This window comes from Suncus etruscus, chromosome 12, assembly GCF_024139225.1.
Source record: "Suncus etruscus isolate mSunEtr1 chromosome 12, mSunEtr1.pri.cur, whole genome shotgun sequence".
NCBI classification, from domain to species: domain Eukaryota; kingdom Metazoa; phylum Chordata; class Mammalia; order Eulipotyphla; family Soricidae; genus Suncus; species Suncus etruscus.
Window position 1 is genome coordinate 12774753 of NC_064859.1, and position 141861 is coordinate 12916613.

Consider the following 141861-nt stretch of genomic DNA (forward strand, 5'->3'; position numbering starts at 1 on the left):
CTTTTTACAGGATGTACATCACATAGGAAATAGTTTATACCCATTCAGATAGTGAACCTGACATCCCTTATCGAAGAATATGGGTCTCCATAGAGATGAGGGCCTTGAGCCCAAGGGGTGTGTGTGCAAGGCACACAGCTGACTCAAATTCCATTTCCAGCATCTGAGACCCACTAAAAGGGATCCCCGAGCCCAGAGCCAAGAGTATGTATGCCCTGAGCACCACCAGGTGAGACTCAGAACACAAAAACAAATAAAGAATAAAAGTTAAGGGGCCGGAGAGATAGCACAACAGTAGGGTGTTTGCCTTGCACGCGACCAACACAGGACGTACGGTGGTTCAAATCCCGGCATCCCATATGGTCCCCTAAGTCTGCCAGGAGCGATTTTCATGCACAGAGCCATAAGTAACCCCTGAGTGCTGCTGGGTGTTATCCACAATAAATAAATAAATAAATAAATAAATAAATAAATAAATAAATAAATGAATAAAAGAATAAAAATGAAAACTCAGTTAACTAGCACATTATCAGGGAAGATTTCTGACCAGGAGCCAAACAATGTTCTGGAAGATCTGAGAAGGCAGAAAAATAAAGATTATTCACTGTGGGGCTAGAGAGATAGCATGGAGATAAGGCATTTGCCTTGTATGCAAAAGGACAGTGGTTAGAATCCCGGCATCCCATATGGTCCCCCGTGCCTGCCAAGAGCGATTTCTGAGCATAGAGCCAGTAGTAACCCCTGAGCACTGCCAGGTGTGACCCAAAATCCAAAAATAATAATAATAATTAATAATAATAATAATAATTAAAAAAGATTATTCATTGTATCTTTCCTTAGCACTTACAATTGGCTATTACAGAGCAGCCCAGTGAACTTATTAACTTTACAAACTGGAGTTACCTGCCTCCGAAACTAGAAATTTAGGAGGAGGAGGACTAACTGGGAATAAATATCCTCTCTATGAGCCTGAATCTCCATAAAGTTAGATTAGTGATGAAAAGAGAAACTGTAAACAAAGAAAAAAAAAAGAAAAGAAAAGAAAACAGAATTGTTTTCTCTGGCTGTCAATTGGTTCTGAAATACCATTCTTGCTGAGAAAGTCTGAATCCATTTTGGGGGATAGAAAGAAGGCAGGGGACACCGATTGTGCTCAGGGATCACTGCTGGTAGGCTCAAGGGACCATACAGGGTGCTAGAGAATGAACCAGGGACGGCTCCATGCAAGACAAATACTTAACTACTGTGCTCTCTCTTGGGGCCCACGTATCCTCTTAAGGTCCTGCTGTGGCCAGCGTTCATATATTTGCCTCTACCTTATGTTTGTGTACAAAGTTTTTCCTATGCTTTTACATGTGTCTCTGTACCATTGAATGTATTCAGAGTTTCATATTCACACATGCACGGCAATTGCCCAAATATAGACCCTAACTCTGGCCCTGTCTGTGCTTCTGGACAGACTCTGCAGGAGTGAGTGAGACTGAGTGAAGGAAAGCTAGGCTCTGTGGAGCCTCATCTATGGTTGCATTTGTTCCATCCGGGAGCAATTCTTCCATCCTTTCATGGACTAGCTGCTTCCTCACACCCAGGCTTGTACCTAAATACAGTAACAAAATGTGATGTCCTCAGGTTAAGATAACTGGAGGTCCTTTCCTGGTCCAGATATCCTGAACTCTTTAAAGCACATGCTATCTCTCCAGCCCCACAAGGACTATTTTAACCAGCTGTAAGAAGTAGAAATGTAGGGGGCCAAAATAACATGGGGGTAAGGCAATTGCCTTGCATGCAGAAGGACTGTGATTCGAATCCCGGCATCCCATATGGTCCCCCAAGCCTGCCAGGAGTGATTTTTGAGCATAGAGCTAGGAGCAACCCCTGAGCGCTGCCGGGTGTGACCCAAAAACAAAAACAAACAAACAAAAGAAGTAGAAATGTAGCCATTAGTTTATGATTCCTAAGAATTCCTCCCTCCTGGGCCCGAGAGGTGGCGCTAGAGGTAAGGGTGTCCTGCCTTGCAAGCGCTAGCCAAGGAAGGTCCGCGGTTCGATCCCCCGGCGTCCCATATCCCCCCAAGCCAGGGGCAATTTCTGAGCACTTAGCCAGGAGTAACCCCTGAGCATCAAACGGGTGTGGCCAAAAAAAAAAAAGAAAAGAATTCCTCCCTCCCTTCCTTCCTTCTTCCCTTCTTCTCTTCCTCCCTCTCTCCCTTCCTCCTCTCTCTTCCTTCCTTCCCATTCTTTTTAAAGGAACTATACCTAGCAGTACTCAAGGATTACTCCTGTCACTACACTCAATGCTCACTACTGATAGTGCTCAAGGGAACCATATGGGCTTTGTTTGACCATATGGAGTGCTGGATCAAACCAGAGTTGGCCACATGCACAGGCAAATACCTTTTTTTTTACTCTTTTTTTGCTGGGTTTTTTGAGTTTCTGGGTTGTTGATCCTTCTCCCTCTGACTCATTTCACTCAACATAATACCTCCCCATATCTATCCATGTATAAGTAAATTCATTACCTCATTTTTTTCCTATAACTACATAGTATTCCATTGTATAGATGTACCACAGTTTCTCCATCCACTTATTTGTTCTCAGCACTCGGGTTGTTCCAGCTTCCGGCTATCGTAAATGGTGCTGCAATACATTCATTCTTTCTCTTTCTCAAACAGAGAACTCACACAGTGACTTATCTCTCCCTCCTTCCCTTTCCACATTCTTTCTTCCCCTTTTCTTCACTTTCTGACCCCAACCCAGGATACTCCTTATTGTCTCTCTTACATGGTCCCTGATTCTTGTGGTCCTTGTCAGCAGTAGGACGGGGACAGCCCAACAACCCATCCTTCCCCAGACATTGTCCAGTTCAAATATTCTGACTCAGTTCTGTCCACCATGAAGTGTGCTCTGTGTGGGTTGGTTGGACTCTGACACACTGCTAAGTCACTCATCCTGAGGTGGAGTATCAGTAACCGCAAATTAGGGTCATTTATCTTGTTCTTATCTTACAGTTCCTAGACTCACCTCGGGATTGAGCCATCCAAGTTTTCAGAAAGGAAAATGATTGAGGGTGTGTGTTCTCCTTATAGTGATGGGGAAATCGTCAGTGAATTCATCCCAGCCAGTAGACTGGGAACCAAATGATAGCTCTGTGGGACCCTTCCTGGTCCCAGGAAGAGAGAGAGCTTGCTCCCCCTTTCACTGCAGACCTGGCCATTTCAGAGACATTGTTATTGTGAATACATTAGGATTCATCAGGGGCTGTGGCACTCGAAATGATGGTCATAAAGGGTGCGCCCTTCTCTTATCCTGACAGAACAAAGGTTAAGGTCCCTTGCTGTGAGCCTCTCTACTTCCTCCTGTAGAAACCAGAGCATACTTTCTGAGACCTGCTGGGCTCTCACAGTGAGTCCCAAGATATAGTGCAGCAGGTTAGGCACTTAGTGGCCAACCCAAGTCTAATCCCTGGTACCAAATAATGATCCCCCAGTATTGTCAGGAGTAATCCCTGAATACAGAACCAGAAGTAAACCCTGAGTACAATCAGTGAGGCACCAAGACCAAATAAATAAATAAATGTCAGTGGGAACTTGGATCCAGTCACAGTAAAGGGGCAGAAGAGGAAAACACTGGGAAATTCCACACTGCTCACAATAAGACTATGGCAAAGTTTGAGGGCTTTGTTTCTTGTTCTGCTTGGGGAGAATGTGCTGTGTTGTAACAATGAGGTTTTACTCTTGACACTGAGTGTTGGGAGTTACAAGTTACAGCTTCCACATGGAATAAATATCCTTTTTTTCCTTCTTTGGCTTTTTGGTGGTTTTGTTTGAGGGTCTCAAACCAGTAGTCTTTGGGCCTACTTGCATCCCTCCTGGTGGGGCTCAGGGAACCTTATGTGGTGCCTAGTCTTTCTTGGAGTTGAGGGCACACATTGTAGTGCTCAGGAAATGCTCCTGGCTCAGTGCAGGGGTATCTTGTAGTCCTGGGGACAACCCCTGGGTTCCTGCAGGCAGAACACGTGCTCCAGCCTGTCAGCTCTCAGTCCAACAAACAGCATCTTCCATTTCTTTCTGCCTTTGTGTTTTGTTTAGTTCAGGGAGAAATTCTACCGCCCCAGGATACTGTTTGCTTGGAGATTTGAGCAGTTTCTCCTGCCTGTCTGAGCCACTCTGAGTCACCACAGTCCTCACGTTCAGGTGAATCATGACCTTCATCCTCTCTGGCCAAGTCATATCCTTCAAGCCCACATACGGTCATCATCTCCTTAGCAGCTGCTGAAACAGACATGCCAGAACATTCCAGCCTGGTCTTCTTCCTGGGTGCAGGTTGTAGACTTGTGGCCTGTGGAACAAGAGCTTCATTTGTTTCCCTCCCTACATCCACAGATCTCAATATTGTTTTTCTCTTTCTTCAATGTGTCTCACAATTTTTAAGACCCTCTGAGGAGTGTCTCTCCTCTGAGGAGGCTGCAGGCAGAAATCCCTTAAGAGATGCTGCATCCCACAAAGGGACCATCAGTCCATGCTGCCATCAGCTGGAGATCTGCCATCTACCCACTTTTCCTGAAGGAGCAAGACCAGTTGGGTGAAGTGGCACAGCACTGTGGACCTGACTTAGTGTCCATAGCTGTGTGGTACACAGCCTAGACATTGCAAGAATCCTGATGCCAGGGATCAAAGTCCGGGGGCCTTCCCCATGGCTTGCATGTTGATTTACCTTTCCAGACCCTTTTGTTGTTGTTTTGGGGCACATCCAGCAGTACTCAGTGCTTACTCCTGCTCTATGCTCAGGGGATCACTCCTGGTGTGCAGGGGAGAATATCGCATGCCAGGGATCAAATTGAGGTTTGATTACATGCAAGGCAAGAGCCTAACCCCTGTATCCTCTTTCCAGCCCCTCGGCTTTCCCCCTTGAAGGCTGTTTGATGCTATGCAACTTTTTATTAAAGAGCCTTTACACCCACAAACATCCTCGGGATCAATACTTATTATAGCCCCATCCTATCATTTCTCTCCATGCTGTTCATGACTAATCCCATCCACTGTTCTATGCCATCTAAGTTGATTTCTTAGCAACCCACAGTGAATTATTTGTCCATCTCAAAAAAAAAATCCTTCCTGGTTCTTCTGGGACGGTGTCTTAAAGGCCTTCACAATGGTACAGCGTTTGACATACCTGTAGGCTCTTCTACAATACAGCCGCAAATGAAACTAGTCTGTCCCGAACCCCAGGGAATAGGATTGCTTATCTTTATACACAAAAGGTTGGGAAGGCACCTAGTCTGCATGTGATTTGTGCCCTGGCCAACTTTGAGGAGTTAGAGCTGAGAGATCTAAAGTTCTGAAAAGAATCTAAAAGAAACCTATCAGCTGGGCCTATAGTGGCTTCATGTGGCTAAGTGCGTCCGAGACAGGATCAAGCATGCTTTCCTCATTGAAGAACAGAAAATCATTGTGAAAGTGTTGAAGACACAAGCACAGAGTCAGAAAGCAAAATTGAAAAAGAAAAAAGGAACTTTTTTGAAGAATAAAATCAAAAGGCTTGAACTGTTTTAAAAAAAAAATCCTCTTTACTGGGAAGCCACTAACACGGGCTGCATTCACACCAAGACCTTGAAGAAGGCGGCCAGGTCATCACTGAGAAGTGTCACACACGCCTGGGCAGCAACTTGCATACCCACAAGCACGTGTGCTGTAGCCCACCTAGGTTTGATCCCCAGCCTCTTATACCACCAGTTTCCAAGCTTTCCAGGAGTGATTCCTGAGCTCAGATTCAGGAGGAAACCCTGAGCAGTTGGGTGTGGCCAAAAACTATAAAACAGCTAAGCAAAAGGACAAAGTGAAAGGGTTCCTACCTAATGTCAAGACTACAGTCATCAAAATTACAGGACTGGAACAGGAGAGACACATAAAACAGTGAAACCATTGAGTCTGGAGGCCAACTGGCCAACCCCCACAATTGTAGTTAACTCATTTTTGGCATGAGGAAGGGAAAAGAAGTTAATTTCTTGGTACTAAAGCAACTAGCTATGGAGATAGAATGGGGCAGGGAAATCACTTGCCTGGCATGTGGATGACCCCGGTTAGATCCTGCACACCACAAACGGTTCCCCTGAGTACCGATGGAGTTGTCTTTGACCACTTAGCTACAAGGAAACTCTGATCACCACTAGACGTGGCCAAGACCTTCACCCCATACCCACAACACACAAAGATAGGACAACTAGTCAAACATGGAGGGAAAATAAAAATGTTCAGACCTGAAGTTAAAAAGATGATTCATGAGTTAGAATGAATACTTCGCACAAGGGGTGCCCGGGTTCAAACTCAGACACTTTAGAACCCAGACATAGAACAAACAAGCAAATAAAAAAAAAAAAAAGCCCCAAACCACACTCATCATATACGAAAATATTAAAAAAAGAAAAACTGAAATGAATTGCAGAGCTAAATTTATTTTTTGGCTGCTCTCAGGGGTAACTCCTAGCTCTGTGCTCAGATATCGCTCCTGGCAAGCTCAGGGGACTGTATGGGATGTCTGGATTCTAACCACCATCAAGGCAAACGCCCTTCCGCTGTGCTATTTCTCCGGCCTATTAAGAGCTAATCTTAATGGCAGAAAACTGTGAATGTTCTAGAAGGAAAAAGTGAAAAGTCAACAAAAGTGGGGTGGTCTCCATATAAGTATTGATGGGGAGATGTAGGGTGGGGCCTCTAAAGAGAGAAAAAATGGGGGCCAGAGATACAGCAGGGAGAATATTGGCCTTGCATGTGGCCAATCAGGGTTCCATCCCTGGCATCCCATATGGTCTCCCAAGCACTGCCCTACCTACTGTACTATCTCTCCAGACCCCCAGTGTGATTTCTGGCACCATTTGCTTCTCTGAACATCACCAGGTGTGGTTCATCAAATCTGCTGATGGACTGGGTGTCCCCACACCACAGTGTCTAGGCCCCCTTTTGTCCTTGGCCTACACACTGAACCAACTGCCAGGCTGGCAGAGTCACTAGTGGGACCTTCAAGTTCTGAGACTACTCGGGAGACCCTCAAGTCCCCACCCCAAGAGAACAAACTCAGAAACCAGGTTCTTTTGAGATGTAATAATGAACTTCACACATAAGGTCTCAACTCAGCCATGAAAGGAAATGTTTACGCATCACATTTTCCTAAGCAGGTTCAAATATAACATTTACCCAATTGAAGATTCATTACTTTTGTTTTGTTTTGTTTTGGGGGCACACCTGGCGGTGCTCAGGAGTTACTCCTGGCTTTGTGCTCAGAAATCGCTCCTGGCAGGCTCAGGGAACCATATGGAATTCCAGGATTCGAACCAGGTACATCCTGTACTGGCTGTGTGCAAGGCAATTACTGCTGTGCCATCACTCCAGTCCCCATTAGATTTTTATAAACATGTCTTCCTACCTTCCTCCAGTTGATCTGAGAAAATGACAGGATTAACTATAGAAATTTTCCTTCCTTCCTTCCTTCCTTCCTTCCTTCCTTCCTTCCTTCCTTCCTTCCTTCCTTCCCTCCTTCCTTCCTTCCTTCCTTCCTCCCTTCTTCCTTCCTCCCTCTCTCCCTCTCCCTCCCTCCCTGTTTTGGGGCTCTGGGAACCATAGGGATGTCACAAATCAAACCCAGTTTGGATATAAGCAAGGCATTTCCTTATCAGCTATACTTAGATTTTTCTTTTAATCTTGCTGTATTTCTTTAGGAATATTCTTGGATATAAAGTGATACAAAAATGTGAATGAATGCTTTTAAACTGTGGTACTAAAAGTACAAAAGATTCACCAAGCATAAAACGAGTCAAATTTGATCTGTGAATGACAAATGGAGATGATGATAATAAACAGTATCTGGGATGAGTGTTCAGATACTATGAGTCAGAGTTTGTGTGTGTGGTATTTTGACATTTAATAATCATGTTTATTTAATTCAGTATTGCAAGGAACAACTTAATAAACAGCTGTCAAGTTGTAAGATGCGGCAGTCTTGATTAGGTAATAGTGGCAGTGGCACTTTGCAAATGAAGACACAATCACTGGTTAGATTGTTCTTGGTTTGAGTATGTGTGTCTTGGGGCCAGAGCAATAGTCCAGTGGGTGACATGGATTCAATCCTGGGCTCAATCATTTTGCACGCAGGTGACCTGGGATCAATCCTCAGCACCCCTATGAGGTCCCCTGAGCACTACCAGGAATGATCCCTGAGCCCAGAACCAGAAGTAACCTGTGAGCACCACAGGGTGTGGTTCCCCATCTCCCCAAAAAGAAGGCGCATGTTGGGGCCCAGAGTGATATAGCACAGTAGGTAAGGTGTTTGCCTTGCACGCGGCCTGGCGTTAGATCCCAGCATCCCATATGATCCTCAGAGCACTGCCAGAAGTAATTACTAAGCAAAGAGCCAGAAGTAACTCTGAGCACTGCTGACCCAGAAACAACAAAAGTGTAGTTTCCTGAACTCATTCCAAATAAAGAAGAGAATCAAAATCTTAGTGTTCCTAATTTGACATGCTTTTCCCCTTTTTTTGGGGGGGGGGTGTCACACCCGGTAGCGCTGAGGGGTTAGGTTACTCTTGGCTCTACACTCAGAAATCGCTCCTGGCAGGCTCAGAGTGGACCTTATAGGATGCCGGGATTCAAACCACCGTCCTTCTGCATGCAAGGCAAACGCCTTACCTCCGTGCTATCTCTCTGGCCCCTGACATGCTTCTTTCTAACAGAGCACAAAGACACCAAGCTAAGAATGCGACTGGAATGTAGATGCTAGCTAGCTTCCTTTTTTTAAAAATCCCCTCCCCCGCTAGCTAGCTAGCTTCTTTATGGACGCGTAAAATCCCAATTGAACAGGTACATTTAACAATGTGAGTTCTCCCATAAACATTACAACACAGTTAGATGACTGCTTCAATAACAGTCCATCTGGACCTATATGATTTTGAAAATAATCAATCAAACTTTTGTTATTTCCACTTTTCCTCTCTTGGGCTTCTCTTCCTCTCTAATGAAAGCTCTGAAAGACAGATTATAATATAGCAGTTAACAAAAATAAGCCCGAGGAGTGTTTCTAACTTAATACCTAATGAGGACTTGAAAGCATGGCGGTTCTTTTCAAGTCTGCAATCTTCGTTAAATCCATCAGCCCCGAAACCAAAGATCGTTCCGGAACTTTTCCAAGACCTCCACGACCGAAACCCCGGAGCCGGCTCGAATGCAGCCCCTGGCTCCTAAGGCAGGAAGGAACCCGAGTTCAGTTGCTAGCACGGTCCAAGGGCCCCAGCAGGATCAGGCGGGCTGGCACCCCGGGGCGCCACTCCCATTCCCCGGGGTTCCCTGCCTGGCAACGCGCAAAGGTCGTTCCTTTTATGGTCCTGGGTCTGTTCCCTTCGCCCCCAAGAACCCCATTTTTCGCTGCCTCCTTCTTCGTCCTCGTCCTTGTTCTGGCCACTCGCCTCCTCCTCTCCCGGGCCTGCAGGGGCTACGGCTGGGCCTGAGCGCATTGGAGACCGGCGGGGGTCCTTGGGCCGGGCGCGCCGGGCGCGCACCTGGAGAGGGCACTTGGGGAGGTGGAAGGGAGGCCCCCCAGGACTGGCGGAGCTCGAGGGGCGGCCCCGGAGGTGAGTCACCGCGGGGAGGGGCCTACAGGTGCTGCAGGATCTCTCCTCCCCGTGCGCTCGCTCAGTGCGCCCCAGCCGCCCGCCGGCCCGCACCGTCCAGCCGCCCCGTGCGCACGGTCCCACTTTGCGCACCGGCCCGCCGGCCCGCACCTTCGCGCTGCGCCCGCCCGCCCGTGCCATGGCGTCCCCGAAGGGCTGCGCTCTCGGGCTCCTGCTCGCCCTGGCTGCGGCCGCGGTGGCCTCTGCCAAGGCAGGTGAGTGAGGCTCGAGGAAGCTGGGGACCCTGCCCCCGGGGGTGGGGTGGGGCGGGAAGGTGGAAGGTGGGGAGTATGAGGACCCCCGGGGCCCCTCCGACGCGGGGACCAAGGTGGCCGGAGTGCGCGCCCTGGAAAGGCCTACCCGCGCCGGCGAGCTTCGTTCGGGCAGGTGTTTCTCTTCTCTCCAAGACCGTCCACGAAATTCCAAATTTATCGTCGGAATCGCAAAAACATCCACCGCTTTAATATGCCAATAAAACCCCAACAAGCCCTCTACCTCCAACCATACAGGCCGAACAAAACCCCCCAAACTTAATTCCCACCGCTTTGGTGGTTAAAAGCATGGAGCGTATCTGTTTTTGAGACTCGGTGCAGATCCCAAACACAAAACCTGTTTTGTGTCAACGACCTTTTTCCTTCCCGGAATAGTTTTTCCATGCCTTTCCCTTGTGCTGAGTGTGATTTTTTTTTTTTAAGGCGGTTATTTTTTTTCTCCCCCTCCCCACCGGGGGTTATTTTTAATGATTGTTTTGGGGACCACACCTGGTGCGCCTGCACCAGGCCCGAAAATGCAGAATTTAAACTGCGGGCGAACCATGTGGAGCGTCGCAGCGTCCAAACAAAAGACTTGTGGTTTGAAGCTTTTTTCCTCTTTCTTGCTAAGGAACAAACACCTGAGTTCAGCCTGTTCATTTGAGAGCTGGGGAGGTGGCCCAGCGACCAAGGCAGCTTGGAAAACTTTTTTACTTGTAGCAGCCGAACCTGAATTCATTACACTTTTAAAACACTGAAAGTACGGAACTAACTCACATCTTTCTCGCCGTGGGTCTAAGGGTTTGAAAATAACAATATTCACGTATAAGAGACTGCTAAATATTCATATACATATGATATACATTGTGTATAAGTGGATATATTACACTCATGGTATTATATGTGGGCCGTGTTCAGAAAGAGTATCTGATAGTTCTTTTTATTTTATTATTTTGATTTGGGGGCTACACCCAGTGCTGACTGGGATCACCCCTGCAGTTCTGGGGCTCAAACCTGGGACCTCACATATCAAAGTGAGGGCTGGGCCACATTCCTAGGGCTTTTGATCTTTTGCTTTTGGTTTGGGGGCCATATTTAGCAATAGCTTTTGGTTTGGGGGCCAATATCTAGCACAGGCATGATCCTGTGCTCAGCATTCATGCACGGGTCACCCCTGGTGCTGCTCAGGGAACCATAGGGGATGCCTGGGATGGAACACAGGTCTGTGGCATGCAAGGCAAACTCCCTCCCTGCTGTGCTATTGCTCAGGCCTCTGGTAGTTTTTCAAATTTCAAGTGTTTGCCATGAAAACTGTTTTGAAGCGGATGGTAAGGTTCTGTGTGGACACCTTTATTTTCTTTTTTTGTTGTTTTGTTTTTTGGGGGCCACACCCGGCGATGCTCAGGGGTTACTCCTGGCTATCTGCTCAGAAATAGCTCCTGGCAGGCATGGGGAACCATATGGGATGCCAGGATTTGAACCAACCACCTTTGGTCCTGGATCGGCTGCTTGCAAGGCAAAGGCCGCTGTGCTATCTCTCCGGGCCTCGACACCGTTATTTTCATTTTTGTTTTTGGGTCACACCTGGTGGTACTCAGGGGTCACGTTACTTCTGGTTCTGCTTTCAGGGGTTTCTTTACGAGTGTTTGGGGATCAAATGGGGGTGCCAGGGATAGAACCCAGGTCTGCTTGCCTGTAAGGCAACACCCTACCCACTGTAATATCACTCTGGCCCTCTATGCTGAATTTAATCTAGGCAGATTATATTTGTTATCATTTAAATAGGGATACTTAAAGATAACTTGTAATAATATGAATTAAATATGAAAGTTCTTTGGTTTAGATAGTACAGAGATTGGTTTGCATATGGCTGACCTGCATATGGTCTCTGACACCTAGACTATTGGGTATGTTCCCTCCCCCAAATAATTTTTTGATTTTTGATTTGCTCCTGGCAGGTTCAGGGGACCATATGGGATGCCGGGATTCAAACCACCTACCTTCTGCATGCAAGGCAAACGCCTTATCTCCATGCTATCTCTCCGGTCCCAGCTTTGTCCTATTTTTTAATTTAATTTAATTTTTTAGTTTTTGGGCCATATCCGATGTGTTCAGAAATTACTACTGGGATGGGGCCCGGAGAGATAGTACAGCGGTGTTTGCCTTGATCAAAGGTGCTTAGTTCGAATCCCAGTGTCCCATATGGTCCCCCGTGCCTGCCAGGAGCTATTTCTGAGCAGAGAGTAACCCCTGAGCACCGCTGGGTGTGGCCCAAAAACAAAAAAAGAACAAACAGAAATTACTATTGGCAGGCTTAGGGAATCATATGAGATGCTGAGGATCAAACCTAATCAGCTGTGTGGAAAGCAAGTGCCATACCCGCTGTGCTACCGCTCCAGCCACTGTCCTACTTTTTTTTTAATGGTTGCACACTCTAACATAAACAGAATTAGATAGACTTGACCAGTTGGAAGTTAAAATGAACATTTCACATTAATGCCCAAGATGGGCTGCTTAGTATCACTTTGATATTGTGGATGGGAGCAATAGTATAGCAAGAGGGCTCTTGCTAGAGGGGATTGAGTGGTAGCGTTGCAGTGTTTGCCTTGCATGTGGCCAACCCAGATTCAGTCCCTAAGTACATATACTCCTCTAAGTACCACCAGGAGTAATCCCTGAGTAGAGAGCCAGGAGTATGCCCTGAGTACCACTGGGTGTGGGCCTCAAGCCAAATAATAATAATAATAATAATAATATAATAATAATAATAATAATAATGAAGCATCAAACCAAGGGGCCAGAGAGATAGTAGAGTGATAGGGTGTTTGCCTAGCAAGCTGCTGACCCAGGACCAATGGTGGTTCAAATTCCAGCATCCCATCTGGGCCCCCTCCCCCAACCAACCGGCCAGGAGCAATTTCTGAGCACAGAGCTAGGAGTAACCCCCAGCTCCACCAGGTGTGGCCCAAAAAGCAAACAAACAAAAATATCAAAACAAGCCTACATGTGAATTAGACCATGTCAGAAGAATTAGCCCCGGGAATATTCTTTACACTGTTTGGGTATTACTTGGACATTAATGTCAGAATATAAATTTAGTTGAGACACCAGAATTGGGACTTGTTGAATCTACATTTTTATGTTTTTTTTTTCTTGTAGACTGTATCTGTGAAAATTATAAACTGACAACCAACTGCTCCACTTTGCCCAGCGGTCAATGCCAGTGCACCTCGCTGGGCACACAGCATCCTGTGATCTGCTCGAAATGTGAGTGTCTTCACTGTCTTTCTAATGTGCCTTGATCTGGACCTGGGAATCTTGCTGGATGCCAGAAGTGGGAAAAAGGCCTCACTGCATCCATTGAATGTGAAGTGGGTTTATTTGGTAGAAATGATCATGTCCTTAGAAAGTGAGATGGACAGAGCCAAGTCAGTAATAACCCTGGGCTCCAGAACTTTGACGTTCGACGTTCATTTTGTTCAGGCTGACCCCAAGATTTCTTTTCAGTGGCTTCCAAGTGTTTGGTCATGAAGGCAGAGATGAGCGGCTCCAAGTCAGGGAGGAGAGCGAAGCCTGAGGGCGCCATCGAGAACAACGATGGCCTCTATGACCCTGAGTGTGACGAAATGGGGCTCTTCAAGGCCAAGCAATGCAATGGCACTGCCACGTGCTGGTGTGTGAACTCCGCGGGTGTGCGCCGGACCGACAAGGGCACCGAAATGACCTGCTCTGAGCGAGTGCGGACCTTGTGAGTTGGGCTGCCTTATTCATTCGTGCTCCTTGTTTTCAGGCCTGTCGTGGCCCTTGGTTGCAGTCATTCTTCCAGTAGGCCATTTGACCTGGTAAGGTGGAGAATCTGAGCTACTAGAGTGCAAAGTCTTCATTCCCTAGACTTGCCACACTCCGTTCTTAGAATTGATGCCCCCAGTTAGTAAGCCTTGCAGAGAGCTTTTTAATTTGCTAGCAATACAATTTTCTAATGTTTTTTGTGGTGGTTGTTTCTGATGCTAAATTTTTTCCTTTCATAATTTTGCTTGACGCTATTTGAGATTGCATTTCCTTATGTTTGCAGTGTCAGGGATTGAACCTCGGACCTTAGAAATGCAGAGGAAGCACTCTAATCTGCCCATCTCTATTCAGTATTTTAAACTTAGTTGAACCCCGAGTTCAGTCCCCTGCATCTCATATGTTCCATCAAGCCTGCCAGGATAATTTTTTTTTAATTTATTTCTTTGTTTGTTTGTTTGTTTGTTTGTTTTAGGCCCATACCCAGTGGAGCTTAGGTGTTAATCCAATTGCTGGCAGGTGTGGCATGGCCCAAAAAACAAGGAAAAAAGTGATCAGTGTTTGTCTTACAGATTGTAGAACTAAAAGAAGCAGGAGGTCAAGCTAGTTTAAGTCTGAATAATTTTATTAGAAGGTACTAAAAACTGGAAATAGAGATCAAGGCAGGCCTTCTCTGTTTTGTTCCTTCAGGTCACTAGTCCTTTGGTGGCTGGTCTTTTCAGGGCCCACCCAGCATGTCAACTGCATTTGGATTTGATGTGACCTTGTGTCAGAAGTCAGAGTTGATGACAATACCAACATTCCCATAAATTCATCAAGGGGAGGCAGGCTTGGACCAGACTCGCTCATGTTTGGGGGTGACTCATAGCTCTGCTGGATGACCACTTCTAACAGTTCTGGGTGGACCATATGGCACTTGGGATAGAACCAAGGTCTGATGCACAAAATGCCAGAGCCTTAACCTATTTCTCTGGCCTTGAGATAAGTTCTCTATGATAATACAGCCAGTAGGGCACTTGCCTTGCATGTGGCAGTCCTGAGTTCTATCGTCAGCATCCCATGTGGCCCCCCTGAGTCCACCAGGAATAATTCCCCAGTGCAAAACCAGGCTGAGCACCACTGGGTGTGGCCCAAATATAAAACAAAAAAAGATGGGGGCCAAGGCAGGTGCATTAATTTGATCTATTGCATCAGTATTTCTTTCTGTGAAAGTTGCTAAAAGATTGAGTTGTCCTACCATCAATATTGTCTTTATTTTCTTTTTAACTCTACAGCTGGATCATCATCGAACTCAAACATAAAAAGAGAGAAAAATCGTTGAATGCTGATAATTTGAGGGAGTAAGTGCTATGAAATTCGTTCTATTTTATAGAGTTGGTATTCTGATCTGTTCACCACTCGAAACCCGTAACAGCTAACAATGCTTTTGCACAGTTCTGTGACATTGAACACGAAAATCATGGTTTTTTTTTTTTTTTGGTTTTGTTTTGTTTTTTGGTTTTTCGGGCCACACCCGTTTGATGCTCAGGGGTTACTCCTGGCTAAGCGCTCAGAAATTGCCCCTGGCTTGGGGGAGACCATATGGGATGCCGGGGGATCGAACCACGGTCCTTCCTTGGCTAGCGCTTGCAAGGCAGACACCTTACCTCTAGCGCCACCTCGCCGACCCCACAACAATCATGTTTTTAACCTTGCTTTTAAACTGTTTTGTATGAGTAAAACAAATTTTCTTAGTACGCCCCATAACTTGTAGTCATCTTTAAGCATTTCACCACATTTTTACTTGGTATTTTGCCTTGCTAGGGTCAATCCCAGAGCCTGGCACCTGCCACTAAGCCAGAGGCCATATTTTCCATTTATGTGTATGCAAACAGTGTCTAATTCTCTATAATTATATAAACACACACAAGTATTTTGTCTTCAGGACATGATGTCCCCTCGGGTGCAGGGGTGAGCACTGGTAGTGTTCAGGGAATCAGCTGATGCCACTGAGCAAACCAGTCACATTGCAAGACAAGCACCCTAAACCCTGTATTGTCTACCTCCAATATCATTTTTTTTTTTTTGAAGGGGTTGGGTTTTGGGCCACAGCTGGTGCTCTTGGCTTACTAATGCTATTCCTGGCTCTGGGCTTGAAAAGGAACCCTGGGGATGTTCAAGGGACTGTTAGTTGTACTCAAGGATCAGGCCAGGTAAGTGCTTGACTTCCTGTACTATTTCTCCAGCCCAGCATCCTGTCCTTTTATTCCTTGTGTTTGTTTTTTCTAGGAACAAAAGACATTTGCTTATATACTCATTGTATAGTTACCAAATTTTGATAAAGTCTTGGTTTTGGCTTTTGATTAATACTTGGCAGTATTCAAGGCCTGCTCCCAGCTCTGCATTTGGGATAACTCTGGTGGTCGACCATAGGGTGCCTGGGATTAAGCCCATATCCCTCACTAGCAAAGCAAGCACTTAGCCTTTTCAGCTATCTTTGTGCCCAGATTCTGAAGCTTGAACTTGATATATTATTGTATCGGTTTTCCAAATTGTTCTGTATAGCAGTTTCCCCAACCCCTCTGGTTCAGAGGCCAGACTAAGATTATATGTTCTGTATTTTGTTGTATTTATTGCTTAGTCTCTTAATATGGAATATGCTGCTTTTTTCTTTCCTTCTTTTTCATCCTCCCTCCATCCCTCCCTCCTTTCTTTTGTTTCCTTTTTCTTTTTCTTTCTTTTTTCCTTTCCTTTCCTTTCCCCTTTTCCTTTCCTTTTTTCCTTTCCCCTTTTCCTTTCCCTTCCCTTTCCTTCCCCATTTCCCTTCCCCGTTTCCCTTTCCCGTTTTCTTTCCTTTCCTTTTCTTCTCCTGACAATGCTCAGAGGTCACTTCTGGCTCTGCACTCAATACTTAAAATTAAAGGAAAAAATATATGGAATATGCTATCTTAGCCTTTATTTCTCATTATATTGCCTTTTTAACTTTTTTTTTTTTTTTTTTTTTTTGCTTTTTTTTGGGGGGGGGGCCCCACACCGGCAGTGCTCAGGGGTCACTCCTGGCTGTCTGCTCAGAAATAGCTCCTGGCAGGCACGGGGGACCATATGGGACACCAGGATTCGAACCAACCACCTTTAGTTGTGGATCGGCTGCTTGCACGGCAAACTTGCTGTGCTATCTCTCCGGGCACCCTTTTTAACGTTTTTGTTGGCCACACCTGGCAATGCACAAGATTAACTCCTGATTCAGTAATCAGTTCTGGTGGTGCTCAGGGGAGCAACCTGGGTTGACCATGTGCAAGGCAAATGCCCTACCCTCTGTGCTATGACTCTGGTCCCTCTATTGCTATTTTTTGAAGAGCATAGGCAAGTTGTTTCTAGAATATTCTACAATGTTTCTTGTGGCACTGGGACTAAGACCTCACACTTGAGTCACTCACTTCCTGGGCTCCACGGTTCTTTGAAATCAAGCAAAACACCAAATGTATAAAAGTATAACATAATATATATGTTATAAATTATGGTTTATTTTTAAAACAGAATTTTTTAAATATTTTACAGAACACTCAAGCAAATAATGTTTACTCGTTATCAATTGGATCCAAAATATGTCACAAATGTTCTGGTAAGAGATTTTTATTTATTTTGTTGTTGTTCTTTGGGCCTTAACCAACAGTGCTCAGGAATTACTCCTGATGGAGTGCTAGAAATTGAACCTATGTCTTGCATGCAAGGTAATATGCATTTCTTCTCTGGCCCCAGGTAAGGTTAAACAAGTGTTTGCAAAAAAATTAGTGAACAAAGTGCTTGAGTAGACAAAGAAACTGTAGTAATGGAATTCTACATAGCTGTTAGGAAAATGAAGTAGTAAAATTTGCTTATACATGGTGACTATTATACTGAGTGAAATGAGTCAGAGATAGAATAATTGCACTCATTTGTGGGATTTTGTTTTTGTTTTTTTTGGGCCATACCTGGTGATGCTCAGTGATTACTCCTGGCTTTGTGCTCAGAAATCGCTCCTGACTAGGGGGACCATATGGGACTCGGGGATTGAACCGTGGTCCATCCTGGATCAGCTGTGTGCAAGGCAAAATTTCTACTGCTGTGCCATCTCCAGCCCCTCATTTGTGGGATATTAAGAAAAAGATTGTGGGCCAGAATGGTGGCGCAAGTGGTAAGGCAAAGACTGTGGTGATAATATGTAGAGACAATAAAGATGAGGGCCAGGAGGATCAGTCCTTGATAGGAAGATTGCCACAAAGAATGGAAAAGTGTAGGTAGGTAGAGAAGGGTCCATTATGACAATGATAGTTGGGAATTTTCACTCTGGACAAGAATTGGGTGCTGAAGGAGGTAAAGTGATATGTATGGTACCCCTTCAGTGACAATAGTGCAATATTAATGGCAAAAAATGTGCACTGGTGAAGGGTGTTGGACATAGTTGACTGAAACTCAATAATAAACAACTTTGTAACTATGAAAAAAAAAACTATTACGAACAACCTTATAAACCATGGCATTTGGGGCCGAAGAGATAGCATGGAGATAAGGCGTTTGCCTTGCAGGCAGAAGGATGGTGGTTCGAATCCCGGCATCCCATATGGTCTCCAAGCCTGCCAGGAGCAATTTTTGAGCGTAGAACCAGGAGTAACCCCTGAGTGCTGCCGGGTGTGACCCAAAAAAATCCAAAAAACATGACATTTAAAAAAATAGGTGAGGAGCTGGAGTGGTGGCGCAGCAGTAAGGCATTTGCCTTGCATGTGTCTGACCAGGACAAACCGTGGTTCGATCCCCCCAGCATCCCATATAATCCCCCAAACCAGGAACGATTTCTGAGCATATAGCCAGGAGTAACCCCTGAGCCCAAAATATAAAGAAAAAACAAGGTGAGCAGCATGACTGTTGCCCTTTTGGCCTTTGTTTTCAGTCATGGGCATTTAGTAATGTAAATGTCCCATGATTTCCTTTTTTGCCCAAGGAAAACCTTAGTCTACCAAGAAAGAAAACTTAGTGTTTCAGTATCTTTTTACATACATCTTTTACATCTTTTTGTAAACTGGAAAATGTTAGGGTTCTTGATGTTGGTGCTTATCTTCTCTGCTTCGGGATCCAGTGTAATGAGGACATACCTACCCTTTTCTACTGTGACTGAAAAGGCTCCAATAGTTTGAGGGAGCTCTAAGTCACAGGAATTCATTTTTTTGTTTGTTTGTTTTGTTTTTGTTTTTTGTTTTTTGGGCCACACCCGGTAATGCTCAGGCGTTACTCCTGGCTATGCACTCAGAAGTCACTCCTGGCTTGGGGGACCATATGGGACGATCGAACCATGGTCTGTCCTAGGCTAGCGCTGGCAAGGCAGACACCTTACCTCTAGCACCGCCACGCAGGCTCCAGGATTTCATTCTTGTTTGTTTGTTTGTTTGTTTTGTTTTTGGGTCACACCCGGCAGTGCTCAGGGGTTACTCCTGGCTGTCTGCTCAGAAATAGCTCCTGGCAGGCACGGGGGACCATATGGGACACTGGGGTTTCAACCAACCACCTTTGGTCCTGGATCGGCTGCTTGCAAGGCAAACGCCGCTGTGCTATCTCTCCGGGCCCAGGATTTCATTCTTAACTGGTTCAAGATTAAAACTGAAGTTGTTGATAAAGAGAGGAGATGGATATACTTTCTTTGCTGCCTAAAAGCAGAATGTAGCATGTTGGGGTTTATTTATTTATTTATTTTTTTGCATTTTAGTTTTAACTAAAGTAGTTCATTGATATATTTTTAAAAATCTTCTTGGGAAGGTTTAGGGCCACACTGGCGATGCTTGGGTTAATTCTGGCTCTGCACTCAGGAATCATTCCTGATGCTGCTCCAGGGGCCATCTGAGATGCCTGGGGTTGTTGAACCTCGGTGAGCAAACACTACTTGCTGTACTATGGCTCCAGGCCCTGTTTTAAAATTCTTTTTAAGTAGCACATTCTCTTGCAAAGAAAATATTTATTGCAATTAGTTTTAATTGCATTGCAGCCTTATTTCTCTTATATAAATTAAAGGCTTACCCACAGATTTAAAAAATTTAGTTAGTAATAATTATCCTCTAAAGGAAAAAAACACTAATTGACAGATATGGATTATAGAAAGTTAAACAGTGACTATTCCCATTTTGGAACAATGATAATTGTACATGATTATATTATTAATTTGTATTTTCTCATTTTTTCCTAGTATGAGAATGATATTATTACTATCGATCTGGTACAAAACTCTTCTCAAAAAACTCAGAATGAAGTGGATATAGCTGATGTGGCTTATTATTTTGAAAAAGATGTAAGTATAATGTCTCCCCCACTTTTTTTTTTTTTTTGGTTACACCCAGCGGTGCTCAGGGGTTACTCCTGGCTCTGCACTCAGAAATTCCTCCTGGCAGGCTTTGGGGACCATATGGAATGCGGGGGGCTGCATGCAAGGCAAACGCCTGACAGCTGTGTATCTCTCTGGCCCCATTCTTTTTAATTTTTAACTCTTTGGTTCATTCCTGGTGATGATCAGGGGTTATTCCTGATAGGGCTCAGAGAACCTATGGGACGCCAGGATCACACCTGGGAAGGTTGTGTGTGTGAAATTTTCTCAGCACTATTCAAGTTTCACGAAATGAGATTTTCATCCCTGGAAACCATAGGGATTGTTCAATAGTTTTAGTACAAATTGATATGTGGTTATGGGTGGTTTACTTTTTTGGAGGGGTGGGGTTGGGGCCACATTCTGGTAGCACTCAGGACTTTCTACTGGTTCTGTGTACAGGAGGACAGAACCATGTGAGGAACTGGGGATCGGCTGGGTGGGCCTAATGCAAGGCTAGCTCCTTCACTGCTGGACTATATTTCTCTGGTCCTCTCTGTCGAGTTGGTTTTGTTTTAAGTCGCTTTTCTTCTCTCTACAGGTCAAAGATGAATCATTGTTCTTTAACAAAAAAATGGACCTGGTTGTAGATGGAGAAAAATTGGATTTGGATCCTGGTCGAACTTTAATTTACTATGTCGATGAAAAGCCACCTGAGTTTTCTATGCAGGGCCTGCAGGCTGGGATTATTGCTGTCATTGTTGTTGTCATGTTAGCAGTTATTGCTGGAGTTGTGGTGCTGGTGAGTGTGGAAAAAGTGAAACTTTACTTTTCTTGCAAGAAAAGCTGATAATGGGGCCCGGAGATATAGCACAGCGGCGTTTGCCTTGCAAGCAGCCGATCCAGGACCAAAGGTGGTTGGTTCGAATCCCGATGTCCCATATGGTCCCCCGTGCCTGCCAGGAGCTATTTCTGAGCAGACAGCCAGGAGTAACCCCTGAGCACCGCTGGGTGTGACCCAAAAACAAACAAACAAAAAAAACAAACAAAAAAAGAAAAGCTGATAATGACGAAAGCTGCATCTGGGTTCCAAACATTTTTGAAAACTCTCAATAAGCAAATAGATGGTGTCTTCTCTCTCTTCTCTCTCTCTCTCTCTCTCTCTCTCTCTCTCTCTCTCTCTCTCTCTCTCTCTCTCTCCCTCTCTCTCCCTCTCTCTCTCTCTCTCTGTTAATGAGATAGGCATTTTATGAAGGATATTAATTTGGAGATGAGTGTAACATCTCAAAGGAGAGTTTTTTTGTCGCATCCAAGAAATGTCCTTTGGTTCTACTCCCAGAAAACACCCCAATGTGTGAATAATTCAAGTATTTGATAAAATGAAACCATTAAAAGAATTCCAGTTAGCACAGAAAAGAGTTAAAAAGTGAAAAAAAAATGAGTGCTCGCTTCGGCAGTACATATACTAAAATTGGAACGATACAGAGAAGATTAGCGCAAGGATGACACGCAAATTCGTGAAGCGTTCCATATTTTTGTTGCTATCCTCAAAAAAAAAAAAACTAAAAAAAATAAAAATAAAACTAGCAGGGCTGGTGAGATAGTATAGAAGCCAAGTTTCACCCCTCGAGCATTGCTCGAGTGACACCCCCCCTCCCCAATCACAGAGCCTGGAACAAGCCCCCTTCGCCTTACTAGGTGTGGCTCCAAACCTGGCCCCCTACCAAAAAAGCATTATAAATAGAGTAGCAAATTAATGGAACTCGTGCAAGTGCAGTAAAACTGCAGGGAGGGTGTTTGCCTTGCCTGTGGCTGACTGACTTAAATTCAATCCTTGGCATCCCATATGGTTTTCCAAGCCCACCAGGAATGATTCCTGAGCACAGAGCCAGGAGTAACTGTTGACCACTGCTGGGTATCCTACCCTCCCCCCCAGAAAAAAAGTACTAAATAATTGATCCAGAACTACTTTAGAAAAGCATATTCATTGAAGAGACAGTATTTATTTTAGAAATGTAAAGATCCTTCCACATCAACATTGCCAATACAAATTCAGGAACTTGAGGAACTTAATTTTTCTGCTCATGGTTGGAGAAAGTCTAGGAGGTAAGGCTCTTGCCTCGTGTGTATCTAACTCTGGTTTAAATCCCTGTCACTGCATAGGATCCCTTAATACTGTTAGGTATAAGGCAGAAAACAAACAAAAGTAAGACTAAAAAAAAGGGGGGGCAAAAAATTCAAACATGGGAGCTGGAGAGAGAATGCAAGTGGGGCCAGGGCAATAGCACAGCAGCAGGGCATTTGCCTTGCATGTAGTTGACTAGGGATGGACCCGAGTTCGATCCCTGGCATCCCATATGGTCCCCTGAGCACTGTCAGGTGTGGCTCGAAAACCAAAGAGAGGGCCCGGAGAGATAGCACAGCGGCGTTTGCCTTGCAAGCAGCCAGTCAGGACCAAAGGTGGTTGGTTCGAATCCCGGTGTCCCATATGGTCCCCCGTGCCTGCCAGGAGCTATTTCTGAGCGGACAGCCAGGAGTAACCCCTGAGTACCGCCGGGTGTGACCCAAAAACCAAAAAAAAAAAGAAAAGAAAAAAAGAAAAGAAGAGAGAGAGAGAGAGAGAGAGAGAGAGAGAGAGAGAGAGAGAGAGAGAGAGAGAGAGAGAGAGAGAGAGAGAGAGAGAGAGAATATGTGGGGTGACACGGAGCATGTACAGCAAGGCCAAGACCAAGTTCTATCCATACATGGTTGTGGCCCCTGTTAGAATAGAAAAATAGGGACTGGAGAGATAGCATGGAGGTAAGGAGTTTGCCTTGCATGCAGAAGGATGTTGGTTCAAATCCCGGCATCCCATATGGTCCCCCGAGTCTGCCAGGAGCACTGCCGGATGTGACCCAAAAATCAAGGAAAGGAGGGAGGGAAGGAGGGAGGGAGGGAGGGAGGGAGGGAGGGAGGAAGGAAGGAAGGAAGGAAGGAAGGAAGGAAGGAAGGAAGGAAGGAAGGAAGGAAGGAAGGAAGGAAGGAAGGAAGGAAGGAAGGAAGGAAGGAAAGAAAGAAAGCCCAATTAGATTAGGAAGGAAGGAAGGAAGGAAGGAAGGAAGGAAGGAAGGAAAGAAAGAAAGCCCAATTAGATTAGAAAGATCCAGGGCATGTGTTAGGATGCAGAAGCACAGCTTCAAATCTGACTCTGCTGGATATAACCTACCCCTGAGGGATGGGAATGATAGCACAACGGGTAAGGCAATTGCCTTGCACATAGATAACCTGGGTTTAATCCCTGGCATTCCATATGGTTCCTTGAGTACACCAGAAGTAATTCTTTAGCACAGAACCAGGAGTAAGCCCTGAATATTTCCAGGTGTGGTCTCAACATGGGAGAAAACGAAACAGAAACAACAACCTCAAACACAAAATAACCCACCCATGAAAAGACAGAAGGCTTTTTTATGGCAAAGGTAGAGCATAATGAAAATTCAGTGGGGCCAGAGAGAGAGCATGGAGGTAAGGCGTTTGCCTTGCATACAGAAGGTTGGTGGTTCTAATCCCGGCATCCCATATGGTCCCCTGAGTCTGCCAGGAGTGATTTACCAAAAAAACAAAAACACGATGTGGCTATCAGCTGTGCAGAGAGAAATGCTGTTTGATAATTTTTCCTAGTTTTACCTCCTTGAGCCTTAGATGCTAGTTAGAATGAAGATAGGAAAGCGTGTGCCAGTCAAGTTGCAGGTTTGTCATTGTTTTCAGCTTTTAGTTTTTATTTTCTGGCTTCTGACGGACTTTTTCCCTCTCTCCTCTTTAGTAGAGAAATAATTGAAGAAACAATGGTCTGGATATATTTTTCAAATGGGATTTGTTCAGCCAGCATTATGTCTATTAAAAGCATAAAGCGCTTTATACATCTCTGCTAAGACACCAGACTAAGAGGTTGTCATCATTCTCCTCCATTGCAGGTTATGTCCAGGAGGCGCCGAAGCACACAGTACGAGAAAGCGGAGGTAAGAGGTTGATGTGGTGGAAAAGGCACTGCTTTGGCTTATTTTTTGTTTTGTTTTGGTTTTTTTTTTTTTGTGTGTGTGTGTGTGTTTTGTTTTTGGGTCACACCCAGCAACACTCAGGGGTTATTCCTGGCTCTACGCTCAGAAATCGCTCCTGGCAGGCTCGGGGGACCATATGGGATGCTGGGATTCGAACCATCCTTCTGCATGCAAGGCAAACGCCTTACCTCCATGCAATCTTTCTGGCCCCTGCTTTGTCTGATTTCTACTAATTGACATATCTCCCTTGACCCTGAGCTCTCAGGACTGAAGTCCTTTCCTAGAGGACACCTAGAGCCTTAGGGCACTCTTCAATCTGGTTTTCGTGGCAGCCCACTTTATATTACATTCTCTCTTGTAGACTAAGAGGAGTGCAGGCCTGATTTTTATTGTACAGTGTCAGATTAAGTTGAATACTCAATGTTGAGAGCTATGTTTGTGAACTCAAATTAAACCCACCGTGGTAATCACCTCCTTTATCGTTTTGGGGCTCATGGTAAGTGTGGGCTCTTTGGTAGAACAGCATCCTTCCCTGTGTGATGCCCTTTGACTCCTGGCACCATATCACCCCTTACACATTGCTTGGGAGGCCTCTTAAAACCCCCCAAATAAAGAGACTTGATTGATATCTTTGTAAGTATGATATTTGCTAGCTTATCATTTTAAGTGTGAAATCAAAGTAGAATTGGAATTGGATCTGAACACATTTGTCCTTGAAAGCTCTGAATGTTTCTCTGATATTCACCCAAATTGGTAATATTTGTGTTTTATAATATATGGACTATTGACTAATTGTTGATTAAAACATATAAAAAAATTGAGGGGCCAGAGAGATAACTTAGTGGTAGAACACTTGCCTTGTGTGCAGCTGATCCAGAATTGACGATGGTTCGATTCCTGGCATCCCATATGGTCCCCCATGCCTGCCAGGAGCAACTTCTGAGCACAGAGCTAGGAGTAACCCCTGAGTGCTGCAGCCAGGTGTGACACAAAAAAAAAAAAAAAAAAAAAAAAAAGGAAAAGAAAAAACTCTAATGGAACTTCAAAGTTCTAATGTGTCATCTGGCTCAGCAGGCTTGATGACTGCAGATCTAGGACACTGTCCTTGAGCTGAATGAACAAATCCAAATGCCCCTACTGTGGAGGGGTCAAAGCAGTACAGACACTTAATAGCTGGTGAAGTAACTGAACTTTTTTGAACCTCCAAGTCTCTTTACTTGTAAGATGGGGACCACAGAATAGACTGTTTTGGGGAGAAGAGTCACCTGTTGAGCTGGTACCATGCTTGGCAAAACACCCACCATCAGTTGGCACCTGGCTCAGTTAGTTGTGTCTGCCTGTAATTGTGAAACCTGTGACAGTCATTTAATTCTGAACTCCGGTTCCCTTTCTTTTTTTTTTTTTTTGTTTGTTTTTTTTTGTTTGTTTTTGGGCCACACCCGGCGGTGCTCAGGGGTTACTCCTGGCTGTCTGCTCAGAAATAGCTCCTGGCAGGCACGGGGGACCATATGGGACACCGGGACTCGAACCAACCACCTTTGGTCCTGGATCGGCTGCTTGCAAGGCAAACGCCGCTGTGCTATCTCTCCGGGCCCCCGGTTCCCTTTCTTATAAAATGTTGACTGTAGGGGAGAAGGTGTGGGGTCAAGGCACTTTCCCCTTTCATTCCCCTGCATTGCATGGTCTACCAAAGCTCTGCTGGGCGGATGCCCCAGTCTTCGCCCAAACCCCCTCCCCCTTTCTTTGACTCCCCACAACAGCTCTAAAAAAGGGAAAGCCTAATAGAAAGTGAATCGGTTCTTTGTAGATTTAAAAAAAGGCACAGATGTAACCAGAGTTGAACCTTGTGAAAGGTCGAGCTTCTCCATGCCTTTCCCTTTGGTTGTCTTATACTCAAAGTCTCATAAATGTAGAAGAGAATCATCTTGCTTCCTTCTTTTTTTGTTTTGTTTTGTTTTGTTTTGTTTTTGGGTCACACCCAGCAGCGCTCAGGGCTTACTCCTGGCTCTAAGCTCAGAAATCACTCCTGGCAGGCTCGGAGGACTATATGGGATGTCGGGATTTGTGTTTTTTTGTTTGTTTGTTTGTTTTCTTTTTTTTTTTTTTGTTTTTGGGTCACACCCGGTGGTGCTCAGGGGTTACTCCTGGCTGTCTGCTCAGAAATAGTTCCTGGCCGACACGGGGGACCATATGGGACACCGGGATTCGAACCAACCACCTTTGGTCCTGCATCGCCTGCTTGCAAGGCAAACGCCGCTGTGCTATCTTTCCGGGCCCGGATGTCGGGATTTGAACCACTGTCCTTCTGCATGCAAGGCAAACATCCTACCTCCATGCTATCTCTCCGGCCCCCTCTTGCTTTCTTCTTTTAAGACATTTCTTTGGTGAATAGATTTTCTGCAAAATTATGCAGTCAATATGGAATAATAAGATTCTAAACATATAGTCAGTAAAACAATTAAATAAAAAACATAATATTATACCACTTCATAAAAAAAAAAAAACACATTCTTTGGGGACCAGAGTGAGATAGCACAGTGGGAGGGCATTTGCCTTGCACACAGCAGACCTGGATTCGATTCTCTCAGCATCCTAGAGGGTCCCCCAGGCCTGCCCAGGAGTGATTCTTGAGCTTAGAACCAGGATAACCCCTGAGTACTAGACTTCCAAGAGTGGTTTCTGAGCTGCAGCCAGGGAGTATTGTAGCCCTTGGTGCCAAACCCCAAACCAAAAATGTCTTTAGAGTGAACAAAAGCTTGAACAAAAGTTGAACCTGTTTCCCCCACTATTTCAGATAAAGGAGATGGGTGAGATGCGTCGGGGAGCCAGTGCCTGAGCTGGGACCCTCCGGAACACAGACTCAGCATTGGGCCTCAGGTCACAAGTTTGATCTCTGGAACCAGAAGATCCTCAAGGACGCCTGTTCTGTTAGTTCAACAGCAGATAACCTGACTCCTGACATGTGTAGCACAGATAGAAGCAGCTTGAAATCTTAACGATCAATCTTAACGTTTATTGTCATTACCTAGAGCAGATCTGATAGAAAAACCCAGACTTGGCTGCACATTTTAAATTAAGGCCTAATTTTGAAGAGTGCATTAAATATGCTTTTACTGTAGACGTTGAATAACTCTCATGCATTTGTGATTGAAAAGTTTGCCTTTCTATTGACTTTTGAGTCTTGTACAGATGAAACCTTTTTTTTTATGAACTATGAAATAAAATGTTTTGAAACACAATTATTTAGCTTTGAATCATGATGAATCAGAGTTTCTCCCCTGTTTCTCGCATTCCTGGATGTCTGGCTTCCATTACCCCTAGCCCCCCAAAATGCACTTTTTGTGCACTGCCAGAGGTGGCTAGGAAAAAGAAATGCTTTGTGTGGAAGCGGTGAGATAGTACAGCAGCTATGGGCATTTACCTTGCATGCAGCTGGACTTGGGTGGTTTTTTTTTGGTGGGAGGGGGATGTGGGATTGTTTTTGGGTCACATTTCAGTGGCGTTCAGGATTAACTCCTGGCTCTGTGCTCAGAAATAGCAGTCTCAGGAGACCATCTTGGGATGCTGGGAATTGAACTCAGGTCATGGTTTGGCAACATGCAAGGCAAATGCCCACTACTGTGCTATCTCTCTTGCCTCTGACCTGGGTTTGCTCTTCAACACCTTATATGGTCCCTCCAAGCACTGCCAGAAATGGTGATCACTGGAGCCATAGAGTCAGAAATAAGCGCCTGAGCACTGCTGGGTGTGGCTCTCAAAACCCATAAAAGCCTTGGATTACCCACTCACACAGTAAAAGGTGCCCTGAACACTAATGTGTTTAATTTATTTATTTATTGGGTTTTTTGGCCACACTAGCAGCACTCGAGTTACTCCTGGCTCTGCACTTAGAAATCTCACCTGGCAGGCTTGTGGGACCGAATTTGGGTCCATCTAGGGTTACCTGCATGCAAGGCAAATGCCCCACAGCTGCGCTAATGCTCTGGAAATAGTGCAGCTTGTCTTACATGCAGCTGCTACTTATGACCCCAAAACTAAAAGAATGATATATACTCAACAATTTCACACAAGTCATATTTTTATTTTTGGATTTTGGACCATATTCAGTGTTGTTCAGGGTGTAATCCTGGCTCTGCACTCAGGCATCACTCCTAACAGTCTTGGAGGACCATATGGGATGCCTGGAATCAAACCCAGGTTCGTCTTGGGTTGGATGAGTGCAAGGCAAACACCCTACCGCTGTGCTATCTCTGCAGCCCTATATTTTTATTTTTGTGTATCTTAGTGTTAAAAACTAATTTCTGGGGCCAGAGAAGATAGCCACAGCGGCGTTTGCCTGTGCTAAGCAGGGCGATGCAGGACCAAAGAGGTGGTTGGTTCGAATCCCGGTGTCCCATATGGTCCCCCGTGTCGGCCAGGAGCTATTTCTGAGCAGACAGCCAGGAGTAACCCTCTGAGCATCGCCGGGTGTGGCCCAAAAACAAACAAAACAAACAAACAAAAACTACTTTCTGGATCTGCACTCGGGTTAGTCTTAGCAGGATTTGGGAGAAACATGGAATGCCAGGGAATCGAATCTGGGTTGATCACATGTAAAGCCAACACTCTCCTCCCCACTGTACTATCGTTCCAGTCACCAAAACATTGTGTCCATAAATGAAAATTTTATTGCAGTTCATTATATTCCATTATTTTCATGGGCATGTGTCAGAAGTGGGCCTGGATGGAATTGGCAGTGAGTGCAGAAAGTGACCTGGCAGATTATATCATGCAATCACATCTTTATAATTAAGTACTCGACCCCACATACTCTAAACGCTAATCTAGTACAATATTACATAGGCTTTCTCCATTGTCCTGCGATATATCTCCGGGAGGGCCCCTCGCTGCTGGGACTCAGTACCAACATGTTTACTCAGATTCTCTCCATGCTACTCCTGTTACCCCATTAGTCCACGTGTGCTGAGCTGGAACCCCTTGGGTCCTTTAGCTATTTTCAGGCATTCATTACAGCATAAGAGTGCTTTGAACCAACAGTGCTGATTTGAGTAGCTGTAAGAAATCTGTCACAGGATTATAGATCTGTCACAGACCTGTTAACAGAGGTTTTGGCTGTAGCAGACCTGAGTGGCTGTACTAAACCTGTAAGGAGGGTTTCAGTTGTAGACCTGAGTAGCTCTGAAGGCCTATTACAGAGCTGTTATACAAAGCCTACCATGCTGACCCCTGGTCCAGTCTGGAATATTTGTCCTGGGGTCCTGACAGTTGCTATTCATAGGGAGGCGGCATAGGGTGGCACAGGCCCTCTTAAGAGCTGGGCCCGGTGGGGCCGGGCGGTGGCGCTGGAGGTAAGGTGCCTGCCTTGCCTGCGCTAGCCTAGGATGGACCGCGGGTTCGATCCCCCCGGCGTCCCATATGGTCCCCCCAGGAAGCCAGGAGCAACTTCTGAGCGCATAGCCAGGAGTAACCCCTGAGCCTCACAGGGTGTGGCCCAAAAACCAAAAAAAAAAAGAAGCTGGGCCCGGAGAGATAGCATGTTTTGTTTGCCTTGCAAACAGCCGATCCAGACCAATAGGTGGTTGGTTCAAATCCCCGGTGTCCCGTATGGTCCCCCCGTGCCTGCCAGGAGCTATTTCTGAGCAGACAGCCAAGAGTAACCCCTGAGCTTTGCCGGGTATGACCAAAAAAAAAAAAAAAAAAAAAGAGCTGGCTCTTTTACATTTTGTTTGTTTTGTCTTGGGAGTAACACCCAGCAAGGGTGTTCAGGGGTTACTCCTGGCTCTGCGCTCAGAAATTTGCAAGCTCTGGTAGACCATATGAGATGCCGAGAATCGAACCCAGGCCAGCTCCTGAGGCTGGCTGCGTGCTAGGCAAATGCCCTAAGGCTGTGTTACTGCTCAGGTCCCAGAGCTGCCCTTTTAAATTGAGGTGCGGAGGAGCAGGAGGGCTGCTCTGCTGCCTCCCACATGCAGGGTCAGAGAGGGAGAGAGAAGTGAAAGAATTTGGGTTTTGGAGAAAGCCGAGGTGCAGCCCCAGATGCCTCACCACAGGTTTTGTGACTCCCGCGCCCATCTGCTGACGGAGCTGGCTTAGTTGACACAGGCCACAGAATGATTTGGAGATTAGGAATAATCAATTGTATCGTTATCCCTGCCAATGATACAGCAGTCCTTGCACACAGCAACCTGGTACGATCCCTGGCGTCCCATAGGGTCTCTGGAAACTTGTCTTAGGAGTGATTCCTGAGTGCAGAGCCAAGCTGAGCACCATGGGCTATGGCCGAAAACCAAAACAGATTTTTTAAAAAAAGAGTAGGGTGTGGGGCCGGAGCGATAGCATGGAGGTAAGGCGTTTGCCTTGTGTGCAGAAGGTCGGTGGTTCGAATCCCAACATCCCATATGGTCCCCCAAGCCTGCCAGGAGTTTCTGAGCGTGGGAGCCAGGAGTGACCCCTGAGCACTGTCGGGTGTGACCCAAAAACAAAAAACAAAACAAAACAAAAAAAGAGTAGGGGTGGGCTGGAGTGATCGCACAGCAGCAGGGCGTTCTTGCACGCACAGACCCAGGACGGACAGTGGTTTGAATCCCGGCATCCCATATGGTCCTCAAGCCTACCAGGAGCAATTTCAGAGGGCAGAGCCAGGAATAACCACTTAGTGCCGCTGGGTGTACCCCCCCCCCCCAAAAAAAAAAAAAAAAGAGTAGAAAACAGGACTTTGTCAGTAGATAACTTAAGTTTTTGGAGTTCTAATTTGTAGGTGTTTTTGTTGTTGTTGTTTTGGGCCACATCCCGAGGTGCTCAGGGGTTACTCCTGGCTGTCTGCTCAGAAGTAGCTCCTGGCAGGCACGGGGGACCATATGGGACACCGGGATTCGAACCAACCACCTTAGGTCCTGGATTGGCTGCTTGCAAGGCAAACGCCACTGTGCTATCTCTCCGGGCCCAGGTCAGTGTTTTCTAATCAAGATAGGAGATTGTCATCACTCACAACTCAGGCACCAAGTGGGCTATAACCTGATCTTTCCAGGAGGCTTTGGGTTTGGGGGTTGCTACCAGCAGCAGGGGTGGGGGATCAACCAGTCATTTGAGCTCTCCTCCTTCTGAGAGCTTTTTAAAAGATCCCAGGAGAGTATACTGCTGAGACAGAATGATCACACTCTTTGTCAGGTAATAAAGTAAGGCTGTAGGAAAATAAAATTCAAAGAACAAGAATAACAAAGCCGGGCCCGGAGAGATAGCACAGTGGCGTTTGCCTTGCAAGCAGCCAATCCAGGACCCAAGGTGGTTGGTTCGAATCCCGGTGTCCCATATGGTCCCCCGTGCCTGCCAGGAGCTATTTCTGAGCAGACAGCCAGGAGTAACCTCTGAGCATCGCCGGGTGTGGCCCAAAAACCAAAAAAAAAAAAAAAAAAAAAAGAATAACAAAGCCAGGGGTTAACAAAGCCAGGGGAAAGCTTGCCTCAGGTGGGAGGACAATTGGATTGGGTCCAATGTGGAACCACTGTGACAGTGAGAGAGGCAAGTGGTCATTGCCCGAGAAAACTGGGTGCAGGAGGGGAGATCAAGGAATCTACAGGACCCCCCTTTCCCCTACAAACCACAGCACCTAGAAGGAAAGAAGGAAAGGGGGCCTTCACAGAGGCAGACTGGAGGGGTGGATGGAAAACTGGGGTACCTCGATGGGAAAAGGGGCACTGGTGAAGGGATGGGAGCTCCAGCCTCCGACCTGACGATTAATCATAAGCAACTTTGATCTCAAGGTGATTCAATAAAATAAAAAATTAAAAGATCTCCAAACTCCAACCCCCAGCAATTCAAACCGTCCAGGCGGGTGGGGGCCCAGAAGGCCTTAGAAGCCAAGACACTTCTGAGAGGCTCTTTTGTTTTGGCTTTTGGGGCAGCAATGCCTCTGGGGTAGGTAGGTGGGGGGGGGTGAGGATGCCTGAGGCCATTTCGAACCAGAGGAAATAAAGGAAAGATGCTAAATCTCTTTTGAATTTCTTTTGCCTCTTTCCTCAACGTTAAGCAAACAAACCAGAAACCAAGAACAATCCACCCATTTTCTTTCTCCCCTAAACACTATTTTTTGGGGGGGGGGGGGGTCACATCCGATTGAGCTCAGGAGTTACTCCTGGCTCTATGCTCAGAAATCGCTCCTGGCAGGCTCGTTTGGGAGACCATATGGGATGCCATATGGGATTCGAACCACCAACCTTCTGCATGCAAGGCAAACACCCTCCCTACCTCCATGCTATCTCTCCGGCCATATATATAATTGTCCATTTATTTACTTTTTCAGTTTAATTTATATTGCTACACATAGATTTTCAAATTATTCATGGGATTTTTATGCCACTATAATGGAAACATTTTAAGAAATCTCTTGAACTATTGATATGGCCATATATTATATATAAAAGATAAAATGAAGGAGAAAACGAATAATTTGAGCTTTTAAATTTTATGGAAATGGGAAAACTTTTTGCTATATCTATCGAGTAAATAATCAGTTTCTTTATACTAAGTTAATAAGTCAATTTATTGTAAATGAATGGATTTAATTAAGCACCAGGATTACAAACATATATGTAGTTGGGTTTCAGTGATAAAAAGGACATCCCTACCTCCCCAGTGCAATAGTTATTTTCCTTTAAACTTTAAAACTTTCAGGCGAGGCTTGGGGTGCCGAGCCCCAGGCCTCCCCCATATCCCCATCCCGGGCAGAGCAAACAACTGAGCCCCGCACGGCCCGGGACCAGGCCGGGCGCGACCTCCCCTCAAGCATGCGCAGTGGCGCGAATCCGCAGCATGCGCGGGAAGCTGGGCCGCGTCTGCCTGCTGATTGGCTGTCGAGGAGAACGCCCCACCCACCGCGGCTCCAAGATGAGCGCTGATTGGCTGTTGGGGCAGACGCCCGCCCACCGCGGCTCCAATATGGGCGCTGATTAGCTACCGAGGCGGACGCCCCACCTACCATGGCGTCAATATGGGCGCTGATTGGCTGCTGGGGAAACTACGGGCTCCAGTCTGGGCGCTGATTGGTTATCGGGGCATACGCCCGCCCACCGCGGCGCCAAGCTGGGCGCTGATTGGGCAAGCCCGCGGCGGTGGCGGCGGCGGCGCGGGACTCGGGGCGCGGGTGTGCAAGCGACAAGGTGCGCGGCGGCCGTACGTCCCCGGGCCCGCGGCGACCCCGAAGATGGCGGTGCAACCGAAGGACACGCTGCAGCTGGACGGCGCGGCCGAGCTGGGCTTCGTGCGCTTCTTCCAGGCCATGCCCGACAAGCCGAGCACCACGGTGCGCCTGTTCGACCGCGGCGACTTCTACACGGCGCACGGCGGGGACGCGATCCTGGCCGCCCGCGACGTCTTCAAGACCCAGGCGGTCGTCAAGTTCCTGGGCCCGGCAGGTGAGGGGCGGCGGGAGCCCGGGCAAGCCCACTGCGGCCGGCCCGCTCCGCTCCGCCCCGCCCCCTTCCTCCTGCCCCTCGGCCGCTGCACCCCAGATCGGCCGCTAGCCGCCGGCTCGGGGGACCTCCCCTCCACATCCCGGGCCTCTGGAGGCTTTTTGGGGTGTCCGGTGGAACTTCAGCTGCAGGGCTGCAGGGCCCAGACCCCGCCTTGGCCCTGTGTGTCTCCCCTAGCACAGATCCGTCACTTTTGTTTTGTCTTGGGGTCACACCTGGACTTACTCCTGGCGGGCTCAAGGTGGGGGACCCTATGGGATTCGAACCACTGTCCGTCCTGGATCGGCTGCGTGCAAGGCCAACAACCCCTTACTTGCTCTCAGGTCCCCCCAGACCCGTCACGTCACTTTTGCAAACTTTTCCCCTCCCATTGTGCACGCAACAAACCTGGGTACGATCCCTGGCGCTCCACGGGGTCCCCGAAACTCATCACGGGCGAATCCTGAGTGCACAGCCCAAGCTGAGCACCGTGGGCTGTGTGGCAGGGGGTCGGTGGACTTTGGATGCCAGTCTCCCGCAGCATCTTTGGTTCGCACCCCCTTTTTCTTCCAGCGATTTCAGGGATCTGTCATTGTGGGGCTTTTGTTTGGGGGCCACAATCAGTGATGCTCTGGGGACCATATGGGATGCCGGGATTCAAACAACCCACCCTCCTTTTGCATGCAAGGCAAACACCTTATCTCCATGCTCTCTCTCCGGCCCTGTCAATTGTGTTTTAAAGCCTGGAGGTCAGGACCCTGGGGCCAGGTTGAGGTGCTGGGAGGGAGTATGCCTTGATTTGGGGCTAGGTTTATGAGGGTCCCACTTACTAGCCATACAAGATCTACTCTTATGTTTGAGCTAGAAATTTAGGGCGCTTCATCCCTCATTCTCTCCCTCAATAGTTCTCACTCTGCTTCTCGGGCTTTTCACGAAGTGGGGTACCTGTTAGTCGTTGTTTGAGGTAGGTCAGTCTCTTTCTACTCTGGGTAGTAATGATGGAACCAACTTCCTAAGACTTGGGAATAAGGCTTTGAGGAGTCGGGTGCTATGAAAGATGCTTCAAGAGTATTTCAGGCTACCACACACCCTGCTTTGTTCTGGGCTTCCTCCTGGCTCTGCATTTAGAGATCATTCCCGGCAGGCTTTGAGGACCACAGGGTGTGCTGGGGCTTGAACTCAGGTTGGCCAAGTTCTGGCAAACTTTGGCCCAGGTAGAAATAAATGTATTAACTGCCGGTGTGTCAGGGAATTTATATTATAGGTCAAGAAATGCTGTCCCCTGCACCGGGTCCACTGCAAAGATCAGGGGTGAAGAAAGCTGTGGGGAACTGGGGAAGATGACGCTAGCATTTGCTCCTGGTGGGCTCAGGGAATCATATGAGGTGCTGGAATTGGACCTGCCTTAGCAGTGTACGAAGAAAGTACCCTCCCTGCTGTATTGCTTGGCCCCATATTTTTTTTTTGTTTGTTTGTTTGTTTGTAACCCCGGCAGGCTCAGGGGTTACTCCTGGCTCTACGCTCAGAAATCGCTCCTGGCAGGCTCCGGGGACCATATGGGATGCCGGGATTCGAACCACCCTCCTTCTGCATGCAAGGCAAACGCCTTACCTCCATGCTATCTCTCTGGCCCTTGGCCCATATTTAAACATTATTTTGTTTTTGTTTTGTTTTGGGGGCCATACCCGTCTTGGGTTACTCCTGTCTCTGCGCTCAGAAATTACTGTTGGCAGGCTCAGGATGCCTGGGCTATGGGATGTCAGGGATTGAACCCGGGTTGACTTCATTCAAGGGGTCATCTGGTGTAGAATGGAACTGAGTGAGGCCCTCCCAAGTATGTTACCACTTGTGTGAGAAAAATTGCTACCTGTCCCCAATATGTCCCTCCCCTGTCCCCCTGCTTTGTTGTCATCAAGGTCCCTCAGTGTCTTGTTTGTTGCTTCAATGGTGCCTGGGGCTTAATCCTGGCTCTGTGCTCAGAGGTCATTCCTAGTGGTGCTCTGGGGACCATGTCCGAGATTGAGCGATCTAGTGGAACAAACTCTGGCTTGAGCACTAGTCACAGCAGAAACTATAGGCTTTTGTACGGAATGGGAAGGGGACAAGGATGTTCTCTGCATGGCAGTGCTGAGCAGCATTGCTCACCGGTGGGGAGTCTCCGGTAGGATTCCAGCATTATTTGAGGGGCCCTTTGCTGTGTTTGTCCAGGAAGGTCTGATGCTGGGTCCTGCCCTAGGCCCCAGGACACACATCATAACCTTTTGATAAAATACTCATATTTGGAGACAGACTGGTCTGTGCTTAGGGGATGGAATTAGTTCTTGCAGCAGTCTATATGTATGAGCAGAAGCACTGATTAGGTACTGACGGCACACACACATCACATATGCAGCTCTAGGTAAAGATCAAGAACTGTGAGAGGAAAGCTATCCTGTATGTTGTGTGTGTGTGTGAACTTGGTTGGAAAAATTGATCTGTAACTGGCAATACTGGGTGTACAGGAAGCCATGGGGACATTTTTTTTTCTGTCCTATAATAAACCTTGGGGTTTTCAATTCTGTGACTCTTTTGCCTAGAACAGTGGTCGGCAACCTTTTTTTTCCAACTGAGCCGAATCTCGCCAAAACCATGATTGAAATTTATTTTGAGAGCCACAGGGTGCACACTGACAGAGGCCAGGAGCAGAGTCCTGACTCCTAGAGCTGCCAACCGGCACACAGAAGAGCCAAATTAAAAAGTGGAAAGAGCCACATGTGGCTTGCGAGCCGCAGGTTGCCGACCGCTGGCCTAGGATATTGTTTAGCCTATTTTTATAATCACAGTTGGCTTATACAGACCTTGGGATAGTTGGATTCTATTCCAATGTGCTAGTATGCTGTGATGAATTCAGATTTGTGAAAAATGTTAAGAAGGGGCCATTAATGTTCAGTTATGTATTTACAATTAAGTATTTACTCTGTTTCTTCTAGTCATGTTTTATCTTGATGCATCAGCATTATGGGAAAAGCAGGTGAAGAGTGTCCTGTTTTAGACCCAGGTGTTGAATGAGTGAACTGCAGTGTCACTTTGGGGTACAGTGGTAGCCACTTGAAAGAAAGCTCACTACACATCCTCAACTCAGTAACTTTGTCTTTTTAATATTTACCTCTAGGAGCAAAGACTCTGGAGAGTGTTGTGCTGAGTAAGATGAATTTTGAGTCTTTTGTAAAAGATCTTCTGCTGGTTCGGCAGTATCGAGTTGAAGTTTTCAAGAATAGAGCTGGAAATAAGGCATCCAAGGAGAATGATTGGTATTTGGCGTTTAAGGTGATTTTCTTTCTTTGAATTTTTAAGTGTAGAAACACAAGTGAGTTTTAGTTTTAAAACTGACAATGTTAACTTTTTTTAACTAAACTGGGAGAGTAAAATTCTTTGAACAACTGTAACAGTATTTACCTTGTGCTGTTCTGGGTTCTGTGTCTGGAATTAAACTGTGGGTTTAGTCCTTTGAGCAATCTCTGATTCCTGTAGGATGTAGTTTAAAAGTCATTTAACTGGAGAAATGACCTTGATTCTTGGCACCCCATATTCTCCCCCCTCAGTTTTCCAGGAGTGTTTCCTGAGCACAGTCAGGAGTAAGCCCCCAGCTCTACCAGATCTGGGCCCCAAAACCAAAAAATATCACCATTTAACTGGGATTTAGTAGATCTTTATGAATATGAATACTTTAGCGTCAATTTCTGAGCCAAAAATTAATCATTTTCACATAAAATTGAATGTCAGATTAAAAAAGGGTTTGATTGTACTGTCTCTGCCCATTACCCACATCTACAGCATTCTCTAAGTAATATTTATACACATCTGTCTCACCTTGCCTTTTTCTTTGGTTGAATAACTCACATCTTTTTTTTAACGAACCAGAAGGTACTTATTTTTGTTTTTTGTTTGCTTTTGGATTTTGGGCCACACCTGGCAACACTCAGGGGTTACTCCTGGCACTGAGCTCAGAGGTTACTACTGGCAGGCTTGGGGACCATAAGGGATGCTGGAGATGTCGAATCCAAGTTGGCGGCATGCAAGGCAAATGCCCTGCCCACTGTGCTATCACTCTGGCCTTTTGAATTTTGTTTAATGCTTGTTGTATTCCTTGGTATAACTTGAAAGACTTATTAATTGCCAAGTATTCAGGATGTGCCAGGAATGATCCCTGAACTTAGAGCTAGGAGTAAGGCCTGCGCACTGCCAGGTGTGGCTCCAAAGCAAACAAACAAATATCAAGGAGTAAGAGTTAATTTGTCTTATTTATCAAGTGACTATCTTATTTTTCTATAAGGTCTTGCTTTTACTTTATATTTCTTTAGTTAGATTTTTGGCTCAGGCTTACTCCTGGCTCTAAGCTTTGGGATCAGTTCTGGTAGTGCTTGGGGGAGGACCATATAGGGTGCAGGGGTTGAATCCAGGTCAGCTGCCTGCAAGGCAAATGACTCCCTCCCTACTGTGATCAACTTAGATGTGCTCAAGTATCCTGAAAAGAACTGGCAGATTCTTTAGAGAAATGTATTAATATTCAGTGTTATATGTTATAAGCAATTTGGGATGGGGAGGAACCCATTTCGTCAGTAACATTCATTCTGTCCTTTCCCAGGCCTCCCCGGGAAACCTCTCTCAGTTCGAGGACGTCCTTTTCAGCAACACTGATACATCAGCATCCATTGGCGTGGTGGGCATCAGGGTGTCAACAGCAGATGGCCAGCGGCAGGTGGGCGTCGGGTATGTGGACTCAGCTCAGCGCAAGCTCGGCCTCTGCGAGTTCGCAGACAATGACCAGTTCTCCAACCTTGAGTCACTCCTGATCCAGGTCGGGCCCAAGGAATGCATCCTGCCTGTGGGGGACGCTGCTGGGGACATGGGGAAACTGAGGCAGGTAAGGGAATCCAACCTTGTGATAAGACTTCAGGGCAGGGAAGGCTGCTCTTGGTATGCTGAGAAATATCTTGATGTGGTTTTTTTGGTTTTTTGTTTGTTTGTTTGTTTTGGGGGGGCACACTCGGTGGTACTAAGGAGTTACTCCTGGTTCTGTGCTTAGGGATCATTCCAGCAGTGCTTGGGAGACCATATGGGATGCTGGGGATTGAATGCAGGTCAGCCGTGTGCAAGGCAAGCAGCCTCCCCCAGTACTGTTGCTTCAGCCCTGGGCCCATAAATAATTCCTCCCAATCTCTAAGTGAGGCAAACCTATGATGTGTGGTGAATGCTTAGTTAACTCAAGGTATTCCCTCCCTCCCTCCCTTCCATCCTCCCCCTTCCCTTCCTCCCTCTGTTCTGGTTTTGGGCCATATCTGGTGACACTCGGGGGTTACTCCTGGTTCTGTGCTCAGAAATCATTTTCTTTTTTTTTTTTTTTTTTTTTTTTTTGTTTTTTGGGGCCACACCCGGCAGTGCTCAGGGGTTACTCCTGGCTGTCTGCTCAGAAATAGCTCCTGGAAGGCACGGGGGACCATATGGGACACCGGGATTTGAACCAACCACCTTAGGTCCTGGATCGGCTGCTTGCAAGGCAAACACCGCTGTGCTATCTCTCCGGGCCCCAGAAATCATTTTCTATCATGTCTGGTGGCACTTGAGGGTTACTCCTGGCTCTGTCTTTTTTTTTTTTTTTTTTTTTTTTTTTTTGGTTTTTGGGCCACACCCGTTTGATGCTCAGGGGTTACTCCTGGCTATACGCTCAGAAATTGCCCCTGGCTTGGGGGGACCATATGGGACGCCGGGGGATCGAACCGCGGTCCGTCCTACGCTAGCGCTTGCAAGGTAGACACCTTACCTCTAGCGCCACCTTCCCGGCCCCCTGGCTCTGTCTTATGAAATTATTCCTGGCAATGTCTGGGGACCATATGGGATGCCGGGGATCAAACTGAGTTAGCCATGTGCAAGACAAATGCTCTGCCCGCTGTGCTTCACTCTGACCCTATTTTTGATAGTTCATATTGGACCTTATATTTAGCTTTTCTTTTTCTTTTTCTTTTTCTTTTTTTTTTAAATTAATTTGGGCTTTTGAGGCTACCCTGGCTGCACCTTGCAGAGTGCTCAGTGCTTGGCAGATATTCCCAGTGCAGTTGAGGGTGTGGGGGGTATCCCTGCCCTTGCAGGCAAAGCCTGTGCTCATCCTCAGCCCTTTCCCTCTGGGCTCTTTCCCACCCTGTACTTTGACTCTTTTTGTGGGGGGTTGGGGGGTATTTGTGCCTTACAGTCCTGGGGTATTTATAAAGCCTCCCATTTATTTTAAGATTTGTTTTTGTTTTGGGTCCATACCCAGAGGTGCTCAGAGGATACTCCTGGCAGGCTCTGGAGGCTATATGGAATCATATGGGATGCTGGGGATCGAACTGGGTCTGTCCCAGATCAGCCTCATGGAAGGCAAATGCCCTGCCACTGTACTGTCTCTCCGGCTCCTCTCTGGCCTTTTTCTAAGCATTTTCAGAGTGTTCTGCTACGAGTTGTTACTATTGGGGCTATTTTGGAAAGAGTTATGTGAAGATGAGTTTAAATGTCTGTTAAAATTTAGCTTGTAGGCTTTAAGTGTTAATACTTCCATATGGTGAATGTCTTGCACCTTGTATAAGAATTTAATGAGGGTTAATACTTGTTAAGTCGCTGTCACTTTCTATTTGTCAGAGTTTCTGTTCCCCTTCTCCCATAGTCATTTAACTCTTTTTGTGTGTGTGGTAAAATAGGTTATTCAGAGAGGAGGAATTCTGATCACAGAGCGGAAAAGAACTGACTTTTCCACAAAAGACATTTATCAGGACCTCAACCGCTTGTTGAAAGGCAAGAAAGGGGAACACATGAATAGCGCCGTCTTGCCAGAAATGGAGAATCAGGTGTGTGGGTTAGAGCTGTGTATTGATGTTTAAATTGAAATCTTGCCTTTTTAAAAGGTGTCTGCTCTTACATAGAGATCTTGGGAACTCAGTTATGGGTCATTGAAAACAATCTGTGTTGAAACATGTGGAAACTAGAGATGACCAGAAAAGTTTAGCTATATATACCATTAATAAAGAACACTGGAACAGCAGAAGAGTCCTAAAATGTAGTTTTATGGTACTGCTTGTATCTGTAGGCTCAGAAGAGCTAAAGGCTGGGTACTATCCCATAGACTGGTATGTGGAATAGTGACTGAGGGGAGTCACAATAATAAAACTAATCGTAAGTGTGTTTCTTTCTCAGGAGTATAACCTGGAATGATCTCTGGAGTTCTAGTGTTTGTCTTTGTTCTCCCAACCTTAGGTCGCCGTTTCCTCACTGTCTGCAGTAATCAAGTTTCTGGAGCTCTTAGCAGATGACTCCAACTTTGGGCAGTTTGAACTGACCACTTTCGACTTCGGCCAGTACATGAAGTTGGACATGGCAGCTGTCAGAGCCCTGAATCTTTTCCAGGTGAAAAATAAATACATGAATCATGAATACTAAACAGTTAGAAAATAATGTTTCCTTTGCTGTATACTGAATCATGGAGCTAAATAGTTTTAAATATTTGAACTATTTTGGGGGAACAGGAAGATGATAAAGCAGTGGTGGGAAGGTGTTTATCTTGTACGTGATCAATCTGGTGCCATTTACAGTCCCCGGAACCCTGCCAGGAGCAGCCCTGAGCATGGTCAAGTGTGATTCCAGGGGGCCAGAGAGCACAGCAGTAGGGCATTAGCCTTGCACACAGCTAACACAAGACGAACTCTGGTTTGAATCCCAACATCCCATATGGTCCCCCGAGCCTGCCAGGAGCAATTTCTGAGCGCAGAGCCAGGAGCAACCCCTGAACACTGCTAGGTATAACCCAAAAACCAAAAAAAAAAGAATGTGTCATTCCAAAATAATTCAATATTTAAAGTAGGGGTTTCAATTGCTATAGTTTAGAAATATTTTACTAAAACATTATACTTTGTGTTGCATAAATTATATTTGAATTATTTTGTATATTGATAGTGACTTCATTTTTTTGTTTTGTTTTTTGATTTTTGGGCCACACTGGTGATGTTCAGGGGCTACTCATGACTGCACTCAGAAACCACTCCTGGCTTGGGGGGACCATATGGGACACCGGGGGATCAAACCGTGGTTAGTCCTAGGTTAGTGCCTGCAAGGCAGACACCTTAGTGCTTGTGCCGCCGCTCCGGCCCCTTCATTATGTTTTTTAATTTTGTGGGGGGCAGGTGGGTTTGGGTTTTCCTGCCATACCTGGCAGTGTGGGGCTACTCTGAGCTCAGGTCGGGTGCTTAAAGGACCAAAGGACTGTGGGGTACTAGGATGGTGTGGCTGTTAGCTGCATGCAAGGCTGGTGATTGAACCCTATACTCCCTCTTCGGCCTCTGTTAACAGTAGTTTGAAAAACTTGTGCCCTAGAGACTGGAAAGAAAATAGAGTGGAAAGGGCACTGCTCTTGCATGTAGCCCAATGGGTTCAATTCCTTAGCAATGCCAGGAGTAAGCCCTGAGCATAACCGGGTATGACCTAGAAACCAATTAAGTTTGGGGGACTATATGGGATGCCGAGGATCGAACCCAGGTCAACCAGCTGCAAGGCAAACACCCTACCCATTGTGCTATCGCAACAGCCCCCCAATTAACATTCTTTTTTTTTTTTTTTGGTTTTTGGGCCACACCCAGCGTTGCTCAGGGGTTACTCCTGGCTGTCTGCTCAGAAATAGCTCCTGGCAGGCACGGGGGACCATATGGGACACCGGGATTCGAACCAACCACCTTTGGTCCTGGATCGGCTGCTTGCAAGGCAAACGCCGCTGTGCTATCTCTCCGGGCCCCCCAATTAACATTCTTACTAGCACTTTGTCTACACAGTGGTCATTGTCTTTTGGGGAGGGCTTTGACCACACCCCAGGGTGCTCAGGGACTTACTTATGACTCTGCTCAGGAGTGACCCCTGACAATGCTGTTGTTGGTCACACACACACAGCATCTTTATTGGCTGGGGGAGACACACCCAGAGGGACACAGGTTACTCCTGGCTTTGTGCTCAGAAATCATTCCTGGCAGGCTCCGGAGACTATATGGGATGCCAGGATTGAACCTAGGTTGGCCATGTTACTGGCAAACGCCCTCTGCTTTACTGTTGCTCAGGCCCCAACATCTTAATACCTGTATACTCATTTCATCCCTCCAAACTATTGTAATCACAAAGTAGTTTTGGTTTGGGAAAAAATAGCAGAATATTCAGGTTAATAGGTTGAAAATTTTTTTTCTTAGGAGGGAGATGTCTGTACAGCTTTGGCATTTAATATTAAACCAGTATCTTAGTGAGCTGGGTAGGTAGCTCAAAGGATGAGTGTATGTAGGGGACCTGGGTCTTCCTCCCCAGCATCTCTTAACCCAAGACCCTCCAAGAAGCTCTGGGTGTGGCCCTAACCCCTTTCCCTTAGCCCTTTGAGATCTGGAGTCTGATAGTTTTGGTGGCGTGGGGCAGTTTTACTAATCCATGCACTGTTCTGTCTTGCTTGCTTCTAGGGTTCTGTGGAAGACACCACTGGCTCGCAGTCACTGGCTGCCTTGCTGAATAAATGCAAAACCCCTCAAGGACAAAGGCTGGTGAATCAGTGGATCAAGCAGCCACTCCTGGATAAAAGCAGAATCGAAGAGAGGTATGTCCCAAGCAATGACCCAGCAATCATACCCTTCTGGAAGCTTCTAACTGATAGCTACTGCATACAATTCTATCACTTGCAGTTTTCATACTTGATGTTCACACCCACCTGCATAGAGAGCATCATGGTGACAATAATAATGATTTAGCTTGATTTCAAAGTAATTACACTGGGGCTGGAAAGGTAGTACAGTGGGATGGACTCTTGTCTTGAACACCCGGTTTGCTCTCCAGTACTATGTCCTCTAGCTCTTATCCCTTAGCACCACTAACAACTCCCCCCCCCCAAGAGTAGTTAACTTGATATCTCATGTAATTTTCTGATTATGGTTCTGATTATGATTATTATTGTTGTTTCATTTATTTTTGTTCTGCCATACATAGTGATGCTCAGGGTTTGCTCTTGGCTCTGCTCAGGGATCGCTTCTGGTGGTAAGCAGGGGACCATATGGGTATGCCAGGGATCAAATCCAGGTTGGCCACATGCAAAGCATTTGTAAGACCTTCTGTACTATCACTCCAGCTCCTCTTATTAATCTGTGCCATTTCAGAAATTTTTTATTCTTTCCAGTTTTGTTCCTCAGAAGACTCATGGACTTTTCTTTTCCCAAGATGACCCTTTACCTCTGGTTATCCTTTTCCCCATATTCTTCCTCTGCCTAAGTTTTCTTCTCAATGTGGCTTGTGTTGTCCCTCCTCCAACCTCTGCTCTTGCTCCAAATTTTCCCACAGTCCTATTCCTATGTATATCATAAGTAGGCTCGCAGCAATAGCACAGTGGGAAGGGCATTTGTCTTGCACACGGTTGACCTGGGTTCTATACCCTGCATCTCATATGGTCCCCCAAGCCTGCCAGATGTAATTTCAAACACAGAGCCAGGAGTAACCCTGAGCACTGCTGGGTATAGCCCCAAACAAACAAAAGTACTTTGGTACAGGCAAATGAAATTACCCCAAATCCGGTTTCTTGGTGGTGTGGAGTCTCTTTCTTGTTTTCTTTTTTCTTTTATTCGTTTTTGGTTTTTGGGTCACACCCGGCAGTGATCAGGAGTTACTCCTGATTCTATGCTCAGAAATCGCTCCTGGCAGGCTCGGGAGACCATATGGGATGCCGGGATTTGAACCACCGACCTTCTGCATGCAAGAAACACCTTACTTCCATGCTATCTCTCTGACCCCTTCTTTCTTGCTTTCTTCCCCTTCTATCATTTCATAGTATTTTGGACCTTTGGTTCTTCTGTGCTTGCTGGCAGGTGAGACGGGTCCTTTGCCAGGTTGGTGACCTCCAAAAGCATGCGCCTTTCTTGTACCTAGCCACTTTTTGCCCCCCCCCCCCCTTTGAGTCTCCCAAACAGCTGTTAGGGAGGTCCCCAGGGCCCCCTCCTGGCTGGTGGCTGATTGCCTGAGCCTGAGGTTGTGAAGACCCTCAGGGTTTCCAGGACAGCACCTGGAGGTGCTCTGGGAACTGTTGACTGATGGAAACCAAACCCAGTTTGGGTGCACAGTGCACCCTCAACCATTCTACTGTCTTTAGGACCCCACTTTACCCTTTTCAAAATCTCAGTTCTGACAGAATATCCATGACCAGTGGGTGTGTCTCGCATCACAGCATGGGCGAGATGATAAAGAGACACAGGCCCGGGGTGGCGCTAGAGGTAAGGTGTCTGCCTTGCAAGGGCTAGCCAAGGAAATAACCACGGTTCGATCCCCCAGTGTCCCATATGGTCCCCCCAAGCCAGGGGCAATTTCTGAGTGTGTAGCCAGGAGTAACCCCTGAGCATCTAACGGGTGTGGCCCAAAAAACAAAAACAAAAAGAGACACAGGCCAAAGTTGAATGTTTTTGTTTTAGATTTTTTTGTTTGTTTGGTTGGTTTGGTTTTTAGGTCACATCCATCAGTGCTCAGGGTTACTTTTGGCTCTGCGCTCAGAAATCATTCCATATAGGTTTGGGGACCATGTAGGTTCGGATGCCGGGGATCAAATTGAGGTTGGCCCATGTGCAAGTTTAACACCCTACCCGCTGTGCTATCAGCCTGGCCCCAGAGTGTTTACTTTTAAATATTTCCAGTTTCATGTCATTTGTGTGATTTTAGTCTATGGGCATTTTAGAGATTATCCTCCTACAAATTCACATGTAATCGAGTCATTTTGCACATCAACATCAGATTGCTTGCAGCTGAGTGGTTTTATTGAGCAAGATTGACAGCGTACTATTATGCCAACAGGAACTGGAGTACTTCTAAAATTCCCGTTTAGAAGTGCATTGTCATGGAAACAGCAGTCTTTGGAAGGGATGTTAGCCAGCACATGAACTGACACTGTAATTAGTTCGAAATGGCATATTGAAGGCTTGTGAAACTAGCAATTTGTTAAGCTGTTAATGATGTTCAGATCAAAGCCAAAAGGTGATGAATAATGGTTTTAGGAGACTTCATTTCTTTTTTGTTGTTGTTGTTCCATACCTGACTGTGCTCAAGGGTCACTCCCTCTGGGGCTTGAGGGGACCATACTGGGTACCAGGAATTTAACCTGGGTCTGTCATATGCAAGGCAAGTGTCCTACCTGCTATACTATTGCTCTGGCCCAGATTCCTTTATTTTTATTATTAATTTGTCTATTTTTAGACCACAACAAGTGGTGCTCAGGGGTTACTTTAAATCACTCCTGGCAGGACCAAATGGAGCGATAACACAGCGATAGGGTGTTGGACCTGGGTTCGATTCCCAGCATCCCAAATGGTTCCCTGAGCCTACCAGGAGTGATTTCTGAGCACAGAGCCAGGAGTAACCCCTGAGTGCCGCTGAATGTGGCTCGGAAAAAAACAAAAACAGGCCGGAGAGATAGCACAGTGGTAAGGCGTTTGCCGTGCATGTGGCCAACACAGGACAGACCGCAGTTCGAATTCCAGCATCCCATATGGTCCCCCAAGCCTGCCAGGAAAAACTTCTGAGTGCAGAACCAGGAGTAACCCCAGAGCACTGCTGGTTGTGAACCAAAAACAAAGATATTAAACCCAGGTCGGCTCTGTGCAAAGCAAATACCCTACTCGCTGTGCTATTGCCTTGGCCCCAGATTCCTTTATTCTTGTTTCTTCTTTCTTGGGGGGCTACCCCCAGCAGTATTCAGTGCTCAGGTAGAAATTGAGTGCTAGAGTGTTAACTACTTAAGATTAATTCACTGATCAGTTTGAGCACATACAATACGGTATTGAAACAGAAAGAAAAGTTGAAAATAAATCTTTCAAATTATATTAATGGTCTTTTTGCTTCCATGTCAGGACTCAGGGCTGGATTCCACATGGTGCTGGAGATTGGAACAGAGGCCCTCTCCTCCCAGCCCCACTTCCCTTCCCCCAGTAGTGTGGTGGCCCAGACCCTGAGCTTGCTCATGGGCCCATGTGCTGGAAGGTTTTTGGTCAAAAATAGCTTTTTTTTTTCTTTTTTGGTTTTTGGTTTTTGGACAACACCTGATGAGACTCAGGGGTTACTCCTGGCCACGCGCTCAGAAATCATTCCTGGGTTGGGGGACCAGATGGGACACCGGGGGATCGAGCCTTGGTCCATCTTAGGTTAGCCGCTTGCAAAACAGACGCCCAACCGCTTACGCCACCGCTTCGGCTCCCCAGCCCAATTTAAAGACCTTTTAATAGAATTACTTGAATCTGCCAATTTGTTTTGGTTTGGTTTGGTTTAGTTTAGTTTGGTTATTCGGTCACACCTGGCAGTGCTCAGGGGTTACTCTTGGCTCTATGCTCAGAAATCGCTCCTGGCAGGCTTGGGGGACCATATGGGATGCTGGGATTCAAACCACTGACCTTCTGCTTGCAAAGCAAATGACTTACCTCCATGCTATCTCTCCGGCCCCCCCAATTCTTGATTTATAATTGTTTTATTGAAGATTATTTTCTACTTGTGTAGTAATATGTCCATAATACCAAAGTCTCAATGATGAAATTCTTTTATTTAGGAAAGTGTGCCTTTGATGGCAGACAAAACAGACTTTCTCTTTGATCCAGTATCTTTAAGCCTTGAACTCAATATCAATGTGGTCTCCAGCCAAAGGAGCAACAAGCTTGCCCACCTTGGGCCCTTGGGCCCTTCAGCTAAGGAAACTGTACTCCAGAGTGGGACCATTTCTCACTGGGACTTGTTGAGACTGAATGTCCCTAGTTGGTCAACTTCCATTTTGCCAGGACAGTATTTGGAAATCACCCCTGTGTGTTTACTCCAGGTTGAATCTGGTGGAAGCATTTGTCGAAGATGCAGAATTGAGGCAGAGCCTGCAGGAAGATCTGCTCCGTCGTTTCCCCGATCTGAACCGGCTGGCTAAGAAGTTCCAGCGGCAGGCTGCGAACTTGCAGGACTGCTACCGGCTCTACCAGGCCATCAATCAGCTCCCGAGTGTCATCAAGGCGCTGGAGAAGTATGAAGGTAATATTGTGGCTGTATCTGTCCCTCTTTCCCCCCACTCAGTAAATGTTGGCCTTTGGAATCGGCTTTGGCCCCCTCCCCCTTTTTTTTAAATTTCTGCCAGGTTTGCATAAAGCTAAAAGTGCAGAAAAAAGATTTATGAAAAAACAAGCCTTTTGTTCATTTGTTTCGGGTTTGGGGACCCTCCCAAGAAATGTAAAAAAAAAAATTGACCAAAGAGAAGGCTTTGGACAGTCTTGGCAGAGTTCAGCATAGCTCCTGATATGCTATGGAGAGTCACAATTGTAAGACTGGTCTTTGAGGAAAATAAATCATGTGGATTATCTTTCAGTGAAAAACGATGACCTAATAAAAATGTTTCCAATTATCATTGCTAAGAACGGAGTGTGTTCTGCTATCTTCTGATTATTTGACTAATACTAGTTTTTTGGGGGGGGATCACACCCGGCAGCGATCAAGGGTTACTCTTGGTTCTATACTCAGAAATCACTCCTGACAGGCTCAGGGAACCATGTGGGATGCCAGGATTCGAACCACCATCCTTCTGTATGCAATGCAAAAGCCTTACCTCTATGCAATCTCTCCGGCTCCTAGTTTCTTTTTTACTAAAACATTAACATTCCTGGCAAAAATGAGACAGCAGAGGGCACCAATAGTACAGAAAGTAGCTTTGAATAGAGTGAGACAAGCTTGAACTCTGTAAACTGCATGCTGGCCTTTATTCCTTGTGTTGGGATGATGGGGAGTGGGCCCGGAGAGATAGCACAGCGGCGTTTGCCTTGCAAGCAGCTGATCCAGGACCAAAGGTGGTTGGTTCGAATCCCGGTGTCCCATATGGTCCCCCGTGCCTGCCAGGAGCTATTTCTGAGCAGACAGCCAGGAGTAACCCCTGAGCACTGCCGGGTGTGGCCCAAAAACCAAAAAAAAAAAAGAGAGAGAGAGAGAGATGATGGGGAGTGGGGTAGGACCACACTGCACTGTTCCCCAGGCTGCTCCCCAGGCTGCTTCCTGGCTCTCACAGGGAACCCGACACTCCGAGGAGTGAGAGTTGAAATCAAAACCCAGCTGCTGTGGTGGCACACAGTGTGAGGGTGGGTCTGATTTCAGGTCTGGGTGGCGCTTGAGGGTGAGCCTCGTTGGAGGGGACAAAGCGGATGGTGGGTGACAGGCTCTGAAATACAGAGGCGGAAGGTGATCTCCACACCCCGGCCACATATGGGTCGTAGGGAACATTGAAGTCAGCTGCCTCTGTAAAGACAAAGGTGAGGCCAAACCTCTGTAGACAGTGTAAACCTTGCTGGTTGGAGCTGTTGCCATCACATTGCAGGGAGAGGGCACTTGCTTTGCCCACAGCTGACCAGGGTTTGAATTCCCAGCATCCCATATGGTCCCCCGAAAGTCCCCAGGAATGATTCCTGAGCACAGCCATTCTTGAGTACTGCCCGGTTTGCCCCCTTCTCCCCTAAAAAAAATGAGGTGTGAGGTGTTAGCGCCATGCTGGAGTTTGTGACTGTTTGTACATCAGGGCTCTGAGCCCTGGCCCTTCTGGCCTCGCTGGCACCACTCAGGGACTCTCCTGCCCCCTAAAAGAGGGTTACTGCCATACTCCATAGCATGCTTCATAGCATACTACCGAAAGCATGAACAGACTTTAGTCAGAACAGCCAGCAGCTCTTGCTGTGGCCAGACCATATCAGGCTGCTCTCTCTGTGCCCCTGTCCCCTGTCTCCTTGGAGGTGCCGTACAAGGACACTAGCTTCTAATCAAGGCCAGTTTCAGGGCCTTGTAGACAATGGTCCTTTCAATCCTGGACCAGAAACTAGAAGCTGAAAAAGAATCTTGAGGACTAGAGATGAGGCTCATAGGACCGGAGCCCAAGTTCATAGGCAAGGACCCAGGTTTGATCCCTGGTACTGCAGATACCCTGGGAGTAGCCCCTAAGACCTGGATGAGGCCCTAGCACCCCATTCCTTAAAAAGGAATATTTTTAGGGCTGGAGCAGAGGCGCAGAGGTAAGGTGTTTGCCTTGCATGCGGCTGTCCCAGGATGGACCTGGGTTCAATCCCTCGACGTCTCATATGGTCCCCCAGGCCAGGAGCAATTTTTGAATGCATAGGCAAGAGTAACCCTTGAGCATCACTGGGTGGCCCCCCAAAAAAAGGGATTTTTTTTTTTTAGGGTATGAAATTCACTAATACAATTTTTTTTTTTTAGCACTAGCAAATTTTTCCTTTTTTTTTTTCTTCTTTTGTCTTTGGTTTATAACCAGCAGCACTTCTGGGTTCCTCCTCTCTGTGTTCAGAAATCATTCCTGGTGGGCTCAGGGGACGTACCTTTAAGACCTCATGGTGACTGTGTGAAGTCTTGTTCTTGTTGCTTCAAAACATGAAAGGGCATGGAGGGAGGGAGGCCTCCCTGAGCCAAGGCAGCAGCATTAATAGGCATCAGAGTCCCCAAGTCAGCTTAGAGGGACTTCATTTTAATAGCTAATGTTGATTATTAGGGACATAAAGAAATGTGGTTTATTTAGCCATAAATAAGGGTCTCGTTTCTGCATATCTGATACTTAGTGATGATGATTTTATTTTATTTTATTTTTAGTGATGATGATTTTAAATGGGTGATGTCAGTGTTTTGTTAGGGAGTGTACTGAGAGTGCCGGGTCATCTAGGTTTTTAAAATTAAACTCTAGGGCTGGAGAGAGGATACAGAGGTTAGGCCTGATTCTGCACCTGGCTAACCGCATTTTAATTCCTAATTCCTGGTATGTCCCTCCAGCATACCTGGATTGAATTCTGCGCACACCTGGGTGTGACCCCCAATACCCTCCCCTAAATTAAGCTCTGAAACACATTTGAATTGATGAGTTAGAGTGGAGAGCTTTTGAATTAATTGTGCTCTGTGCATCAGTTGGTACTTATTATCTTTGGAATTTAAACCTCTTGCTTGTGTTTTCCCTTTTTTGCTCTCATTTAGGAAAATACCATACGTTGCTGGTGGCTGTATTTGTGACTCCGCTTATTGATCTTCGTTCTGATTTCTCCAAGTTCCAAGAAATGATAGAAACAACTTTAGATATGGATCAGGTACACTTTTATTCAAGAGAGCAGAGTGTGTGTGTACATATATGTGTTTGTGTGTATTATATGTATATAGTTACAGAACTGTGATTCACAAAGTTATTTACCATTGAGTTTTACGCATATAATCAACACCAGTTCCACTACCAATCAAAGAGAAGAATATTTTTTGAAAGTTCAGAAAGCTTTTAATAGGTTTGGTTTTTGTGTTAATTTTGCCACCTCCCAAGGCACCTTTTTTTGATTGTGTGTGGAGTTTGGGCCACACCTGGCAGTGCTCAGTGGTTACTCCTGGTTCTGTGCTCAGAACTTCTTCCTGGCAGGCTTGGGGTCCCTTGGCAGGCCATATGGGATGCCAGGAGTAGAACTGGGTCAGCATCGTTAAAGGCAAACACCCTCCTCACTGTACTATCGCTTTGGCCCCTGCAAGACACTTTTGAAAGAGATGAACAGGCAAAGCGTGTCCAGGGGTAGCTAGATATATAGATAAGAGATTTCCCAGGCAGCGGCTGAGTTTTAGCTTTTTGTAATAGGGAAGGAACATTGTAGCCCCGGGACAAGGGAGGAGAGGAGCAGTTCAATGTGAAACACAGAGGAAAGCAACTTGATTGTTTTCTTTGTTTTATTTTGTGGCCACATCAGTGGTGCTCCAGGGGACTCAGTAGATGGTGGGGTGCTGGAGATCAGATCTGGGGCTTGACAAGCCATCTTTTTTTTTTTTTTTTTTTTAGATTTTTCAGTCATACCCTTTTATTGAAAGAGATAATTTATCTTTGGCCTTTGTATTCATATGTATTATTTTTTGTTTTGCTTTTTTTTGTGTGTGTGGTTTTTGGGTCACACCCGGCAGTGCTCAGGGGAAACTCCTGGCTCCATGCTCAGAAATTGCTCCTGGCAGGCATGGGGGACCATATGGGAAACCGGATTCAAACTGATGACCTTCTGCATGAAAGGCAAACGCCTTACCTCCATGCTAACTCTCCGGCCCCATGTATTATTTTTTGATGTGACATGAATTCAAAGATCTGACCGTCTCTTTGCATAAGTCAATTACAGCCTTGAGGTATAAGGTCATATCTCCACATAGCAAGATTCAGTTTATGTTTGAAGTAGACAATCATACTAAGTCAGAATTTCCTCTGTAGTACAGTTTGTCAGGTGCGTAGGTATTCTTCAACACAGATGGGACTTGCAGGTATGGGAAATTGAAGCACTGGAAATCTTTGTTTTTGTTCCAAGACTTTGTGTCTTCTGTCATATCTACTAAATAATAATAATGTTTAGCTTAAAGGAAAAGTATATCCCACAGTTCACAGTTCTTTGCTAATTTTACTGGTCAGACAAGCCATCTTCTTGCGTTCTTTGTTTCATGCAGGGCAGGGAAGATAAGGGGGAGAGGGGGAATAGGTGAACCTTCTAAAGAGATCTACTATAGCCAGAAATAGAGCTGTGGCTGTTTGCTGGGAGCCTCGCCTGTTGGTGCTCTGGGTTGGTTACTCCTGGCTCTGTGCTCCGGGATCCTTCCTGACTATTCAGGTCTTATTCCTGGCTCTGTGCTCTAGGATCTCCTCTGGCTTTTCACTCAGGGCTCATTCCTGACTGCTCAAGTCTTATTCCTGGCTCTGCACTCAGGGATCACTCCTGTCAGGGCTCAGAGACCACTAGTGATTGCCCCCAAGTGGAAGGTTTCCGGCAGGCCTAGGGTTCTTAGGCTTTATCTTAAGCCTTTTCTTTCCCCCTTCCTTCCCTCTCCTTTCTGGCACACAATATTTTTTGACAGCATGGATTTAGCCCTTGGGATATCTATGTGCTTGACAACAAATAAGCCGAAACGTTTTCTCACGAATGATGTACCTCCATTAGTGAGTTAATGGCCTCCTATTTATAGTCTTCACTTAGTGTGCTTGTGGGTTGTCACTTCTCAGAGTGATATTTAAAATGCCAGCATATAAGTTTTCAAAGTGGTTTTTTCTGGATGCTTTTCTGCTTGAGAATATTGACACATGCTGTGAGAACGAGTGAAGCTGTGATTCAGAGCCTCACAGAGAGAGGGCCGGCTCAGTTTCCTGAGGCTGTCACTGCCAGAAATGAGCTCTGGGGCTTTTCATTACCAAGTGATATGCCAGAGTGTCATCAAATTGTATTTTATTTTTTAGTTTGGGGCCACACCTTGCAGTGCTCAAGATTTACCCTTGACTCTGTGTTCAGGCCATGCTCCAGGGATAATATGTGATGCCGGGGATCGAACCTGGGGCAGCCATGTGTGGGACAAGTGCTCTATCCACTATGGTATCTCACCAGCCCATTGTAACATTTTAAGAGTGTGGGGTTAGGAGAAAGAGCAGTATGATTCAGTGGATGCCAATAGGGGAGGGGGCCTGATTTTTCACTTCTTTACATACCCTAAGTGCCAAGATCACCCCTGTATTGTCTTTGAGTCTCCCTTTCTCTTCCCTTGCTTCCTTCTCCCTTCCCTCTTTTTCTTTTACCTTTCTTTTCCTTCTTTCCTTCATTCCCTTTTTTCTTCCTTTCTTCTTTTCCCTCCTTCCTTTCTTACCTTTTCTTCTTTCCTCCTTCCCCTTCCTTTGATCCCTGACATCTCATATTGTCCCTGGAACACTGCCAGGAGTGGTTCCTGAGCATAGAGCCATGGGTAAATCCTAAGCACTTACGGGGTGGCCCTAAACCAAAAAGTAATAGGATTTGACGATACTCAGATGACATTCAATGAAAAGTACCAGTGCTCCTTTCCTGGAGTGACAGCACACACCAAAAAGAGCTTGTGAATACACTGATGAAAAAATAGGCCAGTCTGGGGTGTAGATCATGACCAGAGGATATTATTAAGGGTATTAACATGAGGATATTATTAAGTAATGATGAGGAATGTTCATGGCTCCCATCCATCACTTGCGGATGGCTGAGTTACAGTTTCCAGAATCACAATAACTAGAAGTAACCCGGGTCAGGTTCATTTGCCAAATAAACTTTGCTTGACTGACTAGATTTTCTTTTTTTTTTTTTTTTTTTGGTTTTGGGTCACACCTGGCAGCGCTCAAGAGTTACTCCTGGCTCTAAGCTCAAGAATTCGCCCCTGGCAGGCACAGGGGACCATATGGGATGCCAGGATTTGAACCACCATCCTTCTGCATGAAAGGCAAACGCCTTACCTCCATGGTATCTCTCTGGCCCCTTTAACAGATTTTCAAGGCTACTCGTTTATTTTGTTAGTAGCAGTGCTCGTGCTTGTTTTAGTATTTCGTGTGTGTTTGTTTTGGTTTTGGGACCATTCCGAGCAGCACTCAGGTTACTCCTGACCGTGCTCAAAAAGTACTCCTGGCACCAGCTCAGGGGATCATATGGGATGCCGAGGATCGAACCTGGGTCTGCCGAGTTCAAGGCAAATGCCCTACCTGTGCTAGTACTGTCACTCCGCCCTCATGTGCTTGCTGACTCGGTCCTGAAAGAATTCTTCAAAGAACTAGGTACTTGACCTCATGGCTTCAGGGCCACAAAATGGAGTTTGTTTGTTTGTTTGTTTGTTTCCTTTCTTCCTTCCTTCCTCCCTTCCTCCCTCCCTCCCTCCCACCCATACCCAGCAACGCTCAGGGGTTACTCCTGTCTCTGCTCAGAAGTCGCCCGTGTTAGGCTCAAGGGACCATATGGGATGCCAGGATTCGAACCACTGTCCTGCATGTGAGGCAGATGCCCTACCTCCATGCTATCTCTCCGGCCACTCAGTTTGTTTTTTTATCTTTTTTTCCTTTCTTTTCTTTCTTTCTTTGTCACACCTGGCAGCACTTGAGTGCCTGGCTTGTGCTCAGAAATTGCCCTGGCAGGCATGGGAGACCATATGGGATGCTGGGGTTTGAATCACCGCCTGTTCTGGATCAGGCAAATGCCCTACCACTATGCTATCTCTCTGGCCTCAGGACTGGAGTTTCTTTGGCATTGTTCTTTGGGATATTGTCTTTAGGCTTTTGATCATAGGTAGGTTAGATTTTGTCTGGGTGTAAAAGCTGGGCCAGAGTTTCTTTGGGGCCTGTACCCTGTACTCTACTCTGAGTCAGTTTTCCCGACCCAAAATACTCCTGAATACAACCTGGAGATTTCCAGATTTATTAGTGAAGACAAAGATTAAGCTGCTACATGAGGAAAAGGGGAGAAAGTAAATACTAGTGACTTAGCAAGTCTGTGGGTTTAGTTCTCTGGTTCCTGGCAGGCCCCTCATTTGGGTTCTGACTCATTCCTGATGCACCTTAAGGCTTTGTCTCTGTGTTGAAAGTCTGGTGAGTCACTGGTTTTGTGCTTTCATCTTCTTTTTAGTTAGCTCTTGGACCTCGTCCAGTAAACATTTGTCTATTGTTATGTATTGTCTTGTTTTGAGGTCACATCTTGCTGTGCTCAGGACTGACTCCTGGCAGAGCTCAGGGCACCAGATGAGGTGCTGGGTAGCTGTTCTTCTCCCCAGGCAGTTCTCTGAGTTCAATATAGAAGGTGAGAGAACATTTATGTGCCTTGCATGGGAAGTCCTGTGTAACTCTGACTTTGTAAATATTTTTACGATATTAATATTGTGTTGATTTTTGGCATTATAAATGAGATTTGTTTATAGTTATGATTTCTTTTGTTTTTGGGGCTATGCCCGATGACACTCAGGGTTACCTGACTATGCACTCAGAAATCGCTCCTGGCTCAGGATATGGGATGCCGGAGGATCGAACCATGCTCCGTCCTAGGCTAGTGCGTGCAAGGCAGACACCTTATTGCTTACCACCACCGCTCTGACCCCTGGAATATGGTTTTTGGGGGTTTGTTTGTTTTTGTTTTTGTCGCTGTGCTATCTCTCCGGACTCTCCACATCTTAATGTGCTTATTTGCCCTTTTTAAAATATAAAAGCAGAAACAGAAAGATAGTACAGCAAAAGAAGGAAGGGAGGGAGGGAGGGAGGGAGGGAGAAAAAGAAAGGCTTGTTTGTTTTTTGGGGTCACACCCGGCAGTGCTTAGGGGTTCTCCTGGCTCTGTGCTCAGAAATTGCCCCTGTCAGGTACGGGGCACAATATGGGATGCTGGGATTTGAACCACCATCCATCCTGGATTGGCTGCATGCAAGGCAAATGCCTTACTGCTGTGTTATCTCTCCAGCTTCTGGAATATGTTTTTTTTTTTTTTTTTTTTTTTTTTTTGGTTTTTTGGGCCACACCCGGTAACGCTCAGGGGTTACTCCTGGCTATGCGCTCAGAAGTCGCTCCTGGCTTGGGGGACCATATGGGACGCCGGGGGATCGAACCGCGGTCCGTCTCCTAGGCTAGCGCAGGTAAGTTAGGCACCTTACCTCCAGCGCCACCGCCCGGCCCCTGGAATATGTTTTTAAATTAGGAGTTGTCGATGTACTTTCAGGCTTACTCAGAATTCTGCTTAGGGGAGAGAGCTCAGGGTGGGGTCTGTGCTTTGCCTGTTCGAGGTCCTCACACACACCCAGCACTGCAAAAGCCTCAAGCCCCATTGTGAGATCCATATTGCTGCATGTCACCTGATGGTGTCCACAGAAAGAAACAAAGAAGTCCCCATCATTGTGAACTGATGATATATCCAATCAGATCTTTGGCCACACCTGAAGGTGCTCAGGGGTTCTTGGGATCAAACCCAGATTGTCTGCGTGCATAGCCAGCAGCACCTAATCACAGTGGGGGTTAGCTCTCAGGGCCCCCAAATCAGATCTTTCGTTTGAGCAAATCTGTTCATTTGTTGAAGACTTGGAATGTTGACCAGTTTTTAGTAGTGTTTGAGGAAAATATTTCAAATACTGTCTAGTGAAGTGTTTCAGTAAAAGGCAGAAGATTTATATGATCAGAAGAGAAACTAGAGTTCCAGTGAAATATTTCAGTAAAACACAGCAGTTCCTCATGAGGTTAATCTGTTTACTGCTGACTTCACCAAGACCCACTGAGGAAGGAGCTCTCATTTTGTCTTTGTGCAATGGAGAAGACACACACACACACACACACACACACACACACACACACACACACACACACACACACACACACACACACACACACACACACACACACACACACACACACCCCAGTTCTGGTAGTGTAAGACAAGTCCTTTGGGGTTGGAGCAATGGCACTGCAGGGAGGTTGTTTGCCTTGCATGCAGCCACCGTGGTTTTCGATACTCGGCATCCCATATGGTCCCCCAAGCCTGCCAGGAGTGATTTTTGAGCACAGAGCCAGGAGTAAGCCCTGAGCGCTGCTGTATGTGGCTCAGAAACTATAAAAATAAAAAAAGACAGATTCCTTAACACTCATCCTATGTTTTAATGGGCTACACTCTGCTGTACCTTGGGCTGTTCTGGGCTCTGTGTTCAGCCCTTTTGGTTGGTTGGTGGAGGGATCTTACTTGGTGCTGGGTTTCAAACTGGGGTCTGCAGGCTTCGAGGCAGCACCCCTACCCCTCTGCCATCTCTCCAGCCCCAGGATTGTAGGTGAAGGACAGCAGATGGTTGAATTCACTGGCCCTGAAATTCTATCAGGGAAATCCTTGCTTCAGTACCTGACCCACCACTGAGGAGCTTGGGCTGTTCATTGTTTATTCCGTGTCTAGGTGGAAAATCATGAATTCCTTGTCAAACCTTCATTCGATCCTAATCTGAGCGAATTGAGAGAAATAATGAACAACTTGGAAAAGAAGATTCAGTCCACATTATCAAGTGCCGCTAGAGAGCTAGGTAAGATGGGTCACTTGAAGGTGGGAGTACATGTGACCCCTTACTTCACATGGGCGTTCAGTAGGGACCTGACTTCAGATGTCTGCAGTGTAGACTTGCTGGGCCAGTGCTTGGCAGCGCATTGTTGTCACCCTTGTTTATCAGGAGGTGGAAATGGAAGTTTTTCTAGCATGTGCAGAATCGTAGGTACTATTACACATTTAACTATAAAATGGGTTTTCTGTTTGTGAAATATTCTCACTCACCGTGTTGTTTTTTGTAAATGTGCTCAGCACTTTAAGATAGGCTGGGCTAGGTCACATTGTGTATATACAGTTGATTTGCCTTTTTGTTCCCTCTTTTTATTTTGGGCCACACCCAAAGTAGATAACTCCTGATCTATTTAGATATAGATCACTCCTGTGTCTCACTCATGCTCACTCAGGGAGCTTGGGATGGTTCAGATGGCTGCTTGCAAGGCGAGCGCTTTAGCTACTCTGTAAAATTCATGGATCGGAATCAGAAGGGTGATCCATGAGTCTTACATACATGAGAAATATTTTGTGAAGCCAAGAGCCTCATTTTGCCTTACGCTGTTGTCCCCATCCTATCAAAAGTGTCAAATGCTATGTCAGCTTGAACATTTATTCTCTACATATCGTTGTCTTTTGTGCTTCGGGATGAAATTCTCGTTAATGCTTCACTGAGACACAGGGAGTGTTCCAGTGTGGTGTCCTTTGCTTTTCGGTTCTGATCCTTGATTGATTCTAATCATTACTGTTGATTGATTATTGATTCACTTTAATTCATTGACTTTGGTCATTGGTCAACTCTGATCATCAATTGACTTTGATCATTGGTTGACTCTAATCAGACACTGATCCTAGATTGATAATTATGGACTTTTTTTTTTGGGGGGGGGGTCACACACGGCAGCGCTCAGGGGTTATCTCTCTGGCTCCCGATAATTGATGGTTTTTGATCATTGATTGCAGTCTTCTAGCCTGGAGCTTTTTGTTGTTATTGTTTGTTTTGTTTTGGGGCCACACCTGGCTGTGGTCAGGGGTTACTCTGGCTATCTGCTCAGAAATCACTTTTGGCAGGCTAGGGGGACCATATGGGATGCCGGGATTCAAACCACCGTCCTTCTGCATGCAAGGCAAATGCCCTACCTCCATGCTATCTTTCCAGCCCCAAACCTGAGCTTTGTGTTTCTTTGAAGGTTTCCAAAGATGCTGTTTGTCACACTGGTCTTCATCTAAGTGGGACTCTGCCCACTCTCTCTCCAGCAGGGCTAGAGATGTATGTTGTTTAGCATTTGGGTCTCCTGTTTAAGCAAGTGAGCCTCTAGGTTCTCTGCCTCCTAATGTGGGGCTAAAGTTCTTGTTGCTGCCTGAGAATTTGAAGAAAGACAAAACTCCTGAGAATGTGGGTGCAGGAACCCAGATAATAGTCATTGCTTGCTCTTTGCCATTTCCTGCAGGTAACGGAAAACACAGATCCTGCTTTTTCTGGGGAAGTGTGGCCAGGCTCAAGCTTTTGTTTGCAGCCTCTATTTGTGGGCAGATCCTGTGCATGGGTTCCGGAGAAGTAGGCTGGCACACAGAGCAAAGTGCAGGGCCCTTGCCTTGGGTTTATTCAAACATTCCCCCCCCCCCATGCTGTGGGCTGTATGCCCTGCCCCTTCCCCCTCACCCCTAGACAACTTAAGATGTTTGTGAATGGGGCCGGAGAGATAGATAGCACAGGAGTGGGTCATTTGCCTTGCATGCTGCCCACCCAGGTGGGACCCGGTTCAATTCCCAGCATCCCATATGGTCCCCCAGCCTGCCGGGGGCAATTTCTGAATGCAGAGCCAGAAGTAACCCCTGAAACTGTGGGTGTGGCCCAAAAACCAATCTATCAATCGATCAATAAATAACTTAAAAAAAGATACTGATGAGGAAGTTTGGGGATTTCTGCAGAGAACCACGATGCTCATTTTTGAGAAATAGGTTTCGAGTCTTTTTTTTTTTTTTTTTTTTTCCGGTTTTTCGGGCCACACCCGTTAGATGTTCAGGAGTTACTCCTGGCTAAGCGCTCAGAAATTGCCCCTGGCTTGGGGGGACCGTCTGGGATGCGGGGGGATCGAACCTCGGTCCTTCCTTGGCTGGCGCTTGCAAGGCAGACACCTTACCTCTAGCACCACCTCGCTGGCCCTAGGTTTCGAATCTTGACTCAAATGGGCAGTTGGGGTCATTTCCAGCCAGCTGCCAGCAGCTTCTGCTGTGTGGACTTGACAGTTTCACAGATAGGCCTAGAAACACTGGCTGTGCACATCATCGATTGACTTGTTCTCCCCTCACTCACCACCTCAGGCTTGGATCCTGGCAAACAGATTAAACTGGACTCCAGCACGCAGTTGGGGTATTACTTCCGTGTAACCTGTAAAGAGGAAAAGGTCCTTCGCAACAATAAAAACTTCAGTACTGTAGACATCCAGAAGAATGGTGTCAAGTTCACCAACAGGTTTGTGACATGGAAATGAATTAAAAAAAATAAGCGAACAAGCCAGGATGTTCTTCCCTGATGCTGGCCTGACCCAGGGTTTGCCTCGACTGAAATCCCTGGCTTCTGTGATCTCTCTTTTTTGTTTTGTTTTTTTTTGGGCCACACCCGGTGATGCTCAGGTGTTACTCCCTCCTGCCTTGGGGGGAGGGCATATGGGATGCTAGGGGATCAAACTGTGATCCATCCTAGGTCAGCTGCATACAAGGCAAACGCCCTACCGCTGCACCACCGCTCCAGCCCTGATCTCTTTTCTTTAAAAAGAACTTTTACATGGAGAGTAGGAGGGTAACTGGAGACATTGATAATGGGAAACGTGCACTAGAAAAGGGTGTTGTATTTTGGATGACTGAAACTCAGTCATGAACAGTTTTGTATCTGGGGGTAAAAATAACTTAATGAGGGGCCGGGCGGTGGCGCTGGAGGTAAGGTGCCTGCCTTGCCTGCGCTAGCCTAGGATGGACCGCGGTTCGATCCCCCGGTGCCCCATATGGTCCCCCAAGAAGCCAGGAGCAACTTCTGAGCGCATAGCCAGGAGTAACCCCTGAGCATCACAGGGTGTGGCCCAAAAACCAAAAAAAAAAAAAAAAAAAAACTTATGAACCAAAAAAAAGAGATTAAAAAAATTTTTATTGTTTGGATAGCATGGTTATAATAGTGTTGAAGTTTATGGACTGATGTGCTGAGTTTATGCACCTACCACCCCTAAAAGTCTTGACTCCACTGTTCTACTGTCTCATTTGTTCTGATTTTTTTTTCCCTCTTACCCTCACTGATTTTGGAGGAAGATACTATGTATCTATAGTTCATAATGCATAATTCCAATCTGCAACTCAATTTTATGATCTTTTTTTTGGGTTTTTTTTTGTTTTTGTTTTTTTGGGGGGCCACACCCGGTAACGCTCAGGGGTTACTCCTGGCTATGCGCTCAGAAGTTGCTCCCGGCTTGGGGGACCATATGGGTAACCGGGGAATCGAACCACGGTCCGTCCAAGGTTAGCGCAGGCAAGGCAGGCACCTTACCTCTAGCGCCACCGCCCGGCCCCAATTTTATGATCTTAAAACCAGGCACCCTGGACTTGCCAGGAGTAAGCCCTAAGCACCACTGGGTGTGGCCCCCAAACAAAACCAGGCATCCTGCAGGATCAAGTATCCTTGAATTCTAGGGAAAATGGGGCTATATAATAATGTGTTTAAGTTATGGATCAGAATTTCACTCAAGACGATAATCACAACAAGAGTTGTACCAGAACAAACAATATATTTTACTTCATGCAAATCTTCTAATGAGTGGACCATGTCCTACATTGGGGGGGGGGGCACACTTAGCTGTGCTTAGGGTTTACTCCTGGCTCTGCACTCAGAAATTCCACCTATGGGCTTGTGGGACTATATGGATGCCATTGATTGAACCTGGGTCTATTCTGCGTCAGTCACGTACAAGGCAACTTCCCTACCGCTGTGCTATTGTTCCGGTTCTCTATGGATATTAGTTCTTGTTTTGATGCTGCTGCTCTCTCTCTGCTTTGTGTTACACATGTTCCTCAGTGCCATTATTTTTCTAAGAGCGTATTCTTGTTTCCTAGTGCACTGACCTCTCTCAATGAAGAGTACATGAAAAACAAAACTGAGTATGAAGAAGCCCAGGATGCGATTGTTAAAGAAATTGTCAATATTTCTTCAGGTAAACTTAGTGTTAAGCGTTCGGAACATGACCTGGCTTTTGCTAAGAGGGAGAAGGTCTCAGAATGTGTGAAGAGATTTATGTTTCTTGTTTTTCATCCCATGACTCACTGTGACTCTCCTCCAAGCTGCCTGTCACTGATCAGAAGCTGTTCTGTGCTGGGTTGTGTTATACTTTTGTGCACTGATATAAATTGGTACAGGCTAAGGAATAGGGTGACCCCAGACAGAAAGGCATGAAGAAAAGAACAGCAAAGACCAGGACAAGCAAGGATCTCACAATCCTGTGGGCTCACCTGTGGGCTCTGGGTTCTAGAAATACACTCCTGCCACGGCTTAGGGGAACATAAGGAGTGTCAGAATTTGAACCCGGGTCAGCTGCATGCAAGGCAAGTGCTCTCCCCTCCGTACTACACCTCTGGCCTCATCTTTTTTTTTTTAAACAATGTTCTATTTTATTTTATTATAAGTTTGGGGAAGTTGGGCCACACCTATCTGTGGTCAGAGGTTATTTCTGGCTCTGTTCTCAAAAATCACTCCTGCTAGGCTCAGGGGACCATAGGGAATGACAAGGATCTAACCTGGGCCTGTTCTGGGTCGTCTGCATGCAAGGCAAATGCCCTACCCCTGTGCTGTTGCACCAGCTCCTCTGGCCCCATTTTTTAGGGGCACACCTGACAGTGCTCAGGGAGTACTCTTGATTTTGCTTAGGATTCACTTTGTTTGTTTTGCGGGGGAAGCGCTTGGGTTACTCCTGACTGGCTCCAGGACCATATTGGGTATCTGGAATCAAAACTGGGTTAGCCTCATGTAAGGCAAACACTCTTCCCCCACCGTGCTTTTACTTCAGCCCCTCGGGATTCACTCTTGACTGTACTCAGGACCCTCTTTTGTTTAAGGTCTAACACCTTACTCTCGTGCTGTCTCCTGCCCACCCCCCCACTCTGTTTTTGGATAGTCCTGTTCACCATGGGAGAAGAGTCTTCTAACTTGTGTTCCTTGTGTTAGAACGGAATTTTCTCCACGTCTAGCCAGGCGAAAGGGGGCACCATGGTACCCGCTCTTACTCCTGGTTTCTTTTTGTTTCGCTTCCGTCCAGGCTACGTGGAACCGATGCAGATATTCAACGACGTGCTGGCCCAGCTCGATGCTGTTGTCAGCTTCGCCCATGTGTCCAACGGCGCACCGGTCCCCTACGTGCGGCCCGTGATCCTGGAACGGGGCCAGGGACGCCTCCTCCTGAAAGCGGCCCGGCATGCCTGCGTTGAGATGCAAACCGACATCGCCTTTATCCCTAACGACGTCCACTTCGAAAAGGACAAGCAGATGTTCCACATCATCACAGGTCCCAATATGGGAGGCAAGTCCACATACATTCGCCAGACGGGCCTGATCGTCCTCATGGCCCAGATTGGGTGCTTCGTGCCCTGTGAGTCCGCTGAGGTGTCGATCGTGGACTGCATCCTGGCCCGAGTTGGGGCTGGCGACAGTCAGCTCAAGGGGGTGTCCACGTTCATGGCCGAAATGCTGGAGACAGCATCCATCCTCAGGTGAGGAGCGGTGCGCTTGGACCTAACCGAACTCTGGGAACCTGAGTCGAGTGGAGTAGTTTTCCGGGGAGCTTTAGATCACACTAGGGAGGAGGTTGTAGCACCAGGGTTTTGTCCAAGCAAAGCGTCCGCCCAGCGTAGCCCCTTGAGCTCTTTTTCCAATCCTAAAACTGGGTAAAGATGTAAAGTGTCTTTGATCTTTTGTTATTGTTTTTGTTTTTGATTTTTGGACCATGCTCAGGGGTTACTCCTGGCTATGCGCTCAGAAATCACTCCTGGCTTGGGGGACCATGTGGGATGCCGGGGGATCTAACCGCGGTCTGTCCTAGGTCAGCCTTGTGCAAGGCAAACGCCCTACCACTTGCGCCACCGCTCTGGCCCATTGTTTTTGTTCCGGAGCCACACCTGGCAGTGCTTAGGGCCTACTCTTAGCTCTGTGCTCAGGGATCCTGCCAACATTACTCAGGGGACCGTTTGTAGTACCGACTGTACTACTGTTTCAGCCCGTCTTTGAAGTTGAACAGGGAGTGAAGCACTTGCCTTGTCTATGGCCACGTGAGACAAATCCTTTTAGCACGCTAGGTGTGCGCACACACATGCATGGCACACATGCACACATGTCCTTCTGCATGCAAGGCAAATGTCTTGCCTCTGTGCTATCTTTCCAGACCCCATTATTCTTCTTACACACACACACACACACACACACACACACACACACACACACACACACACACACATTTCCTAAGATGTATCTGGAAGTGTGTATCTTCCCCATTGTTTTGCTCTTGCCGCTGCTGCTCACACCCTCTGGGATGAACCTTTCCTTCCCTTTCTCAGGAATAGATCTTTGAAAATTCTGGTATAAATATGAGGTCACAATCTTTTTCTCTCTCTTGTGTTCCAACTCAAAAACATACCTTTAAATTTAGATTTTGGTTCTATTTTATTATTTGCTCTTGCGCAGTGCTCAAGGGTTGCTACTGGCTCTGCACTTGGGACATTCTTGGTGGTGCTTTGGAGAACTCTAGAGGATGCCAGGGATTAACACATGCAAGGCAAACAGCCTCTCTGCTCTGCTTTATGTCTTAAGATCATTTCTAAGTGCTTGTGGCCTGTCTTTCCTAAATGGGGATAGTATTTGTTCCTGTGTTTTGATGTGCGTCCCCTCATACTGGACCCGTTGAGGGTTCCTCATGCCGCCTGCCGCCCTGTGTTTCAGGTCCGCAACCAAAGACTCCCTGATCATCATCGATGAGTTGGGCCGAGGAACCTCCACCTATGATGGCTTTGGTCTGGCCTGGGCCATCTCTGAGTACATCGCCACCAAGATTGGGGCCTTCTGCATGTTCGCAACCCACTTCCACGAGCTCACCGCCTTGGCCAACCAGGTCCCCACAGTTCAGAATCTGCATGTCACTGCACTGACCTCCGAGGAGACCCTGGTCATGCTGTACCAGGTGAAGAGAGGTGAGTGCACCACGGGAGGCAGACGGGGCTGCCTTAGACATCGCTGCTGACTGTCGCTGTTGCTTCTGGGTCCTCTGAGTCAACGATGTTTTAAACAAAATTTTTCCGTGAATGTGTAGCCTGGAGGCTCTAAAGGGGCTGGAAAGTGAAGGGGAGGGCGTTTGCCTTGCACACAACCAACTTGGGTTCAGTTCCTGGCATCTCATATGGTCCTCCAAGCCTGCCAGGAGTAAATTCTGAGCACAGAGCCAGGAGTAACTATTGAGTGCCACTAGGTTCGACCCAAAAAACAAGCAAACAACAACCACCAAAAAAAAAGGCATTAAAGTTCATGACAATTATTAGGTTTTATTTTATTTTACCTTTTTGTTGGTTTTGGTTTTTGGGCTACACCCAACCGTGTTCACGAATTATTCCTGACTCTGCACTCATGGGTCACCCCATCAGGATTTGGGGGGTTGAACCACATGCAAGGCAATAGCCCTACCTGTTTTGCCATATCATTTCATTCCTCTTCTTTTTTTTTTTTTTTGGTTTTTGGGCCACACCCGGCTGTGCTCAGGGGTTACTCCTGGCTGTCTGCTCAGAAATAGCTCCTGGCAGGCACGGGGGACCGTATGGGACACCGGGATTCGAACCAACCACCTTTGGTCCTGGGTCGGCTGTTTGCAAGGCAAACACCGCTGTGCTATCTCTCCGGGCCCTCATTCCTCTTCTTTTTAAGGATTGTTGTATAAACAGGTTCATTTAAAGCAGGGGTCTCAAACTCACAGTGCGGGCTGCAAACGGCCCTCCAGGGCCGTACAACATTTTGTGGCCCTGCCCTAGAGGAATCTTTTTTTGTTTTGTTTTAGTTGTTTGGGTCACATACCCCCAATGTTCAAGGCTTACTACTGACTTTGCACTCAAGGATCACCCTGACTTTGCCTCCTGCAGCCCGCAGGTAAATTGAGTTTGAGACCCCTGATTTAAAGCAAGGGTTTCGGGGCAGAGATAGCACTGCGGTGTTTGCCTTGCAAGCAGCCGATCCAAGACCTAAGGTGGTTGGTTCGAATCTCGGTGTCCCATATGGTCCCCCGTGCCTGCCAGGAGCTATTTCTGAGCAGTTAGCCAGAAGTAACCCCTGAGCACCGCTGAGTGTGGCCCAAAAACAAAACAAACAAAAATAAAGCAAGGGTTTCTAGATCTCAGAAATTGGTAGTTAGAATCACATATGGAAGTATTTATTTGTTAGTATTAACATTCCTTGGGAAAAGCTGAAAGCTTTCTGGGCCTGGCAGCTAATCAGATTATTGAGTCTAAGCAGTTAACATTTTGTTCAAGTTTTCAGTGTTTAATAGCCATCAAAATACCTTTTTTTAGAAGGTTGCTTTTTTTTTTTTTTTTGTGGTTTTTGGGTCACACCTGGCAGTGCTCAGGGGAAACTCCTGGCTCCATGCTCAGAAATTGCTCCTGGCAGGCACGGGGGACCATATGGGACACCGGGATTCGAACTGATGACCTTCTGCATGAAAGGCAAACGCCTTACCTCCATGCTATCTCTCCGGCCCCAGAAGGTTGATTTTCTACGATTGTATTTTCTGCATCAGTTGCTTGTGCATAAAAGAAAGTATTTTTGAGTCATTTTAGTGTTTGTTACTTATGCTTCAATGGAAATGAAGAGCTACTGGATTTATTGACTCAGGCTATATGTGTTTCTAGGTGAAATAGTCTTGCCATCATTTGGAATGAAATTGGAGCTTTGCTTTTAAATCATATTTTTCTGAGTTATAGAACTGGGCTTAGAGGAGCCAGAGAGATATCATGGAGGTAAGGCATTTGCCTTGCATGCGGAAGGATGGTGATTCGAATCCCGGCATCCCATATGGTCCCCTGAGCTTGTCAGGAGCTATTTCTGAGCATAGAGCCAGGAGTAACCCCTGAGCGCTGCCGGGTATGACCCAAAAACCAAAAAAAGAAAGAAATGGGCTTAGAATATAAAGAAGACCGGGGCCGGAGAGATAGCATGGAGGTAAGGCATTTGCCTTTCATGCAGAAGGTCATCAGTTTGAATCCCGGCGTCCCATATGGTCCCCCGTGCCTGTCAGGAACAATTTCTGATCATGGAGCCAGGAGTAACCCCTGAGCACTGCCGGGTATGACCCAAAAACCACAAAAAAAAAAGAATATAAAGAAGACCAGCTGGATAATAGAAAACAAAATTAAGTTTGGAGCCAGAGTGATAGCTCAGCTTGTGCCTTGCACAAGGATGACCTGGGTTTGATCTCTGCCATCCCATATGGTCCCCCAAGCCTGCCTGGAGTAATTCTTGAGCACAGAGCCACAATTACCCCTGAGTGCTTCCCGTGACACCCCCCCCCCCCAAAAAAAACAAAAAAACCTGCTCATCCTTCATTATATATGTGTATCATATATTACTTCTATTTTTTTTTTTGACTTTTTGGGCCATGCCCTACCACTTGAGCCACCACTCCAGTTCCTATTTTATAGTTTTTTTTCTCTCTTAGATGTGCAGAATTCCAGTTCCAAGATGTGTGGGATATATAGCTAAACCAAAACAAATTTTTTCTGCAATAGTATTTTTGTTTTTTGTTTTTTGTTTTTTTGTTTTTGTGGTTTTTGGGTCACACCCGGCAGTGCTCAGGGGTTACTCCTGGCTCCATGCTCAGAAATTGCTCCTGGCAGGCACGGGGGCCCATATGGGAGGCCGGGATTCGAACCGATGACCTTCTGCATGAAAGGCAAACGCCTTACTTCCATGCTATCTCTCCGGCCCTATCAATAGTTTTTAAAAGTCATATATCCGGGGCTAGTGTGGTGGCGCTAGAAGTAAGGTGTCTTCCTTGCCAGCGCTAGCCTAGGACAGACTGTGGTTCGATTCCCCGGCATCCCATATGGTCCCCAAAGCCAGGAGCGACTTCTGAGCATCAACTGGGTGACCCAAAAAACAAAAAACGGGGCCGGAGAGATAGCATAGAGGTAAGGCGTTTGCCTTTCATGCAGAAGGTCAGTGGTTCAAATCCTGGCGTTCCATATGGTCCCCGTGCCTGCCAGGGGCTATTTCTGAGCAGATAGCCAGGAGTAACCCCTGAGCACCACCAGGTGTGGCCCAAAAACAAACAAACAAAAAACAAAACAAACAAACAAACAAAAGCCATATATCCATACTTTCATTAAGTGTGTGGATGGAATGTCTTTATCCAGATTATTTCTGTATGGGATTGATGAAAGTAGGCTACTCAGTTTCCAAATATTCTAGTCAAAAATAAATCTTTTTTGCGGTGGTGGTTAGAATGAGATTATGTAGGAACAGTTAAGCAACTTCTCAGTTTATTTTAGTTTTTTTGGATTCAGCATTTCTAGAAAATGATTATAGAAAAGCGATATTAAGGGCCCGGGGAGATAGCACAGCGGTGTTTGCCTTGCAAGTAGCCGATCCAGAACCTAAGGTGGTTGGTTCGAATCCCGGTGTCCCATATGGTCCCCTGTGCCTGCCAGGAGCTATTTCTGAGCAGACAGCCAGAAGTAATCCCTGAGCACCGCTGGGAGTGGCTCAAAAAAAAAAAAAAAAAAAAAGAAAAGCGATATTAAGTGTCCCCCCCCCTTAGTGTCACTTTCACTTTTCTCTCCCCACCTTCGCGCCCCCCCAGACTTTATTTAGTTCTTCTGTTATGAAATGAGAAAACGTCAGAGAGAGAGACTGAGTAGATTGTTCTTTTCCTCAAATTCTGATATTTATCTATACCCATGAGTGTTATTTATTAAGCTTTTCCTCTGCTATTTTTATTTTTCCTAAATTTGTCAAGATTAAATAAGAGGACTGAGCGCCAAGACAGACTCAGTTTTCATCAGAGGCCTAATTAACACTCTTCTCTAGAAGTGACTGAGACAGGCAGTGTGGATGTATTTGGAAGGACGTGGTGAAGTTTCCTGCTGCCTGCCTATGAGATGTCTCCTTTCCATCACCACTCTCTTCCCGCTGTTTGGTAGGTGTCTGTGATCAGAGTTTTGGCATCCATGTGGCAGAGCTCGCGAATTTCCCAAGGCATGTGGTCGAGAGTGCAAGGCAGAAAGCCCAGGAGCTAGAAGAGTTTCAGAATATCGGGGAACCACCCTGTGATGATGACATGGAGCCTGCAGCTAAGAGATGCTATCTGGAAAGAGAGGTTTGCTCTGCTCTTTTGATTTGATTTTATTCTATTTTGTCATTATTTCACTTGTATATTGTCTCCAAGATGCTATATTTTCCCACTTAGACTGGCATTTACTTACTGTTCATTTACTGTAGGCTTTCACTTGACATTTCTTTGAATAGCAGAGTCCATCTGATTTCAGTACTTGGTACATCTGTATTTTGAAAAAGATATCTTACATGCTTAGTCTTTTTTCCCCTAAAGTTATCTTAAACGTTATTTAAACACGGGAGCTTATAGAGTTATTCATAATACAGGTGTTTTGGACATTCAATGTCCTACCACCATTGTGACCTTCCCTCCACCATTGTCCCCAGTTTTCCACCCAAACCCCCCACACCCAGCTTGTCCCATGGGCAGTCATAAAATAATTTATTTTATACTGCTTACCAGAAGAAAAAGGCAAATGGAATGATGGAAAAATAGTTCTGTAAAAAAAGACTTGTGAAAATTTTTTTCTCCTGGGGATTGTTCGAGTCATTAAGGGTTGTTTACTGTTGCTATTTGAGGCTTCTTGTTTATTGTTTTTGTCTATTGAACTTTTTTTTTTTTTTTTTTTTTTTTTTTTGGTTTTTGGGCCACACCCGGCGATGCTCAGAGGTTACTCCTGGCTGTCTGCTCAGAAATAGCTCCTGGCAGGCACGGGGGACCATATGGGACACCGGGATTCGAACCAACCACCTTTGGTCCTGGATCGGCTGCTTGCAAGGCATATGCCGCTGTGCTATCTCTCCGGGCCCCTATTGAACTTTCATGCCACTTTCTGGCCTAATTTTTGCTGTCAGGATTGTAGAATTGGAGCGTGACTCGTGAGGGAGACACCACGGGGATCAGACTCTTGACTTCATTCGTGTTTACAGGACCTATGGCCACTGGTGCTATCCTCGGAAGCACTGTAAACGGCCCTTGAATGAGACGAAATGGGGAGACCCACGCAGCTTGGAGGCTCATGATCAATGTTCCGCACAGTGCATATTTATGTCTTGGAAAAAGATTCTCTTAATTATTAGTGTGTATGGGTTAAAATGTAATGCAACGCTAATGTGACTGAGAAAAGACATTCTGGAGAATAATGGAGTGTTTATGTTTTCCAGCAAGGTGAAAAAATTATCCAGGAGTTTCTGGCCAAGGTCAAACAAGTGCCCTTCAATGAAATGTCGCAAGAAAACATCACCAACAAGCTCAAACAGCTGAAAGCAGAGGTGGTAGCAAAGAATAATAGTTTTGTAAACGAAATCATTAAGCGGATCAAGGTGACCGAGTGAGAGAACGAGAGACCTTGGTGGCAGATGGTCTGCTTTTATATGGTTTTGTATTTGCCTTTTTCCAGTGGTGCCCAATATGCATTGAATAAAATATTTAGTGGTACTTTGCTCCACTTAAATGTGTTGTTGACGATCTTCATTTTGAAATATGATGGTTGAAACGAGAAATGCCTACATAGGCATGGGCAGTATTGTGAGTTTTAGAACCCTGTCTCCTGTGGGATTTGTAAGGGTGTTGTCTTCTGTTGTGTTAGAATCTCGAGGTTCTTATTCCCCACAGTGTGGAGCAAATGGTCTTGGGAAAGGAGCTGAAGGCTAAAATCAGCCCCGGAAACTGCTTGCCAGTGATATTCTCTAGCCACCTGGTTGTAGGAATGTCATTGGCTGTGTGTGGCTCAAATGCCTGTGGAGTAGACCAGAGCCCAGGAAAGCCTCCTCTACTCTTCCTCCATTGCATTCTGTGGCAAATTTGGACGTCGGATTTGGGCAGAACCTTTTAGGTGACTTGAGTCACTTCTTTTGTATGTTTTTTGACTATACCCAGCAGCGCTCCTGGCTCTGCACTCAGAAATCTTTCCTGGCAGGCTCAAGGGATCCTATGGGATGCTGAGGATCGAACCTGGGTTGGCCGAGTGCAAGGCAAATGCTCTATCCACTGTACTATCGCTCCAGCAATTTGAGTCACTTCTTTTATTTGACCAGAAGAGAGGTTAGAGGTGGTGATCAGCCCATCATGGGTGGAGATTGAAGGTGCCAGTCTGATTGGCATTAGACACACAAACTTCCAACTACTAGAGAAAAAGAGAAGTCAAGGGCTTTAACTACTAGAAGCACAAAAACACTCAAAGTTTAGCATGCACGTACAATAAAATGTTTGTTTTATTTTATTGAACCAAAAGCTTTAGAAGATGGGAAATTTACAGGAGAAAGTAAATCAATCTTTGGATTTTTTGTGGGGCTGCAGGAAACAGTGCAAAGGGTTGGTTCTAAGATAGCCCGAGTTCACCAGCTGTGGTATGTGGATCAGCTTTCACTTCTCTGAGAGACCCAGTATTTAGTTCAAAGATGGTTTTGAAAATGAAAAATAAGACCAAAAACGCAACACCTCAGAGATACAAATATGGTACGGATGGGAGTAGTGCTTATTCTATGAGTGTCCGTGAAGAGGCCAGGCCTGCAGTCTGTCTCCTTCCTATTGGAATACAGCACATGTAAAGCCAGAAGGAAACCCGCTTCTGATCTGGGAATGACTCTACATTTTTGAATTCTAACTGGAATGTGACTCAAACTTTGACTAATGCTAGGGGAAAGCCAAATATATCACTTAAGATCAAGAATATTCCCATTATATTTCTGTGAACTTGGTTGGCCACCTCGCCACATTTCTGAGAAGATACCTGTTTCATGTGTACATGTGTTAGTCTTTTTGTTTGTTTTTGTTTTGGGGCCACACCCAGCAGCGCTCAGGTTACCCCTGGCTCTTCACTTGGGTCATTCCTGGCGGTGCAAGGCAAATGCCTTACCCGCTGTGCTATTGCTCCAGCCCCCAAGTTTGTGGGTTTTTAAGTTAGTATCTACAATCTATTCAAGGTACACTTGTTTTTGTTATTTTTGTGTTTTTTTTTTAAGTTAGTATCTACAATCTATTCAAGGTGCACTTGTTTTTGTTATTTTCCCCCTTACCATTACTGTTTCAAGGGTCAAGTTTGTGACAAAAATGGCAAAAAGATGTTTTAGGACTTATGTACCTATAGAAGATCTTTTTCACCTTAGAAATCTCAATGTTCCACATACCAAGCATATCCTGTTAGACTTCTGAGTATTACATGCATTTTCTATCCTTGGTCTTTCTGAATTTAGCGTTTTGGGGAAGTGTGTTTTTACCCACAGCAGATGGTAGGATCTGCTGATTCAGAATTGAGTGGCTCCTTAGACTTGGTTGTTAGATTCTGTTGATTAAAATGATGCGGAACCATCCAAAAGAAACCGGCCCCTTCTCGGAAAATCGGACAAGACTGAACTGTTCATAAGGAAAAACAAATGAGTAAAGAAAATCTTCCAGTTACAAAGGAAATCTCCATCATTAAATGCCTTGCAGACTTTGTTTGGGTTACGGAGGTGGGTGTGGCTGTAAACGCCACAGAAACAAGACTCCTAGGAAAGGGTACCTTATTTTAGATGGAAACTGGGCGTGGAACCCAGAGGCAAAGTTTTCTGCCTAAAATTCTCTCCACTTTTTTTTTCTTTTGGAGCCACAATCCGAAGTGCTCAGGGCTCTGTTCAGGAATCATTCCTGGGGATGCTAATGGGACCAGATGGGATACTGGTGATCGAACCCTTATGAGCCACATGCAAGGCAAGTACCCTACCCCTGTGCTATTGCTCTGGCCCTACCTTTTATTCTTTATTCAGTTTGATAAAACGAGCTTTGCTTTCTTTGTACTTTTCTGTGCTTCCCTAAGGATCCGGTTTTCCTGAGTCTTGAGCAGGTACAGTTCTGGGGTACCTCTCCCTTGGCCTATCTGACTTTCAGGATGGAAGCCTGAGGCCCCTTGGTCTCAGTGCTGCAAAAGTGCTACCTGGTGTCAGACAACATTGAGATCAAGATAAGATGCAAACCAGCTTCAGCCAATCGTTACACTGGCAGGAGTCTTGGGCAGACAGCCAGGCCCACACACAGCTACTGCCAGCTCTGGGAAGTTTCTCCATGAACAGAGGGTGCTGGGATCTCAGAGTTCACAGCCCCAAGGTCTTATGACTTGGAGAGTTGAGGTCCCTGTGGCTGCCTGTTTTACCTCAGCAAATTCAAGTGAAACAGTCAGCTCCCTTGGAAGGGTAGTGAGGGAGAAAGAGTGGACACTGGGTTTAACAGCTGTGGGGGACTCAGCTCATATTCAGAATTAGCTTGTACAAGGAGCCCGCAGCATTCAACTCAAGCATTGAGTTGACATTCTGACATTGTCGGCATTCTGCTGACAGCAATTTGGATCAGGAGTTGATCCTGAGGGGAAACAGCTGAAAACTGCCCCCCAAGTCTGCCCTGAAATTAATTAAGAAGTTGCAGTCCAGGGGCCGGAGCGGTGGCGCAAGCTACGCGATAACCTAGGATGGACCACCTAGCTGCATCAGAACCAAGCATGGACTCCTGTCATGGCACGGCAGAGAAGGGAAGCGGAGAGAGGATTCAATGTGCAAAGTCCCTTTTCCGGCTGATCCTTTTGACCCACAAGTGTGTGATAAAATCTGTGAGCATCAACCGGTCGACTGCGGCCCATCCACTGCAGTGAGCGAAGGGAGGAGTAACTACATCTTAGAGGAGGCCCATGTCCAGATTTTCAAGGCACTGGTTGCCGTACTGGGTTGCAGTTTTTTTTTTTTGGGGGGGGGCCACACCTGGTTATGTGCTTGGCCAGGATTGAACCCAGGGCTCCACCCTTGCATACTCTCCAGTTTCTTAAGACTCTGCAGCCCTTCCCTTTTGTTCTTTCTCTTTCTCTCCTAATACCTTCCTCAGAGTCCCCTCTGCCCTATCCCTGCCCACTGTATCGGTACTAAGAAAGGAATCCACAGCTCCAAGCCTGGTGGAGTAGGATGGTTCCCTGAGAACTGAGCATATGGCCACGTGCCCTGAGGTGCCCTGGAACTGGCATTTTTAAGAAAAGCTGGTGAAGTGTCTCGTGCCTCTACTTTCTCCCCTGGGCTGGGATGAAGGGGGAAGCACAGGAACTTGGACCTGTTGATCTCTTACTAATGGGACCGCTGGAGCCCAGGGTGATATAGTGTGTGTAGCACAGCTCATTCCTGACATGATGAGGCCCTGAGGTCAACACGGGCCCTACCTGCTCTGCTACCTACAGCCCTCCTGGAAGTGGCCCCTATTTAAAAAATAATCATATTAATAACCCTTTTGGGGCCAGAGCAATAGAATAGTGGGTAGGTGGGCCCGGAGAGATAGCACAGCGGTGTTTGCCTTGCAAGCAGCTGATCCAGGACTTAAGGTGGTTGGTTCGAATCCCGGCGTCCCATATGGTCCCCCGTGCCTGCCAGGAGCTATTTCTGAGCAGACAGCCAGGAGTAACCCCTGAGCACCGCTGGGTGTGGCCCAAAAACCAAAAAAAAAATAGTGGGTAGGGAAACTGCATTACATGTAGCTGTCCCAAGTTCAAGCCTCCCATTCTATAGGGTCTCCTGAGCCTGCCAGGAGTAATTTCTGAGCACAAAGCCAGAAGGAATCCCTGAATGTGGCCCCCAAAAAACAATAAAATTAGAATAATTCTAACTCGGGGCTGGAAAGATAGCATGGAGGTAAGGTGTTTGCCTTGCATGCAGAAGGTCGGTGGTTCAAATCCTGGCGTCCCATATGGTCCCCTGAGCGTGCCAGGAGCGATTTCTGAACATAGAGCCAGGAGTAAGCCCTGAAGCACTGCCAGATGTGGCCCAAAAACCAAAAATAAATAAATAAATAAATTACCATAAATCTTTTGGAGTCAGAGAGAGCTCAAATGGCAGAGCAGATGCCTTGTATGAGAGCTCTGAGTTTGGTTCCCAGCACTGCGTGACACCTTCAGAGTACCTTTGGAGGGCTTTCTGTAAAAAAAATTCCACCATAGAAAAGGTGGAAGAGCTTATGAGCTGGAGTGCAGAGGGGTGATGGCCCAGACAGTGGGTCTCCTGACATGGCTCAGCCTCACAGACACTGCCCCACGTCTGACAGGGGAGCTTAAGTAATGCGTCATTGGGGCTGGTGAGATAGCATAGAGGTAAGGCATTTGCCTTGCATACAGAAGGACGGTGATTGGAATCCCGGTATCCCATATGGTCCCCTGAGCCTGCCAGGAGCACCTTCTGAGCTGAGAGCCAAGAGTAACTCCTGAGCGCTGCCGGGTGTGACCCAAACCCCACCCAAAAAAAAATTTTAAAAAAAAGTAATGCGTCATGGATTATTATATCTCTGTAGTTTGTTTTCCTTTTCCTGGCCTCTTGGGATGGATGGATTTCGCTACCCAGAAAGAGCCTGTCGTGATGTTCTGAGAGTGCCAGACCTAGGTGGTAATTACTATGACACCTTGGGCATGGCTCTCCAGGAAGTTCGGTGCTTGGGAAAATGATTTTCTCCCCTACAAAGGCCACTAGGCCCCCTGGTGTGAGAAGTGATGTGCTAAACTGCAGGCACCAAAAGAAAGGGTGATTTTCTCAGGCTGTTCTGCCCGTTTGCCCGGATCTATTGATCAAGGGCATGTCTGTGCTAAGCACCGGATGGACGGGGCAGCTAGCGCAGGTCAAAGCCAGATCCCTCCTGGCCCACAGCGTCTCCACATCTAGTTCTGCTTCCTGGAGACTTTTTGTTTGTTTGTTTGCTTGTTTTGGTTCTTGGTCCACATCTACCCAGCAATGCCCAGGGTTTACTCCTGGCTCTGTGCTCAGAAATTACACCTGGTAGTGCTCGGGGACCTTATGGAAAGTTGGGGATCAAATCCGGGTTGGCCATGTGGAAGGCAAATGCCCTCACTGCTGTGCTATAGCTCTGGAGAATTCTCCCCTTCTTGGAGAATTTTCTCAGTTCTTTCTGCTTTCCTTTGGTTTGGGGGCCACACCCAATGGTACTCAGGGGTCCAGGCTGTGGTGAGTGCCTTTCCTTTATTTCTCAGGGTTGCGACTGACGTGGGCCCATGAGTTGGGGGGTTGAGAGGTGACAGAGGAGGAAAGCAAGTCCCCAAAGCCACATGGGTGGTATGATAAGGTTTGTCAGGGGTAGGGTAGTGCTGTGCTTCCAGCGGAGGAGGTGTGCAAGATTCTGCTCCCCCCTTTCCCATTATGCCCCTCAACACAGAGCCAAGAATAAGTCCTGGCTCAGAATTGTAAGAGTTTGGCAGCCAGACACACCACAGGGCTGAAAAGGGCCAGTTCATTCATGGTGCCGAAAGGTCCTTGTTTGGTTTGGGGAAACCAAATGTGGGCGTTCTTTCTCTCCTTCCCCCGCAAAAGACAGCTCTGTGCTGCTGAGGTATTTCCCCTGGTGGCCAGTACTCAGGCCCCAGGAGTGATTTTTAAAACCCTACTCACACAGCTGTTCGCACAAGATTTGAACAGAGAGCCTGGCCTGACCAGGAAGAGTCTTGACTCTTCCAACTCTTCCTCATTTGGCCTTGTTGATTTGTTGCCAATTTCCTAAAGGAAGGTCCATTTAAAATCTTGGAAGGATGAACCAGAGCGAGAGCATAGTAGGTAGGGTGTTTGCTTTGCCTGTGGGTTTGATCCTTGGCATCCCATAGGGTCTCCTGAGCCCACCAGGAATGATTTCTGAGCACAGAATAACCCCTGAGCACAGACAGGTGTAGCCCAAAATTCAAAATATAACATCTTGGAAGGAATTTGGGCTCCACATGGTACTCTCAGCGGAGGGACCAAGAGCTGAACACAGTAAAATGTAAGGCAAGACTAAGGTTAGAACATTCATGTTGGGAACTTACTTCTTCCCTCTGCACAGGGAGGAAAATGTCCTGGTATTTTCTGTAAGGAGAGGAGAAATGTTTTCTCAGATCAGTGTAATCCTGGTGGCAGCCTTCTCAGGGTGCTTAAAGAGAGACCCCAGAGTGTTGAGTCTCCCACCACTTTCTTTGTGACTCCCTTATGGTGCTTTTCACGTTCTGCCAAGTTATTTATATCCTGGTCTTGGTATTTCATCTTTGTTTCTGGTGTGGATGTTCCTGTATCTACTTTTGGGAAGAACTGGCAGTGGGTTGTACATAGATAATGCTCAATAAATGATACGATATAGATACTTGGATGGATGAATAGACAGAACAATGAGTGGAGGGGCTGGAGAGATAGCTTAGTAGTAGGGTGTTTGCTTTGCACACAGCCGACCCAGGACAGACCTGGGCTTGAATCCCGGCATCCCATGCCCTCCACCACCACCACCACTGTGCCTGCCAGGAGTGATTTCTGAGCACAGAGCCAGGAGAAACCTGAGTGCTGCTGGGTGTGCCCCCCCCCCAAAAAAAATAGGTGGAGAGTTGGATGAATGCATGCATGTACACATGGGTGCATATGTATATGGTGGGTGCATGTGTGGATATTAAATGGATGGATGCATGTGTGCGAGTGTGAATGTCGGATAGGTTCATGTTAACATGTAGGGATGTTGGATGGGTGCATGGGAGCATGTATGTAGATTGAATGGGTGAATGATGGGAGTGTGTGGATGGGTTGATGGACCAAAGCTTCGACCTGTGCTTGTTTTTTTTTTTTTGTTTTGTTTTTGTTTTGGGGCGCTCAGGTGTTACTCCTGGCTCTCTGCTCAGAAATCGCTCCTGGTGAGGGGGGTGGGGGGGTGGGCGACCATATGGGATGCTGGAATTCGAACCACTGTTGGTCCTGGGTTGGCCTCTTGCAAGGAGAACGCCCTACCACTATGCTATCTCTCCAGCCCCTCAACGTGTGCTTGTGTGGGTGTTGGATGGCTTCCAGTGCACAGGGTTCCAGGTGGACTGTCCCCTCTTAAGGGCCCAGCACTGAAGACGCACAGCGGGACATCACCTCATTTGTGGGATGAACAGATGAATACACACAGGCAGCACTGAGCCAGGGGGCTGGCTGGGGACCTGACAGGACGGTCAGGCTATGGCTTGGCTCTTACCTGCTGAGGGACCTTCTCCTTGCTAGGCCTATTTACCATTAACTAGAGTCAGGCTGTTCATCCTCTTCTGGAACATTCCACAGGCATGTCTTGTGTCAAGGGAGCAACTGAAGCAGTTTGTTTTGTTTGGGGTTACTTCTGGCTGCACTCAGGGTATATTCCTGGCTCTGCCCTCGCTCCTGGCAGGCTCAGGGGACCTTATGGAATGCCAGGAATCAAACCTGAGTTGGCAGCTTAAGGCATATGTCCTCCCCACTGTTATCACTCTGGCCCTGTAGGAAGCTTTCTTCATAGCTTAGATCTTTCTTAGAGTGGGACGTTGTTCAAATTGATGTGCTTGTTTGGGCTCACATATATCTATTCAGACCCTTTCCAAATAGACCTATAACCCTACCACTGTAATATTGCTCTAGCCCCCGGTTCTTGCATTTCTTCCCTCTTTTTTCTTTTCTTCCTTCTTCCCTTCTCCCTCATTTTCCTTTCTTCCTTCCTCCCTCCCCCTTCTTTCCTTCTTTCTTTGCCCCCTTCTCTCTTTCCCTACCGTCTTCCTTCTTTCTCTTCTCCATCCCTTTTGTTCTCTCTCCTTCTAGTTTCCTCTTTCTTTCTCTCCCTCTACCCTTCTCTCAGTTTCCTCCACTTGGGCCTTGATGCCTTCGACCTCTCTTAATTCTGGGGTCCATGCATGCAGAACTGGAATCAAAAACAAACGATCAAACACACCTATGAAAATGGTTTTCTGGGCCCGGAGAGATAGCATAGCAGTGTTTGCCTTGCAAGCAGCCGATCCAGGACCAAAGGTGTTTGGTTCGAATCCCGGTGTCCCATATGGTCCCCCGTGCCTGCCAGGAGCTATTTCTGAGCAGACAGCCAGGAGTAACCCCTGAGCACCACCAGGTGTGGCCCAAAAACCGAAAAGAAAAAAAAAAGGAAAAAAAAAGGAAAATGGTTTTCTGCCATGTGAACACATCCCCACCCTCTCTTTTTTTTTTAAAGCTGCTTTTGGGGGCCAGAGTATAGCACAGGGATTAAATTTTTGCCCTGAACACAGCTGAGCCTCGTTTGATCCCCAGCACTGCATACGGTCCTCCAAAACCACTAAGAGTGATCCCTGAGCACAAGGCAGGCGTTAGCCTTGAGCACTGCAAGGTGTGGCTCCCGAACCCAAACGAACAGCTGCTCCTTTGGGACAGACAGGCATACAACCAAGTGGGGAGCCCAGGCCACAGGTGAAATCACCCCCAGCCCCTCCACTGGCTTTCTGCTCCCACTCTTTTCACTCCTCCCCAGGCCCTGGCACACATAGCTTCAGGCACTGAGGTGGCAGTTGTTTTGCAGAAGGTCTCCCCAGGGGAGCCGCCTCCCACCCCCACTCCTGAGGCACAAACCTCTGAGGGCCTCTTGGGAGGAGGGAGAGACAGGGCTTTGACAGACGGAAGCGGAACAGCTCAGAGGGGTGGCAGGCTGTGGTTTATTCATGGCTGATTCCACTCTTCTGTCCTGCGGCTCAGAAAAAATAAATGTATTGTCGAAGAGCCCTGCAGGCTTGCCCGCATGCTAGGACCCCCTCCTGAGAATTCAGGGCGTAGAAGATGAGTAATGACGCTAGGACCAGCTCCCCCAGGGAGGAGCAAGCCAGCGGTGAGGCCAGGAGGCCAGCTCGGTCCAGAATCTGTTGCTCTTCCAACACAGGAGACCTGGACAAGACCCTGTGCTTGAGGGACTTGAAGTTTCTGGGATTGCTCCAGAGAAAGAGTCCAGTCTCCATATCCATGAAGATTAACTTGTTCTAGGGGTCCCTGTTGATTTCAACAGACAACCCCATTTCCTGTCCCCAAATGTGGAGCCATGGAGGCACCTGGGAGTGCATTTGCAACAGAGAAAAAAGCCCAGACCTGGACTCAGCACAGCCCAAAGTCTTCCATCCAGACAGAGCCCCAGTGGAATTGTGCTTTTTGACGCTTGAAAATGTCAAAAGGTGCCCTGGGATGGAGGCAGCTGGTTCACAGGCTGGGTCTCGACTCCCCCAACATGCTCTTCTGAGACCCCCAAGTCCATTCGTGCTCGGGCAGAACAGACGCTGAGGAAAGACCCTGTTGAGGGACATTTCACAGCTATTTTCAGGGTGTGGCTTTGCCTCCGTCATTGGCTTTTGTGTCCAATTCACAGACAAGCCAAGTGTATCTGGAAACACCACCAGGGTCCAGAGATGCTTCCAGGCCCTTCCGGAGATCCAGCCAGGGTGTCAAATAGAAGATCTGCCTAGAAAGAAACCAGGAAAACTGGGTGGGGAAAAAGCTCAAGTGTTAGGACAGGGGCTTGGTCACTCAAGGGCTTGGTCACTGAAGGCCAGAGATTAGATCTCACACATAGTACTGGGGTGACCTCCAAGGGCTGCATTGCTAAACCTGACTCCTAACCCTGAGGCCCTTTATTGCTGGGAGTAGCTGCAGCCTCCCAAGCTCTGCTGCTGGGGAGACCCCTTCCCGCCAAGGAAACAAAACTGAAAATAAATGCAGATAGTCTGGTGGTCAGGAGGACTTCAGCTAAGCAGATTATGGGAGTGTGTGCACGTGCGTGTGCGTGTGCGTGTGTGTGTGTGTGTGTGTGTGTGTGCGCGCGCGCGCATGCGCTAAGGTACAGTAATTTCATTAGTTTCAATACCCATCTGGCTGATGTGTGAGGCAGCAACTTCTGAGACTTCCTGTCAGGGTCTGTCTGCTAGTGGGACACATTGTGTTTGTCTAAACTCTGGAGTTTGTCCTTGGGACTGTCATCTTTTTAGATGAGAAAAATGGGGCCAAAGAGGGTCCTTCACAGTTCACCCTCCATCAATGAGGCAGTTTCTGCTTCTCCCCTGTCTGCTCTGGGGTGACAGGACAGGTCTCTGACAACCAAAGCCAGACACCATCTCTCACTCCTCCCATGTAGAAAGGGAATGAGGAAACTTTGACCTCCCAGCAGGGCCTGAGCAGTGTCAGGGGGAGCAGGACGCTAAACACAGTCAGCTTTAAAATGAAATTCTCCAACAGGGCCGGAGCGGTGGTGCAAGAGGTAGGGCATTTGCCTTGCATGCGCTAACATAGGACGGCATCCCATATGGTCCCCCAAGCCAGGAGCGACTTCTGAGCGTACAACCAGGAGGAACCCCTGAGCATCACGGGGTGTGGCCAAACAAACAAACAAAAACAAAGAAAAGAAAAGAAAAATTCTCCAACATCTGCCATGGGAATTGGGTGGGGGGGGGTGGGGAGAGGACTACTTGGCAAAACCCTGAGAGAGAAGAGGAAAATCTGCCATCAGCTGTGCCCAGCGCTGTTCTCTCTGAAAGAAGCAAAATGTGAACTGAATCACAAGCTTTAGGAAACACAAGAGTCACAGAACCTGATATTGCAGCCCACCTATATAATGTTGTTGCAGGAACAAAGCATGTGGTGTGTGTGTGTGTGTGTGTGTGTGTGTGTGTGCGTGCGCGCGTGTGCCCCTATGCCACACCTGTGTAGGTATCAGTTTCCTCTCTCAAAGGCCACTCCAGCTTTTTCTCCTTCCAAAGAGGTGCCCTAGAGCTAAAGCAAAGGCACAAAAGGTAAGACATTTACCTTGCATGCCGCTGACCCAGGTTCGATCCCAGGCTTCCCATACAGTCCCCCAAGCCCACCAGGAGTAATTTCTGAATGTAGAGCCAGGAGTAACCCGAGCTTCAACTAGTATGACACCCACTCCCACCCCCCAAATAACCAAACGGATGCGCTGTGCTGCTGAGTGCCCTGACTGCAGGCTGGGAAAGGCCAGCTGAGCCCCCTCGCCACCCACCGCAGTCTCTGTCTCCGGGAAATGCCACCGGGCCCGCTGGTGTCGTTGGTTGCATAATACTCCAGCCGGCTCAGTGCGTAGCTGCTCTGCTATCTATAGCTCGGGAGGCAACATATGGCTGCCCCTAGCTCCCAACCTGTCAAAACTGTGACTACCGCGCTCCTGACACCAGAAGGAAGTGTGCCGCTGGGCAGGATCCCAAAGACTGCGGAGGTAATTCGGCGCCATGGCCAAGGGGTACCATATGGTCTGGGTTACCAGCTGCCTCTGGGATGGAGCACAAGGTGGGGTGCCAGTTTGCCAAACGCAGAGGCGGCACTTTCCGTGCTCGGATTGCCTCTCGTTCTCTCCCAGGAGAATCCTGGGGGGCGGGGGGCGACTTTTCCAACAGGGGACCCAAACAGAAAACCAGGCTCCCCTCAACAACAACAAAAAAATTTACCTTAGACACCATCAGGCCTGGCCAGAGTTTTTTTGTTTGCTTGTTTGTTTTGAAAAGCATTGTTTGGGGGCCGGATCGATAGCACAGCGTCTGTCTGCCTTTGTATGCGGCCGACCCGATACAAACCCGGGTTCGATCTCCGGCATCCTATAAGGTCCCCCAAGCCTGCCTGGAGCGGTTTCTGAGCGCAGAGCCAGGGGTGACCACCTGCGCTCCGCCGGATGCGGCCTCCCCAAAAATAAAGGCATAAAAAAAAAGACAAAGGGATGGTTGGCTGTTTAAAAGGTTGATGATCCTCCTTTGGGTCACACTTGGTCGGGCCAATTTTCAGAAGGCGATGGCGAGCGCTGCGAGAAAGCTTAGGCTGGCCGGGGCGGGGGCCTGGCACCGACGGGCGCGCTGCGCTCTGCGCGCTGCCCCCAGCGCTCTGAGCCCGGCCTGTCGTGCGCTCTGAGCCCCGCCCGTCGTGCGCTCTACCGCGGCGCGCTGGTCTCGGCCAGCCGCTCGTTCATGATGGCCAGCGCGCCCACGCCGCCCGAGAAGCCGTTCTGGCGGGTGTGGACGCAGGCGCCTCGCGGGTAGCCGTTGGCCGTCTCCGACAGCTGCTTCTGCAGCAGCGCCAGCGACACCTTGTTGGACGCCGTGAGGTCGCGCATGGAGATGAGCTCCCCGGACAGGCGGCGGCCGTCGTTGGCGGCGGCGTGGTCGCAGCCGTCGCGGGCCCCGGGGCCGACCCCGAGCGCGGCCAGGCGACGGCGCAGCCGGGAGCCCGGGGTGATGGCGTTGCGCCGGGCCAGGGGCGCGCCGGGCGCCGGGCAGCAGCGCGCGCAACAGCCGCAGCTGAGTTTGCGCAGCATCCAGTTGAGCACCTGCTTGATGAGAATGGACACGACGTTGAAGAGCGAGTAGATGCAGCACACGCCCAGCAGGATGAAGAGGAAGTTGCCCAGGCGGTACAGCCCCTGGTTCCGGTAGGCCGCGTGCTGGCTGCTCACCAGGTCGCCGAAGCCGATGGTGCTGAAGGTGACGAAGCAGAAGTAGAGCGAGTCCACGTAGCCCCAGCCCTCCACGCTGGCGTACATGGCCGAGGCGCCGCACGACAGCAGCACGGCCAGCAGCCCGAGGATGAGCAGCACGTGGTACACCGACGGCTTCCAGCCCGCCAGCCCGTCCTCGGGCCGCACGGCGCCCAGCCCCGGAGGCGCGCCCAGGAGGCCGCTGCGCCGGAGCCGGCGCGCCCGGCACGCGCGCATGACGAAGGCCAGCAGCGAGATGATGCGCTCCAGGAAGAGGTTGAAGAAGAGGATGGTCCCTGCGCAGCCGAACAGCCCGTAGGCGATGAGGAAGGCCTTGCCGCCCACCGTGGCCGGGGTGGTCATGCCGAAGCCTGTGGGAACAGGGCAGGGTCAGCGGGGTGCGCGCCAGCTCCCCTCGCACGGTGGGCTGGGGGAGAGGAGGTTTGGCTCCCTTGGTGAGAAAAGTGCATCCTGGATTTAGGGGACACGGGTGGACACCTGGGGCCTGGATCATGGCCACATGCGTGCCTGGACTTGGGGGGGGGGCACACATCATGGAGTTGGGAGCAGGAAGGGCGGGCAAAACGGATGCTTTGGCTTAGGTGCAGGAATTGAGGCACGCGTGCACCCCGCAAGTTAGTGGCATCTGATCCCCGACGTAGCAGGGACCCGGCAGCCAAGTGCAGTCCAGGTCGCTGCCGTTTCTGCCCAGGGCTTTAGGATGTTGGAAAAGGGAAGTCTGGAAGCCCAAAAGTCCAGTGGGTCAGGAATTAGCCCTCCTCAGGGATAACTCGCATTGGATATCCGGCATCCCGCTATCTACCGACCACCGCCAGGAATGATGCCGGAGCACAGTGCCCTGAGCACAGTGGGTGTGGGCCCCTAAAAAAAAAAAAGAAAAGGCCACAAAGTTCTCAGGCACCTCAAGGAAAGGAGTGCCCCCCCCAGGCACCCCTCCTCCCCGGCAAACAGCAAGAAGGAAGAAGTGCAGCCGGGGGCACTGTAACCCAGTGCGGGAGCACCACACCAAGCGTCCCTGCAACCACACGGCGTGTGCAGAGGGTCAGGGAGGGCAAGGAAGAAGCAAGAAAGGAACAGGAACAGAGGGGATGATGGAGTGTTCCCATAGACTACAGGAGTGAGGGAGATAGACGTGGGGGTCCATCTGTGTCACCTAAAGACCTACCTACCATACGCCCTGTTCACACTTGGAGCCAAAAGATTTTTGGCCCTTCTGGGCCTTGGTGGTTTCATGACTGGGGCCGGGTTTTTTGTTTTTTGTTTTTCTTTTCTCCTGGGAAAGTTGCACAGTGCTTTCTGGACAGACTCACTGTTTTGAACTCAATTAATTCTCAATTTACTGCTTGCTTCAAGCACTGTCTTTGAGGGCCAGTTCTTGGTTTGTTTGGTTTGGGGGCTGGGCCAGCAGGCTATTCCTACTCCATGCTTGGAGGCTTGAACTATGTTCTACAAAGACTTGGTTTTTTTTTTTGTTTGTTTGTTTGTTTTGTTTTTGGCAGCACTCAGGGGTTACTCCTGGCTCTATGCTCAGAAATCGCTCCTGGCAGGCTCGGGGGACCATGTGACATGCCCGGATTCGAACCACCGTCCTTCTGCATGCAAAGCAAACGCCTTACCTCTGTGCTATCTCTTCGGCCCTAATCTAAATCTGGCCCCTTATTTATATGGTTTTAAGTCACCTGATGAAGATGCGAGAAGCCATTTCCTGCATGGGGCTAGGTGGCCCAGGCTGCACCTGGATCTGTCCTACTTTGTCCCCATCCCCACAGTGCTGGTTTGGAGTCGCCTCTTCTGTCTCTACAGTAGCCTGTGAGGGAGATGCTCATATCTCCCTCCACACCCCGACTCAGAGAGAAGGAAGCCTCGGGCCAAAAGGTCAAGGGTTGGGGGAACCTTAAACCCCACAGCTCAGAACTGGGGAAAAAAGCTAAGGCCTGTGGGAGTCTGGAGACCATGTTCCAAAATGTTCCATCCTTCCCCAGGGTCCAAAGCTCGATGTGAGGGCATGGGGTGGGGGGACAAGGAGGTACAGAGTCAGGCTGGAGACATGGCTGCCACAACTCACCTAGCCCTTTGCCCCATGAATTAGGGGCCAGTCCCAGGCACTGCCACGCTGAAGAGACCCATGCTGGCTCTAGTCTGGGGCCTCCAGGCTCCAGGGAAAAGGGGGAGGCAAATCAACCCATCTGAGCCTCCCCTCAAGTCTCCCAGTCACAAGCACTGAGGCATCACAGTCCCCAGGCTCAGATAGTGCCTGCTGTTTTGTTTATGCCACAATTGATCTGCGGTCCCAGTTTGCAGAAGCAGACACTTGGGGCTTTATTGTGCCACTTTGACAAAAGCTGTGAAGCGCATTCCCAAGGCCTGTCTGCTGCCGCCTTCGCAAATGGGGCTCCAGTGACAGTGCCTGGGAGCAAGATGTGGTGGGGGGCAGCACAGAGCAGTCTCAGGTGCTCCTGAGCAGAGCCTCTCAGCCAAACAAGAGCCTTGTATTTGCTGCTTCTAAATTTCCCAGACAACTCAGCAGGCCACCAAGCACCCAGAACAACCCCAGCTGTAGACCGGGATCCAGGTCACAAGGTAAAGGTATTGGCTGAGACTGAATTAGTAGTGGTCACACTGACCCCAAAACCACCCCACGTACGCATGGAGATGAAAGGGACCTGGGAATTTGGCTCATACAAAAGCTTGGAGGATAAATAAAGATATTAAAAAAAAAAAAAAAGCTTGGAGGAGGGACTGGAGCAATAGCACAGGTTCAACCCCTGGCATCCCATTTGGTCCCCTGAGCCTGCCAGAAGTGATTTCTGAGTGCAGAGCCAGGAGTAATCCCCGAGAGCTGCTAGGCATGGCCCCAAAACCCAAACCCAAAACAAAACAAAACAAAAAGTCTTTCTTGGAGGAAAGATTTGTAGTTTAGCTCAGAATTCTTGAGCAAGGATAAGGCAAGCTACTGACAAGGGGCCAGGAGAGCCTGCAGGAGCCTCACAGCCCTTCCAAGCAACTGGGTGTTGGTTAAATGCTGATTTGGGGGCTGGAGAGATAGAAAAGGCTTAAGTGCTTGCCTGGCATTCATTTATTTTCTGCTCGATCCCCAACACCATATATAGCCCCCACCATTACCTCCCAAGAGTGATCTCTGAACTGAGAGCCAGGAGTCAGCCCAGAGCATTGCCAGGTATGCCTCATTCCCTCTCACCTCAGCCCATTCTGGTCCCCCAGTTCTGATTTAGTGGATTAGGAGAAGCTCCAGAAATCTACATTTTAATCAAAGCTTCCCAGATAAATCTCATGCAATTGGACTGAAGCCCTTCACAGTAAGAAACAATCTTCCAAAAGATCATTTATCACCCTCCTTTTAGAATTTTCCGAGAAGTTTTTGTTTTTGTTTTGTTGGGCCACTCCCGGCGCTCCTGACTCTGCGAGAAGAAATTGCTCCTGGCAGGCTCTGGGGACTATATGGGATGCTGAGGATCGAACCCAGCTCTGTCCCTGGTCGGCTGCGTGCAAGGCAGATGCCCTATCGCTGTGCTATCACTCCAGCCCCAATTTCCTTAATGTTTTATATTTTTGTTTAGGCCGGAAAGACAATGCCGAGGGTAAGGTACTTGCTTTGCATGTGGCTTACCTGGGTTTGATCCTCAGTACCCTGCCTGCCAGGATTATTTCTTGAGCACTGTTGGGTATCCCCCAAATCAAACATTTTTTTTAACACTTAAATTTTAACACTTAAGGGCCGGAGAGATAGCACAGTGGTAAGGCCTTGCATGCAGCCGACCTGGGACGAACCTGGATTTGATTCCTGGAATCTCATAAGGTCCCCCTGGCCTGCCAGGAGCTATTTCTGATGGCAGAGTCAGGTACCCTGAGTACCTCGGGGTGTGGCCCCAAAACAAAACATTTAACATTTAAGGGGCCCAAGAGACAGCATAGAGGTAGGGAGTTTGCCTTTCATGCAGAAGGATGGTGTTCGAATCCTGGCATCTCATATGGTCCCCTGTGCCTGTCAGGGGCAATTTCTGAGCATAGAGCCAGGAGCAGTCCCTGAGCACTGCCAGGTGTGACCCAAAACCCAAAAAATATAAAAAAAAAATAAAATAAAATTTGGGGCCGGAGAGATAGCATGAAGGTAAGGTGTTTGCCTTTCATGCAGAAGGTCATTGGTTCGAATCCCGGTGTCCCATATGGTCCCCCGTGCCTGCCAGGAGCAATTTTTGAGCATGGAGCCAGGAGTAACCCCTGAGCACTGCCGGGTGTGACCAAAAACCACAAAAAAAAAAATTAACATTTAAATTTCAGGTTGACCTAAGACCAAAATAGAAATCATAATGCCTGTCTACTAAACAGCAGCTGACCTGCCACATGACCTCCACAGTCACCCCAGTCGGGGCTCCACTTATCTAGTTTAATCAGAAAAAATGCAGTTCTGGGGGCCAGAGAGAGAGAGAGCACAGTAGAAGGGCGTTTGCCTTGAGTGCAGCCAATTCAGGACAGATCCAGGTTCAATTTCCGGCATCCCATATGGTTCCCCATGGCTGCCACGAGCGACTTTTGGGCACCGAGCCAGAAAGAACCCCTGAGCACCACCAGGTGTGGCTCAAAAACAAAAAAAGTTGCAGCTCTGTCCTCAGGTTTGGTCCAAGGACAGTCAGTAGTAGACTTAGATCAATCAAAGCAACATATAGCAACATATAACTGCAGCTTCATAGACTGGCCAATCAGAGCAGCACATTCCCGTGGCTTCAAACAGAATCAAACAAAATCAGAGCAGCATATTCTGTCAGGAATATTCAACTCAGGAAGATGAATGTGGCCCCATTCAAGCCAATCAGATGAAAAAAGAGTCAATGGTAGTTTCTGGGGCCTTTGGTTGGCAGTCTCCTGGGCGAGGACCCTTCAGGTCTTGGGGCTGATGCTCCAGGCTGATGGAGCCAACCAAGGGGACAGCACTGAGCTGCTGGATCCTAATGGTACTGCTGCCTGACCTATTCTGTATTTCCAGCTGCCCACACCCATAAATTCTCCTTTCTGCTCCAGCCTCCTGCCACCAAGCATACTGCATTAGCACCCGCACTGTAGACCCAGATGCTCAGTTCTGCGGTGGCCTCTGTGTTGCAAGCAAGTTTCTCTCATTAGCTTCTAAGAGCCCAGCTTTCTTTGTCTGTTAGAAGTAAGCCTGCTGAGGCTAATCAGGGCCTCTGCAAGTTGTAATTCACCGTGTCATGGCATATTCCTCAGGGGAGATGACAGACATCATGGGAAGTGAGAATTCCCGTGGTTAAAAAAAGAAAATGAAACAAGTCTATTTATTGCAGATGTATTGCAGGACTTTTCATAGTCGTTAAAATGCGCCTGCAATTTATGAATTCACAGGTGAGGCAAGCTTTGTTAACTCAAGTTAGAATTCTCAAAGCAAATGTGACCATAGAATTAATTGGGGTGGGCTGGAGAGATAGCATGGAGGTAAGGCGTTTGCCTTGCTCTCAGAAGGACCCTGGTTCGAATCCCGGCATCCCATATGGTCCCCCGAGCCTGCCAGGAGCGATTTCTGAGCGTAGAGCCAGGAGTAATCCCTGAGCGCTGCTGAGTGTGACCCAAAAAACCAATAATAATAATAATAATTAATTGGGGAGGGGCAAATCTGGCAATGCTCCATTCTGGCATTGAGAATCAAACCTGGGTCTCCGGCACACAAAGTATTCGCTCCAGCTGATTGATTAACCTGTCTTAAATAACACCAAAAAATGTACTTTAATTGCCTCAAGTAAGTTAAGTGTTTGAAGAGTTCTCTTTGAGAGATCCAACACTCTGTCCTAAGAATGAAACTTAAAAATCTTCCTTAGTGGCCGGCGCAGTGACGCTAGAGGTAAGTGTCTGCCTTGCCAGCGCTAGCCTAGGACAGACCATGGTTAGAACCTGGCGTCCCATATGGTCCCCCAAGCCAGGAGCGACTTCTGAGCGCATAGCCAGGAGTAACCTCTGAGCATTACTGGGCGTGGCCAAAAAACAAACAAACAAAGAAACAAAAAAAGAAACTCCCTTAGAGGGGCCGGAGTGATAGCACAGCGGTAAGATATTTGCCTTGCACACGGCCAACACAGGACAGACCCTGGTTCAAATCCGGCATCCCATATGGTCCACCAAGCCTGCCAGGAGTGACTTCTGAGCACCGAGCCAGGAGTAACTCCTGAGTGCCACTAGGTGTGACCCCCCAATAAAATCTCCCTGACAAGCTCCCACAGACTACAAAACAAATGCCTAGGACAGTGCCTGGAGGAAGAAGGTGCTCAAAGCATGTTGAGTGAATGAATACAGACATTTACTCTTTTCTTCCCTTCCACTTTGGTACTTGGGCCACACCCTGTGGTGCTCAGGGGTTAGTCCTGGTTCTGCACTCAAGGATCACTCACTCATGGCTTTGCACAGGGATCACTCCTAGCGGTGCTCCGGAATCTCTCAGGGCTCTGCAATTACTCCCAAGGTTCAGGCGACATTCTAGGTACCAGATATTGGATGGGAGTGAGACAAGTGTCTTAAGGCTCCGACTCACTCTCTGGCCCTGGTTTCTGTTTCTTCTTCTATTTGTTTATTTCTCTCAGAGGAGGGCAGAAGGGGAAATGAAGGTCTCCAAAAGAAGGGGGCAGGGGAAGGAGACTGAACGGTGGCGTTTACTCTAGCAGTGGGTAAGACACCCCCCACCCCAAGTCCCCTGCTGCTCTGTTCCTTGGTGCTGCTGCTCTCCTCCCTGCCCCCTTCATGTGCAAGAGGAGAGAATCTCAGAAATCATTCAGCAAAGTGAATTTATTTATATTTATTTTTGGTTTGGGGGTCACACCTGGTGGTGCTCAAGAGTTACTCCTATCTCTGCACTCAGAAGTCGCTCCTGGCAGGCTCCAGGGACCATATGGGATGCCGGGATTCGACCTGGGTTTGTTCTGTATTGGCCACAAACAAGGCAAACGCCTTATCACCATGCTATCGCTCCGGCCCCTAAAGTGAATTCTTAAAAGCCAGTTCACTCCTGTGCCCTCGGGTAACTCCTGCTCAAATGCCTCTTGGGGAACCTCTGACTCATTCACATGCCCCCTTGGACCCCCACATCTGTCCCTAATGACTAAGCCTGGTGATATCGCCCCCCCAAAAAAATAAACAGGGCTCTTGCTTTCTCCTGGAAAAGTGGGGAGAAGATAGAACCCGGGGCCAGAGAGGCAGGGATGGTCAGAGGAGGCAGGAACCTGGGCTTGGGGTCAGGGATGAGGAGCACAGACAGACCTGGGCCCTCCTTGGTAGTGTCACCCAGGCCCACAGCATCCTGTCCCAAGGGTTGGGGGGCTTCAAGCCATGGGCAGTCACTGGCATCCCAGACTCACTGGCCCCTTTGAGCTTCTTTCCATGAGTTCAGTGGGTCTTTCCCCATAATGCAAGCGGCTCAAATAGGCCCCTAAGTTCTCAGGTCTGGCTCCAGGCTTGCTTGTGCCTCAGTTTCATCATCCACCTGGCAGCCTTCTGTGCTGGTGAGACAGGGCAGGAGACTGTGGCATGAAAGTGCAGGACCCACTGGGAAGCACAAGAGTCTCCTCACATCCTTGGACAAAGTTATATGGGGCCTCTCCCTATGGACAGCAGGAAAACCTGGTGTAAAGAGGCCTGGGACAGGGTCTGGGCTCAGTGATTCCTGGGTGCAGAGCCTGGAGTTACCCCTGAGCACCCCTGGATGTGGTTCAAAACAACAGCAATAATAATAACCAAAAAAATGAAACAACAGCAAAAAATAACACAAACATTAGGCACCAGAGAGCTAGCACATAGGCAGGGCATTTGCCTTGCATGCGATTGACCCTGGTTTGATCCCAAGCATCCCATATACTGGGTCCCTCCAGTCTGCCAGGACTAATTTCTGAATGCAGAGCCATGAGGAACTCCTGAATGCCACTTGGTGTGCCCCCCCCCAAACAAACAAAAATAAAACAAACAAATATTAAAACCAAAATCGCTGAGGGGCCAGAGATAGCCCTAAACATAGGCCTTACCTGTGGCCAGCCCCAGCTTGAGCCCTGGCACTACGTGGTTCCCCGAGCCTTGCTCATCCAGGCTGACTTGTGTGACCCTGGGCACTTGGGATTCAAGTCTAAGCATAGCCTTAGTCCCTCACTTTGACTTTTAGCCTGGTTCTAGGGGAATCACCCAGGACCCCAGGCTCCCTGGCCTCATCCCCTCCTAAATCCTAACAAGCCAACCAAGGCCCTGGTAGAGCTCCTGCCTGTGGACTCTGGCACTCACACACGCAACCCTCAGGGCTGCAATCAGGGACCCCTGATGTGTCTCTACCACACATGTGATCCTGATATTGGCCATGATGGCAACAGATGGGAAAGAAACAAAACAAAGCTGCAGCTAGAGTCTGACACACTTCTGAGAGCAGAAGTACTTTTTTGTGTCTGTTTGTTTTGTTTTTGGACCACACCCAAGTGACACTCCGGGGTTACTCCTGGCTATGCGCTCAGAAATTGCTCCTGGCTTGGGGGGCCATATGGGACGCTGAGGGATCAAACTGAAGTCCGTCTTAGGTTAGGCGTGCAAGGTAGGTGTCCTACCGCTGTGCCACCACTCCGGCCCACGGAGTACTTCTGACTCAGCAACTGCCCAAAGACCCCCCATCTGTGTAGGTAGCAGCATCTAAGGGAATGATGGAAAAAGTCATAGTGTAGATGCAGGACCAAATGGTCAGAATGTGTCCTGACCCAAAGACACACTCATGGGACCATGTTAAAATGCAGGGGAGGACAAGCTCCTGAAGGGACAGAGCCCCAAGAGGGACCAACCCTGCTGACCTGGATGTCTGCCTCAGGCCTCCAGGTATCCTGCTGAGAGCAGCCCCTCCACCCCCAGCAGGGGCCAGGTGGCCAGCCAGGCTTCTGACTCGATCAGCTTTGCATAGGTGCTAAGCCTGGGAGCTTGTGCAGAACCTGATTTCAGGGCCTGTGCAGGAGGATCTGCAGGGCCTGTTTCTACCCAGAGAGGGGCAACCAGTGACCCCAAACTGAGGGCAGTCAAGAAGAAGCTGCTCCTAGTATTCTGAGACCCTCCAGCTAGCTGCCCTTCTCTTTGTCCTGCACCATTCCCAGGGATAATCTGGGATGCCTCAGCCATGCCCACTCTCCACCACAGCCCAGGCCCTTAGGAATACAGTCTGGGCCGGGCGGTGGCGCTAAAGGTAAGGTGCCTGCCTTGCCTGCGCTAGCCTCGGACGGACCGTGGTTCGATCCCCCGGTGTCCCATATGGTCCCCCAAGCCAGGAGCGACTTCTGAGCACATAGCCAGGAGTAACCCCTGAGCATTACCGGGTGTGGCCCAAAAATCAAAAAAAAAAAAAAAAGGAATACAGTCTGGTCTCTGACAGGCCGCCTGAGTCCCCTGATGCTCAGCTGTGGGGGTTTGGGGGTTCCTGTCCTGGGGCAGGATAGAGAACCCAGGATCTAAGGGTTGTGACCCCCAGACAGCTCTGGGTTCTTCCTTCTCCATCAAGCGATGCTGGCCTGAGAGCCCAAGGGGGTGGACGCTTGCCTTGCATACGGCTGGCCTGGGTTTGATCCTGGCATCCCAGGTGGATACCTGAGCATCACCAACTCCTGAGCACAAAGAGGGGACTTCCAGGCATGACTCTTGAGCACCATTGGGTGTGGTCCAAATCTCATTTTCACCAGTACACCCCCCCCATCTCTGCTCCCCATCTTCCTGCCCAGGAGACCTGCATTGTCCTCCCATGAGAGAGGGGCAGGGGCAAGATCTCCTGGGAGCAGGAAAACTCCCCAGAACTTGGAGGTATTGGACCCCCAGGGCCTCCCTCTGCCCTCATCTGCTGGAAGCAGCCACAAGTCAAGCAAGCATAGGCCCAATTTCCACCCTCTCTGAAAAGAGAGCACAGAAAACAGAGACAGAGACCTCTACCACTACCAGACCCTTCACCGTCCTCTCTCAAACCTGGGGTGCCCAGGGGAAACCTGGGCCCAAAGGCACTTCCCTCTTAGAGGCTCAGAAGGGCTCAGCTGGTCCTGCACCCCACCTCCCCCAGAGTCGGTGAACCCCATTGTTCCCCCCACAATCCCGCTAAAACACATCAGTCCCCTGGACTCCTCTCTGAGTAACTGCTTGACTCAGAAGCTGTAATTTCAGGGCATTTGTTTAAGCCCTTGGTTGGCAGCCGTGGGCTGGGTTTGAGTACTCTGCAATTTCCCAGCCTCCTAAGTGGCCCCCTGGAGCGAGCTCTCACCACGCACACAACAGAACCAACCCCTGAGGCACCCCATTACTCACTCTCAGAGTGCACTGGGGAGGGGGGCCTGTGGGTCTTACTGCTGGCACAGGCGACAAGACTCAGCGCCTCCTCTCCAAGAAGCACTATGCATCCACCAACAGGGCACTTGTAGAAAGAACATTCCAAAAGAGCATTTCTCCAGGGTCTATTGCGAGATGGAACAGGGGTTCCCAAAGGTCATGTAGAGCAAAGCCTTATAGGGAAATCTCGGCAGTTCTGGGGGAAGCAGAGGGGACCTTCTTTCCCACCTGGGTTTCTCTCATTTTCTAATGTTCCAGTGAGCTTGTATTTTAAGAGCTAGAAGTGGCATTTCATGCAGGCAGAATCTGAGAGTCATGCAGGATGGAGGTAAGTAGAAGAAAACAATGAGGCAGCAGGGGAGCCAGAGCCAGAAGAAGCAAGCAAAGGAAAGAGGTGAGAAGGATTGAGGGGCTGTGGAGAAGCGGCCTTGGAGTTTGAGAATCTGGGGTGACTGGGGAGGAGAAAGGTTGTTGAGAGGGGGAGGGGGATGCACTAATCAAGACTTGGGAACAACAGGGTTTGGAGCAATAGCACAGTGGGGAGAGCATCTGTTTTGCACCCGGGTTCTATCCCCAGCATCTGACATGGATCCTCGAACCTGCCAGGAAAGATTTCTGTGTGTAGAGCCAGGAGAAACCCTTGAGTACCTGCTATGTGTGGCCCTAAAACAAATAAGAATGGAAGGCCTTGAATGCCTGAGTACAGCATTGCTTAAACATCTTTTCTGCCTCTGATTTCTTCATGGATGGGGCCGCAGCTTTACCTCGGGGCTCTGGGAGAGACAAGGATGGGATGCGGCAGAGGCAGTGGAGAGCCTGCAACAGAGGTCCAGCTCCATTGTGGTCTGAGGACATGACTCCACCCCAGTTTTCTCATCTGAGAATGAGGCTCTGTCTTGTCTTGGAGGATGCTGGAGAAGGGGAATCTGATCAGAGGGCAAGGGCAGTCAATCGGAGGGAATATTGTAGTTCCAAGACAGTGAAGAAACTCTGATAAAGACCGACAACATGGCAGAGTGAGAACAAGAGAAGCTCAGCCCAGATGCACCCCCAGGAACTTGCACTCAAGTCCTTGGAACCAGCCTTTGTGCAAGTGACTGTCTGCACAGGCCTGGGGCCAACCTCCCGAAGACCAAGGGTGAAGTGACTTCTAGGAAAGAGCATTGGAAGAGAACCACAAGCCAAGAGATCCCGGACTTGGCCCAGAGCCGAATCACTGAGGTCCTCCAGCCAGGGCAAGAGGTTCCCGGACTGTATAAGTTAATGGGAACCTCAGAAAGGTTCTGCTGTGAGAGAACATGTAGGGGCCAGAGCCACAGTACAGAGGGGAGGGCCATGAACATAGCCAACCTGGGTTCAATCTCTGGTATCCTCTGAGCACTTCCAAGAGTGCAGAGCCAGAAGTAAGCACTGAAATGTGACTCAAAAAATAAAGAGTGCATAGATGGGTTTTAGAGAAAAGTTTCCTTTACAGCTTATTATTATATTATATTCCAATTCATTATTATTAGGTTGGGAGCTAGCTCATTGGTGCTCAGAGCTTACTCCTGGCTCTGTGCTCAGGAATCTTTCTTGGGAGTGCTCAGAGAACCATACACAGCAGCAAGAATCACATGGCTAGAATGTACAAGGTAAGCACCTTAATCAGCCAACTGTCTCCCCAGCTTTAAGTCATAGCTTAAAAAAAGCTAAAGGCTGGGGCCGGAGAGATAGCATGGAGGTAAGGCGTTTGCCTTTCATGCAGGAGGTCATCAGCTCGAATCCCGGCGCCCCATATGGTCCCCTGTGCCTGCCAGGAGCAATTTCTGAGCCTGGAGCCAGAAATAACCCCTGAGCACTGCCGGATGTGACCCAAAAAAACCACACAAAAAAAAAAAAAAAGAAAAAAGAAAAAGCTAAAGGGGTGGGACCGGAGGGATAGCATGGAGGTAAGGTGTTTGCCTTGCATGCAGAAGGTCGGTGGTTCAAATCCTGGCATCCCATATGGTCCCCTGAGCCTGCCAGGAGCAATTTCTGAGCCTAGAGCCAGGAGTAACCCCTGAGTGCTGCCAGGTGTAATCCAAAACCCAAAAACAAACAGACAAACAAAAAGAGCTGAAGGGGCTAGAGTGACAGCATAGCAGGGATAGCCTTTGCCTTGTACAGGGCCGACTCAGGTTCGATCTTGGCATCCCATAGAGACCCCTGAACCTACCAGGAATGATTCCTGAGTGCAGAGCCAGGACTAACCCCTGAGTGCCACCAAGTGTATACAAAAAATATTTATTTATTTATTTGGTTTTTGGGCCACACCCAGCGGCGCTCAGGGGTTACTCCTGGCTCTGCTCTCAGAAATCACTCCTGGCAGGCTCGGGGGATCATAAGAGATGCCAGAAAAAGAACCCAGGTCCAAAAAATTAAAAAAAAAAAAAAAAAAAAGAAAAGGGGCTGGGAAGGTGGCACTAGACGTAAGGTGTCTGCCTTGCAAGCGCTAGCGTAGGACGGACAGCGGTTCGATCCCCCAGCATCCCATATGGTCCCCCCAAGCCAGGGGCGATTTCTGAGCGCATAGCCAGGAGTAAACCCTGAGTGTCAAACGGGTGTGGCCCAAAAACCAAAAAAAAAAAAAAAAAAAAAAACAAACCCAGATCCATCCTGAGTTGGCTGCGTGCAAGGCAAAGGCTCTACCCAACTGCTGTGCCATCTCTCCGGCCCCGAAAGAAACTATGTCAAGGGGTCAGGGAGATCCCAGAAGAGCCAAAACACCAGCCTGGTGTCTCAGGGTATCAACTTGATTTCCTGGCACTGTATGGCCAGCCCAGCTCTATAAAGCCATCCTGCTGGCCCTGAGCCCTGTAGCAGGCAGCTGGATCGCTTCCAGAGCCAAGGCCAGAGTCAGTAGAACATGATTCCCAGCATCTCCCTCTTTCAAGCTCTCCTGTCACTCTCCAGCCATTCCAGGGCTTGCTGGGTCATGGGTCCCACATGGCCTGTTGCAGTCTGTTGCTCAAAACTCCCCACTGAAGGCCCTTCCACTCAACCATGTTTGCGCTGGAACCCCACTGGCTCATGTGCGACTCATAACCCCTTGGTGCAAGGGACTGAACTGCCTGGGGGTATTGAGAGCCTGTGGGAAGGAGGCACTGGAGATACCAGAGTGATAGTACCATGAGAAATGTACTTGCCTTACATGAGGCATGCCTACGTAGGATCCCCGGCACCCATGTGGTGCCCTAAGCCCTGGCAAGAGTGATCCCCGAGTGCAGAGCCAGGAATACAACCTGAGCATGAAGAAGGAGGAGGAGGAGAAAGAGAAGGAGGAGAAGAAAGCAGAATTAAGAAGAAGGTCAGTGGTTCGAATCCCAGCATCCCATATGGTCCCCCGGGCCTGCCAGGAGTGATTTCTGAGCATAGAGCAAGGAGTAACCCTTGAGTGCTGCCGGGTGTGACCCCAAAGAAAACTAAAAAGAAGGAGAAGGAGGAAGAGGATGCAGGAGGAAGAAAACAAGGGAGAGGAGGAAAAGGAGAAGATGATGAATAAAGAAGAGGAAAAGGAGGAGGAGATAAAGACAGCAGCATTAGGGGCTCAGCAGAAGCTGGGCTTTGAACACAGTTGCTCCTGGCTGCTCCGGGGCCCCTCTTCGAATGAAGCTTCAACTAGCAGGCTGATCCCGATTGGTGAGAGGCAATTGTGAGCTTTCCTCTTCCCTAACCTGGTGCCCAGGGGACGCTGAGACTCTTAGAGCAGCCGTTGATTCGGTCACTGCATCCTGCCACATCACTGCAGCCCCTGGGTCCCCCAACTCAATGGGGCACAGGAGGGTTGGGACCCCTAGGTGCTGGGAAGCTCAAGCCTGGCAGCGCTTCCCCTTAAGGCCCTCCAAAACCTGCGCCTTCCCCACTCCACTCTGCTTTAGCCTCTGGCCCTGCTTTAGCTCTCACCAGAAGCCAAGCCTCATGGATGGCTGCACCTCTCAAGCGTGCCTCCTTGGGGAGGAGGGCCCCAGCACCTCTGAATCCCGCTCTGCTCAGGGAAGAAGCAACTCCACACCCAGCTTAGCAGCCGCCTGTTCATCTTTTCTCTCTGACCCTGACAGGCTCTGCAGCCAGACTGCTGAGAGATCTCCAGCCTTAGAGCACCCAGTGGGAGCCCTTGGCAGTAAGGACTGAGCTCTCAGCCATGTGGAGGGGGCTGGGGAGGAGCTGCACAGCCTGGTGTTGATGTCAACTGTCATTTTCCAGAAAGCAGAGACACCTGATGCCAACAGAACCTTCCCCACATATTTTCGAAGGCTTCGTGGGGTGCATGCTGGGGCTTTCCTGGGCTCCAGAATTGCATTTCCTTATTGACAACACTTGGCTCAAACGTGGTGCCAACATCTGGCCTGTGGGCCAGGGAGCGGGAAGGCAGAGCCTTGGGCACAGCAAGACCCTGTTATAGCTGGGAGAGCTACGGAGGGGACTCTGCACTGGCCAGCAAGTCGCCTCCTTGCTTCTGCTTCCTGCAGCTGAGGGCTGAGGCATGATGCTTCTGGTTTGGTCTCACTATGAGGGCTCTATCGAGGATGGGGGTGCAAGTGAACCGAGGGGCACAGCTTGTTCCCTACTCCTGGACTGCAGACTGATGATGCCCCAAACCTTTAGAGCTCAACAGCCCAGTGTGGAGCTTTTGCAGACTCAGACACTTGGCACTTTTGCACACTTAAGACACATTTGAACCAGAGTAGGGAAGCTCAGAACCAGTTCACTGGGAGGCGACAGGGCAAGTCCCCCTGCAACTGTGTGTGTGGGGAGTTCCTGCCCAGAGGTGCACAGGGTCATAGCCCTCTGCCCAAGGTGACCCTAGTGTCCCCAAGCCCAGTGAGCCAGAAGCCTGACCGAGACTCAGGGGCACCAGGACGCCAGACCTGGGAGCTGCAGGAGCCAGGGGGCTCACTCAGGGTGAGCAAGCACCCGGGGCCTTCCCCCGCCCACACCTCCTGCTCTGTCAATCGTAGATGCCCTCTGTGGTTTTCAGATCCTTCCCACATGCAAATGCATCCAGGATTTGAGCTGAGTCTGTGTCAGAACCCGGCCCAGCAGCTCCCCGTTTGCTTGTCACAGAGCCACAGGGAGCCCAGAAGTAAAGACAGAGCCACAGTCTACGGGCCAATTCGGGCTTGATGGGAGGTGATCGATGGCACCAATAGACCACAGAGGGCTCTTTGGCTGCCTCCTGGACCCTTTGATATTTGTATTTGGTTTTGGTGACATGCTCGGCAGTGCTCAGGGCTCACTCCTGGTGGGGATTGTGGGATATCATATGTGATTCCAGAGATTGAACCTGGCCACATGCAGGCCAAGCACTTGACTGTCTCTCCAACCCCATTTCGATTCTTGAACAGGAGGCAACCACACAAGGCCAATGGGGCCCCCGAGCCCTGAAGCTCATCTCTAAACTCCAACGAAATCACCCTTGACACTCAGTGTGGGGTGAGCAGCGTCTCCCCTGGGGACCCTTCCAAGAACAAGACCTATAAGGAAACAGACTTTTTTTTTTTTAACAATCTTTTTTTTTTTTTTTTTTTTTTGGTTTTTGGGCCACACCCGTTTGATGCTCAGGGGTTACTCCTGGCTATGTGCTCAGAAATCGCCCCTGGCTTGGGGGGACCATATGGGACGCCGGGGGATCGAACCGCGGTCCGTTCCTTGGTAGCGCTTACAAGGCAGACACCTTATCTCTAGCGCCACCTTCCCGGCCCCAGGAAACAGACTTTTATGGCCCCTAGCCAGCCACAAAAGTGTTACTGTCCCTTAAGGATGAAGACAGTAGTTACCAGAAGCCCTGCCCCTTGTAACTGCCTTAGGATGGCAGTTGAAGGGCATAAAAAGCCCCATGCCAGGGGCTGTCACCCCTGCCAGGTTGCTCCTGCTGGATGGTCACTGTGGGATTGCTGGAGAAACTGTTTACTTGTCTCCTGGTTCCTGACACCTTTTGCCACCTCTCCTACTGCTTAGGGTATAGCACTAACAAGACCCACTTTATGCTTGTCGGGACACCTCTTCTTCTCTGCTTCTCTCTGCAGCTGACACTCAGCCTGGGCAGCTGCAACTGGCCCCGATCCTGGCATCTCACTATGTAAATGCAGTGGTGTGTGTGTGTGTGTGTGTGTGTGTGTGTGTATGAATGAGTGTATGATTGTGTGGTATGCACTTGCACGCACATGTGCGAGCATCTGTGTTATGTGAGAGCCCACATATGCCTGAGGTCTGGGACTTTGGGACACATGTGAAGAGAAGTGAGACTGTATAACTGTGGGTCAAGGACCTCAGAGTCCAGTCTGGGAAATTCCAAGGAGCTCCAACTCTGAAACCTACCTCAGCTCCTCCTCTCCAGCCCTTGGGTGAAGTAAAGAATAAGGTCTGGGGGCTGGAGAGATAGCACAGCAGTAGGGCATTTGCCTTGCAAGCGGCTGGCCCAGGACCAACTGTGGTTCAAATCCTGGCATCCCATATGGTCCCCTGTGCCTGCCAGGAGTGATTTCTGAGCAGAGCTCCAGGAGTAACCTCTGAGCACTGCTGGGTGTGGCCCAAAAACCAAAAAAAAAAAAAAAAGAAAGAAAAAAGAAAATAGGTATGGGGTCGCCCACTTCAGGCTGGGCTTGGAAAGCCCCTCAGAAGCCTCACAGAAGGGGTGCCATTGAGAATAGCTCTTACCATCTCTTTTCTAGAACATAGACTGATGGGTTCTCTTGGCTCAAAAGAAAGAAGTGGTGGGAGCTGTGGATGGAGCAGTCTACCTGGGCCACACCAAGTGCACACCTGCTGCAAGAGGAACAATTTGAGAATATTTCAGGCCCAGTTCTTCCAAGGGGAAGAAACGCATCCTCAGCTGGCTCTGCCTAATAACTATAATGGACCAAATGGGAGCTCAGAAGGCAGCTAAGGTGACTGTGGTGCCCCTGTGCCTATGAGGACTTGGTACTTGCCCTCTCTGCTCTTCATTCCAAACTTCCCAAAGAAGGGGCCCTTCCTGAAGCAAGAAAGGCTGAAGAGGCAACGGAAAATAACTCAAAAGATGGGATGCCAGACTTGGCATGCAGGAGCACTGAGCTCAGTTCTAGGCATCATGCACTGCCCGGAGAGCAACTTCATAGCCCCAAACTGAGTCATCTCTAAGCACTGCTAGATGTGACCCCCAAACCCAACGCTGAAGGCTGAGGATGCAAATACCTGGCCCTGGGGCTCAGTGAGATTCTGGAAACAGTCAAATAGGTGTCAAAACAGTCAAAATGGTGTCTGCACAGGACAAACAGCACAGCATTTCTGGTAGATACTGAGCTTTTGCTGGTTCAGCTTGGAAGACATGGAACAGTTGGCAGATTCACAGGGCTGGCACTGCCCACTGACTCCCCAATTTTATTCCCGGGACTGGGACCCAATGAGTCGTTACTGCCAAAAATGGCCCTTCTAAAAAAAAATGGCCCTTCTGCAAGGTTGCCTCTACTCGGGCCACCTACTCAGGGCTCCCCTAACTTCTAGCAGTCTGGGTGGCGAATAGTTGCTCATTGACTAGATGGAATATTATGCAGCCACTAAAATGAGTGTGCAAGGGTGGATAGGAGCAGGCTGATGGCATAGAGGGAGGAACTATTCAAATTTAGCACAACCAGCTTTTGGGTTCCCTCCAAAGGCACCACAAAGAATTGTGGGGGAAAACTGCCTGCCTGCCTCTCTCTCTCTCTCTCTCTCTCTCTCTCTCTCTCTCTCTCTCTCTCTCTCTCTCTCTCTCTCTCTCTCTCTCTCTCTCTCTCTCTCTCTCTCTCCATGTGCCTTGCACATTCCTGGGACAGAACCTCAGGCCTGGCTATGTGCTCCAGCACTTGGGCTAATTCCCTGATCCTAAGGACACATCTTTGTCCTTACAATTTGTCCTAGCATCCTCTTTAACTTTCAAAAAAGAGGCGACAGGAGAAATCAGCGAGAAAAGTTGCCCCCCCCATCTTATTTCCTCCTTGACTAGATCACACATTTCACTGCCAGTATCAAAAACGACCTCCAGCTGGATTACATACATGTTAGCAGAAAAACCAAATGTAAATGTGGGAGTGACATTTTGGTCTGAATTTCCTCTGCAGCAACAACATTAAAAAAAAAAAAGCCTGTGTTTTTTTTTTTTAAAAAAAAAGGAAAGAAGTTAGGACTTGTTACTAATCTCACAGTTGAATAATTAAGTATGCCTAATTCTGCAAGTAGCGAGTTAAATTATGCAGTGACAAAAGTGACAATTCTCGTATGTACACCATTCCATCTATAGCCGCCTGCTTTTAGCTTCATAACTAAAACACGCTGCCAGAAAACCTAATAAAAGGAAGCAAAAATATTTCTGTTTATGTCAAGCTGCCATTTGAGAAAGACTTTTAAATATGTTCTTCCCTATGTGTAAATCTGACAGCAGTTGCATAATTAAAACCCACGGGGAGAGTTTCCTTTGAAGCTTTTCAAAAGAAACCAATAAAGCATCCCTCTAGGACATGAAGCGATAGATGAATGCTTTTCGGGGTGTTGTCTGGGAAATTGAGCTGTTCCTGCAAGAACACTGTTTAGGACCCAGAGCACATAAATATCCACCATGATCTTTAGGGGTTCATGGAATCACACAAGGCTGTTGGAATCCCACTTGTGCTTAATGTTGTTATATGGAGGAATGGATCAATGAAGACAAGCACATGAACAGAAACTTCATTTCAACCCTTAACAGTCGCATAAGCATCCAGGGATTTTCTTACCTAGGATTTCAGTTCTGTATAAGGCGACAGTATGAATCATTTTAACCAGTAAGAGGAATGAATTGTGCTCTGTCTGAGCTATTCAGATGGTCATTCATATCTATAGTTTCCACTAACACTGAACAATCACTGGTCAAATTTCCTGCTGGGTCTCTGCAGTACGGACACAGATATGTGTCAACACAATGGCAAACTCTTGAGCTTTGAATGTGACACTCTTCCAATCAAATGTCAAGATTCTCACTGTGACACTCCAATCTTGAGTGTACAGAGCCATACCTAAACTTTCCTTCCATGTATTCCTACTCCTATCATTCTTTTATTTATTTATTTATTTATTTTTTGGTTTTTGGGTCACACCCGTCTGTGCTCCTGCTGGCTGTCTGCTCAGAAATAGCTCCTGGCAGGCACGGGGGACCATATGGGACACCGGGATTCGAACCAACCACCTTTGGTCCTGGATTGGCTGCTTGCAAGGCAAACATTGCTGTGCTATCTCTCCGGGTCCCTATCATTCTTTTTTGTGTCTTTTTTGGGGGGTCACACCTGGCAGCGCTCAGGGGACCATATGGGATGTGGGATTCGAACCATTCTGCATGCAAGGCTAACGTCTTACCTCCATGCTATCTCTCTAGACCCCATTATTCTTCTTACATACACACACACACACACAGTGGTTTCTCTCTGTGGACCAGAGTTTACGAGAATATTTACTAATTGCTGTACTTTCCATCTGTCTCAGACCTCTTTATTACTGCTTTCTGCATGATAGAGGCTCCTAAGATAGCCTCATCTTCCAAGCTCTCTATGAACTGAATCAGCTTTGCAGTGCCCAATACGCCAATTCCTTTACCTGCCATCCCCTAGTTCAGACATACACCTTCATTTAATCATAGACAAGACACATCATTCTAAAATGCATCAACCTCCAGAGCAATTCTATGCATGGTATTTGCAGAACAAACAGCCTTGACTTCAAGTATGGGCCTAGAAGAATACACTAAACTGTGACCTAAGCCAAATCTCTGAACTCTCTGTGCCACTTGGGACATGCACCCTCTCCCCTCATTTCTAGTCATCATTAGTGAGGAGAGCCAGGACAAGCTGCCAATAACTACAGTTCCAGCTCCTTAAGCTGGAACATGACCTTTGACCTGTAAAATAAGCCCAAAGGGCCGGGAAGGTGGCGCTAGAGGTAAGGTGTCTGCCTTGCAAGCGCTAGCATAGGACGAACCACAGTTCAATCCCCCGGCGTCCCATATGGTCCCACCAAGCCAGGAGTGATTTCTGAGCACATAGCAAGGAGTAACCCCTGAGCATCAAACGAGTGTGGCCAAAACCTCCCCCCCCAAAAATAAATAAATAAAATAAGCCTGAATTTTTCCATTTTGCTGGCACTGAATCCCATATACACAATCCCATATACAGGCAAATTTATGATGGGAAAGAAAGCAATGGTTTTCTTTTTTTTTCTTTTTTTTTTTTTTTTTGGTTTTTGGGCCACACCCGGTGACGCTCAGGGGTTACTCCTGGCTATGCGCTCATAAGTCGCTCCTGGCTTGGGGGACCATATGGGACGCCGGGGGATCGAACCGCGGTCCGTCCTAGGCTAGCGCAGGCAAGGAAGGCACCTTACCTCCAGGGCCACCGCCCGGCCCCAGCAATGGTTTTCTATAGAAAGGCCTACGTGAATCATTTACTGAGCCTGAGCACTATAAAAAAGAAATATCTACACAGCTGCATGGACCTTAAGTGCAATGACATCTACTAATCACATAAACCTGGGCAAAGAATAATTTTCCTCTTAGCTGGATGAGGTGGCAGTTCAAAAATCCCAACTCCCCATTTTCAACTAAGCTTTGGCTGCATGAGCTGCTTGCTGAATCCATAAAAGCAATAATAATTGTCTCTGAGGATTTGGGGGATGTAAAGAAAAGGAAGGGTGTGCAGAGATGAGAAATGCAACTATGCTGGTCTTGACCTCCATCTCCTCCTGGTACTGTGTGAGAGAGATGGAAGGGACCGTCATGCTTCCCTGAGATTCAGACTCATTTCTCTGCCAGAGTGGCCGATGTATAAACTCCAGTCCAGACCAGACCAGACCACAGCAGCAGCAGGCAGGTGGCCGGCAGGTTTCTGTGCAAAGCAGCTTGATGTGGGGACTCTCCAGGGCTATGTGGCTCCTGCAGAGCTCGCCCCAGAGAATTGCATCATTCCATGGAAGATTCTAGAAACAACATGCCAGGCTATTGGTGACCTTTTCCAAGCACCACTTGCCTGCATCCAAAAAAAAAAAAATCACAAACCAAGAACAACATATTGTTCCTTCCTGCTTCAAGAAACACCAACCAGGGGCCGGAGAGATAACATGGAGTAAGGCATTTACCTTGCATGCAGAAGGACAGTGGTTCGAATTCCGGGCATCCCATATGGTGGTCCCCCGTGCCTGTCAGGGGCGATTTCTGAGCATAGAGCCAGGAGTAACCCCTGAGCGCTGCCGGTTGTAGCACAAAAACCAAAAACCAAAAAAAAAAAAAAAAAAAAAAAAAAAGAAACACCAATCAGTCCTGCGAGCTGTTTAAAGGCCTGGACCCATTCGCCAATATGCTACTTATTTTGACACAAAGGGCTTAAGGCACTTAGGAAACTGTCACTGGACATGCCTGAAGACATGGACAGGTCCTCAGAGAGGCCAGAAGACCACAGTTCTCTGGAACATGACACCATTTAGATGGATCTCAGCCCATGGGAAGAGGTATCTGCTTACACCTTCTTTTTTATTTTATTTTGTTTTGGGGTCACACCTGGCAGCACTCAGGGGTTACTCTTGGCTCTATGCGCAGAAATCGCTCCTGGCAGGCTCAGGGGGGACCATATGGGATGCCGGGATTCGAACCACTGTCCTTCTGCATGCAAGGCAAATGCCCTACCTCCATGCTATCTCTCCTGCCCCTACACCTTTTTAGCCTCTTGTCCATTAGGAACCTCAAGCTAGAGCATGTGCTCAGAAAAGCGAGGGCTCCGATCTGCCAGGTGTCTGCACGGAAAAAAGCAAAAGGATGTGTTTACAAGAGCATAAATGAAGAATGAGCTATGAATGCATGATGTCATCCTAGGGGGGCAAGCATCCTGAGCACTTTTAAAGCACTTAAAAAAAAAAACAACTATAGTTGCTATAGCAACTTGATAGAGCTCTTTTTAAAGGGGGATCTTTTAGAGGGGGTCACTTTAGATCTTCAATCACCATAACAACTTGATATAGCTTCGAAAGGGTATTTTTAATCCAGTTTGTGTGTGCTTTGGCCTTGGGCCATTTGTCTTTTCTATTGAAACCAGTTGGATGGAGCATGATACATGAGAAGCCTTGAAGGAGAGGAAGTTCCATGAAGGCACTAGGGAGCAGAACCTGACTGTGTAGACTTACACACAAACCCAGCTTCCTCCGGGCCTCTGGGAAGCCATATGCAAAGGAGCACATCAAGACCTGCTCCTGCCCCAGGAAAAGGTTATCAAGGACTCCCTAGTTTCTTAGTTCTCTGAAACCATCCAAATTCTTCAGACCTGCCAGAGACAAACTCAAGAGAGAGCTGAATGCAGACTCTGCTTTTAGGAAGCCCAGGGCAGAGGCCCAGCAACAACCACCCTCATCTCCTGTGGGTCCGTGCAAGGTGGGCACTGAAAACAAACACAACCAAAGAAACCTGAACACACAAGCCTTGGAGCAGGAAAGGGAGGGATAGGCGCAGTCAGATGCCAAGGAGCAGTCTTGTGTTTATTCTGCGTTCTTAGAACTGAGTGGCTGGGGAGAAACCTGCTTCCAGTTCTGCTCAGGCCCGGAAAGGAGGGAGGGCGATGGGCAGTGGCCAAGAGGACAACAGAAGAGGTGAAGGAAAGATGTGGGGAGACTTACAGGTGCATGGTTCCCAAACCACCGAGTGCTTAGATAGACACTGGAGGGTGGGAGGACAGGAACGAGTGATAACACAGCAAAGAGGGTGTTTGCCTTGCAGGAGGCCAACCTGAGTTCCAACCTAGGTTCGATCCTCATCCCATATGGTCCTCCCAGAGCCTGCAGGGAGTAATTCCTGAGTGCAAAACCAGATATAACCCCTTAGGACTGCTGGATGTGCCACCCCTCGCCCACAGCCAAAATAAATAATTAAAAAGGAATTGAGTCTTTGTCAACTCTCTCCACTTCATCCCTTGCTACCACACTGATGCAAAAAGATGCAAAATCAAGAAATGAACCGAGAGGTTTTAGAGCCTGGGGAAGGATGTGGGCAGGAGAAAACCAAGGTTGGTCAGCTGAAGTAGTAGCTCAAGTCCCGGTCTCAAATGTCTTTGGATTTTTCTTTGGCAAAGAGGGACAATGGGCGTGGGAAGGAGGTGTAGAGGAGGAGATTCTGGGGAGAGTGGCTGGTCTCCCCCAGAGTAATCCAGAACACATGGTGGAGAAAGGAAAGAGAGAGAGAGAGAGAAAGAGAGAGAGAGAGAGAAAGAAGAGAGAGAGAGAGAGAGAGAGAGAGAGAGAGAGAGAGAGAGAGAGAGAGAGAGAGAGAGAGAGGAGAGAGAGAGATATTAAAAAAGAAAACGAGGCCGGGCGGTGGCGCTGGAGGTAAGGTGCCTGCCTTGCCTGCGCTGGCCTAGGACGGACCGCGGTTCGATCCCCCGGCATCCCATATGGTCCCCCAAGCCAGGAGCGACTTCTGAGCGCATAGCCAGGAGTAACCCCTGAGCGTCACCGGGTGTGGCCCAAAAACCAAAAAAAAAAAGAAAACGCCCTGAATAGAGACTTTCCCAAAAACCTTAAGGATGGGAAACTGAGGCCCTGGGGTGGGAAATAGGAAGCAGGAATTCTCCAGAAACGGCTCTTTTTTTTTTTTTTTTGTGGTTTTTGGGTCACACCCGGCAGTGCTCAGGGGTTACTCCTGGCCCCAGGCTCAGAAATTGCTCCTGGCAGGCACGGGGGACCATATGGGACGCCGGGATTCGAACCGATGACCTCCTGCATGCAAGGCAAATGCCTTACCTCCATGCTATCTCTCCGATAGAAGAGAGAAGGGGGAAACTGTTAGGTCACCAGGGCAGGCGGGAATTGGGATGAGGTGGGACAAGCTAGCTGTACCCGGTGCTGGGGAGTCGCTTGTTCCCAGGGTGCCCAGAGAATCTCCAGGAGATTCACGGTGGGTGGGTGGGTGCCAGGTGAGGCCCGCGCCCGTCAGCAAGACCAGGAGCGCCGGGCAGGGCCAGAGGGAGCCCCGGAGCGTGGGAAGGGTTGGCGCAGGGCGCAGGGCGCGGGGCGCGGGGCTCACCTATGGTCGACACCACGGTGCCCACGAAGTAGAAGGCGCCGGGGAAGTCCCAGCGCGGGCGCAGCGCGTCGGCTCGGACCCCGGCCGCCAGGGCCGCCTCGTAGTGGCGGAGGAAGGCGCGCAGCTCGGGCTCGGCCACCCCGTGCGCCGCGCTGAAGTTGCGCAACGTGGCTCCCCAGCGCGCCCGCGCCGCCGCCTCCCCGGGGCTCTCGAGCGCCGAGAAGACCGTGGCGCCCGCCACCAGGTAGAGGCCGATGAGCGCGGCCAGCAGCACGAAACGGCCGGTGTCCTCGTTGAGGTGCGAGCGGCGGCAGCAGCAGCAGCAGCAGGCGGGGCGCGGCGGGCGGCGGCGGCAGCGGCGGGGCGGGGGCCGGGGGCTGCGGGCCGACATGGTCCGCGCGCGGCTCAGCCCCGCAGCCGGGGCGGCGCGCGGCGCGCGGGCCGAGGCATCCCCGCGGCGGCCGGGAGCAGGAGCGGGGGGCGCCGCGCCCCGGCCACGTCCCCGGAGCCCGGACGGCTCAGGCGGCCCCGACGTCCGCAGCTAGGCCCGAGCCGCCCCGGGGCTGGCCTCGGCGGGACCCCGGCGCTCATGCTCCGCGCCAGGCAGGCCGCGCGCTGCGGCGGGAACGGGCGGGCTCCACGGCGGAGCCCGCGCGCCTAGGACGGGGTCGCCGCGGCGGAGCGCACACGCCGCGCCTGGGGGCGCCCCATGGCACGCGCGGGTCCCAGCGGGTCCCGGGGAGCTCCTGCCACCGGGGCAGATTGCAGACGTCGGCTTCGGAACCTCGGAGCCCGGTGGCTGCGGGGACGCGCTCGCCTCGCCAGCCCCAGCTTGGAGAGCCGCGCGCGGGGCGGCACGGAGAGGCGGAGCCACGGGCGGGCGTTGGGGCGGCCGGGGCGGGGTGTTGTCTGGCTGGGGGGTGGAGGGGCAGGCTCGGGAGTCGGGGTGCTGCGGGGGGGGCCCCAGCCCGGACGCCGTCGCGGCTCCCAGCCGCCGCCCAACTTTGCTCAACTTGCGCGGCTGGACCCGCTGGAGCGGACGCCCCGGCACGGGCTCCTCCTGGGCTATCAGCGCCCGGTTGAAGTTCGCGGCTGTTTGCAGCCTCGCCCCCGCTTCTCGAGGGATCCACCGGAGCGAAGCAAGAGCTCCCCAAGAGGGGCAGAGGTCGGTGCGCGGCCCCCCCTGCGCTGCGGGAGCCGGGGCAATGCGGACGCACCCCGCCTCTCCACGGAGCGCACGGCCGGCGTCAGCACCGCGGACAGCGCATCGCTGCGGCAGCCGCAGGGTGCGGGCGGGCGGGCGACTCCTCCGGCAACACCCAGCCGCGCACGCCCTCGGCTTTCCTCTGTCCCTATGCGGGTCCCCCCTCCGCACCCCGACACCTGCGGCGGCCGCGGGTGGGGACGCTGCGAAATCAAGACCGGGACCGAGTCACGCACTGGCGGGGACCGAGGTCCCTGTCACAGTCCGGCCTCCGGGTCCTCTCTGGCCATCCGCCTCCCTCGCCCCTCTTGCGGTTGGGAAAGAAAGGAAGGCGCGTTGGGCAAAGCTTTCTTTCTGCATCTCCTCCAGTCTCTCCAGGCCAGCGCGGGGCAACGGGGACCGGGAAATGGGGCGCCCCTGAGCTGTACTTATTGGTAGCACTTTGGCAACTGGATTCGAGCCCACTTTGCCCGGCCTGTTGGGGTTCTGTTAGTGAGAGAGGTGTTTGGTTCAGACGCAAAATCGTCCTCACCCAAGGCACCTTGTGTCTGTCCCGCCTCCCCAAAGAGGGCCCCCGAAACTGCAAATAAAGAGGACTGTCTGGGTTGAGATACCTTCGGTGTGTAAAGTAACCAAGCTGCCCTCTCTTCCCACACGTTATGGGTAACACTCGCCCCCAAGCTCAACCGATATGGCCACAGTGTTAGTCCCCTAAAGGGTAGGATGTTCACGGGATATCAACCGGCTTTTGAGGCTCTGGGCCTCCGACCCTCGCTCCCACAGGCTGTTAGGTCGGGTTATAACTGCGTACTTTGAGACTTTCCTGAGGGGATTAGCTTCAGGATTGACCTAGAGCTAGGGTTAGGGTTTGGTCTGTGTGTGCGTAACGGGGGGGGGGGGGGACTAGAATTTTCTGTGTTCATACCTAAAATGCATGATACGATTGGGGAGATCCTGAAAGTTAGGCCAGCTGATAGGTTTGGGCCTCAGTCCAGGTCGGGTTTATCAGGGAATAGGGTTAGTATGAGGATTGGGGCTTGGGTCGGGTTGGGAATTGGTCGTAGGAGGTCTTCATTGCTGTTTTCAGAGCGCAAATGGCAAGAGAAGTGTTGGGCGAATGTGACGCTGGGCCAGGCTAATAGCTTTGTAATTCGGTAACTTTGGTTTATTAAGATAGGATTGGCCTTTGGATTGGCCCAGGCCTAAGGTGATGATTAGTTAGGTCTGTGGTGGTTTAGTGTTTTCTGCCTGTTGTTCATAGTGGAAGTGTTATGTAAACACAAATTTCTAACCCAGCAATTATTATTATTATTAGCGAAACACACACCAACTGCCCTCTCTCCAAGCCTTTTCCCTTTCTGTTCTGTCTTGCCTGGGGTCTCTGGGTATGTGCACCAACTCTACCCTTACTTATAATTTCCTGCAGCCTTTAAGCCATTTGTAGAATTTCTCTCTGTTACTGTTCAGTTACATTTCACCTAAGGTCGATATTGGGCACCAAGACCACCAACATTTCCATCTAAAATTTAAGTTCAACCCTGACCCTCAAATCCCAGACAGTGCCCAGGATATGGACCTGTGGGCATAAGGCATCTGCTGCATCTTGTGCCACTAAAGCACAGACACTCCATGGAGTCTGACTTCAGGCTGCTCTTCCTTAGAATAATTACAAGCTCCCAAGCTCTGGGGCTGAAGTTAGATACTGCCTGATGCTCTATCTTTCTTCAAGGCCCTCTATCCTCATCTTCAAACAAGTCACAGCTCTTTCCTTTACATCCCAGAAGGGTCCATGGAAAAAGAGTCTCCTTTTCTCAGCACCAGCTCCATTTGCAGGAATTTTAACCAAATTACAAAAAGCTAAGAGGTTTTATGAAATCCTAATTGTAGGCAAGTGTGGACAGATTTTAACATTTGTTCAGCAAAGGAAATGGAACCAGAGTGATACAGCAGCGAGGCCATTGGCCTTGCATGCAGCTGACCTGGGTTCGATTCCCCATATTCCATAAAGTCCCTGTCTAGAGTAATTTCTTAGGGCAGAGTCAGGAGTAACTCCTGAGCACCGCTAGGTGTGCCCCCCCCAAAAAAAATACAAAAACAAAAAAGAAAGTAACTCAAGTGGACTTTATAGGATAGAGCCTCAGCATCTCATTTTAATTGATATATGATTCCCATTATACAATCAATTTCCCGTGAGTCTTACAATAAGTATTAGAGGAATTTTAGGACTAGAGGAATTAGAGATCAAGAAGATCAAAAGACTTGAAGGGACCCAAGTAATTGTTGTCTTTGCTGCTTTGGGTTTTGTTCTTTGAGCGGGTAGGGGCCCCACCCTTAGGTGCTCAGGACTGACCCCTGGCTCTGCACTCAGGAATGACTCCAGACCTGACTCCATGTGCTTCTAGTCTCACCCCTCAGTCCCCAAACTCCCTCCTTCCTCCAGTACCTTGTGCTTTGAGGTCACTTTGCTAGTTGACTTTTCAGTACTCTTTCCTCCCCTCTTGATTCATCCCCATTCTTGCAAAAGCAAGAACTGACTTTGGAAGCAACTTTTTTTTTATTGTATTTATTTTCTTTTTGGTTTTAGAGTCACACCCAGCAGCGCTCAGGGGTTACTCCTGGCTCTACGCTCAGAGATCGCTCCTGGCACACTCGGGGGACCATATGGGATGGCAAGATTCGAACCACCATTCTTCTGCATGCAAGGCAAACGTCCTACCTCCATGCTATCTCTTCGGCCCCCAGAAGCAACTTTTCAAATTGAAAGAAACATTAGGACCAGAGAGATAGCTAGAGGTAAGGCATCGGGCCAGAGAGATAGCATGGAGGTAAGGCGTTTGCCTTTCATGCAGAAGGTCGGTGGTTCGAATCCCGGCATCCTATATGGTCCCCTGAGGCTGTCAAGAGTGATTTCTGAGCATAGAGCTAGGAGTAACCCCTGAGCGCTGCCGGGTGTGACCCAAAATCAAAAAAAGAAAAAGAAAAGAAAGAAACATTTGCTCTCTAGAATCAAAAGCCAAAACCAACTAGGGAGGTGGGCCTAGAAAAGCAGTTTTTGGAGTTGCCATAGCTAATACCTTCTTGTTTGGATGAGTCACAGATCTAAAAATATTGGAGGGTTCTTTAGCAATTAGAGCATTTGTTTTTCACTGGGCAACTCTGACAAGGAGAAATGAGTCTACTTCTCGGGTGTAGAATAGAAGGTAGCTTTGGAGAGTGGCAAGAGGCACTAGAAGCACAGCCAAAGCAACAGGACAGCAGGGAAGGCATTTGCCTTGCACATAGCTGACCCAGGTTTGATCCCTGGCATCCCATATGGTCCCCCAAGCACTGCCAGAAGCAATTCCTGAGTGCAGAGTCAGGCATAAGCACACCCAAGTGCGGTCCAGAAATCAAAATCGAAAGCAGCGCCGAAGAAATAGCATGGAGGTAGGGCATTTGCCTTGCACGCAGCATCCCATATGGTCCCCTGAACCTGCCAGGAGTAACCCCTGAGCACTGCTGGGTGTGACCCCAAAACAAACAAACAAACAAAAACAAAAACAAAAAACCAAAGCAACCATACGAAAAATAAAGAAGTTACTGGATGCAAATGTTCCTTAAAAGACTGGACCATGGGCTGTCAAGGTGGCGCTAGAGGTAAGGTGTCTGCCTTGCAAGCACTAGCCAAGGAAGGACCACGGTTCGATCCCCCGGCGTCCCATATGGTCCCCACAAGCCAGGGGCAATTTCTTAGCGCTTAGCCAGGAGTAACCCCTGACCGTCAAATGGGTGTGGCCCGGGGGGAAAAAAAAAACTGGACCATTGAGCCGGAGAGATTGCACAATGGTAGGGTGTTTGCCTTTCATGCAGCTGATCCAGGATGGACAGTGGTTCGAATCTCAACATCCCATATGGTGCCTGCCAGGAGCGATTCTGAACGCAGATCCAGGAGTAACCCCTGAGCACCGCCAGGTGTGACCCAAAAACAAATAAAAAAAACAAAACCTGGACCATTATTCTTTTTTTTTTTTTTTTTTGGTTTTTGGGCCACATCCGGCAGTGCTCAGGGGTTACTCCTGGCTGTCTGCTCAGAAATAGCTCCTGGCAGGCTCGGGGGACCCTATGGGACACCGGGAATCGAACCAACTACCTTTGGTCCTGGATTGGCTGCTTGCAAGGCAAACACCGCTGTGTTATCTCTCCGGGCCCTATTCTTTATATTTTTAACTTGACCATGAAATTGTGAACTAGGTGTAAAGAGAAGACATTTGTTTGTTGGGGCCAGAGTGACAGCACAGTGGGGAGGGAGTTTACCTTGCATGCAGCCAACCCAGATTTGAGCCCCAGCATCCTGTATGGTCCCGAGCCTGCCAGAAGTGATTCCTGAGTGCAGAGCCAGAAATAACCCCTGAGCACCACCAGGTGTGACCTAAAAAACAAACAAACGGGGCCGGGAAGGTGGCGCTAGAGGTAAGGTGTCTGCCTTACAAGCGCTAGCCAAGGAACGGACCTCGGTTCGATCCCCCGGCGTCCCATATGGTCCCCCCAAGCCAGGGGCGATTTCTGAGCACATAGCCAGGAGTAACCCCTGAGCGTAAAACGGGTGTGGCCCAAAAAACCAAAAACAAACAAACAAACAAACGAAAAAGATTTTTGTTCACTCTGTATCACTCAAAACTTTCACACCAAATACTGGTCACAGTCCAGAATGTAATACAGCACAGCACAGTTCATCATAAAGCCTTTGAGCAGGAAGCAGGTTGGTCGTTTTTCTTTCTGGTTCAGCAGCATCCCTTGGTGGTCAGGGAGGTCAAAGGGTGGTGGGAGAGTGAGCATGCGTGGAAGTGGACTAGCTGGAGGCAGAGGTGGGATGGACATTACCATTGGCAATAGCCTTGTGACTCAAGCTTTTCTGGAGATGAATGTGTGCTCTTGGGGATTTTGAGGGGGCTAGGTTTTGGCTTAGGGACTAAAACCAGCAGTGCTCAGGGATTACTTCTGGATCTGTGCCCAGGGGCCCACATGGGATGCTGGGGATCAAACCTGGGTCAGCTGCATGTTAGGCAAGTTCCCTCCTTGCTGTGCTATGGCTCCAGCCCCAAACATGTGAGTTTTACTCCTCCCCTCCTTTTATTCTTCTCATCCTTTCCCAATATCTACTCTAGGGCTGAAACCATAGCACAGTAGTAAGACAGCCCCGGACAGACCCGGGTTCGATCCCCAGCATCCCATATGGGTATTGGGAATAGAACTAGGATTGGCCATGTGCAAGGCAATCATCTTACCCACCGTACAATCTTGGGATGGGGCATGCACTGCCTATCCATCAGTTATTCCTCTTGTTGAAGCCCAAACTGATAATTTTGAGTGGAAGAGTGCAAGAAAGGCATAAGCAGGCGTGTTCACAGCCAGAAAGGGAATAAAATGGCTCCAGTAAACCTCTCACAATGTAGATGAATTGGCTCATTGTGGAAATGTCAGGAGGAGGAAGAGAAAGGAATCCTAATGCCAGGAAGGGGACTCTGAGCTCTTCAAGCATATTTCTCTTGTCAAAGGAGAAAGAAAATGAATGTCTTGGACCTTCTCCTGTGTGGAGACAGTACTTATGTCCTAAGCACACCCCAGTCTTCACAGCAACAGCAGAAACCATTAAGAGGTACAAATCCTGAGGATGGCTCAATGGAGCCCCAATGAGTGGAACTGCTCAATTTCTCGACTCTTCATGGTGCAAATGCAAGATGTGGGCTCTAAGGGCCAGTGAGAGATCATTGAGCGGAAGTGGCCATGATCTCTGCTTTATCCCCAGACACCCCCAACACCCTGTGCTCTATTGAGAAACTTCAGTTGTGATTGACAGAGAGGGGCCCAGGTAATTGACGGCATTTGTAAATACATTCCCAAGGAGTACAAAGACAGGCCAGAGCCATGGCACAATGGGGAGGGCTTCTACGTTGCACACAACCAACTGGGATTAGATCCTCTGCATCCCTTATGGTACCCAAGCCCACCAGGAGTTATTCTTGAGCACCCCCGGGTATGGCCCAAAAACAAACAAAAGAAATTGAAACTATGTTTTTTGTTTGTTTGCTTGTTTTTCAGCCACACCCGATGATGCTCAGGGGTTACTCCTGACTATACACTCAGAAATCACTCCTGGCTTGGGGAGCCATATGGAACGCCAGGGGATTGAACCGCTGTCTGTCCTAGGCTAGCACATACAGGCAGATACCTTATAGCCTGTGCCACAGCTCCGGCCCCTACTTTTATTATTTTTATTTGGGCACCACAACCAGCAGTGCTCAGACTTTCTCCTCTTTCTGCTCTCAGGAATCACTCCTGGTGAAACTTGGGGGGGCCCTATGTGGTGTTGGGGGGTTGATTGCAAGCTCCCTTCCTGCTGTCCTATCTCTCTAGTCACCACTTTGTGTGGTGCACACACACACACACACACACACACACACACACACACACACGGCTTCTTGGGTTGGGGATCATGAACTGTTGGGGATCGAGCTGCTGGGATCCCAGACCAGGGCACCAGGTTATGCTTTGAGTTCCTGCCAATATGCTTGTGCGGCAAGTTGATGTGAGTCTTTGCTTCTCTGATGGAGCTGGGGCCATGCCCAGAAATGCTTTGGACTCCTCCTGGCTCTCTCTAAACCTGGGGCCACTCCTGCTCGGGGAGAAACAGGTGGCAAGGAGGGCACCTAGCCTCCTTCATGCAGAGCCCATGCTGCACCCTCCAAACTCTCTCCAATCCAAGTTCTCGCTGCTTCATCTGTGGTTTGTGACACCATCTGGGGTCATGTAATTGAATATGTCAGGAAATAGTTGGCTATAGTAAAAGATTTCCCAGTGCACAATCACTAAATGTTATCAAATCAAAATCAAATACATCAGGACTCAGGTGCTCCTAGAAGCCACTGGCCTGTTAACTTGTGTCTCTTGGGCAAAGAGGGGTTGTAAGTGGGAATGTTTCAGAAGCTCTCTCTAAGCATCGACACAGCTCTTCCGTGGCCTCCTCCTACCCTCTCTAGCTCTAAATACTTTACTGAAATATAATTCACATCCCCTATAACTCACCCACGTTAGTGTCTGGTCTATGATCTTTAATATAGCCAGAGAGATTGTACAGGAGCTAAGGTGCTTGGCTTGCATGAAGCCAACCCCAGTTTTCTGTCCCTGGCACCACGTATGGTTCCCTAAGTCCCTTCAGGAACAATCTCTGAGCACAGAGCCAGGAGCAATCTTTGAGCACAACTGGGTGTGCCCTTCAAAGAAAATAAAGACTCTCCCCTAAAGGGGTTAGTATTTACCTTCCCCAATGGTGTATGAGTCTTCTCAACACCTGCTATGTCCCGTCTTTATTTTATGTCAGTCCTTCGAGTGGGTGTGTCATAACATTGCCTCTGTTTTAACATGCTTTTCTCAGTGAGAACATCTGTGGATCTCAGTGATGGTGAACATCTGTCTCTGTGTTGACAGATGGTCTCAATATCATGAGGGCTCTCGCTGCCACACCCCCAATCCTCCTACGTAATCTTACCTACTAAAAGACCCTTCCATTTCTGGGAGGGGTCTGGGAATGGTTAGATAAAGCCTTGGACTGGAATGGCAAGGGGATTTGCCTGGATGCAGCATGGAGGAGAAAGCAAGATAGAGAGATGGCTAAGGACGAAGGTACACTGCAGGGCTGAATAGGGATCCAGCATAAATGGTTATGATAGGCCCCACACATGTGGTGGCTAGGGCATGAATAAAGCTGCTATTTCCTGAAGCCTGCTTGTGAGTGAGATTTCTGCCCGCCGTTCTCCTGAACCCAGATACCGGCTGGAGGGGGATGCAGCCACGTGTCCTGGGATGGCAGAGAAAGGTCCCTCCATCCATCCATCACCATCCAAGCCCATCCTAAGGGTTCAAATGCAACAGGAACACTCGGCAGAAACTGTAACTCGTGTGTTGGAGGTTAAGTCTTTCTTGGTCCAGGAATGCATGTTGGCTGGTCTCGATGCCATTGGGAAGCAGCTGGGGTGGCTCCATCTCAAGGGTAAACAGCCAATCAACCATCTGGTGCCTTTTCACTTTCAGTCCAGTTACACAAGATTTCAATGCTTTATCTAAAGTAGATTGGGCTGCATTGTTTTATCCCATTGTAGGCTAATGTAAGTGTTCCGCAGGGCTCAGGGGTTACTCCTGGCTCTGCATTCAGTAATTATTCCTGGCAGGCTCAGGAGACTATATGGGATATCAGGGATTGAATTCAAATTGGCTGCATGCAAAGCAAACACTCTACCTTATATACTATCGCTCTGGTTCAGTATTTTCAACTTTCAATAGGCTGATCAAGATGTGACCCCATTGCTTGTTCTCTCTCTCTCTCTCTCTCTCTCTCTCTCTCTGCAGGGGCCCCCATGTGCACAGTGGTATCCTACCACTTAGTCATATCCCTGGCTTTGGCCATACATATTTGCTGACATATCTGCTCAAAGCCTCTTCCAATTTGGGGGCCCAGAAGTGTCCAGTCCCTACTCCTACTCTGTGCTCAGGTGACTGTGTGGTCCCTAGCCACCTGCTTAGGGAGCATGTGCTTCAGCCCCTGACCTAGCTCTCCAGTGCATCTTTTGCCAATGTTTAAAAACCACTTGCTCTTTTCCTCATTGTTGCATTTTGAGTTTATTCCCCGCTGTTTTGTGACTGTCCACCTATCAATAATGATGCTTGGGAGGTAGTACAGGGGCTAAGGTAACTTGTCTTGCATACAACAGTCCTTGGCTTCATCCCTAGTTTCCCCCTCCCCAAGTACCAACAGGGCTCACTCGCGAGCATGGCCTCTAGAGTAGTCCCTGAGCACCTCTATGTGTGGCTCCCAATAGTTATACTCTGAGTCCAGAGCACATGTGACACATACTTGTCTCTTTATTGTGTGCTGTGTGGTGACAGTTACTTTCCCTATGGACCCAGCATGATGGTGGCCACCCCTTGTGGCTCTATGTCTACCAGATGCATCCCATAATAAACGTCAGGGAAAGGTAAACAAACCAGGTCATTATTACCTGAGATAAGAGTGAGTTGGAGGCAGGGAGAAGAAAGAGAAGGAAGGAGGGAGAGAGGAGGAAGAGGAATGAGGGAAGAAGGAAAGGAAGGAGAGGGGGACAGAGAGATAGGAAGTGGGGGAGAGAGGGGCAGAGGGACTTAGGGAATGGAGGAGAGGTTTCCTAAGGAGAACATCAGAGCTCAGCACCCCTTGCTCAGAGCAGGAAGCTGAGTCTAATCCCTGGCATTGCTCACATGCTCACAAAACCCCAACAGTATCACCTGTGCTCCGGCATCCTGGAGCTGTGTGTTGCCTGGACTCTGCAGTTCTGTGCTCAGCTCCAGCAACTGCACAGCCATAGCAAGAGCAAAGGGATAGAAAAGGAGAGGGAGGGGCTGGAGAGAGAGCACAGTGGTAGGGTGTTTGCCTTGCATTCGGCCAATCCAGGACAGATGGTGTTCGAATCCTGACATCCCATATGGTCCCCTGAGCCTCCAGGAGCGACTTTTGAGTTCAGAGCCAGGAGTAACCCCTGAATGCCATCAGGTGTGACCCAAAAACCAAAATCCACCCCAAAAATAGGAAAGGAGAGGGAGAAGAGTGGGGGATTATGTCATCCTTCTCTTTGGGTTTGTTGGCTGAGCATTTGTAGTAGTAGTAGTGATGCTCTGAGTCCAGAGCATATGTGTCACATACTTGTCTCTTTATTGTGTGCTGTGTGGTGACAGTCACTTTCCCTACGGACCCAGCATGATGGTGGCCACCCCTTGTGGAGTTGTGGAGTGGAGTTGAGACAAAGACCTTTGAAATGGACACCTCAAAATCAAAATCTTAAAAAAATCAAAATTAAAATCAAAAGTTTGGTTGTTACATTCTTGGAGAGTAGAAAGGGCACTTGCCTTGCACACAGCTGACCTGGGTTCTATTCTTGACATCCCTTATGGTTCCTTAAGCCCACCAGGACTGATCCCTAAGGTTCAGAATAAGTCCTGAACACTTCTAGATGTGGCCCCCAAACAAACAAAAAATATATAAAGAAAAAAGCTGGGACCGGAGCAGTAGCATAGTGGGGAGGGAGTTTGCCTTGCATGCAGCTGACTCGGGTTTGATCCTTGGCATCCCTATGGTCCCCCAAACCTGCCAGCAGTGATTCCTGAGCACAGGCCAGAACTCCTGAGCACTGTTGGGTGTGGCTCCCAAATCGAAAGAAAGAAAAAGAAGAAAGAGAAAGAAAGAAAGAAGGAAGGAAGGAAGGAAGGAAGGAAGGAAGGAAGGAAGGAAGGAAGGAAGGAAGGAAGGAAGGAAGGAAGGAAGGAAGGAAGGAAGGAAGGAAGGAAAGAAAGGAAAGAAAGAAAGAAAGAAAGAAAGAAAGAAAGAAAGAAAGAAAGAAAGAAAGAAAGAAAGAAAGAAAGAAAGAAAGAAAGAAAGAAAGAAAGAAAGAAAGAAAGAAAGAAAGAAAGAAAGAAAGAAAGAAAGAAAGAAAGAAAGAAAGAAAGAAAGAAAGAAAAAGAAAAGATTGAGGACCAGAAAACAGCTATTAAAGGTTCTTGCCCTTTGCCTTGCATACTGCACCCCAGTTTTTTTGCTGGCATCAGATCCTCATTTGGTTCCCAAAGTACTTCCAGGTGTTTCCTGAGCCCAGAACCAGGGGGAAACTATGAGCACTGCCAGTTGTGGCCTAAATCCTCCCTCCTGCCTCCCTAAAACTTAACAAATTGTTCAGGTATGATTGACAAGTATTTTCTCCCAACCTATATCTAATATCTTTTTGTTTCTGTTTTTGTTTTTGGGCCACACCAGGCATTGCTCAGTGGTTACTCCTGGCTGTCTGCTCAGAAATAGCTCCTGGCAGGCATGGGGGACCATATGGAACACCGGGATTCGAGCCAACCACCTTTGGTCCTGGATCGGCTGCTTGCAAGGCAAACGCCACTGTGCTATCTCTCCAGGCCCTATAGCTAATATCTTATTCTCTAAGTGTCTATGAAATAACAGAGTTTTCATTTTGAGCAAGTCTGATTCATCAGTTCTCTCCTGTAGGTCAGGTCATGTTTTCAGTGTCTTAGTTAAGAAAACTTTGCCTAGCCCAAGGCCATGGTATTTTCTCTTGTCTGCTACAAGCCTGACCATTACAGATTTGACATTTCAGGCCCTGAGTTTTTGGAGCCCATTTCCTGTCTGTGGTCAAACGTTGGCATTGAAGTTCCTCTTTCGCTTTAGGCCTTCTTTTGTGCCAGCTTTTGTGTGTGTATGTGTGTGTGTGTGTGTGTGTGTGTGTGTGTGTGTGTGTGTGTGTGTGTGTGGTTTTTGGGTCACACCTGGCAGTGCTCAGGGGATACTCCTGGCTCCATGTTCAGAAATTGCTCCTGGCAGTCACGGGGACCATATGGGATGCCGGGATTCGAACTGATGACCTTCTACATGAAAGGCAAACGCCTTACCTCCATGCTATCTCTCCGGCCCCGATTGTGCCAGTTTAATTTGCTGAAAAGTTATATCCTCACTGCCTTGCTTTTGTGTCTTTGTTGAAAATCACTTGTCCACCATCTATGAGTCTATCTCAGGATTTTCTTCAGTTCCTTTTAGCCTGCTTGTCTGTCTTTTTGCCAATACCACCCCATCCTGATGACCTTGACCAGTAAATGTGAAACCAGACTGTATTCCTCTAGTTCTGTTCTCTCTCAAAGTTGTTTTGGCTCTTTTATGTGAATCTTTATTTTGTGAGGGTGCACACCTGAAGATGTTAAGATGTTAAGAGGTTACTCCTGGCTCTGCACTCAAGAATCACTCCTGGCAGTGCTTGGGGGGACTCTATGAGATGCCAGGGTTGAAGTCCAGGTTGGCCATATGCAAGACCAGCGCCCTACCCATTGTGTTATCACTCTGGCCCCTCATATGAATTATATAATCAGTCCCCCAGGGTTTTTTTTGTGGGGGGATTTCATTGACTTGCTGGACCAATTTGCAGGAACCTGACAACTTAAAAAGACTGAGTGCTGAGACCTGACCATTATAGTTTTCTCTGCTTGTTTGGGCCTTGTATGGCTCATAGCACTAGATTTATAGTTTTCAGCCTACCACTGATCTACCCACCAGTGTAGCTAAACACACAGAGCTCAGACCCTGCTTTTCTCTAATTTTCTAAGCACACAGTGTCCTTGGGCCAAGGTGGTCCTGGGGCTGACAGAGTCTTTCTGAATTTCTGCCCTGCTGTAGAGTATGAGCAGTTCAGGAATCTTTCTGCTTCTTGCCAAGCCAAAGCCCAGGCCCTGATACACAGCAGCAGGGGTAGTTTACCCTCTTGAGAACCAGCTCCTTTCCCACGACAGAGACCTTGCAGATGGACCTTTGTACCTTTCTGCTCACTGAACTTCTTGACCCCTGCAGATCTGCACATAAGCTTCGGGTCACTTTCTTGGACCCCCAAGGTCTTTCCAAGAAATGACACAGATGACAAAGCATGAACTCAGAGTTGGAGATGCCAAAAGCCAAGAAGTAGCCATGTTGGGGCGTAAGACCAGAGCCCTCTAGAAGCGCAGTGGTGGGCTCTGTGAAGGTTGGGTCAGTCCCAGATTTCTGAGGGTTTGATGAGCAAACTCAGGGCTGCAGACATGCGAGTATGCTTGGGACCACCAGCTACATCTCGAGCCATGTCAGTTTTTTGTAGTCCTGTCACTGCAGGCTGGGGTAAGACCCAGACACCAGGCTGCTCCCCAAATCATTGCCCCCCTCCCCTTCACTACTGCTGTATTGCCATGAATGGGGACTGGCACACTGGAAACAGTGCACACCCATTTTTAAAAACATTTTTTAAAAGTAACATATTTAGGGGGCTGGCCATAGCACAGTGGAGAGGGCATTTGCCTTGCATGCAGCCAACCGGGTTCAATCCTGGGCATCCTGTAGGGCCCTCAGAACCTGTCAGGAGTGATTTTGTTGTTGTTGTTGTTTTTGGGTCACACCCAACAATGCTCAGGGTTACTCCTGGCTCTGTACTCAGAAATTGCTCAAGGTGGAGAGATAGCATGGAGGTAAGGCCTTTGTCTTTCATGCAAAAGGTCAATGGTAGGAATCCCATATGGTCCCCAAAGCATGCCAGGAGTGATTTCTGAGTGTGGAGCCAGAAGTAACTCCTGAGCGCTGCCGGGTGTGACTCAAAAACAAAAAAAAAAAAAAAAAAGAAAAAAGAAAAGGGAGATCATATGGGATGCTGGGATTCAAACCACAGTCTGTTCTGGGTCAGCTGCATGCAAGGTAAACGCCCTACCAGTCTGCCATCTCTCTGGCCCCATGTCAAAAGTGATTTCTGAATTCAGAGACAGGAATAACCTCTGAGCACTTCTAGATGTGCAAATAAATAAATAAATAAATAAATAAATAAATAAATAAAATAATTAAAGTAATTTCGTTAGGGGCTAGGGAGATAGCATGGAAATAAGGCGTTTGCCTTCAATGCAGAAGGAAAGTGATTCAAATCCCTGAGTCCCATATGGTGCCCTGAGCCTGCCAGGAGAGATTTCTGAGCATAGAGCCAGGAGCCACTGGGTGTGACCCATAAACAAATAATTTCTTTTTTTTTTTTTTTTTGGGTTTTTGGGCCACACCCGGCGATGCTCAGGGGTTACTCCTGGCTGTCTGCTCAGAAATAGCTCCTGGCAGGCACGGGGGACCATATGGGACACCGGGATTCGAACCAACCACCTTTGGCCCTGGATCAGCTGCTTGCAAGGCAAACACCGCTGTGCTATCTCTCCGGGCCCAAAAAAATAATTTTTTTAAATAATATTACCATGAGATACACAAGCTCCTCTGATCATTGATCATTCCTCTGTGTCCTTCAATGTATCAGGTGGCCTCCTCCTCTTTTTCCTCCTCCTTCTCTGCTTCCTCCAGCTCCATCTCCTCCTCTCCTCCTCTCTTTTATTCTTCCTTTTAGACACTGTGCTTTTCATTATTATTACTGAAGTGGTATCTCAGTCTGATGCTATGACAGGAACTGTCCTCCACGTGGGTGTGTGAAGGGAAGAGGAAGCTAGGGCACAGTCTCTGTGGACTATCTTTCTCCGGGAGAGGCAGCAGACAAAAAAGTGAGTACAGGACCTTCATCAGCAAAGCATCCTTTGCTGCTGCCTGCGTTCAGGTAATTCAAATGAAAAGTGTTTAAACCATCTCTTTCCACCACTCTCCAGGGACTATCAACTGTCTAGCTAAATTTTTTTATTGGATGTCTTCCTATGCAACAGACCCTGGTGCAGAGCCCAGAGGGAGTCTCTGATGGCTGGAACTTCCAGAAGCCAGAAAAAGCATTGTTGGTTCACCACTGTGGGTATCAGAATGAGCATGGATTGGTCAGCACTTGGCTCTCAGGCTTCTGACATCCAGAATTATGAGTTGGTTTCTGGCTCCTCTAAGTATATGGCAGCCTCAGGAAATTCTGACACTGTGCTCCTGGGTCCCTCTGAGATCTCACTGCTTTATTTATTTATTTATTTATTTATTATTTAGCTTTTGGGGCCACAGCACCAGCACTCAGGGGTTACTTCTGCCTCTGAGCGCAAAGGGGACCATATGGGATGCTGAGGATTGTACCTGGGTCTGTCCCAGATTGGCTCAGCTCTTCATACTGTGCTATTGCTCCAGTTCAAGATCTCACTGCTTTAGCCCCTGCTTGGCCAATGGTACCCAAGTGGTAGGCTCCTGGCAATCCCCCCACCCCGAATTCTACCCACTGTTGCCCTACTTGGAGGCCCCTCAAAGACTCTAGCCACAAGCAGGACAGGGGAGCTCATGTGTGACCAGCACCTCAGGCACTCTGAGCAGAGACCAGACCTGGGGTGGGATTGCTGGACTCTCACCCCAGCTTTCCCTCTGCTTGCACAGAGCCTCCTTGGGACACTGCCTGGATGTTGGCCAAAGCGCCTTCTCCCTCCACTAAAGTGATAGCCAGTGAATGTTCCTGCAAAGCCAAAGTAAGTGCAGACTACAGACCTGCATCCAGGGAAGGAAGCTAGGTGAGCCGTAGATGGCACCATGAGGATGCCAACCTGGCTGTGAGTGCGACATGCCCGGCCACCCTGCCATGCCCAACTAACCTCAGGACCCATTCAGGGGCAGGAATGGGCACAGCTGGCATGTTTGAGTGCTCTTTCTTCTTGTGCTCCCCACCAGCTCCAAGATATAAGCCTTGCAAACCACACCTGACCCTTCAGGAAGCCAGCTGGCAGCTCAGCTCTGTCTCCCTCGCTCTCCTCAGCCTCTCCCCACAGTGTTCTCTTGTCCCTTTGGCCCGACTTTAGGATGGGAACTTTGTCTACCTGTTAATGAAGACACAGCGAGGTTGAAGACATGGATTGGGGCCACCCAGAACTAGAGCACAGGCTACCTAGACTCTGGCCCAAGAGATCTCTGCTGCCCACGCAGACCCTGAAAGATGCTGAATTCCTGACAGGAGTGGTTCGAAAATCATCACCCTGAGGAATTGCAAGGCCAGAATGAAAATTCCGGAGCAGCCTCCTTCTCCGGACTGCCTTCATGCCTATGAATTCAGAAAAGTGTCCGCTGTGTTCTGAGCTATTTTTAGATCTGCTCAGTCCTGCCATTGGCTTGGGCATGGTCCGGATCTCTGCTGGTTCCTTGGCAAAGCTGTCGAGCAGTTGAACTCTACCTATTGGAATGCGAGTGACATTTGCGTCCAGCCACTTCTCCCCCAGTTAATTCCAACCTGTCAACATTCATTTTTCCCTCTGAGGCCCAAATAGGCATAGGCAGCCCTTCTCAAAGACTTGCCTTTGGCTTCCAGGCCCCTCTGGGAGTTCAAATCCTAGAAGAGGCCAGAACCAGGGAATTGGGCTTGTGTGCAATGAGTGGGAGAGGGTGTGCTGAGGGGCATTAGGAGTCACATATATTATGGGTCATCTCGCTTGTGCAAAGCTGTGCAGTTGTTAAATGCTGCTATGCAGTTTTTGATAAGAAATGGCATTTACTGGGCCCGGAGAGATAGCACAGTGGCGTTTGCCTTGCAGCAGCCGATCTAGAACCTAAGGTGGTTGGTTCGAATCCCGGTGTCCCATATGGTCCCCCGTGCCTGTCAGAAGCTATTTCTGAGCAGACAGCCAGGAGTAACTCCTGAGCACTTCCAGGTGTGGCCCAAAAACCAAAAACCAAAATCAAACAAGAAATGGCATTTATAATATACGGAAAAGTAAAAGAATGTCAAAATTGTGTGGCACAGTCCATTTTGTATTAAAGTAAATCATCCTATAAAGATTTAGTAATCTAAATCTTCAGAAAGCTCTTTTGTGGGGGGTTTGTTTGTTTTGGGGCCACACCTGGCAGTGCTCAGGAGTTACTCTTAGCTCTGTACTCAGGAATCACTCTTGGGGGTGCTCAAGGGACCCTATGGGGCACCAGGGATAGTACCTGGGTAGAATGCATACAAGGTAAGTGCCCTTCCCACTATGCTATGGCTCTGCCCCCAGAAGCTATATTCTGAGATAATTTATCTTTATTATCTTTATATGAGGAGTAAGCAATAGGCTTTTTCTTACCCGTTCACTAGGCTTATTTCTCTTTGTCCCCTAACTTAAATCTATGCTTGGTTTAAATAAGTAAATGTAGTAAATTCACTGAGAAATGAAAACCCTAAGAGCAAGTCCTGGCACTGAATTCCGCTGGGTGCTGCTCTCGATCAAATCAGGTCACAATAAACAGATGCAGATGTGAAAGCTTGCAAATTGCTGCTCTGGTCACTCCTGCCTCTTCCCACATGGCCCTGTTTGGGCTCCTGGCGTGTCTGTCAGGAGGCCACATTCCTGGCCTTTAGGACTGAAATGCTGAAGAGAGTTTGCATGTATTTGTTCACTGAACAAATATTTATTGACTCTGTGCTCTGGACATTTCCCTGGGTCGTGGATTTAGAAAAACCGAGGCAAGGGAACAGCAAAGATGCATGAGAAAAAAAAAAAAAAAGATGCATGAGAAGAGTTGCCAAGCAATGTAGAAGGGTTATTTCAGCTGGGTTCTGCGGCATAAATAGGAGTGAGTCAGGCCTCAGAATAAGAGTTGTTACTGGTGGAAGGACAGTAAGAATAAAGGCAGTGAACTCAGAGATGATTTTCTAGAGCAGTAGTCCTCAAACTGTGGCCCACAGGCCACATATTGTATTTGTTTCCATTTTATTTCTTCACTTCAAAATAAGATATATGCAGTGTGCATAGGAATTTGTTCATAGTTTTTGTTTTTACAATAATCCTGCCCTCCAATGGTCTGAGGGACAGTGAACTGGCCCCCTGTTTAAAAAGTTTGAGGACAGGGGCTGGCAAGGTGGCGCTAGAGGTAAGGTGTCTGCCTTGCAAGCGCTAGCCAAGGAAGGACCCCGGTTCTATCCCCCGGCGTCCCATATGGTCCCCCCAAGCCAAGGGCAATTTCTGAGCGCTTAGCCAGGAGTAACCCCTGAGCATCAAACGAGTGTGGCCCAAAAAACCAAAAACAAAAAAAAAAAGTTTGAGGACTACTGTCTAGAGGCTAGAAACATTCAGTGGCAGGGGGTGAGGTCTAATGAGCCAGTGGGAAGGGCAGGGAAACGCAGATTGATGGAGGGCAGGGAAGACTGTAGCTAAAAGGAGCAGGTGGGGAGGCCGGGAGCTCATGGACTGGTTCGGACACAGTGTTGGCCTGAATTGCCATTCCGGCCGCTCTCCTTGAATTCCAGGCCTGCTGGGAGCACTCTAACCAGAGCAACTACTACTAATCCCCTAGGGACAGAGACCTAGGCCAGGCTCATCCCTGGACTGAAGCTCTTGGCCACCAGCCTGCGCCAATTAGGACATGCAGATGGCTAGGCCCGCCCTCGAAGCCAGGAGCCAGCAGGCCAATGTCCGCCCTCCACAGGGTCCCTCCTGGGCCACCATCTGCCAAATGTGTCTGATGATGGGGCCAACAGACTGGAGGCATTTGAGATCTTGGTGAGGTAGAGAATCAGCTGTAGTCTTTTTCTCTACCCTTTCATGCCCCATTCAGCCCATAGGGATGGCAGGAGTGTCTCAGTTCCTGGTGGACTCACGCACACGAGCCACATCCAGGAGCCCAGATTTGAAGCTTCACGAACAAACCTTCCAGGTGCAGGGTGGATTCCCAGAGACCCTCGAGTGGGTCAGTCTGGACCTGAAGCTTTCAGAAGTGGCAAAGGGCTCAGTACAGTAAGAACTCACGTCAGAGACATAGAAAGAAAGGGAAAGGAAGGGAAGGGAAAGCAGGGAGGCTCCCAGATTGAGAGGGGTCCCTAAAACATGATTCCAGACAAGGCTGGATAGAGCCTTCCCTATTTATATCCTTTATTTATGCATTTATTTCTGTCTCTGAGTTCAGAGATCACTCCTGACAGACTCCGGGGACCCTATGGAATGTCGGAGATTTGAACTTTTGGTTTTTTTTTTTTTTTTTTTTTTTTTTTGGTTTTTGGGCCACACCCTGTGACGCTCAGGGGTTACTCCTGGCTATGCACTCAGAAGTTGCTCCTGGCTTCTTGGGGGACCATATGGGACGCCGGGGGATCGAACCGAGGTCCGTCCTAGGCTAGCGCAGCAGGCAAGGCAGGCACCTTACCTCCAGCGCCACCGCCCGGCCCAGATTTGAACTTTTGTGGGCTGCCTACAAGGCAAACACCCTTTCAGCTGTGCTCTCATCCAAAGCCCCATTTATCCCCTTTAGTCAAAGGTAGCTGGGTGAGCGCTTTGGCACTAATATCCAAGAACATGTGTATAAAGCATGAGGCAAGGACGCTGGAGTGATTCTCTTCGAGGTCCTGCAGGGCCTGAGTCATGCAGGTTACCTGGCACCCCTCAGCCCATCCACCTGTTTTGAAACTTCCTTCCCTTAGGACCACATCCCTGACCTTGTGCTACCTGTACCCCTTTTGCCCCCATCATGATGACATAAATCAGAAGAAATGCTGATCATGAGAAATGTTGCCTCCCAGGCTCACCAGGCCCAGCGCTGTGCTCGAGGGCAAGTGGGCCCAGGCTCAGCCAGAAGAGATGGGGGTGTTGGGGAGGGCAGTGTGAAAAGATGGAAACGGGGTGAAGGATGGATCGAGTGGGGTGACCCTGCAGTAAAGCCACATCAGAGGCTGGAAGTTGGGCCTTTGGGGTCAGGCCCTTCCTGGGTGGGAGACAAGCCAGGGTCAATCCAAGCTCTGCCCAATCAGCTCAAGCCTTTGTAATTGATTTTTCTTTCTGGTCAGGTGCAATGATGTGGGTTAGAGAGCCCAAACAGGAGAAAGCGGGGCTCACGTTCCACTGCTTGGTGTCTCTGGGAGAGACCTGGTCGGTCCGTCTTGTGGTTTAAACAGTCCAGTCCGTCAAGGGCTGGGTGGACCAAAATATCACTGGGTACCTTCAATGGCTCCGTTAGTTCTGAAATAGCCACTTTGTCTTTTCAAGAGAGTAGTGATAATGATGGAGGAAACACTTTTTCCTATCCTGGTAGTCTCAGTAACTGTGGCCTACAAATTAAAGGAACAAATGACATTAACAAGAAGGAAATATTTGTTTTTCTTGTAAATACATATGGGAGGATTCAGTGACAAGGAATTCAAAGAATTAATTTGGGGGTTGGGGCCTGAGAGACAGGACAATGGGTGGGGCACTGGCCCTGAATGCAGTCAACCCAAGTGTGATTCTTGGCACCCTTGAGCCCAGCCAGAAGCAATCCCTAAGCACAGAGCCAGGAGTAAGCACTGAGCAAAGCCGAGTTTGGCTCAAAAGCAAAACCTTAAAACTGGGGCATAGCACAGAGGAATGGGTTATACAAAGTAAATGCACATGGGCCGGAGAGATTGCATGGAGGCAAGGTGTTTGCCTTTCATACAGAAGGATGGTGGTTCGAATCCCAGCATCCCATATGGTCCCCTGAGCCTGTTAGGAGCAATTTCTGAGCATAGAGCCAAGAGTAACCCCTGAGCGCTGCCAGGTCTGACCCAAAAACCAATAAATAAAAAAATAAAATTAGAAAATGATCAGCAAAAGGAGCCAAAAAGAGGTAGCAGAAGGAAATAATGAAGAGGAGAAAAAAGAAATAAATTCTGTAAGTTCATTGAAATTTGAATGGAACAAGAAGGCATCATGTTAAGTGAAATGAGTCGGAGGGAAAAAGGCAAATACTTTACAGTCCCACTCGTGTAGAATATCAAGAAACAAAAGAAGAAGTAGATAGCATTGAACCATGACAAGCTCCTGCCCTTGGATTCCAAAACCAGAGGAGATCCAGATACCATGGTGCAGGATTGTGGTTGGGTGTTTGGGAGGTGGTGGGTGCAGCATATTCACATACAGTTTTATGAAATAGAACCTTTATAATCTTTATGCCAAAACTTCAATTTAATAAAAAGAGGAGAGAAATTTTATACTCAAATTTCATTTTTTTTTTGTGTGTTTGTTTGGGGTGGCAACATCCAGAAGTAATCAGGGGTTTCTCTTGGCTCTAATTACTCCTGGCAGAGCACAGGGGACCTTATGTGGTGCTGGGGATTGAACCTAGTCTGTCATATGCAGCAAGAGCCCTACCTGCTATACTATCTCTCTAGCAACAACCTCCCCCTCACACACACACACTGCATTTCAAACTATTCTATAAAGCTATTGTACTTAAAACAGTGTTGCTTGGTTAAAAACAGATCTTCAGACCAATGGGATAAAATTTAGAGTCCAGGAGTGACTCAGATGTAAGGACAATTAATGACTAAGAAACTAAGTGCAGTGGCCGAGAGATAGCACAGCAGTAAGGCGTTTGCCTTGCATGCAGAAGGACAGTGGTTTGAATCCCGGCATCTCATATGGTCCCTCGAGCCTGCCAGGAGTGATTTCTGAGCAGAGAGCCAGGAGTAGTCCCTGAGCACTGCAGGGTGTGACCCCCCGCAAAAAAAAAGAAGTTAAGTGCAGGAGAAAGAAAAATCTCTTAAATGATGTTGGAAAAAATTGATGGGCATATGGAAAATAAATTGGACCCCTGTACAATACATATACAAAAGAACATTTAAAGTGGAGGAAAGACCTTGAGATTAGACTTGAATCCACTAAATATATTCAGGTAAACTTGGCAAACACATCAGTAGACATAATTAAAAAAAATAAGTAGACATAATTCTCCAGAATACAGACCTCAGAGATATCTTTAATTATTAGATTCCATAGGCAAAGAAAACAAAAAATATTAAAAAGTGGGGGCCGGGCCCGGAGAGATAGCACAGCGGTGTTTGCCTTGCAAGCAGCCGATCCAGGACCAAAGGTGGTTGGTTCGAATCCCAGTGTCCCATATGGTCCCCCGTGCCTGCCAGGAGCTATTTCTGAGCAGACAACCAGGAGTAACCCCTGAGCACAGCCGGGTGTGGCCCAAAAACCAAAAAAAAAAAAAAAAAAAAAAAAAGTGGGGGCCGAAAAGATAGCATAATGCCTTGCAAACAGCAGGCTCAGGACCAATGATGGTTGGAATCCCGGCATCCCATATGGCTCCCTGTGCCTGCCAGGAGCGACTTATGTGCTCAGAGCCAGGAGTAACCCCTGAGCGCTGCCGGTGTGACCCAAAATAAAATAAAATAAAATAAATAAAAGTGGCTACATAAGTTCTTGCATGGAGAATGAAGCAGGCTAAAAAAAAAACATAAAAAATAGGGGGTCAGGGGCCGGGAAGGTGGCGCTAGAGGTAAGGTGTCTGCCTTACAAGCGCTAGCCAAGGAACGACCGCGGTTCGATCCCCCGGCGTCCCATATGGTCCCCCAATCCAGGGGCGATTTCTGAGCACATAGCCAGGAGTAACCCCTGAGCGTCAAACGGGTGTGGCCCAAAAACCAAAAAAAAAAAAAAAAAAATAGGGGGTCAGAGAAATAGCATGGAGGTAGTTCATTTGCCTTGCACGCAGAAGGATGGTGGCTCGAATTCGGACATTCCATATGGTCCCTTGGGCCTGCCAGGTGTGATTTTTGAGTGTAGAGCCAGGAGTAATCCCTGAGCCTGCCAGGAGCAATTTCTGATCGTGGAGCCAGGAGTAACCCCTAAGCACTGCCAGGTGTGACCCAAAAAACAAACAAACAAACAAACAAAAAGTAGCATCTGAAATATGTAAGGTAGTAATAAAAAGCCAACAACTTCATCAAAACCAAAAATGAAGAGGGTCAGAGATCTTAGAAATGGTACACTGGTGGGCCTGGAGAAATAGCTCAACGGCGTTTGCCTTGCAAGCAGCCGATCCAGAACCAAAGGTGGTTGGTTCGAATCCCGGTGTCCCATATGGTCCCCCGTCCCTGCCAGGAGCTATTTCTGAGCAGACAGCCAGGAGTAACCCCTGAGCAATGCCGGGTGTGGCCCAAAAACCAAAAAAAAAAAAAAAAAATTAAGAAATGGTCCACTGGTTAAGGTGTTTGACTAGCATACAGCTGACCCCATTTCATCCTTGGCACCACATATGATCCCCCAGGAAGAAAAGAATTTCCAAGATCCTACTAAGACAGAAATGACCTTTAGGAACCCAAAGTTCCTCCCCTGACAACACCCTAGCAACAGATTATTCTACAGGCTTTGGTCTTTGCAGGGTCCTGTTTGACCCCAGTCCTTGTCTCAGCACCCTGCTCAGGAATCCAGGGAGAAGTGCTTGTAACTCCACCCTGGATTTAGGTGTACCTACCTGAGACCCTCCCATTCCGGGGAGTGGTCTTGAAAGGCCTTTGACCCAGAGGCTGTCCCCTTGGCTTTTGGTCTTTGGCCAGCATGGATGTCAAATGGAAGATGGCTGAAAGGAGTTAAGATGCAGGGCTAGCTAAGAATAGCAAATGAGGGCCGGGCGGTGGCGCTGGAGGTAAGGTGCCTGCCTTACCTGCGCTAGCCTAGGAGACGGACCGCGGTTCGATCCCCCGGCGTCCCATATGGTCCCCCAAGCCAGGAGCGACTTCTGAGCGCATAGCCAGGAGTAACCCCTGAGCGTCACCGGGTGTGGCCCAAAAACCAAAAAAAAAAAAAAAAAGAATAGCAAATGCTTGAAAGGCTATGATAGAGGCCACACATGTGGTGGATAGGGCAGAAATAAAGCTGATACTTCCTGATGCCTGTCTCTGGATGAGTCTGATTCAGCCATTCACCTAAACCTGGGACCCGCCAGCTGAATGGGGATTGTGGAGCCACGTGGCCTGGGATAGCAGAGAAAAATCCCTCCATCTACATCCACCTCCATCCAGGTCCATCATTAATTATTTAATGCAACAAGTGCTCACCCAGTTGAGAAGATAAAAAAAAACTGGGATTAGGGCCAGAGTGGTGACGCAGTGGTAGGGTACTTGCCTTGCACGCAGCTGATCTAGGAAGGACCACAGTTCGCTCCCCAGCATCTTATGTGGTCCCCCGAGCCTGGAGCAATTTCTGAGGCAAGAGCCAGGAGTAACCCCTGAGTGTCACTGGGTGTGGCCCACACACATGAAGAGAGCAAAGGAGAAACATTTATCCTTTTCTCGAGTCTTGCTAAATCCTCTTGTCCTGTGGGGCCTTCCTTCCCTTTCCCCTGCTTTTTACCCTTTCCAGAAAATTCTCTTCTGAATATGGCCTATTCCCCACTCCTGTTTCCAGTCTGGCTGCAGCAGAAGAGATAGTGCTATTCCACCAGTTTGGCTTTTGGTCAGACAAGAGCGGCTGCTGGATGGCTCTTGCCTTTCTGGGTGGCTCTCAGATACGCTCGGCTGTCCTCGGCTTATGGGTGCAAATAAGGTGCACCAGGGCCTCGCGTCGGGGCCAGTGTACTTCAGAGCTGCACCCCTCCACCTAACATTTGTGTTTCATCTCTGGGTTCCCACAGGGCACAGATGGCCAGTCCATTGCAGGCATCCTTGTGCAGTCCAGAGTGGAAAAAAACAGAGGATGAAAATTTTCATTCTCACTATGTAGATGGCACATCTGAATCATGGGGCTTTGCAGGCAAGTTCAGAAGGAAATGGAGATTGGGGGGCCTGGATGCCCTTTTCTGGAACTGGATCATCGCAGTGCTGGGTAGTGCCCTCCCAGCCGCCTGTCCTGTACCATGGGGGTTCATTAGTCATGGGCTGGAAATAAAGAAAAGTCATCATGAGGCAGGGCAGCTGGGGGCTGCCATCAGCCCACTTAGGAAACATGAGTCACGGCCCCCCACAACTTGGCCCCCCAGACAATGACTTGCAACTACCCAGTCCTGGGGGAAAGGGAGGCAGGAGCAGGCGGCCAAGGTCAGACTCAGCCCAGAGTCCAGGGTCAGCCCACGACCTCTGCTCTGGTCTATGTGGCTCTTTTCAGAGGAGGGATCAGGGCTGGACCCACCCAGCAGTGTTTTGACGAAGCAGCAGGCTTTATGCTGGGAGACGGAGTTGTTTTTGGCACTGTTGGGGATCACACCAGGACTGACCACATGCACGGCAAGTGCTTTAGCCCCTATCCCATCTCCAGCCCTGGCACCTGACACAGGAACAATAACAGCTGGTCTCTTGTTCGTCCACCAGTCCCAGGTTCTTCAATGTTTTCAAGAATGAAAGTTTCGGGACCAGAGAGATAGGACAGAGGGGAGAGCACTTATCTTGCATGCAGCAGACCCAGGTTCTATTCCTGGCATGCTGAGCACCCCTAGGAGTGATCCCTGAGTGTAGAGCCAGGAGTAAACCCTGACTACTGCTGGGTGTGGGGGAAGGAAGGAAGGAAGGAAGGAAGGAAGGAAGGAAGGAAGGAAGGAAGGAAGGAAGGAAGGAAGGAAGGAAGGAAGGAAGGAAGGAAGGAGGGAGGGAGGGAGGGAGGGAGGGAGGGAGGGAGGGAGGGAGGGAGGGAGGGAGGGAGGGAAGGAAGGAAGGAAGGAAGGAAGGAAGGAAGGAAGGAAGGAAGGAAGGAAGGAAGGAAGGAAGGAAGGAAGGAAGGAAGGAAAGAAGGAAGGAAGGAGGGAGGGAAGGAGGGAGGGAGGAAGATAAATTTATTAGAAAGAAGAGAAATATGGGGCCGGAGAGATAGCATGGAGGTAAGACATTTGCCTTTCATGCAGAAGGATGGTGGTTCGAATCCCGGCATCCCATATGGTCCCCCGAGCCTGCCAGGAGCGATTTCTGAGCATAGAGCTAGGAGTAACCCCTAAGCGCTGCCGGGTGTGACTCAAAAACAAAACAAAACAAAAAATAAAGAGAACTATGCCCCATTTTATAGGGGTTTTTAGAAAACTAGATCTTCCTTTTTTTTTTTTTTTTTTTTTTTTTTTTTTTTTTTTGGTTTTTAGGCCACACCCGTTTGACGCTCAGGGGTTACTCCTGGCTATGTGCTCAGAAATCGCCCTTGGCTTGGGGGGACCATATGGGACGCCGGGGGATCGAACCGCGGTCCTTCCTTGGCTAGCGCTTGCAAGGCAGACACCTTACCTCCAGCGCCACCTACCCGGCCCTAGATCTTCCTTTATGTTGCTGTTAAAACAGAGGATTCCATTTGATTCCCGAGCTGTCTGGTTAATTTAGGGCCTGTGTGTGTTGCTCAGATGAACACTTCACATTCCCAACTAGGTTGATGGGGACTATGTGTTGACTTGGGACATTTTAGGTGATAGACTCAATCCTCTTCTCTGGCATTTTTCTTTTGTCTTAGTCTCTTGGTATTCCAAGTCCAGGGCAGAGTCAGTGTTCTTGGAAAACGGCAAATGTGCATCTCAGAAACAGCTCAGGAATTTGCTGGACTGTTGCAAATGTCGAAGGGGAACAGCTGAAACCAAGCTGCCTGCAGCCACTGGAGGGGAAACTGAGGCTTCCTCTTTCCATGCTCTCCAACCTTAAATTTCTAGGAGCCGTTCCTGGCCTTTGTCTTGGGCTGTGGCAAAGAAACCGAAAACATCATTCTTTAAATAAAAAGAATGTAAAAATGAAAAGAATATCCGGCATCCCATAGATCCCATGAGCACCACCAGGAATGATTCCTGAGTATAGAACCGGAGTAACCCCTCAGCATTGACAGGTGTGGTCCCCCCCCCAAAAAAAAAATATATATATATAATAAAATAAAAGGAGGCCCGAGGGATAGCATGGTGGATAGGGCACTTGGCTTGCATGTGGCCAACTTGGGTTCAAGCTCCAGCATCCCATATGGTCCCTCAAACCTGCCAGGAGTGATTCCTGAGCACAGAACCAGAAGTAACCCCTGAGCATAGAAGGGTGTGACTCAAAAATAAATAAATAAATGGTGTAAATGTGGGAGGCAGAAATCTAGGGGATTGATGGGTCAGATGGCACTGTCAGGAAGAAAACAAGGTTACAACGGGGCATGCTGGGAACCCACAAAGCAGAAACATCTTTTGTCAGTTATGATCTAACTTTCATGCAGCCAGTCACTGTGCAGGTGACTTGGGCTGGCTCCCCTTGTGATGCCAAGTCAGTGGAGAACCCTGTCCAGGCTGCAGTGGGGGACACGTCTGGATCTTGAAGTCAGAGCAGTGATGCCCCAAGGACAAAGGCTGTGGTCTGAGAAGAGGAGACCGTTGAGAGGGGTCACAGGGTCATTTCGTGACATTAGTAATCACACAACAGGGCCAGAAAGATAGTACAGTTGTAGGGCATTTGCCTTGCACACAGCCAATCCAGGACAATGGTGGTTTAAATCCTGGCATCGCATATGATCTCCTGGGCCTGCCAGGAGTAATTTCTTAGCACAGAGCCAGGAGTAACCCCTGAGCACAGCCAGGTGTGACCCAAAAAACACACAAAATAAAATAAAATAATTATCACACATGGGGCTGGAGTGGTGGCGGTCTGCTTTGCCCACACTAGCCTAGGACAGACCAAGGTTTGATCCCCCAGTGTCCCATATGGTACCCCAAGCCAGAAGAGATTTCTGATTGCATAGCCAGGAGTAATGCCTAAGCGTCACTGAATGTGGCCCAAAAACCAAAATAATAATAATAATAATAATAATAATAATAATAAATAATCACACAACAGGGCCAAAGCACATGGTCGTGGCCCACATGGGTTTAATAATTATTAATAAATTAATAATCTAATAATAATCCCGGGCATTCCATGTGATTTCCTGAGCCTGCCAGGGATGATTGATTCCTGAGCACAGAGCACAGCCCTGAACAGTGCTGAGTGTGGCCCATAAACCAATATAATAATAATTAATAATAATACTCACATGACATGGACTTGATTTCTGAGCATGTTCATGACTCTACTGTAAAAATGGAACCACACTCAAGATTGCCCCCATGCTGGCAGTTAGAAGCAGCATGTACGCAGGAATGCAGTTGAGCTCTGACCTTTAGGGTCCCAGGAATGCAGCTGCAACCGGTCCAGGATGTTTGCGTTAGTCTCACTTCCCTCTCAAGGTCCTGCCTGCCTTGTTATAAAACCCTGCTGTCCTCTGAGCTCAGGGTTCGAGACAGCTCTTTTGTGCTGGAACCCAGGCTTGCCTGAATAAACAGCCTCCCAAAAACCTCACTTGCATGCCTCATCTTGATTATTTTGGGTTTTAACACTACCTCTAAGGGACATATCATGGCTGTGCATTGGTTTAGCTTCAAAGCTCTCCAGCTTCTTTCTTCTTGCCCTCAGCCTCCACTGCTCCATCTGAGAGATGGGAGGGGACAGCACAACCCTGGGGAAGGGCAGTGACTGGGAGCATGAAGAGGCTCAAAGAGGTGACAAATTGCACCCACCGCCTTAGAGCCTGCAGGCTGGTTGGAGAGGTTTTGAAGGGAATTAAAAAAAGAAAAACAATATGCTTTTTGGGGCTGCCTGGCTTTTGTTCATAAATTTCCAGGGGATGGTTCCGCCACTTGCCTTTTTTAGCTCCATAAAGAAAGGAGTATGGAAAACGTTTCCTCAGTTAAAGTGAAAGGCACTGTTTAAACTTGTCACCATCTGCCTTAGCACAGGGCTGGAGCTTCCCAGTTTCTTAGCAACAGGTTGGGTCTATCTTCTCCCCAAAGGAACAAGAACACCTGATGGCAGGTGGGGTGACAAGAAAGATGCTCGAGGCCAGAGCAGCAGCACCCAGCAGCTCCCTGCCTTCTGCTGCTGCCAGGTTAATCTTTTTTTGCTCAGGGTCCTGGAGGAGGCTGGAGCTTGCTTGTCTCTCTGGGGAGATCACAGCTCTGAGATTTCTGGCACTGCCAGAATCAGGCCCTGAGAATTGGGGATCTCAAGATACTAGAAACGACCTTCCCACAATTCTGAGCAGAAGCCTGGAGTCTAGGTGTGAGCAGGCTTGGATCCTGCCAAGTCCGATGGAGGCAAACAACCTCTGGGCCAGGGATCACTCCTGGTGGTGCTCAGTGGATCCTATGGGATGCCAGGGAGGAAACCTGGGTTGGCCACATGCAGGCAAATGTCCTCCCTGCTGTACTATCGCTCTGGCCCTGATTGGGTTTGGTTTTGGAAGTTTTGCACTGCAGTGGATTAAACCCACGTTTTAGATATGCAAGATAAGTGTCTTACACTGAGTCATTCCCAGCCTTGACACAGTCCTACCTGGGTCTGTGCCTCCCTCTATCAGGATTTTCTTTCTTTTTTTTTTGGTTTTTGGGTCACACCCGGCGGTGCTCAGGGGTTACTCCTGGCTGTCTGCTCAGAAATAGCTCCTGGCAGGCACAGGGGACCATATGGGACACCGGGATTCGAACCAACCACCTTTGGTCCTGGATCGGCTGCTTGCAAGGCAAACACTGCTGTGCTATCTCTCCGGGCCCTTATCAGAATATTCTTCACCAGATTCAGGGCATCCCTAATTTAAGATGATCTCTTCTTTTGTTTATTTTGTTTGGGGAGCCATACCCAGCAATGTTCAGGCCTTGCTCCTGGCTCTGCACTCAGAAATCACTGTTGGCAGACTTAGGAGTCCATATGGGATGCCAAAGATTAAACCAATGTGGGGCCCTAGATTTGGTGGTGCAAGCAGTAGGGTGCCTGCCTTGTTCGCGCTAACCTAGGACGAACTGGGGTTCTATCCCCTGGCGTCCTATATGATCCCCCAAGCTAGGAGTGATTTCTGAGCACATAGCCAGGAGTAACCCCTGAGCTCCACCGGATGTGACCCCCCCAAATAAAAAAAACCACTAACTCGAAGACCTCTGCCATATCAGGTAGCCTATCTGGAAAGGACACAAGGGAGTCATAGGAAGGTACCCTAGACAACAGCCAGTCACCTTTTTTTTTTTTTTTTTTTGGTTTTTGGGTCACACCCGGCAGTGCTCAGGGGTTACTCCTGGCTGTCTGCTCAGAAATAGCTCCTGGCAGGCACAGGGGACCATATGGGACACCGGGATTCGAACCAACCACCTTTGGTCCTGGATCGGCTGCTTGCAAGGCAAACACCGCTGTGCTATCTCTCCGGGCCCCACTCTGTATTTTTTGTTTTGTTTTGTTTTGGTTTGGTTTTGGTTTTTGGGCCACACCCAGCGGTGCTCAGGGGTTACTCCTGGCTGTCTGCTCAGAAATAGCTCCTGGCAGGCACAGGGGACCATATGGACAAAGGGGATTATAGAAGAAGGTCAGAGTAAGGAAATAAGGCACTGGTCTTGTATGCTGCTATTTGTTTAATTTGGGGGGCCACACATGGGGATGCTCAGGGGTTACTCCTGGCTCTGCATTCAGGGATCATTCCTGACAGGTTCAGGGGACTATATGCAATGCCAACCTGGGTTTGTCTTGTGGAAGGCAATGGCTCTACCTACTATGTTATCTCTACTGTGTTATCACTATGTTATCAATCACTATGTGACTGCATCACATATGATCCCTGGACCATGGCTAGGGCCACTCCTGAGCACAGAGCAAGGCTAATCCCTGAGCACCCCTGAATGTGGCCAAACCCCCTGCTTCTTCCAGAGACCCTCAGACTATGTCCCCCTTTGGGATCCTGCCCCACGTGGTGTCACCACACTTTCCTCATAGGTGGGGGCTCGAACCCTCCTGGAAGGGGCATTCCAGGCTCTGAGCAGGACCCTCCCTCTCCAGGGCTGCCTCCCACCCCCAAAGCAAGACAGCACCTATGGATATAGGAGAGTCTAGTCCCCAGATAGCTCCATGGTAGTGGCTGGATCCAGCCAACTGAAACTCAGCTCTCATTTTTAGTTGTTCAAACCCCACATGCAGTGAGGTGTGGCTCAGTTGCAAAGCTATTTCAGAAACTCGAGGGCCTGGATTCGGTCCCCTGCACGCCAAAACAGACCATGCTCAACTGTCATCAAATTTTTTTTTGTGGTTTTTTTTTTTGGGGGGGGGTCACACCCGGCAGTGCTCAGGGGTTTTTCCTGGCTCCAGGCTCAGAAATTGCTCCTGGCAAGCACGGGGTACCATATGGGACGCCGGGATTCGAACCGATGACCTTCTGCATGAAAGGTAAATGCCTTACCTCCATGCTATCTCTCCGGCCCCAACTGTCATCAAATTTCACGTGCATTTGCATTTTGGATTTTTTTCCTTTGGTTGTTGGGCCACACTTACTGTGCTCAGGGGCTACTTCTGATTCTGCAGCAAGGAATCATTCCTGGAGGGGTCTGGCTGCAGGCCTGGGTCCTAAGCAGACCAGATTATAGCCTGTGGCTTTGGCATTTAGTCATTCTTCCCCAGCTAGGGCTCCCCTTGGATCTGCTCCATCTGGTCCCAACTTGAGGCTTCAAGCAGGTGCTCAGGACTCTCTTAGGTACCCCTTAAACCCTTACGGCTTGTGTATGAGTCATCATAAGAGCACCAAGATACTGACTGAGCCCCCTGTCCCCCTTTCCACTGGTGCCTTTTTTTCCAAGTTTCTGTTCTGGGCAGAGGGGAGGAAAGGGGGCTAAAGGGCAGCTTCCCATTTGGGCTACCCTGAGGTGCAGGCTCAGAGGAATGAAAGATGGTCACCCAGAGTGGGGTGTTGCTGAATTTATGTTCCCAAGAGACCTCCCCAGTAAGATAACACCCAGTTATTAACCCAAAACAAAGGCAGTTCCCCTATCTTCCTCTTTCCTTTAAACCTCTCCCTCTGATTTGTAAAAGCCCACCTGGATCACTCGACTTTCCCCTTCCTGGTGAATGGGTTTAATAAAGAAAAGTCAGTTTTGGTTTGGCTCTCTCAGAGATTCCACAAGGTGAAAAGCCAACTGACGCCATAACACTCTCCTGACTGGCTTGGTTATTAATCCTTAGCCACTACCCTGCTTCTTCAGGCCTGTCTGCCTGGGGTTGGAAATACATTTGTGTAGTGATTTCACAACCTGTGGGATTTATTTTACACTTCACTATCACCATCATAATTTTTTTCTGGAAGCTTCTTTTGCCAGGTGCTGCTCCAACGAATTCCTGCAGGTTCCTAATAGCAGGGGACTGGGTCAGCTGTAACAGTTCAACAGTCACTCATTCACAGACCTACTCTTCCTAAAATGCAGCTGCTCAGCCATCTGGGGGCATCAAGAGAAGAACACGGAGCCAGGGGGGCTCAGGATGCTCCTTGTTGTTGGGGTCCTCATCACCTTAGGAGCTCGACATCCCCACAGAAACTTGGCAATAAAGGCTCAGTGGAAAGGAAATTAGGAGTGAGCCTGGCACCCTTTTGGCCTCATGATAATTCATACACAGCAGATAGGGAGTGAGATAATGACACGGATGAAGCTGAGTGGGCCATAACCCGTGCCTCCATGGTTCCTCTGTGGCCGGACGCACAGAACATACACAGGACAGAGCCTGCCTGAGGCCTGATCCGGTAAGGTAGCAGAAGGGGCAGTGAAGGGGGTGCTCCTGAGGTTCTGCTCTCACAGGATAAGAGTCATTTGAACAGATGAAGAATTAATAGCTACATGAGAAGAAAGGAACAGAAACCTGTCAGTAGTGGGAGAAAGTCATGGTGACAGGCCCGAGACCTGGGAGGTGAAGTTGGGAGAGTTGAAGTGAGATTAAAAAATACAGAGTGGGGCCCGGAGAGATAGCACAGCGGTGTTTGCCTTGCAAGCAGTCGATCCAGTTCGAATCCCGGTGTCCCATATGGTCCCCTGTGCCTGCCAGGAGCTATTTCTGAGCAGACAGCCAGGAGTAACCCCTGAGCACCGCCGGGTGTGGCCCAAAAAACCAAAAAAAAAAAAACCAAAAAAAAAAAAAAACAAAGCAAAACAAAAAATACAGAATGGGGCCCGGAGAGATAGCACAGCGGTGTTTGCCTTGCAAGCAGCCGATCCAGGACCAAAGGTGGTTGGTTCAAATGCCGGTGTCCCATATGGTCCCCCATTGCCTTGCCAGGAGCTATTTCTGAGCAGACAGCCAGGAGTAACCCCTGAGCACTGCCGGGTGTGGCCCAAACAACCAAAAACCAACCAACAAACCAAAAAATAAACCAGAGTGTGGGGCCGGAGAGATAGCATGGAGGTAGGGTGTTTGCCTTTCATACAGAAGGATGGTAGTTCGAATCCTGGCATCCCATATGGTCCCGTGAGCCTGCCAGGAGCGATTTCTGAACATAGAACCAGGAGTAACCCCTGAGCACTGCCGGGTGTGACCCAAAAACCAAAGAAACAAACAAAAATACAGAGTGTGGGCCAGAGCAATAGCACAGCAGTAAGGCATTTTCCTTGCACGCAGCTGACCCGGGATGGCCCAAGTTCGATTCCTGGCATTTCATCTGGTCCCCCAAGCCTGCCAGGAGCAATTTCTGAGTGCAGAGCCAGGAGTAATCCCTGAGCACTGCCTGGTATAGCCAAAACAAACAAAACAAAACATAGTGAGAGGCCAGAGCAACAGCACAGAGGGAAAGGCGCTGCCTTGTAAGGATCCAACCTTGGTTTGACCCTCAGCATCCCATAAGGTCCCCTGAGTACCACTGGGAGTAACTCCTGAGTACAGAGCCCAGATCTGACTCTATACAAGAACCAAGGGGCTGGAGAGATAGCGCAGCAGTAGGGCGATTACCTTGGACATGACCAATCCAGGAAGGCGGTGGTTTGATTCCCGGCATCCCATATGTTCCCCCGAGTCTGCCAGGAGTGATTTCTGAGCCTAGAGCCAGGAGTAACCCCTGAGTGCCACCGGGTGTGGCTCCAAAACTAAAATACAAAATGAACAAGCAAACAAATAGAGGCTGGAGAGATAGCAGGGGAGGGTGTTTGCCTTGCCCAAAGCTGACCCAGGTTCAATCTCCGGCATCCTATAGGGTCCCCCCAAGTCTGCAGGAGTGATTTCTGAGCACAAATCCAGGAGAAATCCCTGAGTGCTGCCAGATGTGACCCTCAAAACCAACCAACCAGCCAACCAAACTAACAATGCAGAGTAAGAGAGATAATGTAAGGACTAAG

At 48.4% G+C, this 141861-nt stretch overlaps 3 protein-coding genes and 2 pseudogenes across 3 annotated transcripts; 4 read left to right on the forward strand and 1 right to left on the reverse strand.

The window, feature by feature from the left end:
* Window positions 1–5150: 5150 nt before the first annotated feature.
* On the forward strand, window positions 5151–9229 carry LOC126024602 (60S ribosomal protein L34-like; annotated as a pseudogene).
* A 564-nt stretch (window positions 9230–9793) lies between these two features.
* On the forward strand, window positions 9794–26865 carry EPCAM (epithelial cell adhesion molecule). Its single transcript, XM_049784371.1, has 9 exons — window positions 9794–9869; window positions 13065–13172; window positions 13413–13653; window positions 14966–15031; window positions 17229–17292; window positions 19882–19983; window positions 20597–20797; window positions 23946–23990; window positions 26824–26865. The coding sequence occupies exons 1-9, from the start codon at window positions 9794–9796 to the stop codon at window positions 26863–26865; spliced, it is 945 nt and encodes a 314-aa protein (XP_049640328.1).
* On the forward strand, window positions 21437–21532 carry LOC126025240 (uncharacterized; annotated as a pseudogene).
* Window positions 26866–33139: 6274 nt separating the features above from the next.
* Window positions 33140–70074, forward strand: MSH2 (mutS homolog 2). Its single transcript, XM_049784341.1, has 15 exons — window positions 33140–33439; window positions 36627–36781; window positions 38100–38378; window positions 40186–40332; window positions 40739–40888; window positions 42967–43100; window positions 47334–47533; window positions 50510–50619; window positions 57227–57350; window positions 59687–59837; window positions 61463–61560; window positions 62659–63109; window positions 64332–64579; window positions 68570–68745; window positions 69867–70074. Exons 1-15 carry the CDS (start codon window positions 33229–33231, stop codon window positions 70035–70037), a joined length of 2805 nt encoding a protein of 934 aa, XP_049640298.1. The 5' UTR covers window positions 33140–33228; the 3' UTR covers window positions 70038–70074.
* A 12304-nt stretch (window positions 70075–82378) lies between these two features.
* KCNK12 (potassium two pore domain channel subfamily K member 12) lies at window positions 82379–107765 on the reverse strand. The gene is made up of 2 exons (XM_049784363.1): window positions 107360–107765; window positions 82379–83315 (listed from the first exon to the last, which is right to left on the reverse strand). Exons 1-2 carry the CDS (start codon window positions 107748–107750, stop codon window positions 82402–82404), a joined length of 1305 nt encoding a protein of 434 aa, XP_049640320.1. The 5' UTR covers window positions 107751–107765; the 3' UTR covers window positions 82379–82401.
* Window positions 107766–141861: the final 34096 nt, after the last annotated feature.

What these genes read in the sequence shown, in the direction of transcription:
- KCNK12 (XM_049784363.1), bottom strand. Translation starts at nt 107,750, where the DNA reads ATGTCGGCCCGCAGCCCCCGGCCCCCGCCCCGCCGCTGCCGCCGCCGC. An exon ending in CACCGTGGTGTCGACCATAG is followed by an intron (nt 83,316 to 107,359) that starts GTGAGCCCCGCG and finishes CTGTTCCCACAG; the next exon opens with GCTTCGGCATGACCACCCCG.
- EPCAM (XM_049784371.1), top strand. Translation starts at nt 9,794, where the DNA reads ATGGCGTCCCCGAAGGGCTGCGCTCTCGGGCTCCTGCTCGCCCTGGCT. An exon ending in TCTGAGCGAGTGCGGACCTT is followed by an intron (nt 13,654 to 14,965) that starts GTGAGTTGGGCT and finishes TTAACTCTACAG; the next exon opens with CTGGATCATCATCGAACTCA. An exon ending in CTTATTATTTTGAAAAAGAT is followed by an intron (nt 19,984 to 20,596) that starts GTAAGTATAATG and finishes TTCTCTCTACAG; the next exon opens with GTCAAAGATGAATCATTGTT.
- MSH2 (XM_049784341.1), top strand. Translation starts at nt 33,229, where the DNA reads ATGGCGGTGCAACCGAAGGACACGCTGCAGCTGGACGGCGCGGCCGAG. An exon ending in ACATGGGGAAACTGAGGCAG is followed by an intron (nt 38,379 to 40,185) that starts GTAAGGGAATCC and finishes GTGGTAAAATAG; the next exon opens with GTTATTCAGAGAGGAGGAAT. An exon ending in GATGCTATCTGGAAAGAGAG is followed by an intron (nt 68,746 to 69,866) that starts GTTTGCTCTGCT and finishes TATGTTTTCCAG; the next exon opens with CAAGGTGAAAAAATTATCCA.